Source organism: Mytilus edulis, chromosome 1 (assembly GCF_963676685.1).
Source record: "Mytilus edulis chromosome 1, xbMytEdul2.2, whole genome shotgun sequence".
NCBI classification, from domain to species: Eukaryota; Metazoa; Mollusca; class Bivalvia; order Mytilida; family Mytilidae; genus Mytilus; species Mytilus edulis.
The window spans coordinates 32954908-33087948 of record NC_092344.1 but is presented as its reverse complement, the minus strand read 5'-3'; the positions used below and the strand labels follow the sequence as shown (position 1 = coordinate 33087948).

The 133041-nt window shown below is 32.3% G+C and overlaps 7 protein-coding genes and 1 long non-coding RNA gene across 15 annotated transcripts; 5 read left to right on the top strand and 3 right to left on the bottom strand.

Annotated features, from left to right (window-relative positions):
- Nucleotides 1–25442: 25442 nt before the first annotated feature.
- LOC139481266 (ornithine decarboxylase-like) lies at nt 25443–43891 on the bottom strand. The gene is made up of 12 exons (XM_071264450.1): nt 43670–43891; nt 39654–39788; nt 38419–38573; nt 35596–35686; nt 34687–34763; nt 33217–33389; nt 32413–32550; nt 29725–29890; nt 28959–29115; nt 27972–28102; nt 26929–27140; nt 25443–26069 (listed from the first exon to the last, which is right to left on the bottom strand). Exons 3-12 carry the CDS (start codon nt 38518–38520, stop codon nt 25913–25915), a joined length of 1404 nt encoding a protein of 467 aa, XP_071120551.1. The 5' UTR covers nt 38521–38573; nt 39654–39788; nt 43670–43891; the 3' UTR covers nt 25443–25912.
- On the top strand, nt 43781–67194 carry LOC139481297 (regucalcin-like). Of its 2 annotated transcripts, none has more exons than XM_071264490.1 (6): nt 43781–43918; nt 59244–59408; nt 59895–60074; nt 60448–60663; nt 66230–66373; nt 66944–67194. In XM_071264490.1, exons 2-6 carry the CDS (start codon nt 59252–59254, stop codon nt 67147–67149), a joined length of 903 nt encoding a protein of 300 aa, XP_071120591.1. In that variant the 5' UTR covers nt 43781–43918; nt 59244–59251; the 3' UTR covers nt 67150–67194. The 2 variants fall into 2 exon arrangements, with proteins under 2 accessions (XP_071120591.1, XP_071120597.1); XM_071264496.1 differs by lacking the exon at nt 43781–43918 and adding an exon at nt 58461–58478.
- LOC139511711 (uncharacterized) lies at nt 54166–57104 on the bottom strand. Its single transcript, XM_071298784.1, has 3 exons — nt 57084–57104; nt 56241–56480; nt 54166–55344 (listed from the first exon to the last, which is right to left on the bottom strand). The coding sequence occupies exons 1-3, from the start codon at nt 57102–57104 to the stop codon at nt 54166–54168; spliced, it is 1440 nt and encodes a 479-aa protein (XP_071154885.1).
- Nucleotides 67195–67353: 159 nt separating the features above from the next.
- LOC139481277 (regucalcin-like) lies at nt 67354–77438 on the top strand. 3 transcript variants are annotated; one of them, XM_071264478.1, is made up of 6 exons: nt 67354–68513; nt 73148–73322; nt 73820–73999; nt 74524–74739; nt 76365–76508; nt 77143–77438. In XM_071264478.1, exons 2-6 carry the CDS (start codon nt 73166–73168, stop codon nt 77346–77348), a joined length of 903 nt encoding a protein of 300 aa, XP_071120579.1. In that variant the 5' UTR covers nt 67354–68513; nt 73148–73165; the 3' UTR covers nt 77349–77438. The 3 variants fall into 3 exon arrangements, with proteins under 3 accessions (XP_071120579.1, XP_071120562.1, XP_071120571.1); XM_071264461.1 differs by having other exon boundaries at nt 67354–68859; XM_071264470.1 differs by lacking the exon at nt 67354–68513 and adding an exon at nt 72827–72918.
- A 1091-nt stretch (nt 77439–78529) lies between these two features.
- On the top strand, nt 78530–85933 carry LOC139480898 (regucalcin-like). 2 transcript variants are annotated; one of them, XM_071263844.1, is made up of 8 exons: nt 78530–78645; nt 79955–80129; nt 80612–80791; nt 81367–81582; nt 81859–81999; nt 82427–82616; nt 84214–84295; nt 85775–85933. In XM_071263844.1, the coding sequence occupies exons 2-7, from the start codon at nt 79973–79975 to the stop codon at nt 84275–84277; spliced, it is 948 nt and encodes a 315-aa protein (XP_071119945.1). In that variant the 5' UTR covers nt 78530–78645; nt 79955–79972; the 3' UTR covers nt 84278–84295; nt 85775–85933. The 2 variants fall into 2 exon arrangements, with proteins under 2 accessions (XP_071119945.1, XP_071119953.1); XM_071263852.1 differs by having other exon boundaries at nt 84214–84284; nt 85775–85929.
- Nucleotides 85934–88606: 2673 nt separating this feature from the next.
- Nucleotides 88607–90831, top strand: LOC139480891 (E3 ubiquitin-protein ligase TRIM45-like). The gene has a single exon (XM_071263834.1). It carries the CDS (start codon nt 88649–88651, stop codon nt 90515–90517), a length of 1869 nt encoding a protein of 622 aa, XP_071119935.1. The 5' UTR covers nt 88607–88648; the 3' UTR covers nt 90518–90831.
- A 13579-nt stretch (nt 90832–104410) lies between these two features.
- On the bottom strand, nt 104411–118866 carry LOC139480865 (mRNA export factor-like). 4 transcript variants are annotated; one of them, XM_071263793.1, is made up of 11 exons: nt 118703–118866; nt 115928–116020; nt 115327–115425; nt 114217–114309; nt 113657–113743; nt 112921–113007; nt 112257–112328; nt 110717–110824; nt 110077–110256; nt 108089–108283; nt 104411–105560 (listed from the first exon to the last, which is right to left on the bottom strand). In XM_071263793.1, exons 2-11 carry the CDS (start codon nt 115994–115996, stop codon nt 105471–105473), a joined length of 1080 nt encoding a protein of 359 aa, XP_071119894.1. In that variant the 5' UTR covers nt 115997–116020; nt 118703–118866; the 3' UTR covers nt 104411–105470. The 4 variants fall into 4 exon arrangements, with proteins under 4 accessions (XP_071119894.1, XP_071119906.1, XP_071119913.1 ...); XM_071263805.1 differs by having other exon boundaries at nt 118486–118715; XM_071263812.1 differs by lacking the exon at nt 118703–118866 and adding an exon at nt 117370–117449.
- A 2814-nt stretch (nt 118867–121680) lies between these two features.
- Nucleotides 121681–128532, top strand: LOC139480886 (uncharacterized). The gene is made up of 3 exons (XR_011654529.1): nt 121681–121869; nt 124171–124222; nt 126006–128532. It is a non-coding gene; the product is annotated as an uncharacterized lncRNA (long non-coding RNA).
- The last annotated feature ends 4509 nt before the right edge of the window (nt 128533–133041 follow it).

The window sequence follows — 133041 nt, the reverse complement described above, 5'->3', positions numbered from 1 at the left end:
AATTTAGAAATCATAAGAAAATACAGGTTTTAATATTTGAAGTGTAATTATACCCACTTACTGTCAAATGTTATTTTTTTTATACACTAATTTAGTTTTAGATACAATAAATACATTTTAATACTCAAGTTTGTTTCAAGGGTTTCTCTTTCTGAGTACTTTCTGTTTCATAATCTTGACAAAGCCACTGATATGCAGAGGTTTTTAGTCTTCAATTTTATTTAGCTTCAATCAATTACAAAATCTATCAATTATAAAGAGCCTTGCAATTTCATTATCTATGCCTCTCTCCTAATTTAGCCGTCAATTAGAACTGGAATACATTAAGTCCCAGATTAAATATCAGATTTGATAAGTTAATCCCGGAAAACATCAGGGTGTGGTATGTTCACCCGTGGCTATAATATCTATGGTTCCTCTATCATCGACATGTTACAGTGGAATGTCTGTAATTTGTAGAATACTTTGGTTTTTATTAAGCTCATGTAGTCATTGATCTATTAAGTACACGGGGAGGCATGTATCTTCCTATATATGAAGGTATATACATATGTACCGCTGGAATTGGTCCCTTTTTGTTACGTCAAATATATCAATGGGGTGCAATTTTACCAAGGAAATATATCAACAGGTAGTGATTGACCAATTGTGACATATCAATGGGTAATCATTTTTCAGGTTATTGTGCAACGATCTCCACTCACGAATTTCACAAACTCTTTGTCAATTCAGATTTTAACATCTGCAGAAACTTATTATTTACCCACTAGAGTTTAGTAAGAAAAAAGGTCACATAGTCGAACCTTTTGCAAATATATAAATGGCTTATGATTTCGCTGTAAAATATATGTATAGGTAGGGATATCACAAGTTTTCAATATATGAAGGGGGAGGGTTGTATCCCAGGTGCACACCTGTACATCTCTAACCAAAATCCCATGTTGAGACTAATTTGAGGCGGGAATGATTTTGTCTGTTTGTTGATTCTTTATCAAGTTCACAACCTTAAGCATTATATAAAACATTAAGCCTTTTTGAATACTCTACTCTGTTTATAGGTCACTGTGATACGCTGTGTTTCAATTTTGGTGAGAGAACAAAACTTCCATCAAGCGATATTCAAATAAAAGATATTTCGAGCCTTCGAAAATTGCGAGAAATATCACCCTGTTTTGGCACGGCTACAGCACACACTCACGGTGGAAGGTATCGTGTGAAGTATGAGATCAGTATATGTATAGCCGGGTAAAATGAGGTGCCTCAAAAAAGAATAGTTTGAACCTTAAGTTTTTATTCAAGCAGTCTGGAAAGAAAGAAAAACGAATTTCAAAATAAAAGTAATGCAACATACTAATAAATACAATATAGAATAAACAGTTAAAGGATTAAGCAGATTAACAGATGCCAAATAGAAATAACTATTAAAGATTAAAAGAGTATAATTAGTGTCCGACACGTATTTGTAAATTTTGCCCAAACTGTCACAGATAATACATAATCAAATGAATAAGACTAAATGGAATCGATCCTTTGTCCAAGATTATGACACTTAATCCATGTAAAACACTTATGCCTAAATTGACGACAAAGTCCAGAAAACATGGAAATACATTGAAACAATTAATTTATTGTTTAAAAAATAATTTACAGTGCACAGTACAAATAGTCCGGTCATACATATGTAAGGTACATTCATATATCTGATTGACATGTAAAAATCTTAGTGTCCTAACCATGCTTGAAGTGTTTGCCGCTGGATGTTTAGCAGGCGCTAAATAATCAAGTAATATACTTGGTCTGTTGGATGAAAACTTGTCACTGAAAAGCCCGTGTACCAATATATACGATTGTAAAAAATATATTATGCAATTCAACCGTAATTGTTCATATAGTAACATGCAGACTAAAGTCACCATATAATAAAGAAGATGTGGTATGATTGCAAATGAGACAACTCTCCAAGATACCAAAATGACACACAAATCAACAACTATAGGTCACCGTACGGCCTTCATTGCCATGCATTACAGACCTAATAAACTTATATAAAAGAACACACTTATCTCTTTCATGCTTGTCTTAATTTATTCCAAATTTTTAACAGAGAAAATCGTGTACAGTGAACAGGGTGATGAATAATTACAATCCTTGGAAACATATTGAAAACTACATTGTTTTATCATGAGGATGTCAGTGGCGGATCCAGGTTTGTTTTTGTTTGTTTTGTTGTTGGGTTTTTTTTTTTTGGGGGGGGGGGGGTCCGAGGGTTGGAACACCCCTTTTTTTGGCCGATCAATGCATTTGAATGGGGACATATAGTAGGAACCCCACTTTGTCCTGGATTGGGAACCCCACCCAACCCCTTTTTAAAATGGCTGGATCCGCCTCTGAATGTCGAAATCTGCAAGTATGGTAGGAGGTGGTAACACGGGGTGCTAATTTGCTCATTTCAAGCTTATTTTTATTCTTATTTCCAACTTTTCCAAGCTCTTACGTTTTTTACCCCTTATATTCCATATCCTCAGGCACTTGTCTCAGAAAAAAATTCCTATATACTTTATATTAAGGTATATAGGATTTTTCTTTCTGAGACAAGTGCCTGTGTCCATATCCCCTCTTTTTTTACACCTTATATATCACGCTCCCATCTTCCTAGAAAATCAAGTATAAACTGTATGATACCTACGCAGAAAATCTAGTATTCATCAACTGTATTATGTCTACCCAGAACATCTAGTCTTCCTGAAGTGTGTGGTATCTTCCTAGAAAATCCAGTATTCGTAAACTGTATGATATCTACCAAGAAAATCTAGTATAAACTGTATGATATCTACCTAGAAAATCTAGTATAAACTGTATGATATCTACCTAGACAATCTAGTCTACCTAAACTGTATGATATATACCAAGAAAATCAATTCTTCCTGAACTGTATGATATCTACCCAGAAAATCTGGTCTTCCTGAACTGTATGATATTTACCCAGAATTATAGCATTCATAAACTGTATGATATCTACCAAGAAAATCTTGTCTTCCTAATTTGAATGATATATTCCCAGAAAATCGAGTATTCTTATACTGTATAATATCTACCTAGAAAATGTAGTGTTCCTAAAATATGATATCTCTCAAGAAAATATAGTCTTCCTAAACTGTATGATATCCACCCCAACAATTTAGCCTTCCTGAACTGTATGATAACTACCCAGAAAATCTAGTCTTCCTGAACTGTATGATATCTACCCAGAAAATCTAGTCTTCTTGAACTGTATGATATCTACCCAGGAAGTCTAGTCTTCCTGAACTGTATGATATCTACCGAGAAAATCTAGTCTTCCTAAACTGTATATCTACCCAGAAAATCTAGTCTTCCTCAACTGTATTTTAACAACCAAGAAAATCAAATATTCCTAAACTGTATGATAACCCCAGAAAATCAATTCTTTCTTGACTGTATGATATCTACCCAGAAAATGTAGTATTCATCAACTGTATTATAACAACCAAGAAAATCAAGTATTCTTATACTGTATGATATCTCTCAAGAAAATCTTATCATTATAAACTGTATGATATCTTTCCAAAAAATCTCACCTTCCTTAACTGTATGGTATCTTTCCAGAAAATCTCTTCTGCCTAAACTGAATGATATCTCAAGAATCTAGTCTACCTAAACTATATGATATCTACCTAGAAAATCAATTCTTTCTAAATTATATGATATCTACCCAGAAAATGTTTTCCTTAACTGTATGATATCTACCCAGAAAATTTAGTCTTCCTGAACTGCATGATATATACACAGAAAATCTAGTCTTCCTAAACTGTATTATAACAACCAAGAAAATCAAGTATTCCTAAACTGTTTGTTTTATATCTCGAGAATCTCGTCTTCCTAAACTGTATGATATATACCCAAAAAATCTAATATTCCTCAACTGTATTATAACAACCAAGAAAATCAAGCATTCCTAAACTGTATGATACAACCAAACAATCTATTCTTTCTTAACTGTATGATATCTACCAAGAAAATCAAGTATTCCTAAACTGTATGATAACCCCAGAAAATCAGTTCTTCCTGAACTGTATGATATCTACCCAGAAAATCTAGTCTTCCTGAACAACTGTATGATATCTACCCAGAAAATCTAGTATTCATAAACTGTATGATATCTACCCAGAAAATCTAGTATTCATAAACTGTATGATATCTACCCAGAAAATCTGGTCTTCCTGAACTGTATGATATCTACCCAGAAAATCTAGTCTCCCTGAACTGTATGATATCTACCCAGAATTATAGCATTCATAAACTGTATGATATCTACCCAGAAAATCTGGTCTTCCTGAACTGTGTGATATCTACCCAGAATTATAGCATTCATAAACTGTATGATATCTACTCAGAAAATCTTGTCTTCCTTATTTGAATGATATATTCCCAGAAAATCGAGTATTCTTATACTGTATAATATATACCTAGAAAATGTAGTGTTCCTAAAATATGATATCTCTCAAGAAAATATAGTCTTCCTAAACTGTATGATATCTACCCCAACAATTTAGTCTTCCTGAACTGTATGATAACTACCCAGAAAATCTAGTCTTCCTGAACTGTATGATATCTACCCAGAAAATCTAGTCTTCCTGAACAACTGTATGATATCTACCCAGAAAATCTAGTATTCATAAACTGTATGATATCTACCCAGAAAATCTAGTATTCATAAACTGTATGATATCTACCCAGAAAATCTGGTCTTCCTGAACTGTATGATATCTACCCAGAAAATCTAGTCTCCCTGAACTGTATGATATCTACCCAGAATTATAGCATTCATAAACTGTATGATATCTACCCAGAAAATCTGGTCTTCCTGAACTGTGTGATATCTACCCAGAATTATAGCATTCATAAACTGTATGATATCTACTCAGAAAATCTTGTCTTCCTTATTTGAATGATATATTCCCAGAAAATCGAGTATTCTTATACTGTATAATATATACCTAGAAAATGTAGTGTTCCTAAAATATGATATCTCTCAAGAAAATATAGTCTTCCTAAACTGTATGATATCTACCCCAACAATTTAGTCTTCCTGAACTGTATGATAACTACCCAGAAAATCTAGTCTTCCTGAACTGTATGATATCTACCCAGAAAATCTAGTCTTCCTGAACTATATGATAACTACCCAGAAAATCTAGTATTCATAAACTGTATGATATCTCCCCAGAAAATCTAGTCTTCCTAAACTGTATATCTACCCAGAAAATCTAGTCTTCCTAAACTGTATATCTACCCAGAAAATCTAGTCTTCCTCAACTGTATTATAACAACCAAGAAAATCAAGTATTCCTAAACTGTATGATAACCCCAGAAAATCAATTCTTTCTTAACTGTATGATATCTACCCATAAAATCTAGTATTCATCAACTGTATTATAACAAAATCAATTCTTTTTTAACTGTATGATATCTACCCAGAAAATTTAGCATTCATAAACTGTATGATATCTTCCCAGAAAATTTAGTCTTCCTTATTTGAATGATATATTCCAAGTAAATCGAGTATTCTTATACTGTATGATATCTCTCAAGAAAATCTTATCATTATAAACTGTATGATATTTTTCCAAAAAATCTCACCTTCCTTAACTGTATGGTATCTTTCCAGAAAATCTCTTCTGTCTAAACTGAATGATATCTCGAGAATCTAGTCTACCTAAACTATATGATATCTACCTAGAAAATCAATTCTTTCTAAATTATATGATATCTTCTCAGAAAATGTTTTCCTTAACTGTATGATATCTACCCAGAAAATTTAGTCTTCCTGAACTGCATGATATATACCCAGAAAATCTAGTCTTCCTAAACTGTATTATAACAACCAAGAAAATCAAGTATTCCTAAACTGTTTGTTTTATATCTCGAGAATCTCGTCTTCCTAAACTGTATGATATATACCCAAAAAAATCTAATATTCCTCAACTGTATTATAACAACCAAGAAAATCAAGCATTCCTAAACTGTATGATACAACCAAACAATCTATTCTTTCTTAACTGTATGATATCTACCAAGAAAATCTAGTATTCATAAACTGCTTGATATATACCCAGAAAATCTAGTCTTCCTAAACTGTATTATAACAACCAAGAAAATCAAGTATTCCTAAACTGTTTGTTTTATATCTCGAGAATCTCGTCTTCCTAAACTGTATGATATATACCCAAAAAATCTAATATTCCTCAACTGTATTATAACAACCAAGAAAATCAAGCATTCCTAAACTGTATGATACAACCAAACAATCTATTCTTTCTTAACTGTATGATAACTACCCAGAAAATCTAGTATTCATAAACTGTATGATATCTACCCAGAAAATCTAGTCTTCCTGAACAACTGTATGATATCTACCCAGAAAATCTAGTCTTCCTGAACTGTATGAAATCTACCCAGAAAATAAAGTATTCATAAACTGTATGATATCTTGCCAGAAAATCTAGTCTACATGAACTGTATGATAACTACCCAGAAAATCTAGTCTTCCCGAACTGTATGATATCAACCCAGAAAATCTAGTATTCATCAACTGTATGATATCTACTCAGAAAATCTTGTATTCATAAACTGTATGATATCTACCTAGAAAATCTAGTCTTCCTGAACTGTATGATATGTACCCAGAAAATCTAGTATTCATCAACTGTATGATATCTACCCAGAAAATCTTCTATTCATAAACTGTATGATATCTACATAGAAAATATAGTCTTCCTTAACTGTATGATATCTACCCCAACAATTTTGTCTTCCTGAACTGTATAATATCTACCCAGAACATCTAGTCGTTCTGAACTGTATGATAACTTCTAAGAAAATCTAGTCTTCCTGAACTGTATGATAACTACCCAGAAAATCTAGTATTCATAAACTATGATATCTACCCAGAAAATTTAGTCTTCCTGAACTGTATGAACTGTATGATATCTACCCAGAAAATATAGTCTTCCTTATTTGAATGATATATTCCAAAAAAATCGAGTATTCCTATACTGTATGATATCTACCCAGAAATGTTGTGTTCCTAAAAAATGATATCTTCAAGAAAATCTAGTCCTCCTAAACTAAATGATATCTACTCATAAAATTTAGTGTTCAACTGTATATCTACCTAGAAAATCAAGTATAAACTGTACGATATCTACCTAGAAAAAATAGTCTTCCTAAACTGTATGATATCTACCCGAACAATTTAGTGTTTCTGAACTGTATGATATCTACTCAAAACATCTAGTCTTCCTTAATAATAATTGTATAATAACTTCCCAGAAAATCTAGTATTTATAAACTGTATGATATCTACCCAGAAAATCTAGTCTTCCTGAACTGTATGATATCTACATAGAAAATCTAGTATTCATAAACTGTATTATGTCTACCCAGAAAATCTAGTCTTCCTGAAGTGTATAGTATCTTCCCAGAAAATGCAGTATTCATAAACTGTATGATATCTACCCAGAAAATCTAGTAATCCTAAAATTATATATCTACCTAGAAAATCCAGTATAACCTGTACGATATCTACCTAGAAAATCTAGTCTTCCTGAACTGTATGATATCTACCCAGAAAATCTAGTTTTCATAAACTGTATTATGTCTACCCAGAAAATCTAGTATTCATAAACTGAATATCTACCTACAAAATCTAGTATAAACTGTATGTTATCAACCTACAAAATCTAGTATAAACTGTATGATATCTACCTAGAAAATCTAGTCTTCCTAAACTGTATGATATTTACCCCAACAATTTAGTCTTCCTGAACTGTATGATATCTACCCAGAAAATCTAGTATTCATAAACTGTATGATTTCTACCCAGAAAATCTAGTCTCCCTGAACTGTATGATATCTACCCAGAAAATCTAGCATTCATAAACTGTATGATATCTACCCAGAAAATCTAGTCTTCCTGAACTGTATGATATATTCCCAGAAAAGCATGTATTCTTATACTGTATGATATCTACCCAGAAAATGTATTGTTCCTAAAATATGATATCTCTCAAGAAAATCTAGTCTTCCTAAACTGTATAATATCTACCTAGAAAATCTAGTCTACTTATTAAACTGTATAAAATATCCAGAAGATGTTTTATTCCTTAATGTATGATAACTAAGCAGGAAATCAAGTCTATCGAAACTGTATGATATCTACCCAGAATTAATTCTTCCTTCACTGTATGCTATCTACCCAGAAAATCTTATCTTTATAAACTGTATTATATCTTTCCAAAAAATCTCGACTTCCTTAACTGTATGATATCTTTCCAGAAAATCTCATCTTCCTAAACTGAATGATATCTCGAGAATCTAGTCTTCCTAAACTATATGATATCTAACTAGAAAATCTAATATTCCTCAACTGTATGAAATCTACTCAGAAAATCTAGTCTTCCTGAACTATATGATATATAGCAAGAAAATCTAACATTCCTCAACTGTATTATAACAACCAAGACCAGATGCTCTGCAGGGCGCAGCTTTATACGACCGCAGAGGTCGAACCCTGAACGGTTGGGGCTAGTATGGACACAACATTCAAACTGGATACAGCTCTGAATTTGGATTGTGATTAAATAGTTGACACAGCATAGGTTTCTGACACAGAGTGAATGTGGTCTAATAAACTTAATTGTTGTTTTTTTTTTTGCTTTTGAGCAATTCACTATATGCTGTTGAATATTAATCCTTTGATAATTGAAGAAATTTTCTTCTTCATTTCTGAAATTTGAAATAAGAAAAATTGAACCCCACCAATTTTTTTTCACCTCCCCCTTTCCCTTATTCCAAAAATGATCTCAATTCAAATTTCTAATGGAGTTTTCAACAATAACTACTCATTTAAATACATCATTAAATATAAAATGTCATACAGTCATGATTTAAGTTGATTTAACTACTATTCTGGACAAAGAAAGATAACTCCTATACAACATTTTATATTGGCAAATTTTCAATGAAGTTCATTAAACTAAAGTTTTTGACAAATTTCCAATGGAATTTATTAATGACAAAGTTTTTGCCAAATTTCCAATATACATAATTTAAGAGCAGTTCAGGTGAGCTATTGAAATGAGTTTTAATTACCAACCTTACACTGCTTTTAAATTGTTTAGTACTTAAGTAATTGTCCATTAACCTGGAAACCCTTTCCCCCCCCCTTTTTGCACCTTATTCCTTAACGGTTTGAGCCATAACTCCCGAAGACAATTCTTACCATCCCTTTGTGGTATTCCAATATCCAAAATCTAAATACATGGTTAGATTCATCATATCAAAGAACCCCAAGAATTCAATTTTTGATTAAATCAAATAAAGTTCAATTTTGGACCCATGTGGACCAATTTGATAACCGGTCCTAAATATTAAAAATCTAAATACATGGTTAGATTCAACATATTGAAGAACCCCATATATTGAATTTTTGTTGAAATCGAACAAAGTTTAATTTTGGACCCCGATTTAGACCAACTTGAAAACTGGGCCCATAATAAAAAGACTAAGTACATGTTTAGATTAAGCATATCAAAGAAACCCAAGAATTCAATTTTTGTTGAAATCAAACTAACTTATACTAAAGTTATTGTGCAAAAACAAAGAAAAATGCTTATTTTTGGACCTGTTTTTGGTCCCTGATTCCTAAACTGTTTGGACCAAATTACCCAAAAACAATCCCAACCTTCCTTTTATGGTCATAAACCTTGTGTTTAAATTTCATAGATTTCTATTTACTTTTACTAAAGTTAGAGTGGGAAAAACCAAATGTCTTCGGACGAAGACGGACGACGCCAACATGATACCAATATGCGACTAAAAATTTTGAATTTTTGCGGTCGTATAAAAATCAAGTATTCCTAAAATGTATGATACACACAGAAAATCAATTCTTTCTTAACTGTATGATATCTACCCAGAACATCTAATATTCCTCAATTGTATGATTACAACCAAGAAAATCAAGTATTCCTAAACTATATGATACACCCAGAAAATGAATTCTTTCTTAACTGTATGATATCTACCCAGAAAATGTTTTCGTTAACTGTATGCTATCTATCCAGGAAATCTTATCTCCATAAACTGTATGATATCTACAAGAAAATGTCGTCTATCTGAACTGTATATGTACCCTGAAGATCAAGACTTCCTAAATTGTTTGATATCTCGAGAATCAAGTCTCTCTAAACTGTGATATCTTTCCAGAAAATTTGGTCTTCCTAAAATGTATGATAACAACCAAGAAGATCAAGTCTTTCTTAACTATGGTATCTACCCAGAAATTCTAGTACTAGTATTCCTAAACTGTATGATGTCTCGAGAATCTAGTCTCTCTAAACTGTGATATCTTTCTAGAAAATCTCGTCTTCCTAAAATCTATGCTAACAACCAAGAAGATCAAGTCTTTCTAAACTATTATATCTACCCAGAAAATCTATTATTCCTAACTGTATGATATATACCTTTAGAATGTAGTCTACCTAAACTATGATTTCTTCACAGAAAATGTAATTTTTCTTACCTTATAAAGGCAACAGTAGTATACCGCTGTTCAAAACTCATAAATCCATGGACAAATAACAAAATCGGGGTAACAAACTAAAACCGAGGGAAAATCATTAAATATAAGAGGAGAACAACGACATAACACTAAAATGTAACACACATAGACAAAATCCCACGAGAATAACAAATATAACATATATATATAACATCAAAACCAAATACATGAATTTGGGATAGACAAGTACCGTGACACGTCTTATCGCAATGTAAATTTACACTCAAAAATAAGAGAAAACAAACGACACAACATTATAATGTAATACACACAGAAACGAACTATAATATAACAATGACCATATTCCTGACTTGGTACAGGGCATTTTTAAAGGAAAAAATGGTGGGTTGAACCTGGTTTTGTGGCATGCCAAACCTCGCACTTTTATGGCCATGTGAAATATAACATCAAAATGACAACACAGGACTACAATATAAATAAATTGGAGAACACAATTGACAAAGAATCACACGAACAACAGCCAACAAAAGGCAACAAGTTCAAAATTTTAATACGCCAGAAGTGTTTTTGTCCACACAAGACCTACGTGTGACGCCCAGATACAAACGTTTGAAAGCCGAAACGAGTACAAAGTTGAACAGCATCGAGGACCAAAAGATCAAAAAGGTTGTGCCAAAAACGGCAAGGGTTTTCTGTTAGTTACCAGAAAATCCCTATAATTTAGAATAATTTATACTGTAACGTTTTCGCTAACCGGTGAGAGAACCTTTCTAACCAACCAAACCAAACCAACCAACAGACCAGACAGACACCAACAACAAACCAAAAGATTTAAACAGGAAATATGAATGCTCAGAATTACTACTGCTACCGCTACTGCATACTGCATATCACACAAATATAGTTTCTAGGTCGGCAAACGGTCTCCTTTTTATGTGTGTGTGTAAAACGATGGTATTTTTATATGTATTGTAATTAAGTATCAGATCAGTCTTAGTTTGATGTTCTGAATGTAAACACAAAGTCGCTTCAGATGTATAACAAGTTTTATTCACCAGACATAATATTAATAACAACAGGAACAAGAAAGGACAGATATAAATCTCTTAAAGCAACGATCAATAATTAACAATATTTCGTATAGATTAGACAAACAGAGAATTCTTTAAAACAGCTACACCAAAATCAGCATTCAACAAACACAGATACTATCAGCAACTCTCTATGTAAATACAAGTAAAATACTACACAAATAAATAAGTCACAATGTTCCTAACCCCTTAACAACAACCCTGACTATTTAAAACAAACGGACACTTGACGACTTTACGCACCTTTCTCCTATTTAAAGTTAAAATTCATTATCAAACTTTATTCTCTTTAAAACTATTTAATGTCTGCCTTCGTTAAAAACTGGAAACTGGAATAATTAAATGAACTGCATAAATAATTATATTGCATAAATATTGCAATATTCTGGAACTTAAAAGATATTAAAACTTCTGCTTTAGAAAGACAACTGTACCTTGAAATTTATGAGAAAGTAAATAAAGCTGCTAGCCGGCGGCAGGGACAAGCTGGAACTGACGTAAAATACTATAAATCTTACGCTAGTGTTGTTATTTCGCGTGAGAAATATTCCAAATATGGGGTGAAATCAATGACCTAATAAGGAGACTTCCTTATAAGGTACATATCTTTGCACTAAACGTCTGATCAAATGACGTCGATACAGCCCAATAACTACGAAAAGGTGCGCAACGTCGGTGCAAAAATAGTTCATAAGAACTTATTACAATAATCGAAATAAAGCTCTCTTCTAAATAAACTTTACATAAAATACTCTAACATGTGTTCCTAATTTGAAAAACATACAAAACTATAACTACAACATGTTCAGGACAGTCTACATATTATACGATTTCTAGGGTCACTATATTTATAATAATACTCGTGACTTCCGGTAACAATGAAAGTGAAAGTAACGTACAAATAATCAAAAGATGCCGGTAAGAAAACAGACGTTTTCTATCGTTCTGGAACATACAATATTAAAACGATTAAACAATATATATAGCTAGGTAATAATGAAATAGAATACACACATTTACTGCTTTAATAAAATAATACAAAGTACGGTTGGCAGAAATATAGAGAAAACTATGTAGACAATACACCTTATCGCTATTTGTCCGCCATTGCTGGAAATCACACAGGTTCCCGTAAAATTTTGACGTCATAAAACAAAATTTCTGACGCCACAATGGAAAAGTGATTGTTGTTGACGTCAAAAGTTCAAGCGGACGGGTCAGCCGGGAATAGCGATAAGGTGTATATCAATAAAAATCAAGGCACTGCTATCTGTCAAAAACGTCACAATACTTTTGCAAACAGTAAATTTTATAAAATGAATATACAAAAGATGTACATGATAAAACTGAAGTATTAACTAATTACAGGAAACAACTGAAATACATTTACATAAGGGACCGTTCAATATTTATCAGATGGATGGGCCGGTGCAAAAAGGGGCGGGGCAAGCACTTTTTTTGTGGAAATATTTGGATGGGCGAGAACTTTTTTTAATATATATAGTGGATGGGCTAGAACTTATTTTATTTGAAAAAAATTTGCTTTCAATTTTATCGGTGTGTAGGAAATTCCTTTTGCAGGCACAAAATACATAAGGGACATGGTCTCAACAATAATTTTCAGTTTAGGCCAAATCCAGATAGTCATCTTTAAATTTTTTTATAACTTTTTCAAATCAACATGGATTTTCATAAAACTCTACAATTATTTCATTTATATATTGATCTTACAGAATACCAGGTTGTTTGGTAGTTTGGTGAATTGCTGTCATTCTATGGATTTAATAGAAAGGTTAAAAAAAGCTAAAATTTTCAGTTTAGGCTAAATCCAAAAAGTCATCTTTAATTTTTTTTATAACTTTTTCAAATTAACATGGATTTCCATAAAACTCTTTAGCTATTTCATTTATATATTGATCTTACAGAATACCAGGTTGTTTGGTAGTTTGGCGAATTGGTGTCATTCTTATGGATTTAATAAACAGGTTAAAAAAAGCTTAAATTTTCAGTTTAGGCCAAATCATTGGATAGTCATCTTTAAACTTTTTTATAACTTTTTCAAATCAATTTAGATCTTCATATAACTCTACAGCTATCTCATTTATATATTAATCTTACATAATGCCAGGTTGTTAGGTGTTTTACTGTCGAATGTACGGAATTAATTAATAAGTGAAAAATGGTGCATCAAAGTCAAAAATATGTCTGCCTAAATTGCTTAAAAAGACCATAATTTCTTTTTTGAAAAGATTAGATAAAGGGACATTGGTATTTGAACTATATTTAACATGCTGTGTTATTAAGACAATAATTAGTAATTCAGCATATGATAAGAGTTATTGTCCCTTAGTTTAAATTATTTCCTTTATTTTAAATCAATATTGTATCTGAGGCTGAAAATATAAAATCAAATATATACATGCACATTCATACTGGTTTTAAAAACAATAAAATGTGTGGTTCTGATAGATAGATAGTTTTTTCTCATAAAACCATGCAAGTACAAAGGTTACAGAGAAGTTAAAAAAAAAAAAAAAAAAAAAAAAAAAAAAAAAATAGTATACATAAAAATAAAAAATGCATTAAAAATGCATAAAATTCAAAATTTCGGATGAGATAACATATAAAAGAATATATATATAGACTTGTATAGTCAAATGTAAAAGCTAAAATTGTATAAAGAAATACTTTCTATAAGTATGTTAAATAAATTATGGTTGTTAAGAAGGAGTGAGCTTACTATTAATACATCTTATAAAATTGGTGAGGTTTCTTAGTGTCTTTGGTTTTTTTGAATTAAACAGTTTGTTGAATGTAAAAATGTTATGTCTTGGTATTAGTCCATTTGGAATAAATCTTCTTCTTTCATCTTGTAAAGCCGGGCAAACAAAAATATAGTGGTATTCGTCTCCGATATCTCTTTTTGTACATATTGAACATTTTCTATCACTTCTTTCAATGTTATACCATCTCCCCTTTTCTATTGGCAGTGAATGATTCGATGTTCGGAATTTACAAAGTGTATATATATCTCGGTCATTTATGATGTTGAAATAATTCTCAAATTCAAAATGTTCCTTAAAGAGCCTATATGTAATGCATTTTGATGTGTTCTGAATAGCTGAGTTCCAAATTTGTTTAAACTGGTCAATTAATCTAAGTTTGATACTTTTTGGTAACCATTTGGTGAGGTCTGTATTTTGCACATAAAATAAGTTTGAAAATCCGGCATTGTCCAATATATTTTTAATGTTCTTTATCCATAAAATATCATCATTGTTTGTGTGATATCGGGAATATACAAATTTGTATAATATTGATGATAACTTGTTTTCATCTATAAGCAGCCTGCACCAATATGTTATCATTCGGCATTTAATGCTTATTTCCAATGGGTAACGTCCAGTTTCACCGTACACAATCATGCTTGGGGTAGATCTCTTGAGGTGTAGTAAATGCTTTAAAAATTTGAGATGAACTTGTTCAATAATGTCATTTTTTCCAAATCCCCATACTTCACATCCGTATAGAAGAATTGGTTTCACCAGTTTGTCAAATAACTCTAATTGGCATTCAATTGATAAATTACACTGCCTCCCTTTTTTAATAACGTTGTACATAGCTTTTGTTGCTTTTGATACACACATAAATATTTATATATAAATGGAATTAACTAGCACATTTTAAATTTTGTATTTACACCAAAGTCTATTCTTTGATTTCAAGACATAAACTTGCAAACTTTCAAATAGAAAAAAAACTTTAATATTTTTTGATTGTTTTAAGCTTTAGAGGGGCAAGGACTTTTTTTATAGATTTTTTTAGATGGGCGAGGACTTTTTTTCAGAATTTAAAAGGATGGGCATTAACTTTTTTAATGAATCAATATTAAGAATGCACCGGCCCATCCATCTGATAAATATTGAACGGTCCCTAACCAGACATTTGAAACACAAAAGTAGACACATCCGAATAAGTTTAAACCTCTACGCTAAGTGACGTCCTATTTGAAACTGAAAAATGACGAAAAAATGACGTCATTTGAATTTGTAAAACAGATCACCAAAAAATGAAAAATGACGTCACATAAGAATGAATAAGATAGAATTAGGATTGATTTAAGATTATATATTTGAACTAAATACTGATATTGCATTTAATAACAAAGCACATTTTAATACTTATTAATATCAAACTAAAGTAGCAATTAACTATATTATAAAACTATGTCCGGTTTGTTTTGAATCTAACTTCAAACGTAAAATATCGTACTGATTACGTTGAACGAAATCAAATCTGATAAATGAAGGCGGTGATTAATTTTCTTTACCATAACACATAAATATAATAGAAAAGACGTCAATACATTTGACAAAATCCGATGAGAATTACAAATATAACATTAAACATTTAAACTAAATACATGAATTTGGGATAGACAAGTACCGTACCACGTCTTATAGTAATGCGAGTTCACACTCGGCAAAACAGTCTCAATCGGGAATAAGTCACGTTTGGTAATTAAAAGATTAGACGACATTATGACAAAACACAATCTACCATGTGGTAAAAATGTCCTTAGCTAGTTTGGTCAACGACACATCGTATGGATCCACCAAATCGTGATGGTGTCCATAAAATTTACGGAGTGTCAATTTTAATCTGTCCTCCTCATAACTTTGTTGGAGCAGTTTCTGCGTAAGGAGCACACTTCTGTATATGAAGTCCGTATAGTGTGAACAAGCACGAGAATAACGTATCAATTGTGATATGTAAACACCATACGAAGGGGCAGAGGGTATGTTACTGCTTAGAAATGGGAAATTGATAATTGGGAAGTTGAAATCGTCCCGTTTATCATAGATTTTCGTGTGAAGTCGTCCATTTACGTCAATATTGAGGAATAGATCAAGGTATGAAGCAGTCCTTCTAGTATCAGTGGTATCCTTAATTTCAAGTTCACTTGGATATATGAGATGTAAGTATTGGCTGAAATGTGGGTTATTCAATGATAGAACATCATCAATATATCGGAAAGTAAAATTAAAGAATTTCGCAAGGTGCTTTTTCTTTTTGTCTTTTAGAAGGTTCTGAATGAATTCTGCTTCATACGAGTACAAAAACAAATCAGCCAGCAGGGGTGCACAATTAGTACCCATTGGAATACCGACTGTCTGTTGAAATATAAATCCTCCAAACTCAACAAATATATTGTCGATCAAAAAGTCCAGCATTTTGATAATATCATCTTCAGTATATTTTCTGGGAGATTCAGTGTGATTTTTCACAAAATATGAATTATTGTAACCCAAAACAAGAAATTTGTATCTACGATTCCCATTTTTATAGAAAAAGCTCTGTTTTATGAGATGGTGTAGTCGATCTTTCAACTGAGCATGGGGAATAGTAGTAAATAGCGTAGAAAAATCAAAAGTTTTTTGTTGCTGCAAAATTGCAAAGATTGTGATTGAAGGTTAAGCAGTAGATCTTTCGAATTTTTGAGAATCCACATCTGGTTAACACCACTGGTAGAATATATCTCCTCACAATATTTTTGAAGCCCATCTTTAACTGTCGAAAGAGTAGTAGTCAGTACTTTAGAAAGATGTTTAGTCGAACATTTTGAAGACCTAGCTATGTATCGTTCTTTATATGGAGTTTTGTGTAATTTAGGTATCCAGTATAATGAAGGCAAGTTTTCTTCGTTTTCTTTGATGTTGATACCAAAAGAAAGGACAGATTTATGATTTTGTAAAATTTCGTCCTTGGTAAATGATGTTAAAGAATTAAAGATTAAATTAAAGAATTACAATATCTACTCATAAGATGTCGTCTACCCAACTGTGTGAGAACTACCCAGAAGATGTCATTTTCCAAAACTATATATGATGTATCTGTATATCTACCCTGAATGTCTGCGGCCAGAATTAAAATAGTATAATCTGTAATGATGTGATACCTCTCTGGAAGATTTATTTCGGTCTGCCCAAACTGTATTATATATATTCAGGAGATTTTCGTCTTCCTAAACTATATCTACTCAGTTTTCGTCTTTCTTAATTATATGATATCTGAGGAAAAGTTTTTCCTAAACTGTATATAATTAAGCTGTATGATATTTCCCCTGAACTGTATTATATTTACCCAGAGAATCTTGTCTTCCTACACTGGATGGTATCTACACAAGATTTCGTCATCCTAAATTGTATATCTAAATAGAAGATTTTGTCTTCCTAATCTGTATATCTACCAAGACTGAAACTGAAAAATGACGAAAAAATGACGTCATTTGAATTTGTAAAACAGATCACCAAAAAATGAAAAATGACGTCACATAAGAATGAATAAGATAGAATTAGGATTGATTTAAGATTATATATTTGAACTAAATACTGATATTGCATTTAATAACAAAGCACATTTTAATACTTATTAATATCAAACTAAAGTAGCAATTAACTATATTATAAAACTATGTCCGGTTTGTTTTGAATCTAACTTCAAACGTAAAATATCGTACTGATTACGTTGAACGAAATCAAATCTGATAAATGAAGGCGGTGATTTATTTTCTTTACCATAACACATAAATATAATAGAAAAGACGTCAACACATTTGACAAAATCCGATGAGAATTACAAATATAACATTAAACATTTAAACTAAATACATGAATTTGGGATAGACAAGTACCGTACCACGTCTTATAGTAATGCGAGTTCACACTCGGCAAAACAGTCTCAATCGGGAATAAGTCACTGTATTATATATATTCAGGAGATTTTCGTCTTCCTAAACTATATCTACTCAGTTTTCGTCTTTCTTAATTATATGATATCTACCAAGAAGATATCATGTCTAAACTGTATGATATCTATCTAGAAATTGTCATTTCCTATACTGCATATGATGTAATGGTATGATACCTACCCATATAATTTCGTCTGCCTAAATCATATGATATCTATCCTGAGGAAAAGTTTTTCCTAAACTGTATATAATTAAGCTGTATGATATTTCCCCTGAACTGTATTATATTTACCCAGAGAATCTTGTCTTCCTACACTGGATGGTATCTACACAAGATTTCGTCATCCTAAATTGTATATCTAAATAGAAGATTTTGTCTTCCTAATCTGTATATCTACCAAGACTGAAACTGAAAAATGACGAAAAAATGACGTCATTTGAATTTGTAAAACAGATCACCAAAAAATGAAAAATGACGTCACATAAGAATGAATAAGATAGAATTAGGATTGATTTAAGATTATATATTTGAACTAAATACTGATATTGCATTTAATAACAAAGCACATTTTAATACTTATTAATATCAAACTAAAGTAGCAATTAACTATATTATAAAACTATGTCCGGTTTGTTTTGAATCTAACTTCAAACGTAAAATATCGTACTGATTACGTTGAACGAAATCAAATCTGATAAATGAAGGCGGTGATTTATTTTCTTTACCATAACACATAAATATAATAGAAAAGACGTCAACACATTTGACAAAATCCGATGAGAATTACAAATATAACATTAAACATTTAAACTAAATACATGAATTTGGGATAGACAAGTACCGTACCACGTCTTATAGTAATGCGAGTTCACACTCGGCAAAACAGTCTCAATCGGGAATAAGTCACTGTATTATATATATTCATGAGATTTTCGTCTTCCTAAACTATATCTACTCAGTTTTCGTCTTTCTTAATTATATGATATCTACCAAGAAGATATCATGTCTAAACTGTATGATATCTATCTAGAAATTGTCATTTCCTATACTGCATATGATGTAATGGTATGATACCTACCCATATAATTTCGTCTGCCTAAATCATATGATATCTATCCTGAGGAAAAGTTTTTCCTAAACTGTATATAATTAAGCTGTATGATATTTCCCCTGAACTGTATTATATTTACCCAGAGAATCTTGTCTTCCTACACTGGATGGTATCTACACAAGATTTCGTCATCCTAAATTGTATATCTAAATAGAAGATTTTGTCTTCCTAATCTGTATATCTACCAAGACTGAACTTCCTAAACTATATAAGATGTAGCTGTATGATATCTTCCCAGAAGATTTTGTATTCCTTAAATAATTGTATGGATTCTACCTAGATGTATGTAACCAGATATCGTCTTCCTAAACTTAATATCTTCCCAGAAGATTTCGTCGTCCTTAAATGTATGATTTCTACCTACATATTATTTTTATAACCTATTTATATGATGTAGCTGTAAGATATCTTCCAAGAAGATCTCGTCTTTCTAAACTTCATGGTATCTATTCAGAAGATTTCCTCTTCCTCAACTGTGTGATATCTTTCCAAAAGATATTGTATTTCTGAACTGTATGATATTTACTTAGATTTCATCTTTCTTAAATCACTGTATGATATTTACTTAGATTTAATCTTTCTTAAGTAACTGTTTGATTGTTATCTGGAAGCCATCTTCTTTCTGAACTATATGATCTACCTAAAAGAAGTCATCTTCCTAACTGTAAATGATGTAGTTCCTAGACAATAGTGACCTCATAACTGTACAATATCTACTCATAAGATGTCGTCTACCCAACTGTGTGAGAACTACCCAGAAGATGTCATTTTCCAAAACTATATATGATGTATAATCTGTATATCTACCCTGAATGTCTGCGGCCAGAATTAAAATGAAGACTTAATTCTTTGTAATAGTATAATTTGGTATTGTTTTCTGAAAACCTGAGTTTTTGTTGTCTATTATCTAAAATTTGGAGGGTTATATACCTTTTATCCGTGCTAATGGTTATTCAAAATTTCATAAATTGTTCATGCAACCTTGGTTTTTCACATGGACCTAGATTTTAAGGTGTGCTGTGACCTAGAGTTGCTGTTTATATATTATCAAGATGCTCGATTTCTTGATTGACAATATATCTATTACATTATAAGACGGTTTTGAAACAAGCAATCGGCATTCACAAGGGAACCAAATGGGCTCCTCTTGTCAACTTGTACATTTATTCATATGAAACAAGACTTCATACAGGAACTTCGTAGGAAGAATGAATAAAATGCTTCGCTGAGCGCAGCCTGATACCACTGCAGAGGTTGAACCCTAAACAGTTGGGCCAAATTTGGACACAATATTCAAGCTTGATACTGTCTGAATTTGGATTGTTATCTTTTTGAGTTAGTATAACACACAAAAAATCAAGATCTTACAAATCTAAAGATCTTTTTCTTGAAACTTTATAAAAATTTAGAATAAAAAAAAATTGAACCCCATAAAAAAATTGGAAACCCCCAAAACTTTTGAATCCCCCCCTTTGAGCAATTACCCTACACTTGATCCCTGCCTTTCCTTTGTAGTATGGAACCTTGTATTACAATTTCAGAGAGATCCATACACTTAAACACAAGTTTATATCTGGAAACTAGATATATGCTCGTTTTTGGCCCTTTTTTTGGCCCCTAATTCCTGCATGAATGGGGAAATAACCCCCAAACTCATTCCCAGCCTTCTTTTTGTGAAATGAAACCTTGTGATACAATGTCAGATAGATTCATACTCTAACATACGTTATTGTCCAGAAACTACAAAAAAGCGTTTTGGCCCCTTTTTGACTCTTTCATTCCTGAACTGTTGGCACCATAACCCCCAAAATCAATCCAAACCTTCTACTTGTGGTATTAAACATTGTGGAACAATTTCAGAGCAATTGAAATACTTATACATAAGTTATTATCCTGAAAGTAGAAAAATGCTTGTTTTGAGCCACTAATTCCTAAACAGTTTGGACCATCATCCCCAAAATCAATCCCAACTTTCCTTTTGTGGTATTGAACCTTCCTATTTACTTTTATAGAGATCCATTCATGTAAACTAAAGTTATTGTCCGGAAACCAATGTGTCTTTGAACGACGCAGACGACGACATCATACCATTATACGATCCCAAAATTTTGTTTGCAGTAGTATAAAAGAAGCTAGCATTATCTTTAAACTTCATGTTACGAAATATAAATGATATCCTATCATATATTTTACTTCAAAGTTTGGGGACTACCATCTATCTTATACTCATTTACAGAACTATATTTACAAATAGATTAAACATCAATTACTTCATGGTATTTTGTAAAACCTCAGCTGCTTTTTAATTAAGAGATTATGTTTGTAGTAGGATTTAAAAAATATTATTTTTTTTCATTTTCAGTTTTTTTTTTGTCATGGATTTTTATGAAACTTGGCAGGATGCTTATCTTCACAATCGAAGAAATTGCATCTGAAGAAGTGTGATATTTTTTTAATTCTGCATTTTAGTGATAAAATGGCTCACTTTTCACTGTCAACACTTTCAAACTTCCAATACCAATCGCAGGAAAGACAACAGGTTCTGTGAAACTCTTTCTGAATTTTTAAGTTTTGTCAGCTCCAACATTTGCATACGGTTTTAGATTTTAACTAATTTTACCTTGAAAATCACTGCAGAGATATTAATTGTCAAAATATGCATCTTTTGCAGTAAAATTGGTACCATTTATGTTATTGCTTTATGACATTAAAAGTTATGAAATTATTGCATCAAATTTTGTAGAAAAATACCTTTGCTAAAGTTTTTACAGTGCAGGCGATTGGATCATCGTTTTTTGAATTTTAAGCAATAAACAAAATTAACAAGAATGTGTCCATAGTACAGGGATATCCCACCCGCACTATCATTTTCTATTTTCAGTGGACTGTAAAATTGGTGTAAAAACTCTAATTTGGCATGAAAATTAGAAAGATCATATCATAGAGAACAAGTTTAAAGTTGATTGGACTTTAACTACATCAAAAAGCTACCTTGACCAAAAATTTTAATCTGAAGCAGGACAGACGAATGAATGGACACGCAGACCAAAAACATAATGCCCCTTAAGTGGGGTATATAAAACTAGAGGCTCTAACGAGCCTGTGTCGCTCACCTTGGTATATGTGAATATTAAACAAAGGAAGCAAATGGAATCATGACAAAATTGTGTTTAGGTGATGGTGATGTGTTTGTACATCTTACTTTACTGAACATTCTTGCTCCTTACAATTATCTCTATCTATAATGATCTTGGCCCAGTAGTTTCAGTGGAAAATGTTGGTAAAAATTTACAAATTTTATGAAAATTGTTAAAAATCGACTATAAAGGACAATAACTCCTTAGGGGGTCAACTGACCATTTTTGTCATGTTTGACTTATCTTTAGGTCTTACTTTGCTGTACATTATTGCTGTTTACAGTTTATCTCTATCTATAATAATATTCAAGATAATAACAAAAAACGTCAAAATTTTCTTAAAATTACCAATTATGGGGCAGCAACCCAACAACCGGTTGTCGGATCCATCTGAAAATTTCAGGGCAGATAGATCTTGACATGATAAACAATTTCACTCCGTCAGATTTGCTCTAAATGCTTTGATTTTTGAGTTATAAGCCAAACACTGCATTTTACCCCTATGTCCTATATTTAGCCGTGGCAGCCATCTTGGTTGGATGGCCGGGTCACCGGACACATTTTTTAAACTACATACCCCAAAGATGATTGTGGCCAAGTTTGGATTAATTTAGCCCAGTAGTTTCAGAGGAGAAGATTTTTGTAAAAGATTACTTAAGATTTACGAAAAATGGTTAAAAATTTACTATAAAGGGCAATAACTCCTTAAGGGGTCAACTGACCATTTCGGTCATGTTGACTTATTTGTAAATCTTACTTTGCTGAACATTATTGCTGTTTACAGTTTATCTCTATCTATAATAATATTCAAGATAATAACCAACCAGATGCTCCGCAGGGCGTAGCTTTATACGACCGCAGAGGTTGAACCCTGAACGGTTGGGGCAAGTATGGACACAACATTCAAGCTGGATTCAGCTCTAAATTTGGATTGTGATTAAATAGTTGACACATCATAGGTTTCTGACACAGAATGAATGTGTTCTAATGAACTTAAAATTTTTGTTTTCTCTTAGAGCAATTCACTATGCTGTTGAATATTAATCCTCTCAAAAAAATGTTTGAAGAAATTTTCTTTTTTATTTATGAAATTTCAAATGAGAAAAATTGAACCCAATTTTTTTAATCACATCCCCCTTTCCCTTATTCCAAGACTTATCTCAATTAAAATTTCTAATGGAGTTTGCAACAATAACTACTCATTTAAATACATCATAAAATATTAAGATGTAAAAAAAACTGCTTGTTATCACTGAATGGTAAAGTTTATTTTAATTTATCAGTTGGTAGTAAAAAGTGAATATACATTGTATATTGTATATAACAAAGATTTAAGTTGATTCTGGACAAAGAAAGATAACTCCAATTAAAAAAAAATCTTGCTATTGCACAATATTTTGCAATTAGATATTTCTTGCTTACTATTCTGGACAAAGAAAGATAACTCTAATTAAAAAAAAATTAGCTATTTCACAATATTGTGCAATTAGATATGTCTTGCCATTGCGCAATACTGTGCAATTGAAAAGACTTGCTATTGCACAATACTTTATATAATAATTTTAGATCCTGATTTGGACCAACTTGAAAACTGGGCCCATAATAAAAAATCTAAGTACATTTTTGGATTCAGCATATCAAAGAACCCCAAGATTTCAATTTTTGTTAAAATCAGACTAAGTTTAATTTTGGACCCTTTGGACTTTAGTGTAGACCAATTTGAAAACAGGACCAAAAATGAAGAATCTACATACACAGTTAGATTTGGTATATCAAAGAACCCCATTTATTCAATTTTTGATGAAATCAAACAAAGTTTAATTTTGGACCCCGATTTGGACCAACTTGAAAACTGGGCCAATAATCAAGAATCTAAGTACATTTTTAGATTCAGCACATCAAAGAACCTAACTGATTCATTTTTTGTCAAAATCAAACTAAGTTTAATTTTGGACCCTTTGGACCTTAATGTAGACCAATTTGAAAACGGGACCAAAAGTTAAGAATCTACATACACAGTCATGACAGTTAGATTCGGCATATCAAAGAACCCCAATTATTCAATTTTGATGAAATCAAACAAAGTTTAATTTTTGGACCCTTTGGGCCCCTTATTCTGTTGGGACCAAAACTCCCAAAATCAATACCAACCTTCCTTTTGTGGTCATAAACCTTGTGTTTAAATTTCATAGATTTCCATTCACTTTTACTAAAGTTAGAGTGCGAAAACTAAAAGTATTCGGACGACGACGACGCCAACGTGATAGCAATATACGACGAAAATTTTTTCAAATTTTGCGGTCGTTAAAAACAGCAAAATTTCCATAAAATTACCAATTCAGGGGCAGCAACCCATCAACGGGTTGTCTGATTCATCTGAAAATTTCTGGGCAGATAGATCTTGACCTGATAAACAATTTTACCCCATGTCAGATTTGCTCTAAATGCTTTGGTTTTTGAGTTATAAGCCAAAAACTGCATTTTACCCCTATGTTCTATTTTAAGCCATGGCGGCCATCTTGGTTGGTTGGCGGGGTCACCGGACACATTTTTTAAACTAGATACCCCAATGATGATTGTGGCCAAGTTTGATTAAATTTGGCTTAGTAGTTTCAGAGGAGAAGATTTTTGTAAAAGTTAACGACGCTGGACGCAGGACGACGCCGGACGCCGGACGCCGGACGCAAAGTGATGGGAAAAGCTCACATGGCCCTTCGGGCCAGGTGAGCTAAAAATAAAAATAAACTATTTTTGTTTAATTAAACATTTTATTGTACGATGTCTGACCAATCTGGTGATCTGAGGCAGGTGATCCTACGGTCTGTACAGCCTGATAATTATAGAGTTATATTGTAACAGTCATTTCAAATTCTAATTCATTTAGCCCAAGTAAAAGGAATATTTTTTGTTATCTGGTCTTGTATAAATAAAATAAGACAAAAAATATATATGATTAGTACATATAAAAAGTAAAAATATGAAATAAAATAATGCTGATCCCATGAAAATTGTTTGAAAGCAATAGTCGTTCCTTATGTTTATACAATTTCAAAAGTATGCCCAAAAAACATGTTTTATATCAGTAAATGAATTAGAATATGAAAGTCTTGGTTACTGGACAAGAGTACACTGGATAATCCACAAAACATTCAAATACAGTTTTAAAATGAAAGCAACATAAAACAATGTACTGATTCACAGAAAACAATATATGGTGTTTACATATCAACATCATAATCTCCAACAGAAATCCCTTCTGGAAGAACATTCTGGTTAAACTTCATGGTTTCAAATGGATAACGTCCAGATTTCATGACAGGTATCATCTTTTCTACTGGTTTTTCATCCATCTCAGAATTGGGGTATACTTCTTCCCTAAATAAACAACACAACTATATTTAAAACAGTTTTTGGGTATTTGGATATGTTAGTAAACATTGTAAATGAAAAAGAGAAATTATGTGGATGTGGCAACAGGACTGGAAACAATAAGCTGTGGCATAAATGCATTATTTACCAAACCCTACTTATTTATTTATAAAAGTCCCAAAACTCCAGTTCAGTGTCCACAATTTAAAAGGATACATCTTTTTTTGGTTGTAAGACTGATATTATTAGGAGGAAAACTGGACTTTGTGATCAAAACTTGGGAAAACTTGTAATTCCCAAAGTCTGTAATGACTATTCGGTAAATCATTAATTTAAGAAAAAGCTAGCTTCAAGGATAACTTCTAACATTTTGAAACAGCATATATAAATCAAAATTGGAACAAGTCAAATGGATGCCCAGTTTTCATGTCTACTTAATTTCTTACTTTTTTATGTGAGCAACTATTGTAATAGCTGCTCACAACCACATCATTTGGACTCTGGTGTAGAGTAGTCTCATTAGCAATCATACCATATCTCCTTATATTGTCAAACATACTGTGGTCGTTGTCTCTTTGAAAAAAATATATCTGTTTTCTTCTCAATTTTATACATGGTACCTAAATTGTGTAAAGTTACAGGACGTCACAAGTGGACAGACAAAAAACCATTACAGCAGCCTCCCTTTAAATAAAGACAAATCACATGGCATGCCTCTTATTATTTATACTTCTGTAAAAATATAACTCATTCTTAGATTCAAAATTTTCTTAGTAATACTAACTTATACGTCTCTTTACCTTTTTTTTTTAAAGATGCTTTAAAATTACTGGTATTGGATTAATTAAGTATATAACCAATTTACCATAGATCCATTTGACAAACAAAGTACTGATTTGGTGCTGGCATGCCATTAAATGTTGAGGCTGAGGCAAGTGTGTAGGCTCCCATGTCTCTGAAGTATATCCAGTCCCCACTCCTAAGCTCAGGAAGTTTACATTCTGGCATGATACAGTCTAGTCCGTCACATGTTGGTCCCCATATACTACTGGTATACAGCATGTCATCATCATAGTTCTGAAAATAAAAATAGCACTTAAGAAAAAAATGCTATAATTATCCTGTATTGGTATTTAATTATTCTGTATTGGTAAGATTTTAAAAAGATTTCCATTCCTTAAATCTTAATTTTGCATTAGAAAACAAGAATGTGTCCAAAGTACACAGATGCCCCATTCACACTATCATTTTCCATGTTCAATGGACCGTGAAATTGATAAAAAAATATAATTAGGCATTAAAATTAGAAAGATAATAATATCATAGGGAACATGTGTACTAAGTTTCAAGTTGATTGGACTTTAACTTCATCAAAAACTACCTTGACCAAAAACTTTAACCTGAAACTCGCACTTTCATTTTCTATGTTCAGTAGACCGTGAAATTGGGGTCAAAAGTTTAATTTGGGTTGAAAATTAGAAAGATCATATCATAAGGAACATGTGTACCAAGTTTCAAGTTGATTGGACTTAACTTCATCAAAAACTTTAACCTGAAGCGGGACAGACGGACGGACGCACAGACCAGAAAACATAATGCCCCTCTACTATCGTAGGTGGGGCAAAAAAATGGTTACAGAATATGCTTGTGCAGAACACTCCAACTTTTTGTTTGCAGTTATTTATATACATGTCTATATAGGTGTCAAATTTTTCGATTTTCATTGAATAAGGTATACGAAATATTTTGGCGGTTATTATTTTGGCGGATTCAAAACTTTTATCAAAACCTTTGCATGTACACTTTTTATTTGGTGGAAAATATTTTGGCGATTTTGTTCTATCTGCGAAAATTTACACCCAGAGAAAATAACCAGCTATACGGTATTATAAATTGAAGTGTTTATACCTTCAGCAGTGATGGTACAACAGCAGCATGGTCATACAAGAGACAATTGAAGGATCCATACACCCCATCATTAACATAATACATCATGGCAGGTTCCTCATCGGCTGTAGGGAAATCTACAGGTTCGGCATCTGAAACAAAAATTGTAATCAAATAGTTTAATGGAGATTTATTTCGAAACAAAAATCTTTTTTATATTTGCACTGCAAACAGTTTTGTTAACTTCAGGTTTATTCCTAATATCACGACCTATTACATTTTCAAGTTGTTCAAATGTATAAATCTGGCATATTTTTCAAGTACAATGTATTCATCTATACATTGTATATTCTTAACTCAATTCAGACAAACTTTTTTTTCCCTGATATTTTTTATCTGAATATTGGAATTACCACACCATTCATTTTTGTTTGGTTAACATGAAGATATAGCAGCCTATTCGATAACTGAGCAGCCTCAGTGCAAAAGGACCCACGACAAGTACCTATATAATACTTTAGGATCCTGTATCACTGACAGTGGTTCCAGCATAATTCTTATTTAACCAATGATTTTTCAGATTATCTAATTTTCTATCACATTTAAGGGTTAAATTTTCTGTCATTCATAATTTTGAAAGCAAAGTTTATTCCACATGTCTGATGATGATTTTTCAGACATCCTTTGATTGAATTGTTTGATAAATGAATTCTATAACAATGCTAGCCAGGTGTTTTTTTAATGCCAACTAACTGGTTTAACTACATCTCATATACCAAATTTGTTTGTCCAGAGACACATAATAGGTTAGAAATTCACATGAGAAACAAATAATAGTTTTTTTTAAACAGTAGTTGAAAGGTGAAAATGAGGTCAAACACACTGGAAATATGCATAAAGCATCTACATACAAATTATCAACCATTCAACAATTTAAAGATATTTGCATTCCTTTTTCTTTTATTTTGCAACTTTTGACATGGTGAGACAAAAACGATATATGCTTACTTTTTCCACGTTGGTCCCTTGCCACAATTCTCTTGGCAATGATGTTAGTAGATATGGTGAAGGCTGAAGCAACATAGAAACGTCCAGGTTCAGCAATGAATCTGACATCATCTCCAGGGAAGTATTTGTCTAGTGCTACGTTGACCACTTCAGCAATCTTTAAAGGAAAAAAAAATAACAAAATGACTCATACAATACTACATGTAATAATTTTACTAAATGAAAAGAAGTGTTCATGATGGCCTATTTTAAAAAAAAACTTTGTACAATCGGACTAGGACATCTTGTTGATAAACATATAATTTCTATATAACATATGTTCTTCAAATGAATGGAGAATGTGTCTATCTTCTACAGACCCCCCCCCCCCCCCCCCCCCCCCCCCACCTTGTTTTAAATATGCAGGACACTCTATGTTTTTACTAACACCTAATTAACTTGATTTGTGTTTTGTGGTAATTCAGCATTGTTTACAAGTCTCATAACATTTTTGTTTTTATAAAATAAAGTAAGAAAACAGAAACAAAAAATTCAGCAGTTTTCAGGTGTTTTAAAGGGACATAACTCATGAATCTTAAAAGTGATGCCACCAAATTTCGACCTTGATCTGTGTTTTGTGGTAATGCATTGTATATATTTCATAACATTAGGTTGAGGCTAACTGAAGTTAGAAAATGACACCCAATTTGGGAATGTAACTGCAGGGCAAGGACAACGCTAACTGTATAAATTTATTTGGGTAAATATTTATTGTTACAATACATACCTCTTCAAATGAAACTCCTTCACATTCATGTCCTGGAAAGCCCCCTCCAATGTCCAATAAGTCCATGTCAAATCCCATACTTAGTCCCATGTCAAACACATCACGTGCCTGCTGAATGGCAGCATCATAGGCCTCAGCTTCCTGACAGCCACTTCCTACATGGAAACTGTAATAACAGAATATCATATAAGAACAATTAAAATCTATTTACTGTAAATTCAGAAATTATTGCGTGCATTTATTATTGCGATTTACCGACCACAGGCAAAAATGCGAGGTTAATTATTGCGACTTGCCGATTAAAAAAAAAAAATTATGCTGAACATTATTGTAAATCACAGATGTTCACATGTCTTTTCGCAAAGTAAAGCTTTGTTCAAATCTATGCATTTAGTTACCTTCCGTATGTTTTCTGTGATTGAATACACAATTCTTAACTGATGTAACTTGTAAAGGGGATCTAGAAACTAAGATGCATTACTAGAACTTATGTGTTGTGCATGCCGACTTTGGGGATCTAGAAACTTAATTGAACATCGACCACCTGCAGAAGATTAGTGTAGAACGAGGCCCGGCTTGGGTAATTATAGGATATTTTTAACTTCAAAAGAAAATAAATTACAATATTAAAAGTTGATAATCGCAATCACCCGTAGTAAATTATGTTTGGCTTCTTAGTCCTTTTATGCATACAAGCGAAGTTGAGAAAAATAAAATTCATCATAAAGGCTTGGCTTGTGGTATATTGTTAAAAATAAATTTAATTACACATCTTATAAATTAGCTTTGATTAGCAAAGACTCATTTGGTTATAAATAGGAATGATATTTTTTTTACGCCATTAAGTAAAAAAATGTCAATGTGGAAGTTTGTCACAAAGAAACGCTCCCCTGACGATATCGTCTTGAGGTTGCCCAATCCTGATAACGCTACCAACAAAGATGCAGCTGATAAAATTAAAGCTGCTTCCACGACTTGAAGTCAAAGAAAGACATTATCTTGCTAGGTTGGAAAAAGTCTGGTATAAGTGACTGTATAAAGTGTTAAATTGTATTTTTAATGAACTACATGTAGTGTTGAACTTGTGCTCAATGAACAATAGTAGCTTGTGCTTTATGAACAATATTATCTTCTGATGATCTTTGTTATTTTGTTATTTATTATTTATTTATTTATTGTAATAAACTGTATTATATAACTTGTTTTTATTTCTAAGTTTCAAAAGGTTTATTTATACTGAAAATACACATGCTCCACTGAACAATTACAAACAATATTAACAAAATAAAATAACATCGTAATTTGTCACTTTATATAATAATCGAACAGCATTCAAAAGTAATTACTAGTACTAGTATCCCATTCATAAAAGTTCCCGGCAGTATTGTTCAATCATAAACATATTACAGACACATTACCAATTAAAAGTCGAAGTGTTATAAAAATGTCACCTGGCTTCACTGATTACACAGGTTAGCCGAAATAAGTTGTAAAAACATATTACCCTTAAATGCCCCAGGTGAAAGGTTAAACACATCACACCACTGAACAAAGGGAGATAAATCAATCACAAATTGACATTGAAAAATGAAAGTAAGAATGCGAGGTTTAATTATTGCGATCGTCCGACGCTCGCATTATTCGCATTAATAAAAACCTCGCAATAATTTCTGAATTTACAGTACATTTTTCTTTGTAGTGTATTGAGGAATAAAATCGTTTGACTGAGCCATGCATATTAAAAATGTGTGTACTGGCAATGCATCAATTTTATTTTGTTTTAATTTCCAACTTATTAAGGAAAATAATGTGCACATATGGTGGCTGTGTGGCATACAGCTATCCTAAAGATGGCAAAGCTTTATAAATTGGTGTCTAAAAGCGACTTGAATGCACCTTGTACAGATATGCATTGTTTGCAATTAGGTTTCTAACAAAGTTTCTCTATATAGTTCGGACCAGGAAGTGACAATGGAAATGCGTTATCAATTTCATGGTAAATATGAACTTTTGATTTGGGACTAGATGAAGTGCGAGTAATCAACTTTCCTTGAATAAAAATTTTGATTAAAGAGGACATTAAACGCCTACAGCTTTGTATGATTATATTTATAACTAATGTTTAAGCTTTGTTTAAATAAATAAATGCAGTGAACAAGTACCTGAATAACAATCAAATACTTCTAAACTGTCAAAGTTGGTGGTGGTAGTCCTAACTAAAAACAATAGAATTTTTCAGTTCAGGAATTGTTCATTTTATGGAGGGGCATAACTCGAGAAAGGCTTAAGTGATACAACCTAAATGCAAATTTGATTTGTGTTTTGAGGAAAAAAGCATGGTGTACAAGTTTCATAGCATTTGGCTGAGGTTAACGACACATGGACAAGGGTAAAACTTATGCGCCCTCATAAAAATATATGGGTTCCTCTAATCCGAATAATTCAGTCCCTCAGTGTAGTTCTCTCTCCTACTTGTTAAGGCCTGAATTTCTAACATGATAAAAACTCTTCACAAATCCAGGATTGTGATTTATAGAGATAGGTAAATTCTGAGCCGATTCTGAATGATTAACCGAAGATTTTTCATTGTCTATGCATTTAGGCGTTAATGAAGTTATCGTTGATCACTGATCAGTGGAGTATAAGGACGGACTTATCAGGTTAAGGTTCAGCTTAAATTGTTCTTACCTTACACCTACAACATTTAAGCCCAGCTTCCTAGCTGCTTCTAATAGATGGTAAGCTTTACCAGGGAAACATCCAAACTTTATGCCAAGATCACACTGAACTTTGAAATTAGATGGTGGTAGTATACGAAGAACTAACCTAATAAAAGAAAATTTAATAGGTCAAAAGTATTCTTTCAAGGGCAATAACTCCTTTAAAGAGTCAATTAATGTTAAAACAAGTCCAAATAGTCCTTTAAGGACAAGAACTCATAAAATGTAAATTATACATAATAAAATCAGATCGACAATGGATGCCACATCTTGCAAAAGAAATAAGAAAACATTTCCTTTGTAACATTTTTCTTCCAAAAATTATTTTCATTTAAAATCACTTCAAAGAACACATTTTTTCCAGCTCGCAAGAAAATCAGAAATCAAATTTAGTAATGATAAGTTCCTTTCTGAATGATAAATTACTTAAAGATGCATTTTAAAGTTTTAGACTTAAATACATGCGTATAATAAGATTATAATATTAAAACAGTTCTTTAAAATATTTTATCATGTGACTAGAATGGTCACTTTTATCATTTCGCCACATTTGCAATACAATGATCATAATAATGGTGAAGAAATTTTTGCGTCAAATTGAACTTCAATCAGCCAATGAGGAGAAAATCAGAAAACCAGAGGTTTTTGTGCTCATCTTAAATAAATGTGTTAATTTGAAACAATGTTTTAACATTGACAAGTAACAATTCTTTCATCATATAATGAAAGATGGTCAATGTTATATATTACAACTTTGTGAATGAAACTATACCTAGCACCAGGATAAACTGCTTTGATCTTTACAAGTTCATCCTCATTGTCAAAGGTCATCAATGACACGTCATTTTTGGCTGCATATTTTATGAATGATGTCTGCTTACAGGGATTAGCATACACAATTCTTGATGGGTCTACTCCAAGTTTGAGAACTTTTTGGATCTCAGCCTACAAAACAAGATACTTTTATTAGTCACAGATATAGACCTACAGAATTCTACTATTTACTAGATTTGTATTAACATAAGCAACACGACGGGTGCCACATGTGGAGCAGGATCTGCTTACCCTTCTGAGCATCTGAGATCACCCCCAGTTTTTGGTGGGGTTTCGTGTTGCTTAGTCTTTAGTTTTCTATGTTGTGTATTCTGTACTATTATTTGTCTGTCTTTTTATTTTTAGCCATGGCCTTGTCAGTTTATTTTCTATCTATGAGTTTGACTATCCCTCTGGTATCTTTCGTCCCTCTCTTATATAGAACATGTAGAAAGGATTCTTACTAAAGACTGATTAGGTGAAAAAACTAAATAAACATTCATAGATGTAGAAAGTTTTTTTTGCTAAATAGTGTTAATATAATTTTTTCTTAGTTTACCCACAAAAATAAATGAATTCACATTATCATGATTATCAGAAATGAGTTGATGTTTCTAGGATTTGAATATTTATCTAATATTGCATTAAAATAGGAATAATAGTAATGTATTTGAAGAATTTGTCATCATCAATTAAAGGAGTAGGTTCAGTAAGACCCCTTTTTGTCCCCAAAATATAGCATTTTTAGAAAATTGTGAAGATGTAATCTTTAAGCTATATTTTGGAAAGTAAAATGCTTCTGCTACATAAATATGAGCTGTTTTTGACAATACAATGCACAAATATCGCGTTCAAGCATCATTAAGTCATGCTAAATTACTGGAATCTTCAAAATTTAAGCATTTTGATTAATTTTTAGACGGTTTTCGTCTAAAATGAAAGTGGACGCATTTGTGTTCATTCATAATATTGAAATGAAAGTTGTATTTGGTGATAAAACAAAACATATATAAAGGTTGAGGATGAACACGGATGTGGCCACTTTCATTTTTGACAAAAACCATGTGAAAAGTGACGTTTTTTGACATATTTGGTAGATTTTTCATATTTAAGCTTGAATCAGAGCATTTTTAATGACTATATCAGTTAAAATCTTTTAATCGAATCAATTGAAATAGACACTTTAGTGTTTAGAAAGTGTCCAAAAACTTTCGTTAGATGAACCTGAAATTTGAGGCCAAAATCGGCCCTTACCGGACCTACTCCTTTGACAGTTAATCATAATTGCTTTGCATTTCCACTAAAAAGTGCATTTTAGACAGTGAAATCATTAATTTAGTCACAACTCTTCAAACAGTACTGTTCTTAAATTATAGCTCTCAAACAAGGCCAAACATGTACATCACAAAAGACCTTATGTAATAAATACCTTGCTTGCACAGTCAAATGAGAGGCCCATATCAGCCAGCAATTTGAGAACAGCATAATGGTCATTACACTTCACAGCTGTAAGAAATTCAAAAGCACTTTTTTAATAATAAATTATTAAAGTCTGTGGCATAATGAAGTCAATTATGTGATCTTAAGGAACTCCCAAATGTGTTGTATCTGTATTGCTTCCCTTTCTTGTCATGCTTGTAGCTGCCGCACTGCATTTCATCGTCTAAAATATGCAAGCTATGTAGTATTTTCCACATGTTTGATAAATCATTATGTTGTTAAAAGTAAAATAAAGTTGATTTATATTCAACGCTAATTAAGATTTCTATAAAAGATCTTGTTGCTAGTATTCGTATGGTAAGATTTAAATGGATTGCAGGGTAAATCTGACAATAAACCTGTAATTATATTTCTGGTCATAGACAACTGTGTGGATTTACAGGACATCTTCTTAGATAACTATTGTAATTAATTAGAGATACATCATTTTAGATTATGCTAACGTAATCAACATTCTTCATTATCAATTAATAGCAATAATACATAAATGAGCTTGGTTGTGATTCTTGTAATAAAGTGATGATTTAGAGAGCAGATCAAAACTACTCAATCTGTGTCTTATCTTTTGCATTTTAATTTTTTTTTAAGATTTAAGTAAACAATCCAACTCATCCCTTCCAGATTTGTATAGCCTTTTCATAAGTTAAGTAGAAGTTATGTATCTTGATATGTCAAACTTCCTGCAGTAGTATTAGTCAAACTACAGGTATATATATTAAAACATTCCTATTGTCCAGACAACTTTGAGATAACAAGAGTTGACTATATTTGTAGAAATGATCATGACAACTGAAATTGGTAAAGTACGTTTATTTAAACTATGTATGAGATTAATTACCATAGAATGGTTCAACTCGTGGAAGACATTCCTGCCATAACTTTTGTTTCTTGATGATGTCACCCAAGTCACCAATAAAGAATGCATCTTCCTTTAAACATATAAAACAATGTCACTGTCAAGACAAAACCATATATGAACTAAATAAATGTCAAATATAGATACTTTATAATTCTTAAAAGACATCATAGTCATTAATAAATAAATTTCTTTGTTATGACACTGTTTATCAATTGTTACTCTGAATTACCTAAAAGTAGAGGGATGTGGTGGGATAACCAATGAAACGACTACATGCACTTTTCATCTTATTCATTTTAATGTTAACTAACATACAGGTGAATATGTGACATAACCATGACCATTAACTAGGTTAAATTTTACATGTGGTAGCCTAGGATAACCAATGAAACAATTACATGCACTTTTCATCTTTTATCATTTTAGAGGTTTACGAGTCTACATGTAAATTAATGACAGAATCATTACCATAAAACTAGGTCAAATTGAAAGTTCCTTGACATCTTCATAATACACACCTTAAAGGTTAACTGATGGCATATTTGTGACCATAAAACAAGAATTTTGTGGGAACAGGAGAACCATGAATTCAAAAAGAATTACAAATGTACCAAATTTTTATAGTAATTGACAAAACCGCAAAAACACATATCAACAAAAATGTTTGTTAGCCTCCATCCCAGAAAAAAAAGACCAAAAACATGTGCATTGCATTTTAGATATATAATTTTTTGGCAAACAGTATGTAAAACTTTAGAACTGAAATTATGTTGACATTTTTTACTCAGATAAGCCCAGTACCATATATTCAAACTACATTTGAAGGTGGTAGGAGTAGTCTTTGATAACAAGTTTGCAATAGGCACTATAAAATTTGTCTTGACAATTTTTTTCAGGCTACAACCTTTTGGAACCCAATACAGCCTTGTCTGTAATCTGTCTAGAAGCCATGTAACAGTATAAATACTTTTTACTTTAATTATCCATTCTTATTGTTAATTTCAGTTTTAAAATTCTGCAATTATAATTTAACCTTTCAATTCCCATTAGAAAATTAGACTTCAGACTGTTTTTACTCTTTATGTAGAGGCCTTATTTGGTTTAAATGGTCTTAAATTTTCTGCATACTTAGTTTACGAAAACACGGTTTAAATGTTATTTTATTATGTACCTGATGCTATGCTACATAACTAATTACTAGTTTTTACATCAAAAAGGCTTCATGTGTGCTAATGGTATTAGGGGATTAGCAAGAAAAGAGTAGAGAAGCAGAAAATTGGGAGAAGAATGTGGAGAAGATTGATTGACTGGTGGTTGCTAAAGTTGCCCCTTTCCTCCATTGATTTTTTTTTTTGCATACTTGATTCGCATAGGATTTTTCAATAAAATCCTGAAAATATGCTTTAAAGTATTAATGCATTGCGAAAAACAAATATTTCATCAAATGAATAAGTAAGATATTCCTATGATATTCCTTTTCATATTGGATACAAATTTTATTAAGTCTACTGCAGACACTTTGTAGTCAAAGCGTTTCGACAGAGGTTCTACACAGGCGTCATTATCAGGGTTGGCAAAAACCTGGGTTTTATGAGTATTGCCCAGCCCAGTGGGAAATTCTGGGAAAACCCGGGTTTTACTGGGTAATACTGGGCAATACTGGGTAATATAGAATACTGGCCTGAATTTTAAAGAGGATTCATTTATCAAACACAAATGCAATACATTTAAGATATATATAAACCTATTGTTATTTATAACTACATGTACATTTACTTGTTTGAGAGTCCTGTAAGACATACATGTACAAATGTCCAAGTGTATACTATACATTTGAGAAAGAATTATTCTAACAACTTTTTTTTTCAACTTATATAAAGAATTGACCAATTACATGTAATAAATTTACTTTGAAATATTTTATATGTACAAATGTACATAACTAATTAATAAGTAATTATTCAGATTAGAACATAGATATGTTTATATAACTATAATCAGCCTTTTCTTTCTATAAGAGTTGATGACGAGACCCTGTAGGGTGTTTATTTAGCAATCATGATTGCATATATATATAGCAATTTAATTTACAATCCACATAAACACTGCAATAAAATGTTTAGATTATTGAAACAATGCTTGGAAATTTACAAGGAATCCTAAAATGTGTAAATTTTGTATTTTGCCTACATGAAATTTAAGTAGAGAAGAGAATGAAATAGAGAATTTTTTATCTTCTAGAAATGACTCTCAATGGTTATCTGTATAAAATGTATATATTTAGCTATAATACTATGAAACTACAACAAGTCTTTACTATTTATTGTTGAAATAAGCTTAAAAAATCATATTGCCCAGTATTGCCCAGTATTACCCATTTCTGGGAGTATTGCCCAGCCCGGGAAAACCCGGGTGGGTAATACTTTGCCAACCCTGGTCATTATGGAGTAAAGGGGGTGGCATCAAAAGGCGTCACTATGGAGGAAAGGGTTAAGTTCCAGTGGCAAGCATAACATGCATATGTAGAAAGAATGAGATATGAAGACTCTGTCTTATAACACACATTATTTTGACTCAAGCTGTCTCATTCTGTGCTCTTATTCCTTAAGGTTGTGTGCTTAGCAGAGCAGCAGATACAAATTTAAATTGATTAAATTTGAATTGATCAAACAGGGGGATCAAACCCATGACATATTGGTGATATTGCACTGAAAGCAAGCATGCTACTGCAGGATCATATAAGTGTTGTAAAAAGGAGAATGTGAAGGGGGAGGGGTGTGGTATCTGTTTTCAAATAAATACCTCAATTTGATGATTATCAACTGTCTTCTGAATAAGAGTACTGATGGATTTCTGATGTGATGTTATATCAACAATGGTATTGCTACCAAAATAATGTTTCATGGTTGGTTATGTGAGTCGTAGTCCAGTAATAGTTATCAGGTTGTACACACAGTCTGAAAAACAAAACCACTGTAAATAAGACATTGAAAGCATACTCAATTTTGATCTTGATCTTAGCTTGTTTCTCATCAGATTTATTTCATACCTTAACATTATGTTCATTTACATTTATGCTATTTTTAAGCTTGAAGTAATGTATATATGTTCCCGTCTATTGTTGCCTTCCAGATGATTCTTGATTATTTTTGTCTTCGGGTTGCTGTCTCATTGAAGTATACCTCTCATTTCATATACATGGTATACCGCATGAAATTGCATGAAGTTAGGTACATTTCATCCATAATTTTTTTCATTTCAGTTTATATTTCATATTCTTGTTTTGTATAATTAAACTAAAAATTGAAACAGTTTAATCTATATGATGTCGTGTTGATTTATGTTCCCTTAATGTGCATGTTTGGGTAAATTTGTACTCCTTGTTCTATTTTTAGCTTTAAGGTCATCAATATGTCAAACATTGAAGTATGTGTTGTAAAAACATGACCTTTTCAAAAAGTGTTGATTTATCATTTGAATTGAAACTATCAATAGATAATTACTTTCTGGAAAAATAATCTATAACAAATGTTGCAATGACTCTTTATATAAATTAACTTGCAAAGGCCACATATATGATGTACTGTACATTCTGTAACTCTCATAATATAGCTTGGAGGTGATTTGTTTTCTTTTTGACAGGAGATTAAAATACCACCTAAGACTTTTATAAATGATAAATTTTTAAAATGCATATGTTGTGATACATGTAAGCAGTAAATACTGCATATGAAAGACACAGATACTAATAATTTTTGTTTTTGTTTTATCAAATTTTTATCACTTAAAATGTACTATTGTGGTGTATTTTCTGGAATTTGCAGAATGACTTTGAATTGCAATGGGATAATGTTACATAAAGGCATGCAATAATAACCAGAAGCAGTTGATAACGAAAGTCATATCAAACGACTATTAAAACAATTCTTCAAATTTAATTAATAAATTGGTTTTATCAAGAGGTACACTTATATAATTTTTTTCTATACGTATATGATAAGTATATATTAATATACATAAACTGCTGCAAAATTTACCTGGCCAGAAGGAACACCTGCACTTAGCAAATATTAGCTGGGATCCCACGGTGGTTCGTCGTTGAAGTTAAACTTTTCTCCTCGACGAAGCAGCCCCTCTGGACTTTCTATGTAGTAGACCCCTGTAAAACCTCCCTGAAAGAAAGGAATGATGGTATGTAATAATTAAAACAAAATTATATGCAAAGCAAGATAATCTATTTGGAAATTTTCAGAAGACAATACATTTTAAACTGTATCACTGTCTGACTGGGTTTATAATAATAAGTATTCATACTGTTATTTTTTACAAATTCATTATATAAAGTGTATGCAATCTGAAAATTACTCAATTGATTTAAACATTGCCATGATTGTTATACAATGCATTCCTCTAAATTGCAGAAACAAAATGTGCAATCAACAGAAATATAGGAATCCATGAAAAATAAGATTTTTCTTCCCTTTTCAAAAACTGAAATACTTTCAGACACAGAGTTTTGATTTCTTATTACAAATAAGTATAAATGCAAAAATATTTGCATTTTTTTATAGATTTTTTTTAAATGATACAATTTCTCAATTTTTGTCAATTTACAAGAACAATTGATTTGTCTGATGCAAATGAATACATATAACTCTTACCTTCAATGTATCAAACTCTATGCAAATGAATAATATTTGAAAATAGTTTGATGAAATTTTTACAGTATTGCATCATGTGTAAAATTACATTTATTTCATAAGCTGCCATTTTACTTTAAAAAAAAAAAGAAGTGATATATAAAATGGGCTTGGCAAAAAAGACAAGCATGTGCAAAACAGTTTTACACACATGTAAATTTACTACTGTAGGAGAGTTGTTTGTTTTTTTATCCAAATAAAATTCTACATTTAATCACACAAACTACAGCAAAAGTTTATCTTTTTTTCTCCTATTTTTAACATGTCAATTTAATCTACATTATGAATGTACTGATATAATGTTTCTAAAATAATGTTGAAGGTCAATAAAAGGTCAGTGATAATGTATGTCATTAATTATGTCTGTGTGTCATTTTAAAGCTGAAACTTTGCTTGATGTCTACATACATTGTAGTTGCTGTCAATTAAGTCATGAGTTCATTTAGGACTTCTAAGTTTAATTCAAAATGTCCAAAATAAGAAATCAATCTTCTGTATTAAATGCACTTATTTATACATAGTTTCATAATTGTTGCATGAATTTAACACCTGTGACAAAATTGTTTAGTAACAACTGGAGATTAAAACAAGTTCAAGTGTTCATTTTGATGGTAAACAGACACAATTCTGATTCCATCTTTGAATGAACAGCTGCGCCATGAGCGCATGACCATCATGTTTTCTAAGAATAAAGTTAACTTAACTTCTCAATTTCATACATGTATCAGAAATTTATGAAAAACTAAAGAGAGCTTATCTTAATAGATATAAACTAGACACCAAAGTTTAATGAAAACTATTCAAAGCACTTAAATATTGTTGGAAAACTGGAAAATACCATTTTTTTAATGAACAAAACCTTACATATAACTCGTATAACTGAGAAACGTCAAACCTAAAATTTATGAAAATCAAAAGGAAATTTACATCAATAGATATAAACAATTAACCAAAGTTTCATGAGAACTGCTGAAAGAATTTTTGAATTATTGTCCGAAAACTGAAAAATCCCCCTTTTATTAATGAATAAAATGCCATAACTTGGAAACTTTAAAACTAATATGAATAAAAATTGAAAGGGAGGATATGGCAATACTAGTATCAATTTACTTCAGTTTCTTTCAAATTTGAGAAAGCATTTTTGAGTTATTGTTCAAAAACTGGTAAATCACCCTTTATTAATTAAGAAAAAATAATCGGAAACTAACACCTAAATTTATGAAAAACGAAACGGAGCTCACATCAATAGATATAAATAATTCACCAAATTTTCATGCAAATTGATTCAAGCAATTTGAGTTACTGTCCAACATGTTAAATGACGGACAGACAGGCAGGCAACGGCATACCAACAAGTCCTTTAAATGGGTATGTAAAAACTCAGGACATGGCATAATTACATGTACATATGGCTTACAGATGCCAGAAGCTTAATAACAAAATGTACTATAACAACTACCCCCCTAATAAATGTCGGCATAACAACTTCCCCCAATTAAATGTTGGCATGCATACATGTATGTTCTGAAACATAAAATTGTCATTTTGCTTACAATGTAGCTTCTCCTGTTAACTATTCTGACATTAGAATTTTTTTAAACTGAGTTTTACTGTGTGTATTGCTGTGTGTTTGTTTATTCTTTATTGGCTAGAGGTAAAAGGGAGGGTTGAGACCTCACTCAACATGTTTAATCCTGCCACATTTTGTCACCTGTCCCAAGTCAGGATCAAGCCTCTGGCCTTTGTTAGTCTTGTATTATTTTTTTTGAATTTTAGTTGGTGGCCTTCGTCTATTTTCATCAAGTTGTTGTCTCCTTTTACACATTCCCAGCTTCCATTCTGAATTTTAGTTGAAATTCAATCATCTTATCTAGTTCATGTCATGCCTTAAAACTTAACTAGAGTCAGAGGCACAACCAGCTAATTTCTTCGTTAAGTTTAAACCGTTCAAAATAAAGGTTGTCCCTAGCACTCAATAACCAATGAAAATACATGCATGTGTCACTCCTAAACTGAGACAAATAGAAAATGAATCCAATAACAGGATCAATTACAGGAATAGGCAAATGGGACTATTCACACCATGTATGTCACATTTTTCCCAATTGCCTAAGACCAGGACGCCATTCGAAAAAAGGTAGAAAAAAAGGGCTCTTCATGGATAGTTCAGCCTTATTGGAAAGGGGGCAGATTTTCATAATGGAGGTAAAAATGGTGTGAAAAATATGGGAAAACATCATTAAAACAGAGCAGTTGCTTGGAAACATGCATAGGATTTCACACACTTCCTTACTTTTACCACATCTTTCAAAAAAATTTGCCCCCTATCCAATTTGACCGAACTAACTGTGAAGAGCCTTATTAAATTACTGCATCTGAATTCAAACCATTTTTTTTTATATTCGGTGAAAAGCTCATTAGAGCTTATGTTTGTATTGTTTGTCAATATGCCGAATCCAAATAAAGTTTTACTTACTTACTTACTTACTTTACCAACATTTTAAGTGCTCAAAAACTATGGTGGCCATCTTGGAAATTGTATAGGGTGGTCAGCCATACACCTTATTGATATTCCAATTTCCTGGCTGACCAAGCCCCTTGAACTTTCGACGTCATACACCAATCACTCTTCCATTGTGGCGTCAGATATTTTGTTTTATGACATCAAAATTTTAAGGGAAACTGTGTGATATCCAGTAATGGCGGACACATACATTTGTAGTGATAAGGTGTATTAATTTAGCTCTGTACATTTATGTGTACCTTGAAGATACCAATTCTGGCTTTTACTCAATGAAGAGAGAGAGGTAACAAGACAAATCGGCACCCAAGTTCGAAGACATTTCGGCACCCATTTTGGTGCCGATTTGTCTGGGTGCCAATTTCTTTTTCACGGGTGCCGATTTGTCTATGTCAGGTGTTGATTTGTCCGGGTACCGATTTGTCTGGGTGCCGAACTGTCTAGAATTCAGAGAGACATCTACATTGGCGGTGTTGGAGACCAGCCTTGAAGCTGGTTGCGGAAAATCGAAGAAAATTCTTATATCCAAGTTTTGTTTGGTATTTTCCTGTTTATTGACATTGTCATTACCAGTATCACATTACTCATTGGTGAGGAAATCTGTGAGTGTGATGTCTCATATTCTTCACTTCTTTATCTGTTTTAATACATGTCTTAGTTGAGTTTGCCTTGTAAACCACTTTCATTTTTTTTATATTTCAAGTAAAGGCTGAGTTCGTACGAGGAATTTTAAAACTGACATCTAACGTGTATAAAGTTGATCATGCAAATGTCACATGTTTAAGAAATAAAGTGTCAGGTTATCAGCTTATTTCTAAGATTATTTGTTTACCTGGACTGACGCCTCACAACCAACTGAAACCTTTTTCGGCGTAATTTTGTCTACTGTATGTAGACCTTAGTGAAAAATTCAATCCCTTCAAGATATTCCCACACAACCCTGTTTGACGTTAGTCGTTTCTGTTCTTGCACACCATCCAATGTTCACGCAATGTTCAGCGGAAATGAACTTTAATACTGACGGAAGTGCTTATTTTAGCAACAAGCGGATGAATATACACATAATATATCACCAAATTAAGTAAGTTTATTTTAAATATTACACTAAATCTATTATTTTATACTCTTGATATTATAACATTTTTTGATTTTTTTCTAAAAGATGCAAATTAATTTAATCATAAATTTCAAAAAAGCGAATGCTAACTACATGGGGGTCAGGACGGGATTTACGATAGAACGGTCCAGGCGGAACTTTTTTTTATCTGACTGTATATTGAAAATAAGTAATGAATGAATGATTCTCCCATTAGGACCTCTGATAAGTTATCATCGTCGAACTTATTGCAATAGCACGAATAATCAATTTATATTCGTAGTACAATAAAATACAAAACACACTTCTTTTGTGACGGGGAAAAAAGTTCATGTTTAAAATGCAATCAATACGGGGCGCCGATTGGGAGTCTTGCGGTTTTGTACAAAATTATGTCATAACAAAATCATTTTTGTCTTACAAAACTATGTGATACAGACTTGTTTTATGAGAACTTCAATTTTGTGATGACAAAATTCATTTTTGTAGACAAAATTAATTTTTGTCATGACAAAAGTCAATTTTGTCAAAAGGGTATGCAAATATAAACTTATTTGCATACAAAATTGACTTTTGTTACCTGATATTGAAACTAAAACACAAAAGTCAATTGTGTGAGACAAGATTCAATTTTGTGAGACAAAGTTGACTTTTGTGATTCAAAATTGACTTTTGTTAGACAATATTCAATTTTGTCAATTGTGTGACGACAAATTCAATTTTGTCAATTTTGTGACGACAAAATTGACTTTTGTGCGACAAAATTGACTTTTGTCAGACAAAATTCAATTTTGTCAATTTTGTCTCACAAAAGTCAATTTTGTCTTACGTACAGCAGTCGATTTTGTATGCAAATTAGTTCACAGAATCCAAACTTAACTAATTTGCATACAAAATTGACTTTTGTCGCCCAATTTTCAAATTAGGTAACAAAAGTCAAGTCTGTGATACAAAAATGAATTTCGTCATGACAAAAGTAACTTTTGTCCACTGAAAGATAATTTTGTATGAGTCCCATTCGGCGCCCCGTAAATCGAGGATTTGTATAGAATATCCTTGGTGCAATCAACTCAATCAATCAATCAATCAATCAATCAACCAATCAATCATTCAATCAGAATTGGGACGTTAAATCCGATGCATCGTGTATTGATAATGAAACACCGTTAGACTGACATCTTAACCCAATTTAATTTGAGCCTGCTCAAGCGAACATGTCACAGTTAAGCTCGTCCCATTACGATATACATGTAGGTTTTTTACAGTTCGGGATTGCTCTGTCGTCTGACGGACATTTAATTATGAATTGCTGTGGTAACCTGATTAAGCAAGTGCTGCAGGAGGTTGCCATGCAGACGTCAGAGCAAGTTTGACAATGTTTTTCTAACTGATGATATTGGAATCTAGTGTAAGGTTGATATCCTTGGTCTAATTGACAATTATAATACACATTTCTTTATTTTTTGTAACTAGCATTTATTTTTTCCAGAGATGCAATCAATAAAAACTGATAGTGAAATAGAGGTATTCATTGTAAATCAAATGCATAGAACGCACTTAAAGGGGCACTAGTTGTCAAATTATGTTCACCTATTTGACTCAAATTGTCAAATTTGATTTATAACAATGTAAAACATTAACCATAACTATTAAAAGTCTAAAATAAACAATTTATAGGGCATGGGCTCTATAATATGTAGCTCCGTGTCGTGTGTAATTTAGTCTAGACGACATCTGATTAACTATCGAGTTGACCTCCGATGTCCTTAGTTGACCATATAAGCGATGTAAACAAAAATATAGATATAGATAGATTAAACGAACTCGTGCAATTGGATTTTACTAAAGGTCTGTTTAATTCTATATTATAGATTAAAAATATATTTTTATCATCGTTTTACCTGTATAAGAATGTTTTTTTTTGTGGATCGAATCAGTCATGATTAAGCAAGTGCTGAAGGAGGGTGCCAGACGTCAGAGCAAGTTTGACAATGTTTTTCTCACTGATGATATTGGAATCTAGTGTAAGGTTGATATCCTTGGTCTAATTGACAATTATAATACACATTTCTTTATTTTTTGTAACTAGCATTTATTTTTTCCAGAGATGCAATCAATAAAAACTGATAGTGAAATAGAGGTATTCATTGTAAATCAAATGCATAGAACGCACTTAAAGGGGCACTAGCTGTCAAATTCATGTTCACCTATTTGACTCAAATTGTCAAATTTGATTTATAACAATGTAAAACATTAACCATAACTATTAAAAGTCTAAAATAAACAATTTATAGGGCATGGGCTCTATAATATGTAGCTCCATGTCGTGTGTAATTTAGTCTAGACGCCATCTGATTAACTATCGAGTTGACCTCCGATGTCCTTAGTTGACCATATAAGCGATGAAAACAAAAATATAGATATAGATAGATTAAACGAACTCGTGCAATTGGATTTTACTAAAGGTCTGTTTAATTCTATATTATAGATTAAAAATATATTTTTATCATCGTTTTACCTGTATAAGAATGTTTTTTTTGTGGATCGAATCAGTCATGCCTTTGTTTCACCTTCAATGTTCACATTCTTTTCCTTCAGTTTAAATAACTTTATACGCACGATTCATGCGTTGTCCATCTCTAAGCTAAGTGGTTAAATTGAAGTACACATGAGTACGAATTCGCTATTTCTGATGTAGACATTTTGTATTAGCGTAAGATCTTTGATCGGCAAGTTTGAATTCTACAGAACATGCCCACCCGGATCTGCGACAGATTAACCTACCAGTTTTCATTCTAGGTAAAGTGTCTGGCTGGGTGTTTTTTTTCTCGAGTGATTTGAATGGGTTACTTCGATTGTGACCACGTTTTTTTCTCTCTGGTCAGTCAATTTCATAAAAAATGAATATAATTAAATTATTATAGATACTAGGATTTAAAATTGTGTACGCCAGATGCGCTTTTCGTCTACAAACGACTCGTGTTACATTGTCGCTTTGGGGCCTTTTATAGCTGACTATGCAGTATGGGCTTTGCTCATTGCTAAAGGTTGTACAGTGACATACAGTTGTTAATTTCTGTGTCATTTGGTATTTTGTGGAGAGTTGTCTCATTGGCAATCCTTTTTTTTATATCATCAATGACTTCGAATCATAAGGTGTTTTTTTAAATCATGTTCACGGTAGACTGAATGACGTGGGTCTTTTTTAAAGACGTGATCTACAATCTGAGGAAACCATGACGTTATGCATGAAAGTTGTCTTATTGGCAATCATATCACATCTTCTTATCTTTCTATGCGTTAGAGTTTGGGAAAACAAGCACATATACGTGACACAAACTTTGGATTTCATACCATTGATAAAATTAGAGTGAAATGGTGAATATGTCAAAGAGACAACAACCTGACCAAAGTGCATATAAAACAACCAACGGCCACTAATATGGGTCTTTAATAACGCATGCAGCAAGAAAATCCCACACCCAGTTGTAGTCCTCAGCTGGCCATTCTTTATTCGTATAGTGTGACTTTTATTTAAAATCAATTTACATATAACCTGCAATGTCACAAGTTTTCTCAAAATTTTGCATACAACTTTGACTCTTAGAATTATTTAACTGAAAATCGAAAAAATAATGAATTCTGGAAACAAAATACCAAATAAATTCTGTCAAAATATTATATGCTAATTTGTATAGAAAGCTCATAAAATCAACAAAACAGTTCTTAGGGTTGGCAAATACATTTGCGTTTTCTCCTCTTTGAGGTACTTTTACGATACTTGTTGTACTGTTACGCGTGTTTATTCCCGCCACATTTTATATGTGCCCAATGTTCATCGTCCCTCACATTAACGGAGGGGATCAATCCTGTCCCTTCTCAATTCTTTCCTTCAGGTGTCCATTCCTCCTTCTCCCTCTTTCTTTGGTTTGTATTGAGGTTATCCCTTAGCAATTTATGAAATATATACACCATTGTTTAATCTGCGATATCCATTTGCAAACGTAATTCTTCCTAAACGTTTTATCAAAGCTTATTAAAAAGATCTCTACCTTTTAATGTATACCATTTCCATTGTGCATCTACAATTTTGTTAATTTTTTTAAAGCCCCCGCAAGTTAAAGTTGGGGCATATTGTTTTACCCTTGTCCGTCCGTCCGTCCCATTATGGGTATATATAGTTATTCAGCTTAACTCAGTTACAGTTTGAATCCTAAGAAGTTTTCACTTTGCTGTCTGTTTGTACATATAGAAGGTGTGCATGTAGTCAGGATTTTTATTTTTATTAATATTTGCTCTTTTGGGAGATAGTTGAACTTTGTCACTTTTTAGAGTATTTACTGGCACAAGAGGTGCGTTTCCAGATAACTCCTCCTACAGTTTAAATCCTAGTAAGAGTTCACTTTGCTGGCTGTTTGAACATAATATATTGAAGGTGTGCATGTGGCCAGGGTTTTGATTTATATTAATATTTGCTCTTTTGGGAGATATAGTTGAAGTTTGTCATCTTTGGGGAATAAGCGTTTAATGTTATATAGTTGTTTAAAATAAAATTTTACATTTGCGGGGCATCAATTGTGTCTCTCGCTGATCCCCAGACACAATAATATCTCAAAGAAAGTCCTAAATTAATGTTATAATACAGCTACCTCAGAGTAGAGTGTGGGTGCATCACTTTGATATTTTTATTTAGATAACACGCCAATACACGACTAGAGTCATTGGTATTGTATATTTGACAGTCCCATAGCCAATTGCATTAGCAATGCGCGAAAAAAATCATTACCATAGAAGTGCTATTAACAATAATAATTTATTATTTACTTACCTACCGCTCATGCCGAAAATCAGGCCTGTGTTACCTATTGAATCTACACAACCGATATCCGGTAATGATGGTATTATATTTTTTTGTATCCTCTAGTTTACTGATGAGGTGCTGTCCAAGTACAGCTTTACCTTCACAATATAATGTCTAATGATGGTATATTGAAATACTTTTGTTATGTTGGTTATCCATGAAACGACAAAAGATATATAGTCATTTCTTTTAACAAAAAAATGAAGTCCCAAACAGACTATATATATGAAAGACAAGGTTGTCAGATGTCTAGGTGTTTATAGTTTATAGTGTAAATAAAAGCACAACATTATTTTATAACAGTTTATAGTACATATAAACGCACAACATTCTTTTAAATAAATATTCGTTGGAAGCAATTTATTAAATCCTTATTAATGGTTATCAAAATAAAGTAAACAGGGGCAATATATAACATAATATTATACTTTTCTGTCGGTATGAGTAATGTTGTATTTTCTTAAAGGTACTGGCAACCCTCCAGAAACAAACTTTGATACCTTAATACCAATTTTGAAAATATTCTCCCCTGAAACGGTAAGACAAAATGTTTTACCATTTTAGTTGGTTGATCTTGTACACACGGTCCTCTTTTAATCTTACAGTTGTAATTAGATGGCACACATTACAACATTATGACACACTGTTCCCTTTGGAACTACTGTATGATACATCCTAGATTTTCTACAATTTTGTCTTAAACCTCTTTGGAATTTTAACCAAACATTTAAGGGAGACTAGGCATGGATGATCGTCTACAAATGATCCTTATTTGGTGCCGATCAGGTGAAAAGTATGACCCCAAGAGTCAATCTTTGATTCTGATTAGCAAATTAAAAAGGTTCACATGAAACTTAAGGACAAAATCTTTTAAACTTTATAGAGGATTTGGGGAAAAAACGTATATAGCTAAAATTTTCAGAAGTTATATTCTCTTTAATTCGGGGAAGGGACTTTCATTGTAAATATAGGTTGATTTCCATGGTCGTAATGAAATATAGATACTAACCACTTGGGGAAAAATAGATGTTTTAATTTCAATATTGTTTTTTAGCAGTGGGGGTTAATATTCCTGTTTGTTATGCGATGTAAGATAATTTCAACGTATTTTGATACATGAGAGACATTTCAGCGTATGTTATTTTTGTGGGGGTTAATAAGGGATGTGTTAAGAAAACTTCCCCCCTCTTTTCAAACTACATGAAGTAAGTTCATGCACTAACTGAAAATTATTGTCGAGCAGTCCAATAAAAAATCTTGTTTACCACTTTAATATTCATAAATTTCCATAAAAGGTGTAAATAAAACTACATAAGAAATGTGGAATTTTACAAAGTGGATGAGGTCATTTATGGTATTACACAACTAAAAGGCTTTCAATATTACCAAAGAAGACATATACAAGTTGTAGGGGACAACGCATACAAAATTTAATTAATAATATTTTATTTTTGATCTGTACAATTATTTTAAAATACCAATGCCGATATTTGATGGTCAACAGGTTTAAAACAAAATCAAAACTAGATTAATAAAGCTGTACAAAAGAAAGACCATTTTGATTTAGTATTGTAACAATAACACCTTGTGAACGCAACTCTCTCATACTCAGTAGGATTGTTTGCCATTTTAAGTGTTGACCATGTTATACCATCATTTTGATTTTACCATGTTTACGGAAGTGATGGCACTCTAATTTTAGTATTGTGCCATTAATACCAAGTCTGAGCCCAACTGCTCAATACCGTTTTACTGAAAGCTTTCGTACGTATATATATGGTAGAATTAGTAGTAATCAAGTATCACGTATCACTTTGATGATTTTTTATATGTCCAAACTAGGGGCATTATGTTTTTCGGTCTTTGCGTCCGTCGTACCGTCCGTCCGTCTATCCCGCTTCAGCATAAATCTTTTGCTCAAAGAAGTTTTTGATGAAGTTGAAGTCCAAACAACTTGAAACTAAGTACACATGTTACCTATGATATGATCGTTATATTTGTAATGCAAATAAGAGTTTTTGTCCCAATTTCATGTTCCAAAGGATAGTGCGAATGGGGCATCCGTTTACTATGGACACATTCTTGTATAGTATTGTGACAAAATCACCTTGAATGTAAAGGCAACTCATTTGAGTCCGTTTAACACGAAGCTCTCATATAGTTTTGTAGAATTGTTTGCCATCAATGATTCATGAGTAATTGACCATACAGTACTGCCATTTGAATTCGATCACTTTTACAGGAGTTAACTTACTGGACTTTTGTAACAACAACACCTTGTGATCGCAACTCTGAGACCGTTTGACAGAAAAGTCTTGGTACTTTCATTAACTGGATTTTTGTGACAAAAATGTCGGTTATTGATTTGGGGATGTACGGCGGGCGGCCGGGCTGTCGGGCGGGCGGGCGGGCGGGCGGCAATCAAATGTTGTCCGTGCATTAACTCATGAACCGTTCAACCAAAGCTTTTAAAATTTTAATATGTTGTTACTGACAACTAAATGAAGGTCAAGTTCAATAATGGCGATTTTGACTTTTACCGTTCAGGAGTTATGGTTGTTAAAAGATTGAAAAATGGAGTTTCCAGGCGTTTCCGTGCATTTCCGCATGAACTGTTCTACCAAAGCTTCCCAAATTTTAATATGTTGTTACCGATGACAAAATGGAGGTCAAGTTCAATAATGACGATTTTGACTTTTACCGTTCAGCAGCTATGGTTCTTGAAAGATTGAAAAATGGTGTTTCCAGTCGTGTCCGTGCATTTTCTCATGAACCATTCAACCAAAGCTTTTGAAATTTTTATATGTTGTTACTGATGACAAAATAGAGGTCAAGTTCAATAATGACGATTTTTACCGTTCAGGAGTTATGGTTCTTGAAAGATTGAAAAATTGAGTTTCCAGTCGTGTCCGTGCATTTACACATCAACTGTTCTACCAAAGCTCCCCAAATTTTAATATATTGTTACAGATGACAAAATGGAGGTCAAGTTCAATAATGACGATTTTGACTTTTACCGTTCAGGAGCTATGGTTCTTGAAAGATTGAAAAATGGTGTTTCCAGTCGTGTCCTTGCATTTTCTCATGAACCATTCAACCAAAGCTTTTGAAATTTTTATATGTTGTTACTGATGACAAAATAGAGGTCAAGTTCAATAATGACGATTTTTACAGTTCAGGAGTTATGGTTCTTAAAAGATCGTAAAATGGCGTTTCCATTCACGTTGTTGCATTTACTCATGAACCATTCAATCTAAGCTTTTCAAATTTAATATGTTGATACTGACTACAAAATGGAGGTCAAATTTGTCAATTTTGATATTGACGATTTTTACTTTCACCATTTATCAGTAATGGTTCTTGTGATATTGCCAGGACACAAATAAATGTTAATAAATCCGGTTTGCTGTCGTTGTGACAGCCTCTTGTATTTTACTTCTCTTGTATAACAGTTTGACAAATTAATGATGCAAATAAATATTACAAATTATATATCATCCAAACAAAGATAAAAGAAAAAAACATCAAGATAACATGAATTCAAAATGATAGTGAGTTGAAAGAAAACAGATGATGTAATGTTTATACTGTAAGAAGATAAACATCCGAGGCATAATAAAATTCTATTTTGATAGTTGACCATTTTGAAAATTGAGTTTTAGATAGCATACAATTTATTGTGGATTCACTGTTCTTAGTGGGATTCTATTTTTGCTGGTGAACCATACTATGAAGTGTGTAATTATACAGTACAACATACTATATAAATTGAGGATGTCAAATGTAACAATTTAATTAGACCTTGGTATCATCAGATGACACCTAGTTATCTTGATAGTCTGAGATGACACTGAATAACCTTGATAGTGTCAGATGACATTAAAGACAATTGTTAGTGCCTTGTGATACATTGTAACCTTGATAGTGTCAGATGACATTAAAGACAATTGTTAGTGCCCTGTGACACCTTGTAACCTTGATAGTGTCAGATGACATTAAAGACAATTGTTAGTGCCCAGTGACACCTTGTAACCTTGATAGTGTCAGATGACATTAAATAACATTGTTAGTGCCCAGTGACACCTTGTAACCTTGATAGAGTCAGATAACATTAAATAACATTGTTAGTGCCCTGAGACACCTTATAACCTTGATAGTGTCAGATAACATTAATAAACATTGTTAGTGCCCAATGACACCTTTTAACCTTGATAGTGTCAGATAACATTGATTAACATTGTTAGTGCCCAGTGACACCTTGTAACCTTGATAGTGTCAGATGACATTAAATAGCATTGTTAGTGCCCAATGACATCTTATAACCTTGATAGTGTCAGATAACATTAATTAACATTGTTAGTGCCCTGTGAAAGTGTCAGATGACATTAAATAACATTGTTAGTGCCCAATGACATTAAATAACGACATTAAATAACATTGTTAGTGCCCAATGACACCTTATAACCTTGATCGTGTCAGATGACATTAAATAACATTGTTCAGTCAAGAGTGTAACTTTAACAAGTTATCAGAGAAAAATAACATGCATGTGTTATTACAGACACTTGCATGAGTCTACTCCATTTTCCTTTGTCTGTAGTAACATATCTTTGTTATCAGTTAAATATATCGTAAATATTTTATCTTTTGTGGGCACTTGGGAATTCTTGAAACTTTGCGCAGTAGCTTAATATATTACCTTGATAACTAATTTTCTAATTCCATTAATACAATTTTGATCAACCATAGTAAATCAATGATACAAGGCCTTTAAGGGAAAATTAAGCTGTAATAACAAGGCTTAGTTATTAAAGGCATGTAACTTATTATATGAGAGTAAATGAGACACTTGGGAATTACTTGGAATCTTGCGGAGTGCCTCATTACAAGTTCTGATCATCATTTCTTACAATGAATTGAAATACACTGTGATATATTTCTGAGCAAAGGCTTAAAAGAGATGTAGAGAAGCTGTAATAACACCCTTCGGCTTTGGTTATTGCAGGAATATATTTTCTGTAATAACATAGGTGTACTATGCATGATTGGTAAACTATGAACTGCTATATCTTTGCAAAGTTTAGTATACATAAAGAACATTATAATATCAATAGAACTTGTGAAAAATTTAACAAAATAAAGTTTGTATATTGTCACCTTGAAACATGTAACATACATATGTTATTACAGTATTTTGATATTTTAGCCCACAATAACGACATGTTTGTTAATTTCTCTAATAACTTATTTAAGTTAGACCCTTGACTGTTGTTAGTGCCTGATGACACCTTGTAAATTGATAGATTCAGCTGACTCTTATTGACTTAATTATGTTGTTAGTGTTAGATAACATTTTGTAATGTTTATAGTGTCAGATGAGACCTTGTAACCTTGATGCTGCACTAGTTGAATTATACGAATCAAACATGGCACATAGTTGAAACATTTGTCTAGCAAAGTTTGTCTCACCCAATAACTGATGAGCAATACCACAAAACAGTGGTGAACATGTGAAAATTATATCTGCTTGTAAACTTGGATATGTTACTGTTGATTTAAGCAGTTGTAGAAAATGTCTGCATGATGTTATGTCTTGTCCATGGTAGTAACATAGGAAGCTAAGGAAATATGCAAATCCTATTGGATGATACGTTGCATGGTTGTTTGTAACATCTACATCTACTCGTAACTCTTGTGAAATTATTGATGACTTATCATAAAATTGTAGAGGAAAAATTGTTAATGTTTTATATATCGTATAAAGCTTTTCTTTCTTCATCAGATTCAGCTCCTGTTTTTGGAAATGATTTAATATGTCCTCAGTCGTGGTCAATACAGTATAAAATTTCTCATCTGTGTATTTCTGCAATGTATAATTTACTACGGATAATGAGGCAACATAGTTTTTGTGCACATAGAAGAAAGATGCTAATGTCAGCCATCCTGATACTGCATCTGAATTAACACCAATCAATAAATGGCTCAAATCAAATTTATACTTCAAGTATTGTTTTTTGTTTTCTGAGCTATAGCGATGTTTTGAAGTATCTAGAGTAAACTTACATGCGTTTGATAAATGTATAGCAAATAGTCCTCTAGATAAACCTGTTCTAGAACTATGTAGAAAATGATATAGTAGATGCATATTCTTTATACTTGGAACATAAGAAAATGTTTCTGGTATTATTCTGATAACTCCAAAAGATTCTGGGATATGGAAGGACAGTCTTGGATAATCTTGAAGGGTCTCAGAAGACTTGAAACAGTTTATTCCTTGTTCATTTAAATTCTTAAGTATGGTGATTAATTTTTCTTTGTTCATCACATTGAACCGTGCACAGAAAAAGTTATTATCAGAAATAAAATAATGTGGCAAGATTGAATATTTTACACAGTACAGCAGTCTTTGTAAACATGACAGAAAACATGTTATGATATTATAAGGTTTCCATAAATTTTGGTCTGTTTCTTCTGAAATCCAAAACATAAGTGTTTTCAAGAAGTATGAACACAATAAACCTTTCAAATCTTCATGTTTCTCTACTATTTCCTTTAAAGGGAAACTTCGCAAAAAAATCAAAAATTGATATTATGTTCATTCTGTATAAGAATGCTCAAATTCATAGATATTAAAGTTTTATTCCGCTAGATAAGCGATCACCATCGATTTTAAATTTAGAGTATCAATTCTCTGCGATCCGCCATTTTGTCTTCTTTCCCGATTAATAAAAACGATATGTCTATAAACCACAAAGAAACAAAACTACAGTAACCGATGTAGTCGTAATTGCGTGTCGATATCTTGTCAATCGTACGGTTGTTTTATCCGACTAACTAACTTGATACGAAAAATATTCTTACTTTTTTTAAATTACCATGGTCTGTTGTTTTTAAACTGTTGATATTGGAATTAGGTTTTTAACAAAGCATAGCATAATAATTGCGTGTGACTGAATGAATATGTAAAAAAATTTCTGCTACGGAAAATGAAATTCGCCATTCTAGATTTTCATTGACAGATCCTTTGCAGCCTATTGGCACAAATAACACACCGCAAGATATTATTTTGGAAATGATTTCAGGTGAAGGCCATGTAGATCGAGATCTACTAACCCATGGCTGTGCCTGAAATATCCATCGGTCACATTTCAGGCAAAATGCTATATCCAAAGCACCATTTATATCAGATATACATGGTCCATGAATATTTGTAAACACTGTTGCAATTTTGGGAGGATAAATCGACAAATGGACTAGTTTGTAATTTTCACTCGAAAACATATATCCAAGGTGAGTTCTTTGCCACTTGTTTTTGAAAGATGGCAGCAAAAAATGAAAATAATTAGGCAGGCGTAATTGTGTAAAACATGGTAGGGTCTCCTCAGTGTTCATAATTAAAGGAATAAACGGACCATCAAAAACAGCCTCTTTTTCAGATTGATATACCTTAAAGAAAGGATCAATACCCATTAGATCAAAATCACTGCTTTTGAAATAAAGGCCTTCCCCTTTACTTCCACTTGTTATGTTTTTAAAAATATCTGTTTGTCCCATATCAATCATAGTTGTAGTTAATCTTCTAATTTTCACGACTTCCTCAGATCCAATCTTTGAGCAAAGGTATTTGTAAAAGTTTAAAGATTCATATTCTTCTGTGGACATTCCTGCCATTTTCTGCATATCAGTCTACAAAATAAATAACCATTAATCCTAGAAAAAAGTAACAACAAACTTCTTATTTTTATTATTTTACAATACTTTTGCTCATTATCCATCTATTTCATGTAGCAGAGAGAAATATCTTTATTACCGGTAAAAGTGGGAGGTTGAGATAGCTATTAAACTTTATAGTTTTTGACAAGCAATAATCACTCAATTTTTTTTTAAGTTCGAAAATCAATTACAATGTAAAGGACTGCTTCTGAAGTTATCGAGATCAACTGAGTTTGATAGGTTTTGACCTTAATCTGGTAGATTAGTGTCACAGAATTTCAGTACCCTGTATTTATGTTTGTGCCCCTCCTTTTGATAGATACCTACTTTGTGTTCATTAGTATTCGTTGTATACCAATTTTTTGAGGATTATGTGGGTACAGGAAAACCATGACTTAAAATGTTGAACAAAATACAAATTTTGAGAAGGAATATATGTAGACTTTGCCAAAACAACAAACTTAAATATCTTTAAAAAATGCAACTTTTCCTTTGATGAATTAATGAATATCTTGGAAAAGTAAAAATATCAACACAATTAAACACGAAATTAGTTTAAATATCTAAATTTCTTACCATTAATTCTTTCTCCGCCATTTTCTATATTAATTATTGTCTTCTCCTGTTTTTTGCAGGCTCAATAAGATCAACAAACTGCAAACAACTTTTCTTTGGCTTGGGTACACACATTGTCAATTTTTTGAAAGAAAATTATTGATTATATATCATGTATATAGTGACTTTGAAACAATGCAATGAACTGTTAAAACAATGGAAAGTTTGAAGTTGTTGAGAACATAAAAACTGAAACTAAAATGGCAGTTTTTTTTTAATTTTTTTGCTAAATAGAAGACTTAGAAAACAATCATGAGTATAAGTATCAGTATTTCATAAGGAAAAACAATTGTTTCTTGATTTTATCTTTTACTTTCTTAAGTGTCAGTTTCCTTGAAATGAACTCAGCTACTTGATATGATAAGGAAATTTACGCCTTTTTGTCTTTAAATCTTCCTCGTTGAAATGATACATAATTGGGCAATGAGTGTACGTTCTAAATGGAATTTTCAAATAAATTTCCAGATTCAATTTTGAATTAAGCAGGCTAAGTGTTTTGGGTTGAAATGGCTTGAAGGGCCTGAGAAATTTTAGATTTCAAAGAAATGTAAGAATAAGCAGATATAGAAAAAGTATGTAAACAAACAATTTTTATGTATTATGTATATCAAAACTGAATCAATTTTTGATTTAAGACGCAAGATGGACATGGCAACTTTAATAATGCTGGGGCATCTTTTGAATGGAGAAGGGGGATATTTTGAAAATAGTGGTGAATCTTTTGAGTGGGGATGGGTGGCAATATTTCAGAGAAATGAAAACCTTAACACCATGCAGTGATATTGTTTGCTTTAAATTAGTGAAGAATAAAGGCTTTTTCCCCTAGGAAAAAATCCCAATTTGAAGAAAAAAAAATGGCTTAAAATTATTTCCAAAAAGACAACTTTTTTCCCACACATTGCAGTCTCAGTAGTAATTGTGCATGAATACAAACCAAAAAACACTTATTTATACATTTTTAACCGGTTATTGATTTGGGGATGTACGTCGGGCAGTCGGGCGGTCGGGTAGGCGGCAAACACATGTTGTCCGTGCATTTACTCATGAACCGTTCATCCAAAGCTTTTAAAATTCCAACGAGTTTCAAGTTAGATAATCACATAGCATTCTATGTACCATCCGTAACTATTTTCTACATATTTCTAAAATTTACAAAACATGATAACACAAGACTGAATACAATTAAAATTTAGTCTTTCATTGTACCATAAAGTCACCTATGCTGCACATAAGTGTATTTATTATATACCTCAAAAAGTAGATTTAACGTTAGATCGTGGTATGACTCAGTACTGATAAGGTGTTTGATAAACTTCTGCGTGACTGATAACGATGACATGACGTAATATAGTTTAGGTAAGTGGGGTTAAAAAATGGGAAGATACAATTAAAATAGATGCAATCATATTTGCCAAAAGTGTAGAGTCATCAAATATTACCGTCACTGTCAATAATGTTTTTGGTTGCGCAATTTGAGCCATGCTTGTATTTTTTTTTTTTTTTTTTTTTTTTTTTTAACTTTTTCAAAAATATGCTTTTGTCCGGCAAACAAGACATTTAATTTTACCAAAAATATAAGTAATTAAGAAAACAAACGTAAGAATATAGCATGCCATTCAGTATGGAATGCATTCACTATTTATTATTAAAACTTTATAAACAAAGAAAGAAAAAAAAATCTTTTATTGTGCTGAGTGCCTTCGTGAATCTTTTGTTGCCTTTGTTCTTTTCATTTTTGAGATCTTATTTGATTTATTATCAGTGTGAAGGCAACTGCCTAGGACAACATTTAGCATCTCATTTTTATGACGAACTGAGAGAAGAAAATGCAAATAACTGCTCCCTTATACGAAAAAAAACAACAATTAAAAGCTATCTAATGCTTTCATCATAAAACCAAAAAGATATATTGGTTGATTTGTTGTTGTGTGTTTGCACAACGTCCAGTGGCAACTATTTCATGCATATTCAGGACATGGAGACACATAGTATCAATGTAAAAATCATCTTCCGAGTTGGGGAAAGTATTTGTGACTTTTACATTATGCATTGCATTTCTGAGATCAATCAAAATGAGTTACCTTTTACTATATTACCTTTTTTTTTTTTACTAAATTACAGGGAAAGAAATGCCCGTAGAAATTGTAGTCAAAGATGCATGCGTCACAGTAGGAGAAGGTCCTCACTGGGATGAAGCTTCCAAAACTCTGTACTATGTAGACATATATGCTAACAGTGTTTTCCGATGGAACTCCGTTACAAAGGAAGTACAAAAGATTACATTAGGTATGCCACGAACCGCTCAAACGGTTTGTCAAAGTACTAAAGTCAAAATGAGGAAAAATTTACTCAACGAGCACTTTTTGCGGATTTGGAATTTTTCACTCAGGATTTCAGGATGTTAACTAAGCGATATTTGTCTTTGCCAAGAAATAACATTTAGATGTTTGTTTTTTCACTAGAATTGTATGTGAAAAGCAAAAGGCGGATTATTTTCTACTTTTAAGGGAAGAAACTCTGTACGGTTAATTTTTAGATTAGTAATGGAATATTTTAATAAGAACGAGAGGTGATATAGTATATTCACCAATGAGACAGCAATACTTAAGACTAAAAGCCTGTTTTTAAGAAACCGTAAGAGATTATATTTTCAATAGTGAGAATTCATTTTAAAAAAAATTCTGCTCACTAGTATTGCACACTGTAAATGTTTCATTGCGAAAGATCAATATATGATGCTAGTATATAATGGTTTTATAATTATATTTACAGACAAAACAATAGGATTTGTAATACCGTCAAAAAAGGGTGGTGTTATAGTTGGTTTGGGAAAAACAATCTCTCGTCTTGATTGGGATAGCAAGAAAGTCACTGTTTTACATGAAGTGGATCAGGATAAACAGACCAGATTTAATGATGGAAAATGTGATGCCCATGGTCGGTTATGGGCAGGTTAGTACTAGTAACTGATTGGGTTCAGCATAAGATAAAGACAAAGGCAGTTACTTATATCGCAGTGTAATTTATATTTCTAACAAATTGCCCATTGTACGTTTTTAACAAAACATGACTATTTCCGATATTAGGAATCAAAAATATATATATTGGCATCAGGTTTTCAAAACTTGCTTCTTTGGGGAAAATGCCAACATTACAAGTTGCCTCAGTGCATAGCTTCCATTAATACTTATATATGAGTAACATGTTCAGATTCTTTATTAATCTACTTCTCATCGCGGATTTATATTTAGTCCTATAACAATATGGTTTATCACATATGGCATACGGTTGAAGTACACTTTAACATCACAACTATTCTTTATAGGTACAGTGGGCATGGAAAATCCACCAGGTATTATAGAGAAAGGTCAAGGTTCTTTGTATTCATTCGACACGGACGGATCTGTCAAAAAGCATTTAGAAAACCTGGACTGTGCTAATGGGTTAGCTTGGTCAGCTGACAACAAGTCCATGTACTTCATCGACTCCATCCCAAGATGTATTTATGTGTTCGACTATGACTTAAACAGTGGAACTATCAGTAAGTAAATTTGATAACGGGTATATCAGTCATGCTTTTTGGAAAGAGAGTACGTACTTGAATATCCTTCATTTACTGCCGAAAAAAATACTTGATAATTTATATCGAAATAAGATGTAGTGTTATTTGAGAATTGAATGCTTCTTTTTGTAACTTCATTTGCATGTAAAACCGTTGAACGAAGTACATTTTGTAAGAAGGGCGGAAGGAAGCACTTCGATGATTCTAAAAATGTGAGCACGGTCAACGCTTTTACAACCCAATGACGTTACAAAAAGAAGCATTCAATACTTACATTTGTAAGCTAGGATCATGAAAACACGATTTTTATCAAGTTTTTATTTCAATGATAAATTTTATTGTGTAATGAAGTTGATTAAGGAATAACGCGAGATTGCAGTGTAGCCAATCAAAATAACGTATTATAATGAAACATACATCTATTTAATGTAACTATAAGTAGATAGTACTATATACATATTATATAATTATCATACAATCTATACGACAGGGGTGAATGTGCAAACTTAATAAAGATTATGAATTTCATTTTTTGGTTTTATAATATTTTGAAAGCACATTGTGTATTCTTATGAAAAGAGCATACCAAAATAGATGTGTATTTGTAGTTCCTTTTTTGTGTTTAATTTTTGTTGTACGCTGGTATTGTCAGTTATTTTATTTGTGTTGATGATAAAGTCTTGTTAAACATTGAAACAGATAACCAAAATAAGTGCCCTTTACATGTACGTATGCGCGTATGTTTGTACTGATAAGTTTCTATATATATACTGTAATGCCCAATAAAGAAGGTAAAATTTGTCATCGCCTTATTTTCGTGTTTTTTACTTCTCCTGAACCGTTGTTAGTCTTTCGTTCTTTTGAGTTTTCTCGGCTATATGTCCTTCTTCACATTGTGGTCTTGATTTAACCTTCAGAATATTATTTTTATATAAGTCACACCAAATGATTAAAGAAATTATAATTAAGTTATAGTTATTGACCAAGCAAGTCGGTATATAGAATTTAATCTGCACAGCTCAGGTGACCCTTATTAACCAGAACGACGTAGGAGTTCGGGTTAAAGGGTCATCCTGAGCGCGTGCAGATTAAATTCTATATACCGATTTGATTGGCCAATAACTGTTTTAACACATGACGTCATAAATTTACGTGATTGTTTTAGATGTGGACGATATCCCGCAATCTACGGATCCTAGGAAAGTTTATTGTAGGGTAAAGAAAGGGAAAATACGACTTTCATTGGTAAGTTTTAAATTGATAACTTTTTTTTTATAGGTTTAGACTTATTGTAAAATTGCAATTTAATGGTAGTTTTTTTTTTAATGTTTCTATTCTATCTATTCCCATTTATTTTTTAATAAATGACGATTAAGACTTTGACAAATTGAGTACTTTCAAATCGTTGTATTAAAAAAAATCATAACTGAAAGGGTTATTGAGTTTAGATTAATTGCTTTTGAATTTCTTTCCACCAATGATATGCTTTAATAGAGAAAGATAAACCGAGGAAGAATTAGATGTTATATTTTAAATTTTAAATGTTGAATAAACAGAAAATACGTTTCTCTTTCCAATCTTTTACTCCCCCCTCCCCCAAATTTCTTTGTATCTACTGACACGTCCATCTAAATGAAGTCTGATTGATCTCTAGCTAATCTCCCTTTTTTTTAAACAAACTTAAATATGACCCCCTTTAAATTCGATCCAAAAATATGGGGAATAGATATTCAAGAAGTCGTTATAAATTCCATTGAATCTAATAAAAACTAGTCCAAATCAGATTTCTTTTATTCGGATATTCTTAGATACATTTCTTTTTTGGCGGAAGTTATCAAAAATTGTTTTAACTTTCTTTCTGACTTTAAAACAATGATTTAAGATTTATGTTGTACGCAAATGTACATTTTATGTTCAAGCTAAGTTGAAAAAAAGGAATGAGAAACCTTTTTTTTTCCTATTCTGAAACTACGATGTTTGTACAAAGTTCAGTTTTGTCGTAATTTCAAGGCAGATGGCGGATTCGGGGGTGGGGACGAACATGTCGTTCACCCTAGGATTGGACAAATTATCGTGTTTGCCTTAAAATCGTCAATATTGTTTTTAGTCTCGCTACGCTCGGTGATATATTTTTTAAATTTGATAGAATAACGCCCCTTTTAAAATCTAGGAACCACCCCTAAAGGTAAAAATAGATTTGAACTGTGCAGTATATCTGAGGTAGTTAATGCACACCTTTGCAGTGCATTATCCAGATTATAGCACAGTAAAAACACAGAGATTTTACCCATACTATGTGTTAACTTTAAAATAAATTTAGTTCTAAAATGTTTAATTAAGAGTAGATTTTCTAATTATAGGTATCATAAACTTTCTAAATTAAGACATGCTTCATTTTTATACGACCGCAAAATTTGAAAAAATTTTCGTCGTATAATGCTATCACGTTGGCATCGTCGTCTGCGTCGTCGTCGTCGTCGTCGTCGGCGTCCGAATACTTTTAGTTTTCGCACTCTAACTTTAGTAAAAGTGAATAGAAATCTATAACATTTTAACACAAGGTTTATGACCACAAAAGGAAGGTTGGGATTGATTTTGGGAGTTTTAGTCCCAACATTTTAGGAATTAGGGGCCAAAAAGGGCCCAAATAAGCATTTTCTTGGTTTTCGCACTATAACTTTAGTTTAAGTAAATAGAAATCTATGAAATTTTGACATAAGGTTTATGACCACAAAAGAAAGGTTGGGATTGATTTTGGGAGTTTTGGTTCCAACAGTTTAGGAATTAGGGGCCAAAAAAGGGCCCAAATAAGCATTATTCTTGGTTTTCGCACAATAACTTTAGTTTAAGTAAATAGAAATCAATGAAATTTAAACACAAGGTTTATGACCATAAAAGGAAGGTTGGTATTGATTTTGGGAGTTTTGGTCCCAACAGTTTAGGAATAAAGGGCCCAAAGGGTCCAGATTTAAACTTTGTTTGATTTTATCAAAAATTGAATAATTGGGGTTCTTTGATATGCCGAATCTAACTGTGTATGTAGATTCTTAATTTTTGGTCCCGTTTTCAAATTGGTCTACATTAAGGTCCAAAGGGTCCAAAATTAAACTTAGTTTGATTTTAACAAAAATGTAAATCCTTTGGGTTCTTTGATATGCTGAATCTAAAAATGTACTTAGATTTTTTATTATTGGCCCAGTTTTCAAGTTGGTCCAAATCGGGGTCCAAAATTAAACTTTGTTTGATTTCATCAAAAATTGAATAATTGGGGTTCTTTGATATGCCAAATCTAACTGTGTATGTAGATTCTTAATTTTTGGTCCCGTTTTAAAATTGGTTTACATTAACGTCCAAAGGGTCCAAAATTAAACTAAGTTTGATTTTAACAAAAATTGAATTCTTGGGCCTCTTTGATATGCTGAATCTAAACATGTACTTAGATTTTTGATTATGGACCCAGTTTTCAAGTTGGTCCAAATCAGGATCCAAAATTATTATATTAAGTATTGTGCAATAGCAACAAATTTTCAATTGCACAGTATTCAGCAATAGCAAGAAATCTTCAATTGCACAGTATTGTGCAATAGCAAGAAATCTTCAATTGCACAGTATTGTGCAATAGCAAATATTTTCAATTGCACAGTATTGCACAATAGCAAGAAATATCTAATTGCACAATATTGTGCAATAGCAAGAAATTCCAATTGGATTTCAATTGGAGTTATCTTTCTTTGTCCAGAATAGTAGTTGAATCAACTTAAATCATTGTTTTATACAATATACAATGTATATTCACGTTTACTACCAACTGATAGATTAAAACAATCTTTACCATTCAGTGATAACAAGTACTTTTTTTACATTTTAATATTTTATGATGTATTTAAATGAGTAGTTATTGTTGCAAACTTCATTAGAAATTTGAATTGAGATCAGTTTTGAAATAAAGGAAAGGGGGATGTGAAAAAAAATTGGAGGGTCAATTTTTTTCCTTTCAGATTTCATAAATAAAAAGAAAATTTCTTCAAACATTTTTTTGAGAGGATTAATATTCAACAGCATAGTGAATTGCTCAAAGGCAAACATTTTTTTTTAATTTCATTAGACCACATTCATTCTGTGTCAGAAACCTATGCTGTGTCAACTATTTAATCACAATCCAAATTTAGAGCTGAATCCAGCTTGAATGTTGTGTCCATACTTGCCCCAACCGTTCAGGGTTCAACCTCTGCGGTCGTATAAAGCTGCGCACTGCGGAGCATCTGGTTCAAAGTTGTTATCATAAACATCTTCTGCTGAAAGAAAGCCTGATCCTGTCAGTCTTTTAACATATGAACAAATGTTGGAATATGTTGTTAAAAACAATTTATTTGCACTTCACCTACCAAGATTTATATCTCTTAAAATATAAAGTGCATGTTTTATGAGAACTTTTGTTGTAAATTGCATGTTATGAATTTTTCAGTGCGTTTACGCCCAAGAAGTTCAAAATAATATAAGCTACACACAGACTATACATGCGTATTAAAAACGGATGGCATGTAGCAGTATGAAGGTCGTTTTATGTCTAATATAAATGGTTTGACACGTTTGCTAGATTAATGTGTTGCTGTTAATAGATATAAGACGATGTGGTGTAAGTACCAATGAGACGACTATCAATCCAAGTCTAATTGTGTAAAAAGGAAACAATCAGAGGTAAAAAAAGCGGCCTTCAACACAGAGCCTTGGCTCACACCGAACAACAAGCTGTAAAGGACCCCAAAACGACAGTAGTGAGTGTAAAACCATTAAAACAGGAAAACCGACGGCCTTATCTACTTAGTATATAAAAAAAACGAAAAACACTTATGAACCACACAAACAAACGACATCCACCGAATAACAGGTTCCTGACTTAGGAAAAGAGTTAGTTTGCATAGAAAGAGTAATGCGATATTATTTCGTTCGCATTTCATAGAGTTAGCCTTATAGTTCGATTGCACATGCTTGAGCGAAGTATTGCAACTATTGCACATTTAGAATTCGTTTTTGTTGTTCAGATGACCGAATTCTAATTCCTTATATGTTTGCTCTAGGTTAAACGAACCAGTTAAATTGGCCATGCCATTACTCATCAACTCCATAGGGCGGATTAAAATTTGGTACACTGAGAATTTTGCCAAAGTAAAGACAGTTAAAAACCACAAAGGCTACTTAAATGTAACTCATATACTCATATCAATTAATGAAGCCAATATGTTTAGGTTCACCAGAATAAAACAAATAGTCGTCCCCTAAATACTCCCAGAAAATTTGGGCATACATTTCTTCGCTTACGATACATTTTGTAAGGCACAATTTCTGTGTCGGTAATTAGCCAGATTTGCAATCCAGTTATAATTCAAATTAAATAAACGGTCGATATGAATAAAAACAAGTTTAAAGGAAGCTACGTTTTCGATTATTGTAACACACCCACCCATGTGACCTTTTCCAAGTATGGAGTTATTGTCAAAAATGGCATTTAAGTATGATAACAAGTAGTCATGTATCTCTGTTATAGAAAACCAACAGACACTGATCAAATTTGAACCAGGAACAGAGAGTATACTAGGAGTCCCTGATGGTATGACTATGGACACTGATGGAAAATTATGGGTTGCTTTTTTCTTTGGTGGACGAGTTGTTCAATTCGATCCTGACACAGGTTTGTAGAAAAATTATGAAGTAAGGGAAGAAACAATTATATAGGACATCAAAATAACAAGCACACTATAGAACAATATGAACTCTTATTAAGAAACAAATACTAGCACCCAACGAAAAGTTATCCACATATCATGTTAAAAAAACTTACAATAATGAAAACTAAAACTACGAAAGAGTTATATTTATTGAACCTTGATTAAAGATTTAAATTATTGCATTGATTATGTATATACATATAGGTATACGTTTCAGTAATAAAGTGTATTGACGTCTTATATGTATTCCCATGGGCACCAATTGAACCCATTTTAAAGCGGATTTGTTTCTGTAATGTTATAAACATAATTTATGTAGTATAACGTAATCAGAGATCAATATTTTAATTATATTGTAAACCTAACTCAGTAAAGATCCATCCAAATATCATGTAATTGATAAAAATGAAAGCACTTATCGCTACCCTTGCTTATATTACCAACTTAAACATAATTAAATTTTTGGCCCCAATTTCACAGTCCACTGAAGAATTGTTATGCTTGTATAGTTTATGATGCATTATTCTTTAAAGGTAAAAGTGTAAGTGTAATCCACATGCCAGCACACAGAACCTCATCTTGCTGTTTTGGAGGTACATATTACGACGAGATGTTCGTCACATGCAGTCGATACGGATGCCCTGAAGAAGAGTTATCAAAGTATCCATTGTCTGGATCTGTGTTTAAAGTGACTGATCTTGGAGCGAAAGGAAATCCTGCAGTTCAGTTTGAAGGATAGTTGAAAACATTATGTTGACCATATATTAACAAGTCAATTACAATAGTTCGTATCATTATAGTCATTATAATTACATATTCGTATTCTTGCCGGGTACTGCTTTGTGTGAAACTCAAGATATCGCATAACCATTTGGATCATAACAGTTTGAATGGGCATTATATTTTTGATATGTTTTTTTTATAGCCTCAATTTGTTTCTAGCATCGAAATCAGTGATGTTATTATTGCTTACGAAAAAGGTATATTTGGTGTAATGGTACACTGAAGATAGACAGAGACGCATGTTTACAAAACATAAATGTTAATTTAAAAACATTTCCCCAAAGACTAAAAAATGCTCATAATTAAACAAAACTATACACAAATTGAACCTAGGTATTCTTTGGAAAACACCCAGAAAAGGTTTTAAGCAATACATTTTATAGAACTGAGAATGAACACGGGCAGTGTGTGAAAGAGAGAACAACCCGACCAAAGATCAGAAAACAGCCCAATGCCACCATTTGGTCTTCAACGCAGCTAGAAAAAATCCCGCATCTGGACGTGGTCTTTATCTGTCCCCTTAACAATAATGTATACTAGTTCAGCGGAATAGACGCCACACCTAACGCCTAACATTATAAATAACCCATAATATAAAACGAAAATTCGCGAGACTAACAAAGACTAGAGGTTCCTGACTTTGGACAGGCGAAGACATGCGGCAGGGTTAAACATGTTTTGTGAGGTCTCAATCATCTCCCTATACCTCTAGCCAACCGGTGGAATAAACAAACATACACCAATACTCACAGTTAAACTCAGATAAAAAGATGCCCGAGTCCGATGTTGGAATAGGTATCAGAAGAAAGATAGCATAGCATAAACAGAATAACTAAAATGAGGGTAACTGACAATTTAGACTAAAAGTAAAGCTGTGTCTGTTGTATTAAACGAGGCCATAATAATCACCCCAACTGTTTATTTCTTGATACTTACTAAAAATATGAATTGATGCAAGTTGGCTATTGCAATCACTGAGAGTCTGTCGTCATCGTACGCCGTACTTTAGCAAAATTCTAAAAACATCGAACCATACAAGTTTACCATTTATTTACGGATTCAAATTGTCAGACGTCTTAAAAATATATGAAACTAAACCACCAAAATAATCAGTATAAGAAGATCTACAAATAATTGGGTGCAGTTATGAGTTATTGTCTTAAGAGACGATTGTTATTACTTTTATATGGTTTTAGCAATTATGCTTAAAACGACTATAATAGATGGACAAAAGGTGTGGCGGTGGAACAAAACTACTGCCACGGCTAGCTGTTTCCCTTTGACAGTTTGCAGTGGACGTCACGGAAACCAAATTGAAAGGTAAAAATTAAAAAGGATGGAACAAGACGGTCGGACGGGACAGGGAAAATTAACACAAAGGGATAGACGACACGCGTTTTTAAGCAGAGAAAAATACTTATGGTGATATCGTTTCATGTATACACGAGTTTCAACGCAGCAATCACATTATCTTTTTTTTGTGTCTTCACTGTAGATAGCCAAAAACAACGAATTTAGGTATAAAGACTCTCTAACACCCAAGATTCTTTATCTGTTGACATAACGATATTGTGGATAATGGTTATCTAGGTCATTTCAAAATCAGTTTATATGATAATATTGTATATTCGTACTATTAAGGTAGCTTACACGAGAGAAGAAGATAGTAAGTACTATGTAGTTTTGCACTTTGTTCCATTGCTTTTAACATGGCGTAATGCTTATGGCTCCTAGAGCCGGTTTGGGCGGAATTAAATATCTAAAATTAACATAATGTTAACTTACTCTTATTCTTTCAAAGCTGTTGTTGCAAATTAAATATCCGGAAATAGAAGTACAAAATGTATGTCCATAAGTTGTAGATGTGGCGACATGTAGTCGGGAGTTTCGGACCGCCTAGGCTCCAGAAGCTGAACATTAAGTCAGTTTGATAAGCACTAATTGTGAGAGATCAATATGCTATTTATGCAATTATGCTATTTTGTTTATCGTTGCATAACTACCAATACTTATACGTTTGGCGAATATTTGTATAGGCCCTGTATACTAAATAATGCAGTGGCGGATCCAGCCATTTTAAAAGGGGGGGGGGGGGGGGTTCCCAACCCAGAGTAAAAAAGGGGGGGGGGGTCCAACTATATGCTCTCATTCAAATGCATTGATCGGCCAAAAAAGGGGGGTTCCACCCCCCCCCCCCCCCCTGGATCCGCCACTGTAATGGTCCAGGGATTGAATTTATAAGCCATATTGTTGTCTTTTTTAGAATTTTGCTCGGTTTTTTCTTTACTTTTTCATAATTTCCACAATCAATATCCAAGTAGTTTTCTGATGAGCTTGTCCAAAGTCAGTCACGTGTATATGTTGTAATTAAGAAGTTGTCTTTAGCTGCACTATGTGTTTTACATTTTCATTTGCTTACATCAACGTCATTCAAAGTAAAATTGATAGTTGTCTTATTGGCAAACAAACCAAATCTCGAAAACAGCAAAATTAATAAACAAACACATTGAGAACAATAACTTATTTCGGTGATAACTATTTGCGCACATACAAGGGAGAACCATTTTGTTAAGTTTCGGGGAGGGGCTATGAAACATGTACATTAAGAATTGTTTATGGCTTTTTACTTTGATAAAAAAAAATATATATATATATACAGTGAGATCACTTCTAACCTCTCAACAAAACTGTCAGGAGAACTGTTCCAGGACAGTATCTATCTACTGTCATCCTGACAACTTTTAGACAGTTTTAGACAGGCAGAACTGTTTTAGGACAGTTTAGAACAGTTTTATGACAAATTGTTCTGACAGTTCTAAGATCTGCACTCGTTTAATTTGAGCAGTCAAAATGCGTTGACTGTATATTTCTATTTATACTGCACTCGTTACATTTGACAAGTCAAAATGACTATATATTTCTATGTCATATACAGTCACTGACTCGATATCACTTTTCCTCAAGAATATTTAAACAGTAAAGCCGTGACTATATTTAAATATTCATGACAACCTCTCCAATCTGTCCTTCTTGCCAATGTATACATTTTTTTTAATGTTTCATTTTAGTTTTCTTCTTCTTCTTCTTCTTCTTCTTCTTCTTATTTTTCGTGTTGCTGGCCTTATACCACAATCATTCTTCCCCTTTGCTACAATGCATTTTTTTGGGTAAAAGTCATATTAAATTAAAAAACTTCAAACATGAAATAAATTAAACTGCTTATAGACCATTATTGTTCTAATAAAATGTGCTTCTAGGACAATCCATCAGTGATTTTCCTTTTGAGAGCCCTATTGACATGCCAATCTCGTATAAATGAGGGTCCTGATCCCGAAATCCCGGGCTTAAAAACATGAAATCCCGAGCTTATTGCGTATTTTAACGAAACATCATATCCCGATATCTCAAAATTAAAAAAAATATTCCGCACCCCGTAAATATCAATCCTGAAATCCCGAGCTTAAAAACACCCGATTCCCGACGTCCCGAATAAGTCCTGTCTCCCTCTAATCTCTACCCTACTTTCATTTTGGCCAAATCACTACTTTCACTTTCAACAATTATGTCCCATTCATGGAAATTATATCGTCCGTCTGTGTCGCTTTAGGTTAAAGTTTTTGTCGAGGTAGTTTTTGATGAAGTTGAAGTCCAACCAACTTGAAACTTAGTAAATATGTTCTCTATTTTAATGCCAAATTAGAGATTTTACCCCATTTCACGGTCCACTAAACATAAAATGATAGTGCCGATGTGGCATCTGTATACTATGGACACATTCTTGTTTCCACATGTTTTACTTATTTCAATATATATATGTTACTGGTATGACACCTTATATAGTAGATATTTCAGAAAAAAGCAGACAGAAAACAGAAACCCTCTGTATATTATAGTAGTATAATCGTAGTTTACAGGTGGATTAAAAACATAATTTTCCCTAAGGAGGTATAATAGTTGTGGTTCTTGCGATCTAAAAACCTTGATAAGGAGAACGCTCTGACTGGCTTATTTATTTTTCATTTTTTTAATCTATCATACGATTGGTTGTTCATGTGCATGTTAAAAACCGGAAGTCTTATCTATGACTAAAAGTCAGTCTGATAACGGAAACCATATTCGGACACCTATTTTGTCGTTTTTCTCCCAAAATAACTCAATCTGAATAATTAAGAACGGATGGCAAATGCGACTATGCATGTTACCTAAAGAACACAGAGTCGTGATGATTAATTTATTGAAGAAGGAGGAGAAGCGACACACAAAATGAGGTCTTCTCGTTTAATAGTATGATGATTAATTTATTGAAGAAGGAGGAGAAGCGACACACAAAATGAGGTCTTCTCGTTTAATAGTATGATGATTAATTTATTGAAGAAGGAGGAGAAGCGACACACAAAATGAGGTCTTCTCGTTTAATAGTATGATGATTAATTTATTGAAGAAGGAGGAGAAGCGACACACAAAATGAGGTCTTCTCGTTTAATAGTATAGATGCTAATTGTTGATATTTTAGTCCATACTAAAACGAATTCACTCCCCATCGATTGGTTTCAACAGGGTTGAGTTCAATATCGTAGCAGCTACGTAGCTGCTATCAATATCTATGTAACAACTAGTCTAGCTATAGCTACACGTGCAATAGTCAAAATCTAGCTGCTACGATATTGAACTCAACCCTGGTAATGTTAATTTCATTGTGTTGTGTATTTCTCCGTGTTGTATAATTCTTCGTGCTGTATATTTCTCCGCCGGATATGAAGCCTTTTTTTAAAAAGAGTTTTTTTTTCCTCACCTTTAAATCAAATAAATAACAAGAACACAATCAACAACAATAGAACATGGTTTTTTTTCTAGATTGCAGAATAAAGACAATAATAGTGGGTTGACTTGACATTTCAATTAACGATATAAGGATTCGGCCCGAAACGGGGAAATAGCTCGGCTCCCAAAAATGTCATTTCAACAGTAATGACCAGGGTTGAGTTCAATATCGAAGCAGCTACGTAGCTGCTATCAATATATATGTAACAACTAGTCTATAGCTACACGTTCAATAGTCAAATCTACGTAGCACTTTTTGCTCATGAATATTCAAATAGTAGAGGCGGAACTATAATTAAATATTCATGATGACCACTTCAACCTGTAGAGGGGAACAACTCAAACTTAATTTTTTTACAATTATTTGGAAAAACATATTTCTCTTGTTAATATTTTTTGTTTAAAATCTATAAATCATAATGTTTTATGCTTATTGTTCATATTTTAGCCCATACTCAAACGATTCTACGAAATCATTCACCATCGATTGATAATGTACATATTGTGTATATTTCTCCGCCAGATGTTACGCCTTGTTAAAGGGGGGTTTACCAATATTTAAATCAAATAAATAACAATAAAGCAATAAACAACAGTTGAAAATGTTTTTTTCTATAATTACTGTATGAAGACAATAATAGTATATTGACTTGACGTATCAACGATAATATAAGTATTCGACCCGAAACGGGAGACAGCTAGACAGAGCCTCGCATTTCCCCGTTTTTAAGCCTCATTCTTATTAACTTTATGTTAAGTCAGTACACTATTATTGTCTATGTAAATATGTAGATATTTTTATTTTGATGCATTTTATAAACTATTATGCATGTTTGTTTTGCTCACAAATGGTTGTCAATATAATGGAATTCTATGCTATTGTCATACAAGATACAAGTGAGAGGTAAGCTAGCTATGAAACCAGGTGTATCCACCATTTTCTACATAAGGAAATGCCCATACCAGTTTAGGAATGTGACAACTGTTTCCCATTCGTTTAATGTGATTTTGCCATTTGAAAAGGGACTTTTTGTTTTGAATTTTCCTTGGAGTTCGGTATTTTTATTAATCTACTTTTGACCAATATGAAAATGTTACTGAAGTATTACGTTTTTCAAATTTGTTTACCCTAGGAAACAGGTTAGTTAAAAATGCCGTTAGAAGTAGCAGTTAGGGATGCATGTAGTACAATTGGTGAAGGACCTCATTGGGACGAAGCTTCACAGACACTATACTATGTTGATATAGAAGATAAAAGTGTATCTCGATGGAACTCTGCTACAGGGGGAGTTCAAAAAATTAAATTAGGTAATGAGTATTATGTTAATGTATTCAACATGGTACACATTTCCATTGAATTCAATACATAAGATGCATAATGAGTATAGGGATACATAATGACACTAGATGAGATCAAGCGTTTTACATCCAAATCGATATTCGTCAAATTAAAATCTAGTTAGAGTTGTCTTGATAGGGTCCGTTGCATTGTTGTTATGGTTGCACCAATATTCCATTTCGTTATATAAATACAAAAGTAGTATAAGGCGGTTACGTCCCCCGGTCATTGTCCAGTTCTACATAAATATTTCAATCTAAATAATCGAGATATTATTTTTTGAAAAAAAAAACCAATAATAAAATAATCAATAGTTTTACACAAAGCAGTAAAGAGATAATATGTTTACACAATGCAGTAAACCATTATGAAAAGATGTCAGTTTTTGTTACATGCACAAGGTTGTAAAGCATTATTAAAAGGTTTCCTTATTTTTCCATAACTATTCCTTTTTTTTAAAATCTAGAAAAGACTATCGGATTCGTCATACCGTCAAAGAAAGGGGATGTAATTATTGGTTTGGGACAGACAATCGCTCGTCTTGAGTGGGATACCAAAACAGTTACTGTTTTACACGAAGTTGACCAGGATAAAAGCACCAGGTTTAACGATGCAAAATGTGATCCACGGGGTAGAATATGGGCAGGTATGCAAATTTGTTGAATTGTAAAGTTGAAATATACAATTGAAAATGTTGACATCTTTATTGAAATGTGACATTTATATATATTATTGAAAAATTTGATGTTGCCATCTACTATTAACATACAAGTTATTTCCGTTGAAATATATTGATGGCGAGACTTTGTTATTATTCATATTTTAAGGTGAAGATTCTGTTATGTTTTGCAATTTAACTTCTTAATAAGCATTTATTTTGTAGTTTCAGAAGATTTTAAATACATTTTGTAATTAATTCTGTAAAATAGATAATTCCCAGTAATTGCCATTATTTATTTTATTTTATCTTGCTGTCGATAAATAAATCTTTTGTTATGTAGTTATGGCCTCTATATAATTTTGACATTAAGCAAGGTATTCTTTACTCAGACTCTGTATGACGTCTTTGCACTGAATCCGTTGGATGTGCACTGACCCCTTTCAATAGCGATCGAATAATTGCGGTATTCTTATCAGACATACTTAATAAAATCTAATTTTTAATTAAAGGTACAATGGGACTTGAGAAACAGGTAGCTGTTGTTGAAAAGGAACAAGGCTCATTATATTGTATCGATACTGATGGTACTATAAAGAAACATCTTGACAAAGTGAGCATTTCAAATGGTTTGGCCTGGTCAGCTGACAACAAAACTATGTATTACATTGATTCTATACCAAGATGTGTTTATGCCTTTGACTATGATATCGAAACTGGTACCCCAAGTAAGTAGAAAACACAATGAACGTATTTACAGGTTTTCTTGGTATGTTTTTTTTAAAACTTACATAAATTGTATTTCAATTTTTTTTCTTAATAAAGAATGCATTAAAAAGTCTTAAATTGAACCGTGTTGTCAAATCAGTGCATCTTGGTTTTTATGTGTGGCAAATTTTTTATCAATTGTTCTGCATTATTTATTTTGAAAATTGCAAATTAGAAATTGGTTTCAAGACTTGTGCTGTTTCTACGCTGTTATTTTTTACCTGACGTTGCTGCAGGACATATTATTGTTTTAAATACGTGTACAGATATAACAGTCTAGATTGTGATTGATTTGTTGGTGTTTAACGCTACTTTCATATCGTTGCTGTCAGTTTTTGTTGGTGGAGGAAGCCGGGGTGCCAAGAGAGATCCACCGACCTTCGATAGGAAAATAACTCTAGAACCGTATGATTTTTTTTCTTCAGCAGTTTAAATACTATTGATTATAAAAAAAAGAAGATGTGGTATGATTGCCAATGAGACAACTTTTCACAATGGACCAAATGACACAGAAATTAACAACTATGGTTCACCGTACGGCCTTCAACAATGAAAAAAAAAACCATAACGCATAGTCAGCTATAAAAGGCCCCGAAATGAAAAATGTTAAAGAAATGAAACGAGAAAACTAACTATGAATTCGTTACCAGTATTGCCGCTGTTACGGCTTTAATGGAAATTACTTACGGTCTTTTTTGACTAATATTTATATAGCTCTTTCCAATGAGGTATCTGTGTCAGGAAATACAACAGATAAGTTCCATGTGTCATAAAGAGAAGACACGTCCGTCTTTTCTACTTCAATGTACTCTCTACGAAAACTACAAAGGAACATGCACCACTGTTCATTCTGCTTGAGAGCAACAGTTTACACGTGGTTTTTGATTGGGTTTTTGTCTCTAAAGCTCTTGTTTTCTACGTAACGATTGTGAAGTATCGTCTTTGGCATATCTGCCCTTTAGTCAATTTGGGCCTTTCTCATCACATGGCATCAACCGTCTGTCACCGTCGTCTATTTACTTCGTCTCTGAAACTACTTAGTGCAATTTAACCAAACATGATCACAATCATCATTTGGGTATGTGTGTCCAATGACCTCGCGCATCAACCAACATGGCCGACATTGCCAGACGTTTAACATTAGATCAAATGCAAGTTTTGTCTATTTTCCCTGAAACCACTATAAACGTCTGGCATGAACAATGGCGGATTGACTGAGCGGGACGAAGGAAAGGACGATAAACTTCATTTTCTTAGCATAAAATTAAGAATGGAAATGGGGAATGTGCCAAAGAGACAACAACCCGACCATTGAAAAAAACAACAGCAGAAGGTCACCAACAGGTCTTCAATGTAGCGAGAAATTCCCGCACCCAGAGGCGTCCTTCAGCTGGCCCCTAAACAAATATATACTAGTTCAGTGATAATGAACGCCATACTAATTTCTAAATTGTACACAAGAAACTAAAATTAAAATAATACAAGACTAACAAAGGCCAGAGGCTCCTGACTTGGGACATGTCTGGAAAAAGGTATGCAATATTTATGTGATAATATATGCTTAATTATGCCATTTTATTATCAGGTAACCAACGAGTCATTGTGCAATTACCACCAGACACCGAAAAAACTTTAGGATATCCAGACGGTATGGCCATTGATAGTGAAGGGAAATTATGGGTGGCATGTTTCTATGGCGGAAGGGTTACACGATTCGATCCTGAGACAGGTTTGTGTTTAATATCAGAAATTATTTGTCGAAATTTGGGCAGAAATTGCAAAACAACGAGGGCTTTTAATAATGATCACTGATTTCCATCTGATATTTTTAAGTAATGGTTTAAAAAAAATGAAACATAATACTGCGCAGATAAGTGAAATATATTTGAAGATCTGAAAGGTGCGTGCAATGCTTGGTGTGTTATTAAAAGTTATCTTATTTACTTGCTATTCGGACAGTAGCAAGTTTATTGTTACCCTCGAATTTCTCCGAGCGAGATAGGTGTTTTATAATATAAAAACTTACGGGAAAATGTTTTTAAAGCCTGTAAATAGCCTCTTTACAAGGAATATTTGCCTCCATCAAATATTTGAGAACGGCAAGCTGATTTTGTGTTTATAAAGTATCGAGTTCTCGCAGATTAAAGTATCAATCAGTACGCATTCTTCACGTGTTGTATGCAGTGTTTAACCCTTTTTTTTGTTGCATGATTTTTTTCTGAAAACAGATAACACTTAGAAATTCTTGTGATTTCACTGTTAGTTATTTTTCTTCGAAATTTCTGACCTCAGTTTGAATTTGAATATAGAAAGATTAGAAACATACTGAAACTTATGATACTGTTTATTACTTTTTTTTCAAGGTAAACAAATTCAGACAGTCGAGGTACCTGGCCTGAGGACAACATCACTTTGTTTTGGCGGTAAAGATTATGACGACATGTTCGTAACATGTAGCCGACATGGGTGTACATTAGACGAATTATCCAAGTTTCCTTTGTCAGGCTCGATATTCAGAGTAACTGGGCTAGGCATAAAAGGCTGCCCTGCAGTGATGTACGAGGGATAAATTATCAAGAAAACATCGCATGGAACTCAATATCAAACAGCATTACATTATTTCGTTTTATTCATACTAAATTATAATCTATGACAAGAATGAGTTAACTTTTATTATGTCTGGCCTTTGGTGTGTTTAATTCCTATAGTTTACTATTTACTGGATTTGTAATAACATGAGCAACACGACGGGTGCCACATGTGGAGCAGGATCTGCTTTCCCTTCCGGAGCACCTGAGATCACCCCTAGTTTTTTTGTGGGGTTTGTGTTGCTTATTCTTAAGTTTTCTATGTTGTGTCATGTGTACTATTGTTTGTCTGTTTGTCTTTTTCATTTTTAGCCATGGCGTTGTCAGATTATTTTCGATTTATGAGTTTGACTGTCCCTCTGGTATCTTTCGTCCCTCTTTTACTTGCAGTACATTTTAATTTTAAATGTTTTCAAGTTTCTTTTGATATCATGCCCGTTTCTATGTCAAACGTGACGACCCTGAAAAGTATAAATGGATTGCATGGTCATCTTTTGTGGATCCGAGTAGGCCTACTTTCACATAGGGGTAATTGGTGGTCTGACACCTAAAATATGCGCACCCCGTCCACGAACACTGATTTGCTTCGTTTAAAAGTTCGTGCGAATACATTAAAAAAAATCTCTTTATTTGCATAATATATATTCAACATGTTCAAAATGGATTTTCAAATTTTCGATATTGTTTGAGCAAATCCTTATTTCAATCACAAGTCACTGGAATATTTTTAGATTTAATTAACTTGGTCATGCTCATAGGGATTAAAAGTTAACTAACCACATAATTAAAGTATTGAGCAATATAACATAAAGGTGTACAAAGAAGTTATTAAAGATTATTTTTTGTCACATATTGTTCTCGTTATTTTGTAGACCTTGAAAATAATATTAGAAGTCTTTCTTCTTTAGTTGCAATATCAAAAGCCGTTTTTTCTCGTTCGGCCTTATATCGAATCTAGTTCATAAGAAATAATGCAACTAATTTAAATCGGACGATTTTAAAGTTTATTTATTTATTTAAAACTTGATAAAGTGTTTGAACAAATAGAACTTTCCGTTTAAAAATCATTATGCATTTTATAGGAAATATAATAGTGAATTGATTGAATGTCACAGTTATTTAAAAAAAATAAAAAGAGGTAAATACTCTGTACCACTCAATATTTACTTTGAAAAGAAACTAGAGACATGATTTTAATTTGAAATATGCCTAGACATCACATTCGGTATTTACAAAACGATATCTATTTGGTGATAACATCATCCACGTAGAGTGACCGTGAGTATACTGATAGATTTAACGTTATCTTTAAATTTTAAATCCAATATCAATTTTAAAGATAGAGAAAAAAAATTGGTCAGTTTTGCTCGAGAACGTAAGCTTGATAGGTCAGAAATTCATAATACACTGAGTTGTGAGCATCAAAGCAAAAGAGGTCTTACCAGAAGAGCATAACATCATAACACCCTAAATTTTACGGGAATGTTGTTTACCGAGTCCGAAAACTTATCAAGCCTTTAAATAAACTTATTCTAAAAGCTGCTGCTCACAAGGAAGGTACTAAACCAAGAGTTAAGCCACAGCGTTATCAGTTCATTTTCGACTTTTGAGTTTGAATATCCCTTTTGGTTCTCTTTTGTCAATTCAACACTGTAAATAGATCTTTGAATATTGTTTTTATTTGTATAAATATTGTTTTTGTTATCATTATACCAGAGGGACATTCAAACTCATTAGTCGAAAATAGACTGACAACGCCATGGCTAAAAAAACAAACAAAGTACATAAAATACAACATAGAAACTATAGACTACACAAGACGAACCCAAACAAAAACTCAGGTGTTCCGGAAGGCAATGTGGCACCTGTCGTGTTGCTTATTTTAGTATAAACCTGATAATAAGTATAAATTATGTAGGTTGCAATCGTGAAAAGGGGACGGGATTGGAGTAACGATATTAGGAGAATATCCGCTAACATCTGTGATATCTCCTGATCTGATGAGGTTAGAAGCTGTTTTCACCCGATTCTTATAGTTTGTTATTATGTTGTTTTGTTACATCCCAAGTTAGGGGAGATTTGACGCCATATCTAAAAATCTTAATCTTGATGGTAAACGTAAAGTTAAAGATTAGTGACAGGTTCTATCCTTCTTCCTTAAAAATCTGCTTTATACAGATGTAGTCAAAATGGTACCGTGAGAACGAAGAGAACCATTGGTTCCCATAGGAATACCGAAAACAACTCGTCCAGAAAAGATAGGCAATATTTTAAATACAAAATCGAGTATTTTAGTAATTTACAAAGTAAGATTTGTGTAAAACTGAAATGTTAAATATTTTAGCTATAAAGTTTTTAAACGAGGACCAATTATTCAAACTAATAAATAATAACTAAACACATACTTCGTATATATTATGTCAAAAACAACAATTGAAAACAGAAAAAGATGTAAGAAACGGGACCATTAGAACGCACGACAGTAATTGATTTTCAAATAACGCCCATGTTATGGGTCTGATTCCATTAAAATATAGGTTTGATTGTTGTTTGGTATGTATACTGAATCTTCAATGTCTTTTTAAAGTTGTAAAAGTTGAGGACCATGCCGATTGAAGTAGTTAGAAAAAATGCATGCAGTACAATAGGTGAAGCACCTCATTGGGACGAAGATTCACAATGCTTATTTTTTGTTGACATCTGCGCTAATAGTGTACATAGATGGAACGCTGTCACTGGTGTTGAACAGAACATTGTTTTAGGTACTATTTAACTTATTTCTTTCATAGTTTAACTACTTACCTTACATTATGTAAATTAAGATTTATATACTAGTACACTGTAAGGAAAATTCATGTGATGTTTCAATTTAGAAATACATGTGCAGAATCCAATTGTATGTAATTGATATGTCATAATTTCAAGATTACAAGTCCGGGTTTGGCTTTACTTTTGTTTTGTTTTTTTCGTTTGTTTATTAGCTCTTCGTCGTTTGTATTAGGTTTCACACGATTAAGCATCCAGCATCACTGAAGAGTTGTCAAAATGTGCATCTGTTGCAGTAAGATTGGTACCGTTAATGTCATTATAAGGAAGTATTTTCTGTGAATTTGTCGGAATCTTATTTTTTCTTCTTTAAACGAGCGGATCAAACGTATTATTGCATACTTTTTCCACATGTGTTTGAAATCCACGAAGCTCTATGATTAATTTCTCGCTATAAATTTTATTCACTTTATTTGAGATAACACCGTCGGATTCGTTGTTCCATGGACGAAAGGGGGTGTTATTGTTGGTCTTGGAAAGACTCTTACACATTTGGATTGGAACATTGAGAAGACTACACTATTGCATGAAGTTGATGATGGACTTGACAACAGATTCAATGATGGCAAATGCGATCCGCGCGGTAGGATATGGGCAGGTTGGTAAAGAGCAATGTTTACAAAATAATATGCTTTTATAACATGAAATAGTCTGCTGTTTTTAAAAACTTTGGAAACATTTTTAAATAAGTCTCTTCTTGGTTAAAAGATCTGATCTTTCTTTTTATCGTTTTTGGCAATACAGTTTTTTGTTATATATTAGGTTTTCAGCGTTTGATTTTGTATTTTGAAATAGTCTTACCTCGATCACCAATGGAGAGACATATAATACAGTTAGCATTAACACAGAATGATGTGTAAAAAGACAGAAGTCCATTATATCTTATACTACTATATAGTGGGCTTCTGCTGTAAACATTTATCCTCGACATAATTGTATTCGATTGAAATCAACATTTCAATGTTACAACATTCTCTTTAAATATGATACTATAAATTCAAAAATTATTACGATTTTTTTAATGCAATAACAAGAACTCGCATATTGTATACATATAACTGTATTAAGTTTTCTTGGCTTTGCAAAAAATAATCCTTCTTCAAAACACGCAATAAATAATGCACGCAATGATTTCTTAATTGACAGAATTTATTTTGAAGATTTCTGTTTTAGGCACAATGGGTAACGGGAAAGATCTGGCTCTAATACCAAAGGAAAAGGGATCTCTGTATTCTCTAGACACGGATGGGACAATAAAAAAGCACGTTGAAAATATCACTATTTCCAACGGAATAGCATGGTCACCTGACAACAAGACTATGTACTATATTGACTCTGTACCAGGAGTTGTATATGCATTTGACTATGATATTGATAACGGGACAATCTGTACGTATCTATGATTCACAAATGTCATAATTTTGAGGGAACTTTAATAATGTTGTTGTCGCAAATAAAATAATTGCAAATTAGAATGTTTGAAAAAGCAAACAAAAAAATCTTGCATAATATATCATCATAAGACCACCATTAATACTCTGATTGGTGTGGGAGTCCTTATGTGATACAAAGTTGAAACCTTGGTATTAAAAACGACGAGTAATAAGTTGTTTATATTCCTATTTTAAAAGTATGTGTAAAACATTATTCTATTTCAAAATGTAGGTAGGCAAAGAACTATAGCTGAATTTGAAAAAGGTCCATTCGGATCACCATTTCCAGACGGAATGACAATCGACACTGATGGCATGTTATGGATAGCATGTTTCTTTGGTGGAAGGGTGATGAGAATGGATCCTGAAACAGGTTTGATATTTTTGATGACTTGTTTTAAGATTGAAATGATCTTTTCAGCACATAGACTAACTCCTTTCAATAAAGAGAAAATCCAAGGTCAGAAATGACTAATTACTAGTATACAAGAAATTGAGGATAGCATGGAGCATTCTGATCGGGGCAAAATCAAATATGCGAATTACTTGTATGTTTAAATAGCAAAAGGGGTGGATAATTTTGACTCAAAATTTAAAAGAAAAGAAGTTGTGGAGAATAAAATTAAACACTATTCTGACAAAGTTGATTTCTTACACGGTTAGTTCTGTTCACATTGATTTACAGATTTCGGTAGTTTTTATTTATTTATTATATGAACTAGTGTTTTGAGCAGAATGTATGAACGTATAACATACACATTTGTATCATTCGAAATTTAAGTATACATTTTTTTCTTCAGGAAAACAAATCAGTACAGTTGAAATGCCTGCAAAGCGAATTACATCTTGTTGTTTCGGTGGTACAAAGAATGATGAGTTATACGTTACATGTTGTGTTGAAGAAGATGCTGAAAAATTTCCACTAACAGGATCTGTATTCAAAGTGACTGGGCTGGGAGTAAAAGGTTTTCCTTGCTACATATACACAGGGTAGGGAACATTTTTATATAAGAAAATAACACTGCAACCATTAAACACAATGAATGTCGTTATGGTCTTTAACATCATAGTAACACAAAATTATTATTCTATAATATTTGTGTACTATTGATTGAAATTGATAAATATTTTACAGCAATAAACTGTACAATTTTAAATCTCGATCTTTTTCTGAAAATGTTCTATCAAAACTTTTGATTTTTTCATACCACCATTCCCTATGTGAAATTGAAAAATCGTCCCAAAGAAATAATCCACAATGCTTTTCAACATAAAGTTGCTAGCATACGCTTTAAATTTATTACTTGAGGATACCATACAACATATTTTGTTTATAGTGAACAAAAAGGTAAAACATACTACACAGACCTCTTCTTATTTACAAATGAGTCGGAGTTACTGCAGACACTTGTCAAACATAAGAAGATCAAAGAAGCCAGGTTGTTTAATTTCACATTCAGATATATTGATAATGTTCCTTCCATTAATAATCCAAACTGTTCTGATTGGATTCCGTTTATATATCCCCAGAACAAGAAATTAAAGAAACAACAGACCACTTTTCCACTCATTTTCAAACTTATGCCTCGAATTTGACATATGCTTTCATCTCAATACCAGAAAAAATTACAAACGAGAAGTTTTTTTCATTTTGAAATTATCAATTTCCCCCCACCTCAGTAGCAACATACCAATTTCACCTGCATATGGGATATGAGTTTCCCAACTTATTCGGTATTCAAAGTTGCACTGCTGATGTGCTGTTGATGAACCAGGGGTACGTTAATGAACGTCTAGTCCTTTTTCTAAAAGAGTTTATCAGAAGGTACCGATACCTTGTTGGTAAATATTCCATATCAACAAATAAAACACGATGGTCTTGAAGTATTGAAGAATGGAATGCTTTAGTATTGGTTTTTTTAGATCTGCAAATGAAAGCAAGGGACCATCAAACTTTAAGTAAGACAACAGGAATTAAAAGACACCTTTCATAGTACGAACAATGTAAACCAAAAAAAACCCGGTTCTTTCTAAGCTTTTGAATACATAAATAAACATTATGTGGATGTATAAAAAAGAAGATGTGGTATGATTGCCAATAAGACAACTGTCCACAAGGGACCAAAATGACACAGACATCAATAACTATAGGTCACCGTACGACCTTCAACAATGAGCAAAGCCTATACCGCATAGTCAGCTATAAAAGGCCCCGATATTACAATGTAAAACAATTCAAACCAGAAAACTAACGGCCTTATTTATATAAAAAAAAATGAACGAAAAACAAATATGTAACACATAAACAAACGACAACCACTGAATTACAGGCTCCTAACTTGGGACAGGCACGTACATAAATAATGTGGCGGAGTTAAACATGTTAGCGGGATCCCAACCCTCCCCCTAACCTGGGACAGTGGTATAACAGTACAACATAAGAACGAACTATACAAATAAGTTGAAAAAGGCTTAACTCATCATAACATTTACCTATCGCTGTCTCCCTTCAAATTAGGTTTGAGACCTTATCTTACAATAATCACTTTTGTACTTCATTTGATATTGTAGTGTATTGTATTTTCAGTAAATGTCTTACCACTGAAACAGAAACTATTATCGCGGAAACAGAAACTCAAAGCAATCGTTAATTACGTTGTTTTATGCATGTAAGTCGTACTGACATGGTCGATGTTTTAAAAGTTTTTTATCAGAAATATATCACCTTTTTAGAGAGACTTCCATTCGAAGGGAATTAGCAAAACACAGGTAAGGGGGTACAAAGGGAAGTCTTGGATAAAGGAAGATGTGGTGTGAGTGCCAATGAGACAACTCTCCATCCAAATAACAATTTATAAAAGTAAACCATTATAGTTCAATGTACGGTCTTCAACACGGAGCCTTGGCTCACACCGAACAAAAAGCTATAAAGGGCCCCAAAATTACTAGTGTAAAACCATTCAAACGGGAAAACCAACGTTCTAATCTGTATAAAAAACGAGAAACGAGAAACACGTATATGTCTTGTCTTTTTAGCCCATGGAACCCAAAGGGCGTCAACTGTAATAGATGTATAGAAACTTTAAATTGCAAGAATAATAATTATCAAAAATCTGAAAATACGTCAACATGACTTAAATTGTGAGATAACTCTTGTGTACATTGCCTGTTAATTAGGGTTATACCTTAAATTGGCAAATTTTGAAGACGAGGTGAGATAGTGTTTATTATAAAATAGAAAATAGAAATGGGTAATGTGTCAAAGAGATAACAATTCAACCAAAGAGTAGAAAACAGCCAAAGGCCACCAAAGGGTCTTTAACACAGCTTACAAAATTCACATTCGGAGGCGGGCTCCAGCTCTTCCTCCCCTATACTCCTAGCCAATGTAGAAAAAACAAACACACGAGAATACGCACAATAAAACTCAGTTTAAAAAAGTCTCCGAGCCCGATGTAAGAATAGGTAAGAAACTAAGCAAAATGACAAAGGACTACTAGCAGGTATGCCTAACATGCCAGCTCCAACCCTTAATTAAACAGTAAGTTTATATCCTTATCATATGAAATGAAAATCAAACACAATATATCCAGTCAAGGGTTTAGTATCATATTATGCATATTACTACTATTCAAGTTGTCAGGGTTATCGTTCACGACATGTGCCACTCTTTGGTACTGAATCTGTCACTCCCAGGTCATATATGATCATATTTGTAGCTAAGACTACGATCCGATTCACTCCTAACCAGGATGGGACAGAGTCGTTAGTATTGACTAGCGAAGATGGGGTCTTTAAGATCACACCTAATATATGGTGGGCTTCGTGTTGCTCTGTCATTCATTTTCTGTGAAGACATTATCGTTTGTCAACAATAAATCTGAAATTGAAAGCATAAAAATAGGGTGTAATAGGTAAAACTAGAAATTAATTTCCACAACAGACCAATAACTGACTCATCAAATAGGTTTTGCTTCTGATTTCTAAAAAAAATTAAATGCAGTGATATTACTTTAAACACATGATTAAAAATCCACAAAAATTCGGCTCCCATCATGCAAATAAGCGATGCATGCAGCTCAAATTTATTGTGGTACAGATTGGGACATCTTTTTACATAAGTTATTTCATACTACTTATATTTGCAGGTTGAAAGTGTACATAAGTGGTTTATATAACTGGGGGAAAAGTGGAAATTACAAACTACGATATTAATTGTTGACAATTTTTGTAGACGAAGTACATTCATTTTATCCATTCACTGTATATTAATAAAGATATATTGTACCGTACCATCAGTTGACTTTTTATTTAACCATAACTGCACTGAAATTCTTAGTTTATGGTTATAAGGAAGATGATATATTTTTCTCTAATGTTAAAAATGTTAAAAATGTTTAATCAAAAAGCGTATTTGGTAAGTTGAGATTTGCAATTAAGTATAAGTATCTAATCTTTTTTTCAAATGAAGATGAAATGTAAATGGACTTCAAATAACGTGTTCAACAGGTTTTAAAAAGATTGAATTATGATGCTTAGCACAAACACATATGAAATATATTTACCTTAGATCCAAAAATAGTTCATTTATTCAGGTATTTTCCTAAATATGATTGCTTGATTATTTATTAAGAAAAATATAACACAAACATTATTCACCAGCTTATAAAGATAAAGTTTAATTCCCAGTTCTTACGCAAACACATGCGTTCAAATATTGAATTATTTTATAATATTCCAGTTGCAAATCATATTTCTTGGACCTGTTTCAGTCTAATCAAAGGACCAGTCGGGTCTCTAAGACAACTATATTTTAAAAAGTAACATAACAAAAGTTCCGAACTCCAAGGAACATTCAAATCGCAAAGTCCCTTATCAAATAGCAAACACCGAACGAATGGAAGACAACAACAGTCATATTTCTAACTTGGTGCAGGTTTCATAGCTAGTTAACCTCTCACTTTTATGACAGTCGCATACAATTCCATTGTATTCCATCATATTGACAATAACGTGTGAAGAAAACAAACAGACAAAATAGATAAAAATGTCAAAAATATGCAGTCAGCATTGTGTTATAATCCCTATTTAATCAAACAAATAAAAATTATGTCAACAAAAAAAACTAAATGGCATATAAACAAAGCACATAAGTGTAAATTATCAATAAGAATTAAAAAAAAACACAACAAAAAAGACAAAAAAATAATGGCGGAATGAATAAGTACCACGTCAAAAAGATATGAATTATTTATGAATAAGGTCTTCATCAATTTTCTGCTCAGACACTGCTGACGTTTTAAGAAACGTGCGTCTGGCACAAATACAAAATAATTTCAATCCTGGTATCATAATCTATGATGAGTTTATTTCCATTGAAGTATCCCATATGCAGGTGAAAATGGGATATTCCCACTACGGCGGGTGAAATTGATAATTTTAAAATTAAAATCGTCTCGTTTGTCATAGATTCAGCTTCTGAGATGAACGCGTATGCCAAGTTTGAGGTATCATTCTAAAAATGAAGCGAAGATAGCCGTGTTTGTTGTCTCTATAATGTTTAGATATGGAGGATATATTTATAGAACCCAATCAGAAAAGTTTGGATTGTTGATCATCAATATATCTAAATATGAATCACTTATTTTGACAAATAATGAAACTTTAAGCTCCAAGTTACTGGTGATCGGAACCTACTCCTGCTGGCCTGCCAGTGTATGATTTTGAAAAATTGCATATTTTTAAAATAGTTGAATCAAAATTGTCTGTCCCATGGGAAAGTCGAGGCCCAAAAGAAAAAAAGATGAATGATCGGTACCTTAAAGAAACATAAAAGCCGGTTTCAAAAGTTGACGACAATATCTATAACTTGAGTATGGCTTACATACTATTTACCTGAAATAAGTGTGTGTATTACAATTCCCTAGATACGAAAGATCTACGTATTGCCTTGGGCTGTTTTCTGCTGTTTGGTCGGGTTGTTGTCTCTTTTACAATTCAATTCACATTTTTATTATAGATAAAACTGCAAATAAAAATAAGAATATGTGGTATGATAGACTATCAGACAAATTCTTTCCAGGGACCGTCGACCTGGCGAATTTTAGTCCTTATCTATGGATGTTTGGATGTTTAAAAAAAAGACATTTCATAATGCAAGTCTTGGTTTTAAATTATTTGCGAGTACACTTAAGGAGTCAATAACAAATAATCACTCACAGAAAGACAGAATATCTATTAACAAAAGACAAAAATGAAAAGACGAACTACAATGCACAGAGTATTATAAATATATTTTATTTGCGATCATAAAATGTACGAAATCGTCTATTACTATGCAAATTGGGTCGATTTAAAAAATAATAAGTTGAATACGTTTCGATGGCCAAGGTTTTTTTTACAAGTATAGTCATTAGCAGAACAGTTGAAGATTCCTATATACACCAAATTATACGTTTTGCCAATACAATAACGTAAATGCAAGTTTCAAAAGGCTTAATCCAAATAACTTGTTTACTATCCAATAACTTGCAAGTAGGAAAAAACAGGACAGAAGTATATTTTGTCTATATGTTTTGTATTTTAACAACGAATGAAAGTGGAACATGCATTCGTTCTGAAATAAAATTTAAGACCAGATAAAAGTTGAAAGATGACATAATTCGAAAACTGTAATTGTTAAATCTTAACGTCCGAAAAAAGATAATTTTCAACACATGCATTTTAACTTTTTAAAGCCAGTTAAGTCATTTTTTCTGAAAGATTTTGCGATATCGTAAAGTAAAGAATGTTTAAGTATTCAATATAAATTAAAAAAAAAAACAAAGGTTGTTCTTGATTAGTTTCGAATTATTTTATTTAGGCCCTGAGAACTTTTGGTGACCCCACAGTTTAAATGTCTATAATAAGAACGTCGTGAGCAGTGAGCGTTACAGACGAACGTTCACCTAATCTGTCCCAATCAGTTGGATATATTAAAACTTCCTTGTTAGGTTTTGTTTGTCAAGCTACAAAGATTCAGCATGGCGCATGGAAACTTTTCTGATATTGAATCAAAATGTGGGATTTGTTTGTCTCCGTACACAGAACCGCGGCTCTTGGACTGTTTCCATTCATTTTGCACACCGTGTCTGGAAAAACTGGACGTTCGTAAGAATTATTTGACTTGTCCGTTATGTAGGACACACATTTCTCTACCAGAAAATGGGGTAAGTGGTTTTAAATCTTATCCATTCAACGTTGAACCATCTAACAGTGGCAATGAACTAACGGACATATGCGAATTATGTTCGGAAGAGAATTTTGTTGTAGCTAAATGTCTAGACTGTAGGATAAACTTATGCTCGAACTGTCGCGACTACCACAAGAAACTGAAAACGTCACAGAATCACTCGATTGAGAACCTGAAAGAAGATCAATTGAGCAAACACGATAAAGATTCGATAAACGAATGCGAGGAACATAGAAAAGAGTTGACCGTATTTTGTAAACCATGTAATTTATTGTTGTGTAGCGAGTGTTCAGAAAAAGCACATGGTTTGCACGATATCCAGAACCTGACGCTGTTGATTGACACTCGGAAGAAAATTCTCATGGCTAGAACAGCAAGCTTGAAATCGAGAATATCGGTTCTTGGAAACACTGCAGAGTTAGTTAAACAAGAAGAAAATAACTATTACAAACACCTTAACATAGTGAAAAGGGACATCAAAGCACACACTTCAAGCATGAAAGAAGTATTTTGCAATACCGTTGATGTATTGACAAACAAAAGTTTTGCTACAATCGATAAGATTAAAAAGAAAGATGTTAAAGTAATGGACACGTATTTGGATGAGATAGAAAGAGAGCAATTGTCATTAGCTGGTCTCATCCAGACGTCGGAGGGTTTCATTAATAGGTCTGCAGATAAACAGTTCATGACGGATTTTTTTGCCATCGGTAGTCAACTCGACAAAGTCCTGAACAAAACTGTGAATCCTTTGACTTTGCATAAGTTGAAATACGAATGTGAGGCATTCACTGAAGCTACTGTAGAAAAATTGCTTGGAAAGGTTAATACTCAATCGGAGGTAAATGTAATAACACCTGTATATACACCATTACCTATTCCTGAACTGTTCACAAAGGTAGAAATGGTACATAGCTTTCAACTTCCAGATAATATCATTGATAGTGTTGTCGCTAATAACGACAATATGTGGATACGCTTGGAGAAATCTGTCAGTCTCTATAATCCCAAAGGGACATCGCGTTCTACTTTTACGCCACCAACCAATTGCAGAAGAATGCTTAGAAAGTCTGCAGATGAATTATTGTTTTGGAATGGACAGTTTGCAATGAAGAGAGTTAACAAAAAATATCAAGAAGGGTTCAAAGTTCCGTTTCAAAACGGATTGGTTGGTTGTTTTATGCAAAATGGGAATTTGCTTGTGTATAATCAAGAGGAAAAGGTATTCTGTGAAGTATCCGAGTTAGAAGGAGTTCAAAACAAAATTAAAATCACGGATAAAAATAATAAACTGAAGAACACACACATTTTTACTAGTACAGATATGATAGCAGAAACTAAGAATTCAAATCTTGTTTTGGCATGTTGCAATAATACAATTGTAATTACCGATAAGCATGGAATAATTCTTGACACATATACACGATCCAATGCAAAATTCCGAGGTTTAACTGTTGACAATTACGGACATGTTTTAATAGCGGACTGCTGCAATTGTGTAATCGATATTTTATCAGAAAATGGTGTTTTTCTGCGAAACTTGCCGTATAATTTGGTAAATGGAACTTTGAATGAAGCTAATCCTATCGCTATTGATAAATGTGGATTTTTGTGGGTGTTTAATAATAGAAAAACTATGACAATCTTTTCATACCATTAACATGATTATGTTTTGGTGTATCATATTATCATTGCTTTTGTAAATACCAACTTTAAAAAAATCAGAACACACAGGATGAAGAAGACATGGTTTAACAAAAGACGTTCTACAATGCATTCGATTTTAATTTTCACCTTTAAAGCGTTTTATCTTATCTCAAATAAACTCTATGAATAGCATTGGTTAAAAACTTATACCATAATTCTACAATAAGCTATATATTGGATGGGACTCCAGGAAATTAATCTTAAAAATAATTTTAAAATAGTGTTGCATCATCAGCTTATAGGATTTCATGCTCCAAGTTCCTGGATTAATAAAGTATCAATGGTTGGACTTCATCAAAATTATATATATATTATTTTAAATTTATTAAAAATCTAATAATTATAAAATAATTCTGTTACCAATAAAATTACTAATAGACTTATAATAAATTCAATGAGATGTGGCCAAATTAAATCGAAATAAAACCATTGTAATATTTTTATGTGATGTGATGTGATGTGATGTATTATATTATATTTGTTTATTGTATGATACATTGTGATTATTCTGCTCCTTGTGTGTGCTTTGATTAGCAAAAAATAAAGTATATGTTGTATCTGTATCTGTAATACACGGTCAGTAGGTGTGGTTTATTTCAAACACACGTTTGATAATAATTACATCGCATAAAATTAAGAATTGAAATGAGGAATGTGTCAAAGAGACAACAACTCGACCAAAGAGCATAAAACACCCGAAGGCCAGCAATCTGTCTTCAGCACTGCGAGCAAATACTACACCCGGAGGCTTGTATCAGCTGGCCCGTAAAGAAGAGGTGTACCAGTTCAGTGAAAAAAAATGTCATACTAAAATCCAAAACATATAGATGAACTAAAAACAAATTCAAGACTTACAAGGGCCATAGGATCATGACTTTGGAAAGGTTTGTTTTTTTCGTAACAATCTGATCTTTTGATTGATCCACAACCATTTTGAGGCATTAGCTGTACTACCACATATGTGTTAATGTAGTCTCAAAGATAACTAGTTATTTCATAATTAAAGCAAATAAATGCAATTATAAGAATTAAGTTTATTATAAAAAAAAAAGAAGATGTGGTACGAGTGCCAATAAGACAGCTTTCAACAAGAGACTAAATGACACAGACATCAAAAGCTATAGGTCACCGTGCAGCCTCCAACGATGAGCAAAGCCCATACCGCATAGTCCGCTATAAAAGACCCTGAAATGACAATGTAAAACAATTCAAACGAGAAACTAATGGCCTTATTCATTAACCAAAAAATGAACGAAAAACGGACACATACATACAGAATGTGGCAGGTAAAACATATTAGCGGGATCCCAAAAGTTATTTCATAATTAAAGCAAATAAATGCAATTATAAGAATTAAGTTTATTATAAAAAAAAAAGAAGATGTGGTACGAGTGCCAATAAGACAGATTTCAACAAGAGACTAAATGACACAGACATCAAAAGCTATAGGTCACCGTGCAGCCTCCAACAATGAGCAAAGCCCATACCGCATAGTCCGCTATAAAAGACCCTGAAATGACAATGTAAAACAATTCAAACGAGAAACTACTGGCCTTATTCATTAACCAAAAAATGAACGAAAAACGGACACATACATACAGAATGTGGCAGGTAAAACATATTAGCGGGATCCCAAAACTCCACCATATCCTTAAACAGTGGTGTGATAGTAAAACATTAGAACGAACTATAAAAATATGTTGAAAAAGTCTGAACTCATCAGATGAATACATACAGAAGTACATATAAAAAAAACATTGAGTTGACGTTGCCGGCCTGGTACTTGTATATCCTAACAACAAAAAGACACTAAGTACAGATCTGAGAGTACTCGCAGTTACTGACAGCTATTTCACAGCCACTCACAACTAATAAAAAAGCATGCCTTTAAGACTTTATTAACAATCAGTACACATTCAACATCATTAGTATAAAGACGTCATAAAGAGTCAGAGAATGTAATGCCAAGATACAGGTATATACATGTATATAACAATACCATTTAGTTTGGTATTAATTTACTAATAACAAAATCAAAATTAATACCAATAAAAACAATTTTCAGTGATCTAATTACAGTTTTTAATTGGTAACTTTTTAGAACAAGTTTATCTAAAGGTTCGATAAGTTTATCAGGATCATTTTAAATGAACTCTCTTTAATTTTATAGGATTGTGAAATTTGAGTGTGCTCCAATTCTAGTTGAAGCTTTTAATTTTTAAGTAGACTTACTTAACTTAAAGCAACACGTAATTGTTCTCAAATTAACATTGTGAACATATATAGTATGATTTTTTTCACTGCTTCTAGACTAAAACATGGATTACAGATGCTGACTTTTTCACAGTAAATTTATAGTCAAGAGTTCTGTTTAATGTTATGTTAAAATTGTGTTTTGAAGGTACGTTCCCAAGAAACCTCTATCTTAAACATCATAGCTTTACATTTTAATTCATTTCTAAAATAAAATTTAAATTCAAAGTGTTCAAAAACATTATACGATCTGCAAAAAATTTGCGTGGTGTATAAATATGAGGTCAAGCAAAATTTGTGAAATGAGAAAACCAGTATTTGGATATATTAAAACTCCCTTCTTTGTTTTTGATGTCAAGCTACAACCATTTGACAATGCGCGTGCCAACTATTCTGGTCTAGAAACAAAATGTTGGATTTGATTGTATGTATATCCGTACACAGATTCTTGACTTTGGGACTGTTACCATATCTGTTGTACACCTTGTCTAAAAAACTGGATGTTCATGATCATTTATTAACTTGTCCGTTATGTAGGACACACATTTCTATACCAGTATCTGGTTTAAAATCTTATCCCTCATCTCACAGGGACAATGAATTAACGAATATTTGCAAATAATTAATTATGTACGTAAGAGAATTTTGTGGTAGCTAAATTTCTAGACTGTAGGATAAACTTATGCTTGAACTATCGCGACAACAACAAGAAACTGAAAAAATCACAGAATCACTCTCTTGATAATTTGATAGAAGATCGATTGAATAAACACGATAAAAATTCAGTAGGATGTTATTGAGAGTCATCAGCTCGTCTCATCAAGACATCGAAGGATTTAATCACCAGTTATGCAGATAAACAGTTCACGGAGGATTTAGTTTGCCGTCGGTAGTCAACTTAAAATAATCCTGAATAAAATTGTGAATCCTTTCACTTCGCATAAGTCGAAATACGACTGCAAAGCATTCACTGAAGTTTCCGTAGAAAAATTGCTCGTAAAGGTTAATACTTCTTCGGAGGAAAAAGTTATAACGCCTATATGTACACCATTGCCTATCCTGAACTGTTCGCAAAGGTTGAAAAGATACATAGCTTTCCAGACGGAAAGTTCTGCACAGAACCGGGTTAGCACGAAATATCAAGAAGGGTTCAAAGTTCCATTTCAAAACGGATTGGTTGGTTGTTGTCTATAATCATGAAGAAAAAGTATTCTGTGAAGTATTCGAACTAACAGGTGTTCAAAACAAAATAAAAATCATTGATCCAAAATATAAACTAAAGAACACCTTCATTTTCAGTAGTACAGATATGATAGAAAAAACTAAAAATTCAAATCTTGTTATGGCATAGCGCAATGATACTACTGTCATTATTAAAGAGCATGGAATAATTCTTGTCAAATGTACGCGAACCAATGCAATGTTTCCAGGTTTAACTGTAAATAATTACTGACATATTTCAGTAACAATTGTAAATTCGACATTTTATCTGAAAATGGTGTTATTCTGCGAAACTTTATGAATAATATATATTGTGGAAAGATATAGGAAACTAATCCTATCGCTATTGATAAATGTGGATTAATTTTTATGGGTGTTCAATTATAGAAAATCTATGAATATTTGTTCTTACCAATAATATGATTGTGTTTTGGTGTATAATATTAATATATTTTTTTGTAATTACCAACATAAAAAAATCAGAACAAACAGGATGAACAGTGCACAGTTTAACTAAAGACGATCTACAATGATTTTGATCTGAATTTTGATCTATAAACAAAGGCAACAGTACTATATCGCTGTTCAAAAGTCGTAAATCGATTGATAGAATAATAAACAGCTGCGCTATGAGCGCATGATACGCCCGACGTCTTGTGTGGAAGTTTTATGCAATAATCATAAATAGTGTCTGAGAAAGTTTTAAGCAATAACCATATATTGTTTTTGAGACACGGCGGGACATGTGAAACCCCCAACCCTGTTTTTTTTTTTACAAAAAACTAAATATCACTGAAATAAAATTCAAAACCAAAAAGTATACAGATCTTAAGATTAATATAACAAAGAAGTGTGTAAAGTTTTAAGCAATAAGCATAAATTATTTATGAGATACGGCGCGACATGTAAAAAAAACCTCCCCTGTTTAACAAAATACTCAATAACTCCAAAATAAAGTTTTGAATCATCACCAAAAAGTATACAGATCTTTAGATTAATATAACAAAGAAGTGTGTAAAGTTTTAAGCAATAATCATAAATTGTTTTTGAGATACGGCACAACATGTAAAAAAAACCTCCCCCTTTTTTACAAAATACTCAATAACTCAAAAATAAAATTTTTAATCATCACCAAAAAGTATAGAGATCTTTAGATTAATATAACAAAGACATGTGTAAAGTTTTAAGCAATAATCATAAATCGTTTTTGAGATATGGTGCGACATGTAAAAACCCTCCCCCTTTTTTACAAAATACTCAATAACTCAAAAATGAAATTTTGAATCATCACAAAGGTTTTTCTCACTATCCAACAGACTTAGTTTCTGCAAAACGACTGAAAAAAATAATAAAATTCATCTTTCAAGGAGAAAACCTTCTAAAAGGAATCAATTGCTTTTTACAGTCAAAAACGTATTTATAGGTCTGACATTTCTGAAATTTATGACTGTTTAATTTTTCAGTACGCTAACTATCATAGCTTCAGCTAAAAACCAAAAAGATTTGTCAAGGACAATAACTCCTATAAAAGATTAATTGACAATTTCAGTCATGTTGACTTTTCTATAGCTTTTACTTTAAAGCCTCGGTCACACCTTACCGGATAGCACGTACGGACGCCTAACGGATGAAAATAAAAGTTGTCCGTTGACAAAATTGTTATCCGTTCGGAGTCCGTTGATGTACTGACCAAATAAAACGGACGCGTAACGAATGCATAACGGACACACAAGGCATGAAAATTCCGAATGCAATAAGGTTCTATCCGGGCACTCTGGTTCTAAATTTTGGTTCCATCTGGTTTTTTTTGGTTCTGAACCTTGGTTCTATCCGGGTTCTTTGGTTCGAAACCATGGTAACTGGTTCAACATCCAGGTTGTTTGGTTATAGCAACCCAACTTCTTGGTTCCATCTGGGTTCTATTCTAGATCATTCTAATGATCCCGTTGAACTTGGAGAAGATAACCGCAAGTATCCGAATAGAAAGATAATGTAGGTCAAAGACGCTAAAATAGTTATATAACATTAAACATTTCAGCATCGACGGTAAAGGAAGCTGTTAGGTATTTATCTTCTCATTTTAATTATTTTGATTAGGAAATTATATAAAAATAAAGCATCGTATAGATTTTGAAAATAAACCGAAATATACAGTATATCGAACATCCTTTTATTTATTCAGTCGTTCTGTTTACATTTATTTTTCTTTACTAATCCCTGAGGGTTTGGATGGGGTTAAATGATTAGAGAATAATGCCCTTAAAAAATGAAGATTAGAGAATAACGGGCCAAAAAAATAAAGATTAGAGAAATGCGTGGTCTAAAAATATAATGAATATTGAATAATTAATAAAAGAAAACTCTAAAAATTAAGTGTTTACAGAATTTTCCCTTCTTAAAATTTAAAGAAAATTATCAAAATTATTTGTACAAGAGCATGTCTAAAATGCGAAAAACGTCCAACAGCTTCATGTTAATGTGACAAATGGCCCCCAAGGAACCGTGTCTAACAAAACCTGTAGATCCATACAGATACTCGACTCTGGAATAAGCGAGTTAACTAGAAATGTTCACGTGTTGTCTTCCGGTCAGTCATGTCAGTATCGCACAGAAGCCTCTACTTTGCTTACTTCTATTGTCGAAAACCTCCATGCCGTATCGCACCTCCGACACCAAACATTTTCAATGCTGAAATATGCCAGGGATTTCAGCACTATCATTGGAGAATCTCTTAAAAGAGTATCTGTTTGGTCTCTAAAGTATTTCACACACCCAAACTCCTACTATCCCGTTCCTAACAGCAACATGCCTTTATCAGACGTTTTCGACATTCAATTTGACTTGGAAATAAAGAAGGTATCTAAAACTGATGTAGTTGCAATGAAATCATTGATAGAAAATTACCGACCCATTAGACAAAAAAGCGTCAGAGATGAAACAACCAAAGACAAAGCTGGCACTTTACCAATTTCTTTATACCGGAATCAGGACATTCAAAACAGGGGACATATTGAATTCAGAATAAACAATGAAGTGCGTGTTACAGAAGAGACAATGAATAAACCAAACGAAATTTTAGTTGACGAAATTTTAGAAGACTCCGATAATTCAGATGAATATGACTCATCCAGCAGTAGTGATGATAGCAATGATACACAGGAACAAACTGAAAATGAAAACATTGGTCATATCAGTAGGTCAGGTCGTGTTGTAAGGGCCACTGTGAGATTAGACTTGTAAGAGACGTTAAGGACATTTTATTGTTGTATAATTGTTCATATATGTTAACTCAAAAAAGGCACAATGAAACTGTATTGTTAGTTTTCTCGTTTGAATTGTTTTACATTTGTCATTTGGGAGCCTTTTATAGCTGACTATGCGGTATTGGCTTCGCTCATTGTTGAATGCCGTACAGTGACCTATAGTTGTTAATTTCTATGTCATTTTGTCTCTTTTAAAGAGTTGTCTCATTGGCAATTACACCATATCTTTTTTCTATGTAGTCAAAATCACTGGAAAGAATTGATGAGAACTTGGACTTGTTATTTCAAGGAACTAGCATTTAAAGCATGCAGAACAATACACATCAACACGTCATTGTTGAGAAACAAATGAAAACCTTGCTGTTGTTTGGAAATCACTGTTCTCATTCATTTAAAGGAATGTTTTTTACTCTTTTTTTTTTAAAGATTAAAGAAAACTGGGGAAAAAATTAGAGAATAATGCGTAAAAAATCACTTTTAAAGAATAGACTTATTATTTGAAGATTAGAGAAAAAAGGGGTGAAATTTAAATGTTTACAGAATAACAGACCCCCTCATCCAGACCCTCATCCCTTATTTTCGTTAATATTTCTAGAAGTTTTAAAACCACCAATAGGACATGTCGTTCAATTTGTGCATCTAGCCACTTGACCAGTTGACGACTTGCATATATATTTGATTGCACATTTATTTTCAAGTTCGACTGAATTTTATTTAATTGGCTTTGTAATAATTTCAGATTTGATAGAAATACATGTGAAGTATGTAACAAATCGTTTTGTTCAAACAGAATGTTAAAAGACATATAAAACGAAAGTGATGATCAATTTAGGTTTGTAAGCCTTAATTAGTTAAAATTTAAGCTATAAAATATTACAAAAATGTATATGTACAATAAATTTGTCAAATTGGATACTCCTTGGGAAGGGCATGTATGCATATATAATCATAATCATTCGGCTCAAAGTTAAGACATCAAAATTATGATTGAATATGTTTATAATAAAATTGTGTGTGTGTTAATAACAGTGCTAGTGGGATGAGTGTCACCAGCACAATGGTCAGAACTTCTGCCATAGTGGAGGGGCATAAAGTGTAACCCTAGTCCATCCGTCCCGAACGTCCCAAAAAATGGGTTCCGAACGTTCTATTAACTTTAGTTTGCCTCAACCAAATACTACAAAACTTGTAGACAATATAAAAAAGAAGATGTGGCATGAGTGCCGATAGAGACCAAATGACACAGAAATTAACAACTATAGGTCACCACACAATGAGCAAAGTCCATACCGCATAGTCAGCTATAAAAGGCACCAAAATGACAATGTAAAACAATTCAAACGAGAAAGCTAACGGCCTAATTTATGTACAAAAAATGCACGAAAAACAAATATGTAACACATAAACAAACGACAATCACTGAATTTCAGGCTCCTGACTTGGGACAGGCACATTCATACGGAATACGGCGGGTTTAAACATGTTAATGTGACCCCCAACCTCCACCTAATGTGGCATGAGTCACGGCAAATGAGAACTATCCACAAGAGACCTGATGACACAGAAATTAACAACTATAAGTCACCATACGGCCATCAACAATGAGCAAAGTCCATACCGCATAGTCAGCTATAAAAGGCACCGAAATGACAATGTAAAACATTTCAAACAAGTTGTTGGATGTGAGAAGATTTGGTACGAGTACCAATGATACAAATGTCAACACAGAGCCTTAAGATAGGAAAAATGCTAAATCTGTTGTTTCGAATTCTGTTCGTTAACTTAAGTTTCCTGCAACCAAATGTTTTGAAACTTATACACCATGGTTATGGTCACAAAACGGTCAAAACTACGTGAATCCTGCATCTATATGTGGAAGTTTACTCATATTTTGTTCACAAGCAGGGGCATCTGTGGCAAATCGACATATTCTACATTTATTTTAGTAAACAAATTATTTACTTCCATTGAATTCTACTTCTAATAGAATTATTAGTAACTTGCATATTGTTTTCAGGATCTCTGTGCAGTTTGGTAACAGACTGTGATATTTCAAGTTACATGTGACCAGCATAACAAAGTGTTTCACTAGATTGAGCTCTCTGTCCAAGTGTACTTTAAAGGTTCTTGGCACTGGGCACTGAGTTCAATTTATTGATATGCGTATACCTTCTGTGTGAATTTTTAAGATGTAAAAACACATACCTACATGTCCATGAAATAAAATCTAAGGTAAAATGATTGAAACATTTTGCATTATCTATCACAACTGGCAGCACATGGTGCTACTGAAACAGTAAATTTTCTCTCTAACCGTTTTCACGGAAATTAAAGGATTTAGTTTTAAAAAAATATGAACTTACAATTAAAAACATACAAGACTAACAAAAACTATAACACTGTATATTTATATAAACGATTAATCTTGTAATAATACATGTAAATCGCATAAATATTCAAAATGTTTCTATGTAACTGGTCAAAAAGTTTGGTTTGTTCTTCAAAATGCTGCCAAAGGGCAGTGTCTAGCCTGAATAAGAGCTTCAAGACTGCGAAGACGTGCCCTTACTCTATGATCGATTATGAATAATAATGATAGATAGTTTATTCTCAGAAAACCACGAAAGTACAAAGGTTACAGAGAAGTTAAAAAAAAATATACATAAAAATAAAAATGCATTAAAAATGCATAAAATTCAAAATTTCGGATGAGAAAACATATAAAAGAATAAATATACTTATACTCAAATATAAAAGTTAAAATTGTATAAATGAATACTTTCTATAACTATAAGTATGGTGAATAAATCATGGTTGTTAAGAAGGAGTGAGCTTGCTATTAATACATCTTATAAAATTGCAGAGGTTTCTTAGTGTCTTTGGGTTTTTTTAATAATTTAATAATGCTGAGATCACACGTTATTCGACGTTCTAACGTCAATTCTAATTCGAATTGCAATGCGCGTCAAATTCGCTAAACTGTCCAAACGACGTTAACTTTTACTTTGTATTAGCATAAGTGTATTTCTAATGCGAATTGGACAATTCGAATTATCCAATTCGAATCAATTCGAATTAAAAAAGAAGAGTGTGTGAACGCAATTGGCGATTGATTGAAACTAGTTCATTAGTTTTAAAGAAGATCTTTGAAAAAGTTAACGACCAAAACGACGACAAATGGAGCAAAGTGATGGCAATAATGTTGGGTCAGGTGAGCTAAAAAGGGGATATCGCAAATTCATATTTGCATTTGATGTTCAGAAATTCTTTTAATATTTCATTGCCTTTGTAAACCTTCTTCAAATTAGTAGGACTATTACATTATCAGTAACTATACTAAGGAATACCCAGTCCTTTTACTTCTTGCAATACAAATCAGTTGCTTTGTAGGATAATAAAATTTGTTAAAATGTCAAAGGTACAACAAACCTGATAAAATATTTAGCGCCCTTTTGTCGTCACCATCTTTTCTTGTGTATTGAATTAACTTTTTTGTTACATTTTACAAGTCAACTAAGGCTATACGGTGACCTATAGTTGTTATTTTCTTTGTCATATGGCCACTTGTGAAGAGTTGTCTCATTGAGTCATACCACATCTTCCTTTTTAGCTCACCTGGTCTGAAGGTTTTGACCCTATGGGAAATACATACAAATGCTTCTTTAAGAGGATCAAGATAAGCGCCAGAGAAGGACTTTGTTTAACAAAGGACCTTATGGACAATGCATACAAATATCTTCTTTAAAAGAACCGATACATGGCATGAAAGAGGGACGAGAGATACCAGAGGGACAGTCAAACTCATAAATCGAAAATAAACTGACAACGCCATGGCTAATAAACAGCTGCGCCATGAGCGCATGATACGCCCGACGTCTTGTGTGGAAGTTTGATGCAATAATCATAAATAGTTTCTTAGAAAGTTTTAAGCAATAACCATATATTGTTTTTGAGACACGGCGGGACATGTGAAACCCCCAACCCTGTTTTTTTTGTTAAAAAAAACCTAAATATCACTAAAATAAAATTTTGAATCAAAACCAAAAAGTATACAGATCTTTAGATTAATATAACAAAGAAGTGTGTAAAGTTTTAAGCCATTATCATAAATTATTTATGAGATACGGCGCGACATGTAAAAAAACCTCCCCCTTTTTTACAAAATACTCAATAACTCAAAAATGAGATTTTGAATCATCACCAAAAAGTATACAGATCTTAAGATTAATATAACAAAGACATGTGTAAAGTTTTAAACAATAATCATAAATCGTTTTTGAGATATGGTGCGACATGTAAAAAAACCCTCCCCCTTTTTTACAAAATACTCAATAACTCAAAAATAAAATTTTGAATCATCACCAAAAAGTATACAGATTTTAAGATTAATATAACTAAGAAGTGTTTAAAGTTTTAAGCCATAATCAAGAATCGTTTTTGAGATACGGTGCGACATGTGAAAAAAACACACCCCTGTTTTAGTAACAAAGTGCCGTAACTCAAAAAGTTTTAATCTTATTTTCACCAAAAAGTATACTGATCATTTGACCATCATGAGAAACAACTATGTTAAGTTTCATGAAATTTGGATAAGTCGTTCTCAAGTTACGGTGCGACATGTTTACGCCGGACAGACAGACGGACAAACAGACAGACAGACGGACGGACGGACGGACACCGGACATTTGTATACCATAATACGTCCCGTCAAAATTTTGACGGGCGTATAAAAATGAAAAAGACAAACAATAGTACACATGATACAACATAGAAAACTAAAGACTAAGCAACACAAACCCCACCAAAAACTAGGGGTGATCTCATGTGATCCGGAAGGGTAAGCAGATTCTGCTCGACATGTGGCACCCGTCGAGTTGCTCATGTTATAACAAATCCGGCATAATTTCAACTTCACCATTTGGAACTCTTGGTTTAATAGCTTCCTTATATACAGCAACCCTCTATCAAGAAAATCATGATAGGAAATACAAGCACGGGAATATCGTATCAATTGGGAAATATATACCCCGTATGCAGGTGCTGCTGGAATGTTGCTACTTAGAAATGGAAAGTTCACAATTGGAAAGCTGAAATCATCTTTTTGTTCCATATGATGTGCTGACCAAGTGGTTACTTAGTTGCCGATTCATCATCCAAGATGCCCACCAGAGAGGGTCATATGGAAAATATATACAAATGGTTTCTTTTAGAGAACCACTGAATGGAGTGAAACCAAACATGGCACGATTGTTTCTAATGAGGTCAAGTGTTGTTCTTTGTACCTAATCCATCATCAAGATGGTCGCCAGCAAGGACATAGTTTAACATAGTATACTATGGGAAATAAGTACACATGTTTTCTTTTAGAGAACCACTTAATGGAATAAAATTAAACATTGCACGATTTTTTTTAAAGAGGTGCTGACCAAGTGTTGTTACTTTGTAGCTAATCCATCCATCAAGATGGCTACCAACAGGGGACTTAGTTTAATAAAGGCCCCTTTCGGAAATATATACAAATGACTTCCTCTACAAAACCCCTTAATGGATTTAAACCAAACATGGTATGAATGTTTGTTTTGAGATGCTGACCAAGTGTCTCTTTGTAGCTTATTTGTTATCCAAGATGGCTAACAGCAGGTGAAGCACATTTTACGATTTTGAGTGTGTACTCAAATTGAAAATTACATTAACATGATCATAAGGCAGACTAAGTTATGTTAAATAATTGTGCAAGCTGTCTAGTTGGAAGATATATGTTGTATTTTTGTAGACAAGCCAGATTGTCTTTGTGTTAACTTGTCTCTCAAAATCATTTGATTGAGTCATTGAAGCCAAGTCTCAAACCGTATATCCAGTATAAAATTGAGAATGGAAATGGGGAATATGTCAAAGAGTCAACAACCCGACCAAAGAGAAGATAACAGTAGAAGGCCACTAATGGGTTTTCAATGCAGAGAGAAATTCAGCACCCAGAGGTGGGCCTCAGATGTCCCCTTTATAAAAATGTGTACTAGTTCAGTAAAATAGATGTCATACTAAACCAATCCAATACGACTGTTATGATCTTGCCTCATCAAAAACAAGGAAGGACACCAAAGACACGCCAACTTATAGAGTTTTAAAAAGCAGTAAAAGTTGGGTTTTTTTTATATAAAATTCGTAATTTTTAACAATACTTGAGCCCCTTTAAACTTCTGTGCTTTTAACAGCCAAATAGGACCCAAGCAAGATTTCATTTTTCCAAAACAAAAAATCTAGGACAAGGACTCCAACATTTGTATTTATCTTCATTATCCAAGACACTGAAATAATACAATCTCTCTATGATTTATCACAGTTTTGCTCAAAATTCAAGATTCTGAACCTAGATATAAAGAATAACTTGGAGAGTAATTCAAAACAATGAATAAATAATCATAAAATTGAGAATGGAAATGGGGAATCTGTCAAAGAGACAACAACCGGACCAAAAGAGCAGATAACATTAACTTGCATCACAACCACTTAAGGGGACTCACGGGTCAAAATCTTTTTTTTTTAAATATAGGATTTCTCTATTTTTTTCTATAAATAAACTTTATCCTATACTAAAAAAGAAAAATTAAGTAAAAATATGTGGTCACTGTTCATTTAATCTCACAATCTGCATAAGCATGCATTTCGGTTAAGGTACTTTTTTTCTATTTGAACTATTGGAAAAAAAAATGAAAAATTGAGAAAAAAAAAAAGAATTAAATTACAGAAAATGCTTAAATTTTACAATACTATAAGTTCAAGTACAGTTCATTTGAAAAATATAATGAAAAATATAGGTCATCGATGAGTTAAAAAAGTTATTTCAATTTTTATGCAAAAAAATGGCATTTTTTCACCAAAGGCAGACAATTTGGAGCTTTTTCAATGATATAAACATTTTAAAACTCATCTGGGGCCAAAACGAATTAATTTTTTTGGGATTTGATTTTTGTACCATATCATTTAGTAACAACTAATAGTGTAATATATAAAATTTGTAATAAAAAAAACAAACGTTTCAATTTTTGCTGATTTTTTGGTACACTCGAGCCTCCTTAATGGAAAAAACTACAAAACAATACAACAATATATGGACTTAACCATTTATTCAAGATACAGATGTTATATTGCTATTTATCAGTGCATCATCAGCAAAGCTGTTTCAATAAAAAACACATCAGTGAAAAGAAATGAATTTGACAACATAATCTCTTTTAAAAAACAATCATATTGTCAACAATATACATTTTCATTCAAATGTAAAATTTTGCTATTATTGTATTTTTCAACATCAATTCATGAAAAAATCTTAAAATGATTGACCAAATACTTTTTTTTACAAATTCTTAAAATTAATTAATGGAAGTGACTAAATGCATGTTTAGTAGATTTGTAAAGCTATAAATCATTATTTTTGTAAGAGAGTCTATCAAAAACAATATTATGTTTAAAATGAACTATGTAATGACAATGATGCAAAATTAACACAATAAGAATTTTTTAGTTAAGGTATTCTGCATCATGTCCAAAGAAATCTATTATCAATTTAAATTTTTCAATTTAAAAAAGGAACACAACTTATGAATGGCTATAGTGATGCAATCAGAATTTGAACTTAACCAGTGCTTGGAGTTAATAAGCATTGTGTAAAAGTTTCACAACATTTAGTTGAAGCAAACTAGAAATAGAGTGCTGAAACCGCAAATTTAGCAATTTTTCCATTTGCAAAAGAACTTTACTCGAGACCATTTAAAGTGGCACAACCCAAACAAAATTAGAACTACATCTGTGTTGGGTGTTAATAAGCATTGAAGTTTTATAACTTTTAATGATTATTGATAAACATTTTGTAGGGATATTTCCAGGAAATACACTTAAGTTCATTCTATGAGAAAAATGAACAAGAGCAAAATACTTGTACTATCTATGTTTAGTCCAAAAACCTCTTTGAATGACTTTTTCTATCTTTAGTACAGTTCTTATGAAAAACAAGACTTGAAAGACAATCACTCAAACAATACAACATTTTATCACTGACAAGTCATTATACATGTATAAGAAACAAATATGACTCAATCTGGCATGTCTTGTATTAAACATAAAGTTCTGACTTCCACACCCAATGATTTTGTTGGATATAAACAGTTATGTTTATGACTTCTTCATACTAGGTTTCAGTTCATCAAAACAGGATCGTAAGAAAATGTGTGGTTTCTTCTGTGGATCAAATCCTTCATGGCCCTGAAATTGAATAGCTTAATGTTAATGTGAGTACGCAAAAACAAAAACTGCAATGTAAAATATTTTATTTAATGCAGTTCCCTTAGCTAAAGACACCCTGAATGTATTTCAAATTGTGATGATTGATGATGAAATAGCCACAAATGTCCAACATGCATGAATTGATATTTCATGGTGACTTATAAACCTCATATGCAGTAAGTAAGGCAATACTGTCAACTGAAGTCAAAGTCATACCATTGCAAAGGTGACAACATCCCATACAGAAATTATGTGGCATCTGTAAATTTCTAAATCATAAAATTATATTTTTTGGCAAATCCCTAGTCAAAACTTAACTTATTGTTTTGACTGCTCTGTTAAGAGTCTGTCACTTTTTTAACATGTGAATAATGCATATCAGATCAGAATTTCAAGCCACAAAATCAGAGGATCATGATCAAACTGTTGACAAATTTAAACGTGAAGTGGTCCTATTTAAGACGCAAGTAACAATCCTGAAATTTTCATGCATAACATTAAAAGGGGGGGGCAAGGGGTTTAACTGTTATGCTGTTATGGGGCATTTTAATTCTTTGTTATCTGTTATTCTGAAAATATATTTACTGTTAGCTGTTATTGTCTTATTCTTTGTTAGCTGTTATAGGACTATTATCTATTTTGTTATCTGTTATTGTGAGAATGTATTTGCTGTTAACTGTTATTGAAAATTGGAATGTTAGCATTTTGACAGCCAATCTTCCGTAGAATTTGAAGATAATTGAAAATTGTGATTTGAATGGATACTAGTCTCATTGGCACGCTTACCGCATCTTCTTACAATGTATATCTATTGGGGTCTTTCTACTGGTAATATCGGGTGGCCCTGTATTTGCAGAAGAATTTCAGTAACATACATCACATAAACATATTAAAATCAATTGGACCCAGGACCATTCCAGTATATATTATTATTATACTTTGTAATAAATTCCATTGTCTGTGAACATGTAGCATTTTGTACAAATTATAATTCACTTATTACTTGTACAATAACTTATAGTATGGATTTTGTTATAAAAAAGCATTGGTACACCCTATAGATTTTTTTTATTCAATGACCACATAATAATCTTTATGTTGTACTATAACACCACTGTCCCTGATTAGGGGAGGATTGGACACCAACTAGCATGCTAACGTTGACGCAGTCACATTCTGTATGTGCCTACCTCCAAGTCATGAGCCTGGATTCAGTGGTTGTAGTTTGTTACTGTGTTACTAAGTTTCTCGTTCACTATTTTGTGGATAAATTAGGCAGTTAGTTTTCTCCTTTGAATTGTTTTACATTACTAAGTGGTATGGATTTGAATTATGGCTTTTGAAATTATACAACATCTTTTTCTTTTAGCATTTATATTAAATGCTACTCCCTCTCTTTTCATTTACATGAAAGAGAACCCTGACCACCATATTTTTAAAAGCTTTTTAACTGCTTCACATGGCGAAAATTGAAGCTCTGAAACCATTGATGCAAATAAAGATGTGTCTTCAGTTTAATTTTTCAACAAATACCCTTTTTAAAATCCTACAGCTTCTCCAATGCTGTACCCAAATTTTCCATATTCTATAATTTCACATAAGATGCATGATTGGTGTTTCACTTAGTGTCATCCAAATTTTCACTAGGTCCAAATTTTATTATACTATCAGAATTGTCACTTGAGGCCATTTCTATTATCAGAAGAAACCATAACTGGCATGCGTGTTTCAGTTACATGTCCTGTCTCCACTTATCTGGGTATTTTTGTATTTTATAAGTAAGTTTTATCATGAGGTCATTAAATAAAAAAAATACTATATTGTGCATCAATGGGTTTTTTATTACTTGTAAAGTATATATATTGCTTTTCAGAAGAAAAAAAATCTAAAAATCAAATTTATAATAAAGTGTCACTGGCTGCACTATTTTCAAAAATTAAATAAAAAAACCGTAATCATTAACAATTGATCCCTCAAATTCCCTAGATTAAAAATATCCCTATATCAAAAACAGAAACTAGTAATTTCGTTCAGAAAAATTCAACAATCATACTATAACTTATTGTACAAGTTACGGAAAAAAATCAACCAAGGCAGAACTGCCTCTAAGGCCGAAACGTCTTGTTTACACAAATTACAATTTTCTAGGTCCATACCACAAGTTATATATATACTAAAATCTATGAGTCATCTACTGGATTGGTCCTGAGCAGATTTATTTTCATATTTCATTTACTGTTATCTGTTATTATCCCTTTTCAATTCCTTGTTATCTGTTTTTCACCAAATCAATTCACTGTTTTGCTGTTATGGGGACCCCCCTTGCCCCCCCTCATTAAAATGGCTGGCAAAATATTCCAAAATGAATGAATACTTCCATCATCGTTAACTAATTGATTCCCCATATAAGAATATTTCGTTGAACTTTAAATTCATAAAACAGTAATGAACAATAAACATATGAACAGAATATTTTTCTTACATAAATAAGTTTTATTTGTACAAACCTTTGACCAATCATAACTAGTTGCATATGCAAATACAGTTCCTTGTGAGTTGAAATTACATGCTGTTATTGGCTGATCAAACAGTTCTGATGTCTTCAGTTTAGTTCTGGCATCTTTGTCCCAGAAACTGAACTTACAATCAGAGCCAACAGTTGCTAAGGTACCATGAATAGGGTGGAATGATATGTCATTAACCTATATGAAATTAATGATATAAAAAAAGTTTAAAATGTGAATACATATCATACTTAGATTCTTCCACCTCACCATTGTATTTAAGGCAATATTGGTTGCTACAACATATAATAATTAACCATTACAGGTTTTTTTAAGTTTGAGAAAGTAATGGTTATAACTATTTGTAATTTCATAAGTAGTGGCATATAGTATCATGTAAGATCCAGCTATTTAATCAGTTTCTCTGATGAGTTGTGGGAAAAACTAATTGTAATTTTGATGTTTTTACTATCAATCTGAAAAAAGTGTTTTCTTTCCCTGGACATCATAAGATATTTTTATTTAGCTGTCGAAAGACTAAGAGAAAAAAGAAAGAATATTTGATATTTTTACCTATCATGTCTGTTTGTTTTTTCACACATTGTTGTCATCACAATTAAATTTTATGTGACTGTCATACAAGTGAGAGGTTTAGCTAGCTATAAAACTAGGTTTAATTCACTATTTTCTACATTAGAAAATGCCTGTTCCAAGTCAGGAACATGACAGTTGTTATCCATTCATTTGATGGGTTTGAGCTTTTGATTTTGCCATTTGATTAGGGATTTTCGTTTTGAATTTTCCTTACAGTTTGATATTTTTGTTACAATCATACACTGGTGATTCAAAATGAAATACAAAATGAAGTGATCTTTGTATCAAACATCTCATCAAAACATCAAATAGGTAAGAGTATCAAAATAAAATGCTTCGCTGAGCATAGCCTGATACGACCACAGAGGTTGAAACCTGAACAGTTGGGGCAAATTTGGACATAATATTCAAGCTTGATACTGTCTGAATTTGGATTGTGATCAAATTTTTGACATAATATAGGTTTCTGACACAAAATAAATGTGGTCAAAGATCTTACAAATCCAATGCGCAATACTTTGCAATTGAAGATTTCTTCTTGCAACTTTTCAAAAATTTTGAAAAAAAAAATGAATCCCGTAAAAAAAATTGAAAAAAACCCTCCCCTTCACCATTGGAGAAATCACCCCAAAAATCATTCCCAGTCTTTCCTTTGTAGTATGGAACCTTGTAGTACAATTTTAGAGAGATCCATACATTTAAGGGGGTGTCCATGGAAAAACCAGGCAGTGGGTGGCACATGACATATTTTGTTTTCAAATTTTTTTCATCTATTTCATATCCCAATTTCATTCTTTCTTAAAGTTAAATTTTGTTTTTTTATTAACTTCAACAAATAAAGAGAAAAAAAATACATAGAAAGCACTGCAAATTCATTGAAAAGGGGATATAACTCTTCATTTTGTACAAAATTTTGTTGCATTGTTAATGAACTTTAAAATCATTTTCTGAGCCATCCACTGATGATTCAAAAATATCTTTGACATTTATATCCTTTGTATGATATAAACATTGCATTGGATCCAAAAATTCAGTGGGAAAAAAATGTGTTGTGCCACCAATATCATAGGATTTGTCTGATATTTACTTGGACAGCCTCTTAAACACAAGTTATTGTTTGGAAACTAGAAAAATGCTTGTTTTTGGCCCCTTTTTTACCCTTTAATCCTAAACTTTTGGCCCAATAACCTCCTAAAATGAATTCCAACCTTCTACTTGTGGTACTTAATATTGTGGTACAATTTCCAGAGCATTCAAAATACTTGGTTATACATTATGAACACTAATTGTCCTGAAACTAGAAAAAAATCTTGTTTTGGGCCCCTTTTGGGCCCCTAATTCCTAAAAGGAAAATTTTCATTTATCTATGATGTACGAAGTTATAATTTTGAACCTACAGCATATATATCCTGCATGCCATTGGTGGCTCCATTTGATCTGTGACATTTGAACGTAAAGTTATCCTTTGGATTGGTTGGGTTGACATAGTGTATTGCTACTCTCCCTTCAATACTTCCTAATGCAAAACCTGTCGGTGAGTTGATCTTCTTGTCAAGGAATATACTGATACATCTATGCTGAAATAGAAAGTATTTAAGTCGTTCTGAATTATGTTAGGGCTGATTGCATTAAGTGTCAAATCATAAAAAATTTAGACCAAAAACTAATCAAATGTGTGTATTGATAAATTGTTCAAGTCATTATAGTCAAATCTATTATTTTTTAGAAATTTTTTTTTTCCATATGAGAGTTAAATTCTGTATCTTTTTTGTAGTGTGAATGATATAAGATTGTTTGATTGATTGTTGGTGTTGAATGTCCCTTTGCACAATTGGCTAAATTATAGCGGCCAGATTTTAGTGGTGGAAGAAGCTGGAAAACTGTCTGTCTTAGTCAGTTGAAATCAGAGTCAAACAAATCCTGCAGATTTTACAATACATAAAATATTATTATATACAAAATTTGGAGTAAATTGAGAATTAAAGATATTGGCTTCATAGATTTTTTGGATCACTAAATTAGTTTTTAGTTACTGACCTGAAATTTCAATGGTGATTCTATTCTGCTGAACTCTTGTGGTCTATTCTCTAGCTGGTATATAATGAGTTCTCTGCCAGCTGTTCCTACCACAGCCATTGGATAACGCTGAAACAGTTATAATAAACTTGCTATTAAATAGATAAAATCCAACAGCTAAAAACTTGCATTAACTTAAATCTAAACATCTAACATTGTCAGCTGGAACTACTTAGCAAGCTGCAGTTTAATTTTCTAGTAGACAGTTTAAACAGCTAATATCTTATAAATGAATATTGTTACATGTGAATTTTGACAACCTAAGACACAGTGAACCTTTTTATCTTGATAAATGGACATGTGTTTTAGTCATTTGGAGAATTTGGTTATGGTGTTGTTGTCTCTTTGGCACATTCCCCATTTCCATTCTCAATTTTATGTATTGAATAAATCAAGACATCTTCGCTAGCCAAGGGTTACAATCTACTCCCCTCCTCTCCACCCTTGGCAGATTAAGCCAACATAACAATGTTGTGCCATCTATCGGTAGATTAAAGTCACGCCCATTCCGAATACATTATTCTTGACCAATGGTAGCACTTGAACTCTTCAATTTAGTGGTGAAAACATGGTAGCGTCTAGACTCTACACACTTGGTGAAGCAGGAAACAAAAATATACGTTGACATTCATGCATTTGTGCAAGAAACATACACAGGAACTTCTATTAGTTGATTAAAAACATTCAAATTGTCACTTTAGGGATGTAAAGACTTGTTGCACAATAAGCATGTGGCAATAGTTTACATAATTTTTCTACATTTACACGTGATCATGTTATAGGCACTTTTTGATTCGATGCAGCGAGTTTCGACTGCAACTAATGAATATCATTACCTTGTGTCTCTGAAATTCTATCTTAATCTGCCAAGGGTGGAGAGAAGGGAGAGAAGGGGAGTGGATCGAAACCCTTGGCCTGGGGAGGATGAAATCTCAGGTTTTTTTGTTTGTTTGCTATTTTATTGATGTATTCACTACATCCCCTTTGAGTCAAATTTGAAAAAAAATGTACAATAACTTTTATGAACCAATAAAAATCTTGACTTCAGAACTTGTTACACTTTAGGTTTTCTTAGTAAAAGGATATGTCTTGGATTGAAGACCATTGACATTTATCATGATAAGATAAATAATAGTTTATTAAAGTGTCACATTTTGATATACAATAAAATTACAAAACACCATCACAAAAAAAAAAGGATCAATTCCCAGCCTATAAAGACTTACGAGACACTGTATATACAAATAAAAGCTATTCAGCTATACTGAAGGAAAATGGTATATATAAGCTTCCTGAATTCATGCTGATCAAGTGATAACATTAAACTGGAAAATCAGAGCATAAAAATAATTTGATGTAATCTACTTCATGACAGAATTTTTTAAGGTAATACAGATAGTAGATGTGTTCATTTTATTCTTGATAATCTAGATAAGATACCATACATACTTACTTTCTGTACATTGCAAATATAATTTCTTAAATAATTCATTTAACTTACAACATCCGCACAGTAACATCTCTCTGGTAACTGTATTGTGTCCATGGGCGTAGGTGATCTTGTATCCCAAAACTATACAAACAAAATATGTTATAGTTAATACATAGACAAGATTTCACTGAGCTTTAATATTTAAATGATGAATAGAAAATTTCACATTTTTGGTCTTATATTGATGACAACTATTGGTTTGTGTTTTAACACTCTGTTATTATGCTTCATATATTTATGCTTTAATGTTTGTATTTTTTTTGGTATTCCATGCCTTTGATTGTAAGCATATTTTCCTTACAAGTGGTGCTTACAAAGCACATGGACAGACAGATTTCCAACTTGCAAGAGGTATAACAAATTTGTCCCAATGCAAGAGAATATGTTCAAAACTGTTTGTACATGTATCATCCCAAAAATGAATAGCATTTGAGATACTTTAACTAATTACCATCAGACATATAAATATATATATTTACACATCTGTCTCTAGTGTGTACATCAGATAAAAAAATCCACATCAAATAAGATTCCTTATTTTTCATTCCTTTTACTACATTAATTAGAACTATATTTAATAGATTTTGTATCAAAGTATTCAGAGCATGTTTCTGAACAAGATTTGTCTGTGGTTATGGTATTGTCACTAATTGTCATATATTAATTATCTTACTTTAAGTAATTTGTCCCATCCACCAGTCATTATACAGGAATAATTTGGTGCCTTTATCCAATGAACTGTCTTTATAGGTGCATCATGCTGACAAAATGAAATTATGTTAGCATTTTAGTCTCTATATATAAATTGGTTCTAGTGAGTTAATTAATATTTCTTTAAGACCTTTGATTAGGAAAAATCTCAACATAATGTTGAGTAATAAGTGGACAAAGTGTGCAAGACTGTCCACCACTGTCCCAGGATATGGGAGTGTTGTATGCTCATACATGTTTAACCCGCCACTGATTCAGTTATATTTGTTTTTTAGTAAATTCTTTTGTATAAATTATGCCATTGGTTTTCTCATTTGAATTGTTTCCCATTTTTCATATCTGATCCATTTATAGCTGACTATAAGATATGATATTTTCTCACTGTAGAGGGCTGTATGATGAACTATATCCTTTAATCTTCATTATTTGAACTATGGTGGATATGTCTTAATGGTAAACTTCATACATTTTCTTAATTATATACTGCACACCAATTTCGGTTTCTTCTAAAAGGCATACAGTACAATTTTTAATATGTGTACCTCACTATGATCAATAAATCTATTATAAAGCGTACTTTGCAATTTACTGGTACATACACGTTTTATATTACACTCTGCATTTAATATGTGACTTTTGTGACCAATAATAAACCATAACATGACTGTCATATAGGTACATATATATAAATCAATTACCTGTGCTACTTGTACAGCCTGGTTACTGTTTAAGTCCCACATTTTGACTGTTTTATCAACAGATGCAGTAAACACTTTGGTTCCATCCTGTAAAAGATATAACATAAGTGTTTACAACTTACAAGAAAATAAATTCTAATTGATTGCTAGCAATGCATGAAGTTGTTCCCTGTACTAAATGTTCATATTTGAGTTTGCAGTTTGAAAGGCTGTTAACTATTTTTACAAAATCATACTACAGGTGTACCGTACTTGAAAGCTCCATATTTGAACTTGTTTTAAATCAATATGTATATAAATGAAAGTATTGCTGTATATATAGCTAGCATTGGTTGGCTTCAGCTCTTTGGTCGGGCTGATGTCTCTTTGACACATTCCCCATTTCCATTCTCAATTTTAGCATTGCATGAAGAAGTTCTCTGTACTGAATTTTCATATCTGAGTTTGCAGTTTGAAAGGCTGTGGACTCTTTTTTGCACAATCACCAAATGCTTAGCATTGATATAAAAAAGGAGTACACAATCCTTAATCTCTGAGTCTTAAATCAGTTGTCTACTAACCTCACTCCAGTCACAGTCTAGGACTGGACCTGTATGTGTCTGTTGAGCTTTAGGTATGGTCTGTCCTTGTTGTGTTACTTCCCAACATCTGACCTGAAGTATCATGAGAAGATGCTTTATATGTAAGATACATTACGTAATTAAGGGTTCTACATGTACAGAGCACACATAATATAAATATAGCAAACTTACAAATTTTCTAAACTAAATGCAAATAAAATGGGACTTTGAATTAATCAATAGGGCTCACACTTGTAATTTTCTAGAGTGGAACATTATATAGGTTATAAAAAAGGGTCTGGATTGGGTTTACATAATTGAGATTAAACAACAATATGAATAGAGCAAACTCAAACAAATATTTGATTAGAACTTATTATCAAAATTGTTAAAGATATTCTAGCAAGAATTATATTTATGAGAGCGCTGACAATGCAATTTTCAGAATTATCAATATTTACAAGGGGTGTAACTCTTTAAAAAAATAATGAAACTAATCAAATTCATTGATAATCCTATAATATAAATTTCATTAAAATCTAGCAAGAATTGTACATAATTTTCCATATAGTTAATATTTCCAAGGGACATAACTCTTTAACTTTTTTTTGAATGACACTGATTTTGAAACTTTCCAAAGATATCCCTGATGTAAACCTATGATTAAAGTTTTAAATAACTCTGACAAGAATTGTACACATGATAATGCTAACAATTCAATTTTCCAAAAATAATTAAAGTTTCAAAAGGGCATAAATTTTTTAAAAATAATTGATCGTAACTAATTTTTTAACTCGTCCTAGACATTGCTGATAATAAACCTCATATGATATAAATTTTATAAAATCTGGCATAAATAGAACACATGAGTGTTGATAAGAACAGACATAGGCACAGACAGACAGTAGCCTTGCCTTTCTTTGTCCCCCGTCATGCACTGTGCAGGGAACAATAAAGGACTGAAGCATGTTGACAAAGGAACTTTGATTATGAGTATGACAAAGCATCTATGTACGGTACACAATAATACGATTATATGTAACCTGTATAAGTACAATAATGTCCATCCTTTAGAGCCTGCAATAGAATCATGTGAATCAATAAACTTACATTATTATCCCAACTCCCAGCAATGAGAAAACTGGATGTACCTGTTGATGTTGGAGAGAACTTGATACAGCTCACACTGTCATCTGGAGGACTCTGAACCTGTCAACAAGATAATCAAAGAAAATTGTTAAATGCCATAATAACATAAACATTTTAGGCAAAGTTCAATATCATATGATACATTTATGTAACTTAGGAAGTTAGGTCTTGAAGTGTCTCCATTGTCAGATTGTCTGAGTATTGATATTGTAATGTTCTACACAATATGAAGCCTTTTTTTCACTAGTTTGCTTCATATTGTGACTCCCAGGTTACCAAATTTTGTGGTTTCATAAAAACTTGCGTTTCCAAAATCCATCCCTACTATATTCTTTCATTGATGATTCCTGTGAATACAAACAACTTTGTATTTGTGTACAACTATACTCCCTCAGGTTTTTTTTTATGTTTCTGGTAAGACCTTTAAGTGATTATAAGCATAATAAGTGTAAACACAGTATGTTCTTTTCCACTATTTTCCAGCACATAATTCAATGGAATGATAAGTAAGTGGTTGTGTTATGTAACTTCATTTGATGCCTTTGTACATGTATAACCATACCTCCACATCTTTCATTGCATTAGTGTTGGTACTTGCTGTGGTGCTGAATGCTGAGGTTGAACCAAACATCTTTCTTTAAATTATCTGATTACACTAAAATTATTAAAATTTTATTTTTACATAGTTGTCTGTTAAAATCCTTTGATTGGAAAGTTAATTGCTTATAGCATATATATAATATTGTCCCAAACAAATTCTCTCACCACCATTTATACCATTATGTACATTAACATTCCTTTTTTAGTTGCATCCTGGTAATTTTCCCTGAATAACAATGATAAACTTTTTTTTTTCTACAAACGTAGTTGCCCCATAAAATGTAAATTTTGAAGAGTTTTATAGCTTGTATGTATTGTCTTTTATCATGTGTATGTGGACAGTTGTTTTTGTTATAAACAGAAGAACTGTCGGATCTAAACTTTATATGGCTACCATAGTAATATCATACATATAAATATATCTTAATTCTGACAATTAGTACTTTTCAGTAGGGTAGACATGGAAAAAGGATACAAGTATTTTTTTAAGACTGCTTTTTCTGAGTATGTGCTCTTCCAAGTATAGTGTACATGTATTCTGTAATGCATATACAAAAAAATAAAATTTTACGCTAGAAAATCAGTATTATGAGGGAGAATTACTCAAATAGAACTATTTGTGAAATGACAAGTTCTCTAAAAACTTAAAAAGATGTATGCTACCACAATTTTGTAACAACTCATTTAAGTATGTGTTAATATGAATTTCTGTTAAAACTAGAAAATATAACTGAATAAATCAAAATTCAATTTTTGGTGCACAATCTTTGAAATTAAAACTAGAGGCATACATTTTTACATACCACATTACAAAGAAAGTTACAGCAGTTTAAAAGAGGGGAATTGGAGGTATAAAAATCTTTGTATTGTGCTACCTTAATTAAACAAAGGACACAGATGGATTCATGACAAAATTGTGTTTTGATGATGGTGATGTGTTTGTAGATCTTACTTTACTGAACATTCTTGCTACTTACAATTTTCTCTATCTATAATAAACTTGGCCCTGTAGTTACAGAGGAAGATATTTTGTAAAAATTTACAAAAATTTACCAAATTAATGAAAATTGTTAAAAAGTGACTACATTAAAGGGCCATTACGTCTAAGGGGTCAACATTTTGGTCATGTTGACTTATTTCATGTATTTGTAGATCTTACTTTGCTGAACATTATTGCTGTTTACAGTTTATCTCTATCTATAAAAGTATTCAAGATAATAACCAAAAACGGCAAAATTTCTTAAAAAATTACCAATTGGGGGGCAGCAACCCAACAACCTGTTGCCCAATTCATCTGAAAATTTCAGGGCAGATAGATCTTTACTTGATAACAATTTTATCCCTTTTTCAGATTTGCTCTTAATGCTTTGGTTTCAGAGTTATAAGCTAAAGTCTACATTTTACCCCTATGTTCTATTTTTAGCCATGGCAGTCATCTTGGTTGGTTAATTACAATTTTGACATCACTTGCTGCTAAGATTGACTACAATATTGACATAAAATTGAGAATGGAAATGGGGAATGTGTCAAAGAGACAACAAATTGACCAAAGAGCATAAAACAGGTAACACGAATGACCGATTAACACTGTTATTATCCGAGGAACACTTGTAATGACCGAATAACACTTTAACATTTAATATTAGCACATATTGGTAACTTTTAAACATTGATTATTAAATAATAATATATTATCGATGTATTTTATAACTTAAAATGATTTACAGAAAGCAGATAAGTTCATAAAGATCATTTTAAATTCGGTGTGTAAATCGAACATGGCGGCCAATGTGATTTCCGATGTCACCATATTGGATGTACACGCTAAATTTAAAAAGTTTTTTACGAACTATCTTCTTTCTGTAAATTATTTATAAGTTACAAAATACATCGATAATATACTATTATTTAATAATCAATGTTTAAACAGTCACCAATATGTGCTAATATTAAAATTTCAAGTGTTTTTCAGTCATTACAAGTGTAATTCGGTCATTCGAGGTACCGGCATAAAACAGCTAAAGGCAACCAACACCGAAAGAAAATCTGCACCCAGACAAAATCATGATTATTTTTGGCAGTTAAAAATATTCAAATGACTATTGCTATGTTAAAAGTGAAATGACAATTTCTTTGAAAGTAAGCAGACTGCTAACTGCTCTAGACAGGTGACCGCTTACACGAGTACATGTAATAATATAGAGAAAATGTTTGGGAGGGTCTGAAAGTGACAATACATGTAGGAGGCAAACTACTTTTGAAACGCTCTTCATGATTATGAGTTTGACTCCGTAAGAATTGAGAGATGTATTTTTTGCCAATGGTTTGTGCTTGTAAATGATACACATTTACATATGAGTTATCTTGCTATCAGTATCATGTTATTTTTAGAAATTATGCGATTGTAAGACGTTTCATATTCAGTCTGTCTGTTTTTAAGATGACGAGATATAAAAATTTATCCAGGAAGAAATTCACTGAAATAATTATATTATCTTGGTTTTATAATTTTCCATTTACCACAATTTTTTTGGTTTACTTTCACATGTGTTTGAAGTTCTGGTGCAATGAAAATGAAAGTTGAGACAACGTTTGAGAAATAAAGGTAAAAGGGTTTACGGAATGTATGTCATTGAAATCACTTGACCACCATAACAATGCAATTGATTTTTAAGACAAAACGAAAAGACACTAATGTTTTCTTTGAATTTTAGTAGATCTGTTCAAAATTTCGTACCAATTTTTTCCTCACAGGAAGTCATATTTTAACCGGAAGTACTATACTTGCTGAAACAATACGGTATCTGAAACCAATTCCGATCAATTTGGCATTGTATCTAGACCAAATTGCATACTGCACCTCGGCTCCTCTCTTCTTCTTTAAGTTTTCCAGTTTTCCATCTGAATAAAAATGATTAATAACTGGTGCATACGTGGCCTATTTATTTAAAACTAGCTAAAATCTTAGTTATATATTACTCTTATGGAAAAACTGGGCTGTTTTGAATTCAGGAGATCAGGTATGAACACTAGCTGACACTGACTAAGTCAAGTAAATAATTTGAGAATAAATACATATATAATGTAATTTAATTATTCTTTTATTCACAATATATATTTGGTTTTAGCTTGATTTCGACCAATGCTTATATGCCTCTATCATAGTATTGCTGTTGTTGGGCCAATTATGTGAATCTGAATTGTATCTATTATGTCCTTTGTGGGCCCTGTAATTTGGGAAATAAATATATTCTATTCTATTCTATTCTATACAAAACGGTGCAGAGAACATATGTAGTGATTAAAACTATGTACAGGAGATGAAGCTATTTAAATGATAGTGGCGAGAACAGCACATGTAAGCTGATCTCTGAAAGAGTCGACTGTCTGTGTATTTACTCCTGATGTTGGTAAAAGATTCCATTGACAGTACGTTTATTTGCAGACGACACAATAGTTTCTTTGGCAATAAAATCAAATTCCGATGCATCAACATTACAAAAAGATCTCGACAAACTGGCATCGTGGGAAACTACGTGGAAAATGGCATTCCACCGGCCAGATAAGTGTAATGTAATTTCAGTCACCAGAAATAATAAAAAAAAACAATCACATTTAACTACACAATTACACAATCATTCATTAGAACATGTCACGAACAACAGCAAAATATCTGGGGGTCACCATCAGTTCCAACCTTAAATGGGACGTGCATATTAACAACACATGCAAGAAAGCTATTAAATAGCACACTAGGCTTTCTAAGGAGGAACCTGAACATAAGTTCAACATCCATTAAAGAGCAAGCATATAAGTCCCTAGTAAGACCATCACTAGAGTATGCTTGCTCTGTTTGGGATCCATACTTACAACAAGACATAGATAGCATTGATAAAGTTCAAAGAAGGGCTGCACGTTTTGTTATCAACAAATACAGAAACACCTCAAGCGTTGGTATAGTAACATGTTACAACATCTTGAATGGCGCAGTCTCTCTGACAGAAGAAAAGACTCCAGATTGGTAATGCTTTACAAAATTGAACACGAAAAGGTTACAATACCTAAAAATAATAAATTAATTCCACAAACAAGACATTCTAATTTGAACACTTCCAATTAAATTACATCCTGCAAAACACAGTACAGAAAAGAATCCTATTTTCCAAGAACTATTACCGACTGGAACAAACTACCGGATAACATTGTAAATTGCACTTCAGTAGACTCTTTCAAATCTTCAATTTCAAAGCATCAGTATTAACTCAAAACATCTTACTTAATTATACAAAACATGTTATTTTTAAAACTTTTTTGTATTTATTTAAAATTGTACATTTTTCAATCTATGTCTTGTTGTAAGTTTCAGGGGCGGATCCAGCCATTTTAAAAGGGGGTGTTCCTAACCATTGATCGTCCAAAAAAAGGGGGGGTTCCAACCCCCGGAACCCCCCTCTGGATGCGCGCCTGAGTTTCCTCCTGTGACATAATCTTCAATTTGTTGAAGGCGGTCACTAAATGGTAGAATATAATAGAACAGTAGAATAGAGTTATTGTGTATGGGGAAAATGAAAATCTGTACTAGTCTTTTCATGTATAATTCAAATGTGTCTGAAGGTGTGAGTCTGTGAGAATGATGTTTTCTGGTTCTCTAGACTGATGGAATGAGAATTGTGCTATAGATGGTATAGCAACAACGATAATGTGTGATCTTGTACATCATAATTAACCAGGCGTGCACGCAGTCTGCGTTCTGTTAAAGAGGCCAGTTGAGTGTGTTCAGCATGTTTGATACACTGCTAGTATTATGATACCTGTTGCAGGCATACCGAGCAGCTCTCCTTTGTACCATCTCTATCTTCGAGATAGATTCTGAAGTGTGGGGGTCCCAAACCGAGCAAGAGTATTCGAGTTTGGGACGGATAAATGCTTGGTATGCCTGGCTCTTGATGTTTTGATAAGATGTTTTCAGGTTTCTTCGAAGGAAGCCGAGTGTTTTGTTGGCTTTCGAGATATTGTCATCTATGTGTTTGTCCCATTTAAGGTTTGATTGTAATGTGATGCCTAAGTACTTAGCAGATGTAACAGTTTCTAAAATATGGTTGTGAAGAGTGTAATTATATGTTGTAGAGGTGAACGTTTAGTTCTGACAGAGAGAACATATTACACTTGTCTTGGTTGAAGGCCATCAGCCAGTCCTCTTCCCATTTTGCAGCTACATCAAGATCAGCTTGCAGTTTAAGGCAGTCACTCTGGGATTTAACTGGCATATATATGATACTGTCATCAGTAAATAATGATCTTAGTTTGCTATGTCACGGTAAGCCGGTAGTCTGGGAGGTCGTTAATATAAGCCAAGAATAAGACTGGACCTAAGACGTACAGTACCTTGTTGAACCCCAGAGGTGACTTGGACTGTGCTTGATGATCTTCCATCCAGAACAAGTTCATCTAACTATACAAATCCTTGCACATGTAGATTTTTTTTTAACTTAGTATATATAATGCTACTCATTTGATGTTGTGTACTGTTATCTTCATGTCGCTTCTTGATTTTTCTTGTCGCTAATTAGTGAGACATCCATTTAACAAAACGTTTTATTGTAAACTTGATACCATTCGTCAATATTTTGAAAGGAAAAAAATGTTGACCCCCCCCCCTCCAAAATATAGACTTTCTAAATTGGGCGCTGTATTAAATTAATAAAGATCGGAACCAGTCTTAAATTTGGAAACAGACTATAGGTTATCGAAATCAATACGTCGCCATTTTGACTTGGTTTGGAAAAGAAAGCAAGCACCTGTCGGCGACCGAAATTCATTCTAGCTTTATATGATTTAATGTTTGTTTTACCTGGTATAGCAGACTCAAAAAGTGAGAGATTTCGGTATTTATAGGGTGTAAAGGTGATTATAATAGCATGCTTATATCCGTTGTCAATATAGAGTATTTACAAATTTATGCACACAACTGTCAAAAATAATGATGATTCAACTGCTGAATTTGTAGCATAAGTTTCTGCGTTAACAACAATTTTAACAATCTCAAAATATGCACTTTATTACATAGACGTGAAAGACTAAAGCCTTCAACCATTTATACATGATATTACATGAACATCTGGGTGGGGCTTTAAATATAGACTGGTAATCAAATATGCACCTGAATAATCTATTAAGAGATAGACATATCAAAAATTGTAGTTTAAATAATGAATAGATATGTAATCTGATAATTGAACAGAGATCTAAGTCAAGCCTCAGCTGACATTGTCTGACAGGTATATATGACATAAACAACATTGTCATAATATTTTGACATCTTCAATATTATTATTTTTTATTGTACTGTATTTTTAATGCTTGATATTGTGATAAAATGATTTTAAATTATTATTAAGCTTTTTTATTTTCTACTTATTACATCAATGAAGTTTTATTCAGTGCCGGCTAAATAGCAAATTTGCTATTTTGCCGGTGCCGGTCAAATAGCAAATTTGCTATTTAGCCGGTGCCGGTCAAATAGCCACTGCCATTTTGAAATGTCACACAAATAATTTCATAGTGTAAACATGTTCCACATGATGTTAATATTTCTATTTTTATCAAATTTGGCAAATGGGTTTATCACTAGCTATTTTATCGTGGAAACCTGTCAAATTGGGAATAATTCCCCAAAGAGAAACTATCCCTCAAACATATGTTTTTCAAATAACAAATAAGGAATACTTTCTAGTGTTATTTTTTTTTTAATACACATTTTTACCTTCCAAAAAATGTACTGTATATATATAGCTTCCACTTGACTAACTAACATGTCACAATCCTATAAAAACTTGGAAAAATTGACAATTTCAATGCTTTAAAAACATAATAAATTCCAAATGCAATTATGGATCTTTGAAATTTTCTTAAATATGTGCCATTTCAAGGTAAGACTTGACTAAGATAGTTAGATTTAGCACCATCTAATGAATACTCAACTGAAGGAATAGTTCCTGTTTGTTCCCCAACCTGGTGTATGTCAGTAAAATTAGAAAAATCAAAAGTAAAATGTGTTCCAAATTCACAAATTTGAACAGAAATATTCTTGGAGTAGTAAATGTTTCAAATACAATCTACCTCTAAGGTAAATGACACAAGAGTTAAGACCAACAAATATTGTTGCACTCATGACTAGAAATAGAAATAAAATTTAAATACAAATCACTAAAGGAGTATAATTGCTACTTAAAGTGATAACAAGGTATTTATGAAAATCATTTGTTCATGGATATATCTGATCCCATTTGGAAATCACAATTTCGAAGTTTAATGAATTTTGTGTAATGTTTTCTCAAGTTTCTTTTACATTAGCGAATAATAATCTTGACAACATATTTCCTAAAGTAGTCCTATATATATTGTATACTGTTTCAGTATTTTCTTTTTGTGGTAAAAACAACGAATTTCCCTCAAATTTTTCAATTTTGAAAAAGCAAATGTTAAGAATGTTTATTATCCCAACAGTCATGCACTCCACAACAATAATTGGGACAAAGGGGAGACAATTCAAAACTATTTACCACCATCACTGTGAATTATTTTAGTGTTAGGTCCATATGCATGGAGCTAGCTGACTGTATGAGTTGTTTCTTTCCTATGGCGTTGTATATATCCAGTTCTATGGTAAACCATTGGATGGTTATTACGTACAAAGCTTGTTATGTTGTTCAACTTTTGATCTCAATATCCAACATGTCCAACATGTCCAATGTATAATTTAAAATACATGTACTGTTATTAATAAAAAAAAATAATGTTATAAGAAGAACCTTTGTTGTTTGTTAAACAAGACTAGTTCTTTAACCATTGTTAACTGTTAATATCTTTTACCATTATACATTGTAAGTTAAATTGTACTTTGTCCATATTCAATTATAGGCCTCTAGGATGTCCCTTTAATTTACTTGGATAACATTAGCTATAGTAGATCCTTCATTAACAGTGATAGACACAAAGCTGTCATCTAGCCAGTTCAGCCAACACTTAAACCTCCCTAAATTCTTGTATCCAAAGAATTTGTTAATATCATATAATTTTACACTTTACCATGGATACTTTATACATGTTATATCCAAAGGAGAACATACATAATATTAATACATCCTTAACAGGAAAACTTATTCAATTCAAGTCAACCACTAATTAGTTAGATTTACATTTCAGGTAGAGGATCTAGTCCAAACTGTGTGGTAACATCTAGATAGTCTAGGTACCGGTAAGTTGTTCACCATTTTGTGTAGTACTTTCAATACATTGTACATGAATACATGTATGCATGAAATGATGATCAGAATATTTTAAAAAGAGGTATGATCCATAAACCAAAGCTTCACAATCAGGCTAAGGGTGATCAAAGTTTATTAATTACGTAAAGAGTGAAAAAGGAGCAAGTTCAATTAAAGAAAGCATGTGTATGATATACAACAAATAATTTGTTTTGATTTATTGGCTATGAAATAGTGTTTTTAGAAAGTTTTGGTTAATTCATTTAATAAATATGACGCATGCATGATAGAATGATGAAGACAAACAGCATGGTTTGCAATGAAAAGGTTTTAATTTCTATTACCTTATATATCTGTATATACTTACATAGAAGTGTTGATGTTGAAAGACATAAGTTTTGCAAAGATTTCATTAAATGTGCTGCAAAACTTGAATTGAATATATGAAGTTAATAAATAATTTCTGTACCCCACGATATAAAGGTCAAACAGTGAAATTCCATTTACATGTACTGGGATACATAATACTCCTAACATGATACTCTTAAGCACATATTTGTATTTCTTGGCTGCTATATATTGAAGGAAAGATTTAATATTTGGTCTTCAGCTTGATAAGTTTGAGTTGAATTTTACATCTGGCATGTACAAAATTACTCCATGTTTGCTAATAGTTTGAATTTTTGCAACTCTCATTCTACAAGGAAAATTTTAGTTTAAATGTTCTTGGCACCTGTGAATGCAAATGTCAGATCAGTTACATTGTATGCTCCAGTATATGTATTACCTCAATCAATTGCATGCAGCAAAGCATGCCCAGAGCCAGTATGAAACTTGTTTCAAAAGATTACTATCTATAGTCTTCATGTATGTTAATTACTGCTTATGGCAATAAAGTCCTGTTTGTACAGCTTCAATTATTAAATGTAGATTGCACTAGAGTAAGTTCTGGAAGACAAAATTAGCTCTTTTTTATGCCCCATTTATGGGCATTATGTTTTCTGATATGTGCATCCGTTCATTCTTCCGTCTGTCTGGCTTCAGGTTAAAGTCTTTGGTTGAGGTAGTTTTTGATGAAGTTGAAGTCCGATCAACTTGAAACTTTATAAACATGTTCCCTATAATATGATTTTTCCAATTTTAATGCCAAATAAGGGATTTTATCCCATTTTCACAGTCGACTGAACATAGAAAATGAAAGTGCAGATGGGGCATCCGTGTACTTAGGACACATTCTTGTTTTATTAAGTATTAAAGCTGAAAAATATTTGCTCTAACTTTTAATGTAAGTGTGAGAAGCAGCAAATAAGAATGTACCAAGCATTTACAATATTTTACCCTTCTGAGGATAAAACCAGCAACTTCCTGCATTTGAATCAAGCATGCTGCCATGAAACAATGATTTTATTGGTTATTAGATATATATATATATATATATATAACTTCTTCAATTATTTTGTTTTTTCCCAATTTTAAAACTTCAGTAAATTCTGGTGTTGAAAATTATCTTCCAAAAAACTTTTTATGGGTTCTGTATTTGGTTACAGTTTTGCTTCATTGATAACATAAAGTTAAATCTGACCTCGGTAAATAGTTGGATATGAAATATACGAAAATAAAAATATTAATTTATGATCACTGGAGGTTTCGTGTGAATTTAAATTGTTTTCTTAAAAGACAAAGATGAAAACCAAATTTACTGAAGTTTACTATTTTTTGTGTTGTAATTTTTCTGTTTGCATGATATTTGATGTTGTTTTTCCTCCTGTACAGGTTTTGGTACTGTGACTCCTAACACCATGCCTTTCCAATCAAAGAATGATCAAATTATCAAGCTGAAAAATCAACGGGAACAAATGACATACCACCTCAAAATTGATAGAGTCAGAATGACAAAAACTTTACCGGAAATGATACAGTTTTGTAATCAAAGAATGGCAGATGACCCATTGATTCATCCTGTTAAAGATAATCCTTTCAAGGACAAGAAAACGTGTACAATATTATAATGTTAATGAATTGACAAATGTATCAACATTTTAATGGTGCACATGGTAGACATTGTGAATTTTGTTGTCATGGAAGATCTGATAGGGTTTTACCTGCCCTTTATATTTCACAGTTACTTTTTATAATGTACTAAATAGCTTTTATATTTATTCACCATACTGTCAATACAGTTATCATTGTCATATCAAACAGACATTCAGATTAATAAAAAAAAAACTACAGTTAATTGGAATAAAAATTGTGAAATTTTTGTAATTTCTGACAGTTAACAGTTTATATATATATAGCTATAGTCACAAGGCCAAAAAATTCAAACTATAGTGACTATATAAAAAGTTACTTCTTAACATGTGTTTCAACATGTTCAGTCTTAAACTTCGAAAGTTATGTTTCATTAACTTTTCAATTTAAAATTAGGGTCTACATGGATTTAGTTTGCATGTTCATGCTTGTTGTAATTGTATGATTTAATTTTACATATCTTTCCCACAGATGATCAACAGTAATATCTATAAGATGAAATATGTGTTCCTGAAATGATATAGAGAATTTCATAATGCATTTCTATGATTCTTTAATACTTCAGGGATTTAAAATAAAAAAATTATCAATAAGATGTCTGCAAAGTATTCACTTATTTTGTCAAGCAACCACAACAGTATTTATGATTTCATTTGAAGAATATACCTTGAAGAGCAATTTTGTCAGAGTATTTTATTAATTGATATTTTCTTAAAAATGTACCCTCCCCAAAAAATATATACTAATTAAAAATAAGAATTTGTGGAAACTTTTTGTGAAAAGTCTTTATGATTTTGACAAGAATTTATAATTTGATCTAGTTTGAATTTTTTATGACAAAGTATTACAAGAAAGTTGAAAAGTCTCCAAACCATGAGATTAAAAGCCATCTTGCTAAAATTGGAAATGAACACATATTCCATCTTACATTCTTAGATACAAGTATATTACAAATAAAATTTACAATACCAGAATATATTTGCATGTAAAGAAATCACATACAAATGCATAACTACCCAGACATATTGATTTAATTTCAAATTAGGTAATTGAAAAAAATGAGAACTAAATGTTCTTGAGTACTTAAATGTATCTTATAAATAAAATTAAACAAGGAGATATCAATTTCATGCTTTAAGATTTTAATATTCAGATTGTTTAAACCTTATTCTATTTTGAAATTAGTTTTGAAGGATATGGTTACATCTCTAAAGAAATATTAAGGTGTTTTTACATGCAAATTTTGTTTTGTATCTTCCTAGCATGAAAAATTGTTATATTTTAATTTATTGCAGAATATTTGTTTTTTGTTTTAAGAATGTTTCTGTTCATTTTATTCAGTCAACTTTAAATGTAGTAGCCTAACCTTTGTATAATACAGTTACATATTTGTCTGCATCAGCATAGAGATCATATTCTATGGTTGTTCAATAAAAAATGGGTAATGCGGATTTAAACCATGGAAGGTTGAAAGAAAACCAAAACAGAAGATAAAATTCAGGGAAAAAATAAACTTGAAATAAGTAAATTCAAACCAGTAGAATCTGAGTTATTTCAAAGTTAATTTGTAACGATTGCAGATAGTTAAAAGGTTGTTTCAATTCTGTTATGAAACAGATACACAAATGTATGATGCAGTAAGATCTCAATTCAGCCAGTTGTAAGTGTTTAGAAAATTGAAACTGACAATGTTAAATATATGTTTAGTTTATAACATGTAATGTCATCTTGGTGTGAGGGGGAGATTACGTTTTAAATAAATATTACTTCATATCTGAAAGTCATCAAGATTTTGTAGTAAATTGAAATGGCCCATAGGGATATTTAAAACCAAGCAATTAAAATTTATTGCTGATCCAAAATGAGATTGTCAAGCTAAGTATACTATTGACAATGTAATATTAATGTCTTTCTATCTAGAATAAAATATTGGTGCTGTTAAATAACAATATTTTTTATACCTGGCTGTGTTATGAGTTGGAAGACTAAGATACCATATTATTGTTGTTTTCAGATATATTGTCAGAATAAAATCAATAATATTGACTCTGAAGCACAATAGTAATCTTGTAATATGTGTGTAATTAACCTGCATTATTATTTATGTTCCGATCGTCAATATTCTGCTCATTATCCTCCATATTGAAGGTTCACACCTTTAAGATACTTAAATTTATATGTCAGTGTAATTAATTGTCTTCCACGATATATAAGGGAATTATGCACAATATTTGTATATAAGAGTTGAATAAAGAGAGTGTATATTTTCTGGATTGTTGAGTTTTCCAATTAACTGATGCTTACAACACAATAAGAATATCAGGTATTTCACACTCCCCTCCCCTGGAATGAAGTTAAGGGATGTATATATAGGAGTAATTATTTCTGTCTTGATATTTCCAAATACTTTGAACACTGTTAAAGGGTTTGATTGTTACACAGTAAACATTTGATGTGCACAACCATGGCCATACTGTGTTGATATATGAAACGAATTCCCGAATACTGTGAATAAGGAATGATGCCTAGAAAATGACACAACCTCCTCTCATGCTTTTGACAAAACTGTACACTGAGGAATAATGCCTCAATCGTTGTCACAGTGAGCTTTCACACAGAAAAATACTACAACTCACTGTAGGTTCAAGACATCTTGTGACACTGGTTTGAATACAATTTCTGTAAGATCCAGTAACCTGACAATTTCTCCTAATATATTTAGATGTTGTTCCTGACTTAGAACTTTTGAATATCTAGAATTAGGTAAGGCACTTGGCATGCTAACTACTGAACAAGAAAGAAGATAGGAATAACATTTTTTTTTTGATAGTCATAGAACTAAACAGTACTCAACATTTTTTAAGTTGTGTCAGAATAAGAATTTTTTATTTTAAACTCCTGAATATTAGTTAATGATACTTGATATGGTTGTTGCCAACTTTCCTACCAATGAGGGATAAGTCTTAATTTAGGTGGAGATTTTTTCTTGTCAGTTTCGTGATTTTTGATAATGATGGATGTATAAATTTAAGCCCCTTTCTTTCCAGATTTTAGAGTGTATAACGTCAAAAATGCCAATCCTTCAAGCATCTCAAGTATAATGACCAATGCTTTGTAGATAAAACACTTCATACCTGTTGTTTCTGTTTTCTGCTTTTTGGCAAGACACAGGATTCAAGTGTAGCCATTTTTGTCTCGCCTTGACGGAGTCAAAAAGCAAGACAAAGGTATGCTGTTTCCGGCGATGGCGGCAACTATGTATTAGTTTGTGATTAGGTCTAGTTTATGGTGAACCACAAGTGGTAGGTCAATCATATTTGGTATGCAGTTGTATAAGCATTGGCACATCTTATTTCCATGGAGATTATATGGCCCGGCTCCCTCAGTCATGGTCTATTGACTTCAAAACTTTTGCTTATTTTACATGTATTAATTTGTGATTAGGTCAGTTTATGGGAAACCACAAGTGGTAGGTCACTGATATTTGGTATGCAGTTGTGTAAGCATCGACAGCATCGGTAAAATGTTTTAGCAGATTGCTCAAGTGAAAGGTTGTTAGTATGAAGTGAGTGCTGTGAATTAAAAATTAATACTTACCATCTAGTTCCATTAAGATGATGTTTTTGTCATGATTTTCAAACAAAATGATGACTTACCATAATACCAGTCACTGATTTAGAAGGTCTAACTGTGACATGAAAACATTTATCATAAATAGATAATTAGTTCAAAACATTGTTTTGTAAGTCAATATTGTATAACTTTGTTTTCTAAGATGAAGTATATGTATTATTGTGATTTGGATAAAATTTTCTGTAAGAATTACCAAGGATTTGTTTAGTAAGACTTACTATACAAATCCTTGGAATTACTGATCTACTGGCATCAAGGGGAAATAATTTTTATTGAGTCAGTGTTTATTAAAAATTTAAAGAAAAATACCAGGCTTATGATTTTGCTTACAAAAGATTCATAAATACGACTTGAATAAAAAAAAATTTAAATGCAAAATAAGTTCAAAGTTTAAGAGCATTGAGAACTAAAAAATTGCGAAAGGTTTTGCCAAATAATGCTTATACTTGTTAACTTATTCTGGGTGGTAGAAACTAATAAATAGTACTGATTCAGTACTAAATTCAAAGATTTGCAAAACAGTTAATCTATAATTTTACCAATCAATTAAATTCATGGCAATATAGAATTCCTGACTTCAGGCAGGTGATACCTTCTTGATTTACAAAGGAATTTGTATGATTTAAAGAACTTTGTGAATGTGTTTCACAAAAAAATTTAAACAGTTTTTTTTCTCAAAATGTTTTATCATCTTAAAAATAAATTTTAGTGTTCTGTCAAAAACAAAGGATAATAAGTTAATAATCAGGGTAATAATGTCACAAATACATTACTTATAAAATGACAGAAGTTGATGTATATATTTGTTTAGGGGCCAGTTGAAGGACGCCTCCGGGTGCGGGAATTTCTCGCTACATTGAAGACCTGTTGGTGACCTTCTGCTGTTGTTTTTTTCTATGGTCGGGTTGTTGTCTCTTTGGCACATTCCCCATTTCCATTCTCAATTTTATTTGTCACACAGAACAATATTTAGCTGATTTTATGGTAATTTGAATTATTTCCCTTTATAAATAGTAGTAGATTAAAAAAAATTGCTCTGAAAAAAATGTTCCAATTACGCACAACTTGCTGTTGGAAAACAGAGCTATAGATTTACAAAACAATGTTTTGAAATAATTATCTATTAGATCTATTTATGACAGAAGTTTTCATGTCACAGTTAGACCTTCTTTAAAGTCTAATTTTTTAGCTCACCTGGCCCGAAGGGCCAAGTGAGCTTTTCCCATCACTTTGCGTCCGGCGTCCGTCGTCCTGCGTCCGTCGTCGTCCGTCATCGTTAACTTTTACAAAAATCTTCTCCTCTGAAACTACTGGGCCAAATTGAACCAAACTTGGCCACAATCATCATTGGGGTATCTAGTTCAAAAAATGTGTGGCGTGACCCGGTCAACCAACCAAGATGGCCGCCACAGCTAAAAATAGAACATAGGGGTAAAAAGCAGTTTTTGGCTTATAACTCAAAAACCAAAGCATTTAGAGGAAATCTGATGTGGGGTAAAAATGTTTATCAGGTCAAGATCTATCTGCCCTGAAATTTTCAGATGAATCGGTCAACCCGTTGTTGGGTTGCTGCCCCTGAATTGGTCATTTTGAGGAAATTTTGCTGTTTTTGGTTATTATCTTGAATATTATTATAGATAGAGATAAACTGTAAACAGCAATAATGTTCGGCAAAGTTAGATTTACAAATAAGTCAACATGACCGAAATGGTCAGTTGACCCCTTTAGGAGTTATTGCCCTTTATAGTCAATTTTTAACCATTTTTCATAAATCTAAGTAATCTTTTACAAAAATCTTCTCCTCTGAAACTACTGGGCCAAATTAATCCAAACTTGGCCACAATCATCTTTGGGGTATCTAGTTTAAAAAATGTGTGGCGTGACCCGGTCAACCAACCAAGATGGCCGCCACGGCTAAAAATAGATCATAGGGGTAAAATGCAGTTTTTGGCTTATAACTCAAAAACCAAAGCATTTAGAGGAAATCTGATGTGGGGTAAAAATGTTCATCAGGTGAAGATCTATCTGCCCTGAAATTTTCAGATGAATCGGTCAACCTGTTGTTGGGTTGCTGACCCTGAATTGGTAATTTTGAGGAAATTTTGCCGTTTTTTGGTTATTATCTTGAATATTATTATAGATAGAGATAAACTGTAAACAGCAATAATGTTCAGCAAAGTTAGATTTACAAATAAGTCAACATGACCGAAATGGTCAGTTGACCCCTTAAGGAGTTATTGCCCTTTATAGTCAATTTTTAACCATTTTTCATAAATCTAAGTAATCTTTTACAAAAATCTTCTCCTCTGAAACTAATGGGCCAAATTAATCCAAAGTTGGCCACAATCATCTTTGGGGTATCTAGTTTAAAAAATGTGTGGCGTGACCCGGTCAACCAACCAAGATGGCCCCCACGGCTAAAAATAGAACATGCAGTTTTTGGCTTATAACTCAAAAACCAAAGCATTTAGAGGAAATCTGACATGGGTAAATATGTTTATCAGGTCAAGATCTATCTGCCCTGAAATTTTCAGATGAATCGGTCAACCCGTTGTTGGGTTGCTGCCCCTGAATTGGTCATTTTGAGGAAATTTTGCTGTTTTTATACGACCGCAAATTTTGAAAAAATTTTCGTCGTATATTGCTATCACGTTGGCGTCTGCGTCGTCGTCGTCGTCGTCGTCGTCGTCGTCGTCGTCCGGCGTCCGAATACTTTTAGTTTTCGCACTCTAACTTTAGTAAAAGTGAATAGAAATCTATGAAATTTTAACACAAGGTTTATGACCATAAAAGGAAGGTTGGTATTGATTTTGGGAGTTTTGGTCCCAACATTTTAGGAATAAGGGGCCAAAAAGGGCCCAAATAAGCATTTTCTTGGTTTTCGCACCATAACTTTAGTTTAAGTTAATAGAAATCTATGAAATTTTGACGCAAGGTTTATGACCACAAAAGAAAGATTGGGATTGATTTTGGGAGTTTTGGTTTCAATAGTTTAGGAATAAGGGGCCAATAAAGGGCCCAAATAAGCATTTTTCTTGGTTTTTGCACAATAACCTTAGGTTAAGTAAATGGAAATCTATGAAATTTAAACACAATGTTTATGACCACAAAAGGAAGGTTGGTATTTATTTTGGGAGTTTAGGAC

Excerpts from the sequence above, each read along its gene's own strand:
- LOC139481266 (XM_071264450.1), bottom strand. The coding sequence starts at position 38,520 with ATGAAACATTATTTTGGTAGCAATACCATTGTTGATATAACATCACAT. Across the intron at positions 29,891-32,412 it reads TTAAATGTTGTAGGTGTAAG|TTTCCATGTAGGAAGTGGCT; the intron begins GTAAGAACAATT and ends CTGTTATTACAG. Across the intron at positions 28,103-28,958 it reads AAGGGACCAACGTGGAAAAA|ATGCCGAACCTGTAGATTTC; the intron begins GTAAGCATATAT and ends TTTTTGTTTCAG.
- LOC139511711 (XM_071298784.1), bottom strand. The coding sequence starts at position 57,104 with ATGGCGGAGAAAGAATTAATG. Across the intron at positions 56,481-57,083 it reads TGGCGGAGAAAGAATTAATG|ACTGATATGCAGAAAATGGC; the intron begins GTAAGAAATTTA and ends TTTATTTTGTAG. Across the intron at positions 55,345-56,240 it reads GTATTGATCCTTTCTTTAAG|GAAATAGTAGAGAAACATGA; the intron begins GTATATCAATCT and ends TTCCCTTTAAAG.
- LOC139481297 (XM_071264490.1), top strand. The coding sequence starts at position 59,252 with ATGCCCGTAGAAATTGTAGTCAAAGATGCATGCGTCACAGTAGGAGAA. Across the intron at positions 60,664-66,229 it reads CTTAAACAGTGGAACTATCA|AAAACCAACAGACACTGATC; the intron begins GTAAGTAAATTT and ends TCTCTGTTATAG. Across the intron at positions 66,374-66,943 it reads TCAATTCGATCCTGACACAG|GTAAAAGTGTAAGTGTAATC; the intron begins GTTTGTAGAAAA and ends TATTCTTTAAAG.
- LOC139481277 (XM_071264478.1), top strand. The coding sequence starts at position 73,166 with ATGCCGTTAGAAGTAGCAGTTAGGGATGCATGTAGTACAATTGGTGAA. Across the intron at positions 74,000-74,523 it reads ACGGGGTAGAATATGGGCAG|GTACAATGGGACTTGAGAAA; the intron begins GTATGCAAATTT and ends TTTTAATTAAAG. Across the intron at positions 74,740-76,364 it reads TATCGAAACTGGTACCCCAA|GTAACCAACGAGTCATTGTG; the intron begins GTAAGTAGAAAA and ends TTTTATTATCAG.
- LOC139480898 (XM_071263844.1), top strand. The coding sequence starts at position 79,973 with ATGCCGATTGAAGTAGTTAGAAAAAATGCATGCAGTACAATAGGTGAA. Across the intron at positions 80,792-81,366 it reads GCGCGGTAGGATATGGGCAG|GCACAATGGGTAACGGGAAA; the intron begins GTTGGTAAAGAG and ends TTTCTGTTTTAG. Across the intron at positions 82,000-82,426 it reads GAGAATGGATCCTGAAACAG|GAAAACAAATCAGTACAGTT; the intron begins GTTTGATATTTT and ends TTTTTTCTTCAG.
- LOC139480891 (XM_071263834.1), top strand. The coding sequence starts at position 88,649 with ATGGCGCATGGAAACTTTTCTGATATTGAATCAAAATGTGGGATTTGT.
- LOC139480865 (XM_071263793.1), bottom strand. The coding sequence starts at position 115,996 with ATGTTTGGTTCAACCTCAGCATTCAGCACCACAGCAAGTACCAACACT. Across the intron at positions 113,008-113,656 it reads AGGCTGTACAAGTAGCACAG|CATGATGCACCTATAAAGAC; the intron begins GTAATTGATTTA and ends TCATTTTGTCAG. Across the intron at positions 110,825-112,256 it reads GATGTTACTGTGCGGATGTT|CGTTATCCAATGGCTGTGGT; the intron begins GTAAGTTAAATG and ends TAACTGTTTCAG.